Consider the following 144,179-nt stretch of genomic DNA (forward strand, 5'->3'; position numbering starts at 1 on the left):
AAAAAATGTAAGCTTTAAAAATAATTGCATAGGTGTGCAAAAAAAAAAAAAATGTTATTTGTTGATATACGATTAACCAAAAATGTCAACGTTAATATTATATCCGATAAGACAAATTTCGTAATAAATAATGACAGTTGGCAGTTCAAACGAATTATAAAGTATGAGTTATGAGTTTATGACCGTAAGACTGTATGAGTACACTTATTACATATTATGTATGACTTATGCGCAAGTTATGGCGATTCTAAAATCGATAAAACGTTGAACAATATCGGTCGAACAAAAATGATATATTATAATCATAATTCATAACGGTTTTAATTTCTGTGTTGATGTACAGGTCAGTTTGTATTCTTACATTATATTATTTATATTGTATAGTTCTTATTTTAAAATGCAGTACTTATATCTGTAATGATTTTTAAGAAGTATAAAAAAAATCGTTTACTGGTAAAACGTTTTACGCTCCAGAGGCGATTGTCCTTCCCTTGGATGTAGATGATTAAAATTTCTTATACATTATTTTAAGATTTTTTTAGATTATTATTTTCTAGTATTAGTACTGACTGTGAGCTGCGAGCCATAGAGGGGTCTCATGACCAACGCATGAATCCTTCGGTACGATAACGTAAAATGAAAAAAGTTACTCCCTTTTTCTAATACTTTTATAAATGGTTTATAAATGTACCTAACTCGAGAAATTTATTGTAGAAAACTAAATATAGCAGATAAACGGGTGATGATTAAAGATTTTTTTTTGCATCTCTATCACTTTTATTAGTGACGCTTTTAGTTAGAATTAATACTTCCAGAGTCTTGGCTAATTTTCGTAAAATGAATATTATTTTTGACAGGTACATTCATTAAGATTTTATTAGGAATAGTTTATCAAGCAAGTAGCAAGTATATACCTTATGTCCATATATAATATATTATTATGTATAGCTGCAGTTTGCAAAAACAAACTCGTAAAGAGATTTATTTTAGATACATATTATAAGAGCCTAAACATCTTTTAATTATTTTGTAATTTATACTATAAGGAAATTTAATGCGTATCTATTGTGTTATTTACGACGACACGACATATTTTAATTCAACTAGATATGTAATAATATAACAATAAACATATAATATACATTATAATATTATATTTTAATTAAATGTTTATTAAAGTAAATTATAATAATTGTATTTTCATCTAACCTACAGTAGAGTATAATATAAATATAATATAGTACTATAATAATATGTAATATACTGTGCCATTTGTGCCAATATTAGGTCTTATTGAACGACGATTTATTTATTTTATATTTATATATAATAATAATATAATAATATTGATATAATACTTTATCGATTTAAAAAATTAAGTATGTACACATAGAATTCTATAGTCAATCACACTTAAGTATAAACGAACATTAAAATATTTATCACTAAAATCTTTAAATTTCATAACTGCATGACGGTTTGATTTGCAATCTAATTGTGTTTAAGTAGACCGTCGGCCACTGAGCCACATATATTGTCGTGTCTTGTTCGTAACAGTTATTATTGCCTCATAAGTTTTATTTGTATTTATATTATTTTTATTTTGGCACGATACGTTTTTTGTTTATACATATACATATTATAATATATAGATAATGAGATCAATTATATTGGAATTTCGTTCAATTAAGCTACTATATAAAAATATTTTATGGGCGTGACCAGTCACCTCAAGGACTTATCCTTGCCCTCAGACACCCTTACGTATAATAAAATTTAAATTTAATACTAAATTATTTATGATTTGAAATATAAATTCCGCATTAAACTAGTAATTATTGTGTTTCAGATTTATATAGATACATCGAGTATTATACATATCGTTAAATGAATACATAATAAACTGCAAAAATATTTACCATGTTTTATTAATTCACATATACTATAGTCCGCGTCATCATAATAATTATTATACATGATTCGCAGAAAATTTATCACTAAATGTGTAGCTATATGTATTAAATAGTTTCATTTACGTGTATTATGTGTACCTATGCAATACGAATAGTTCAAACTCATGATGTGTTTACAGGTAATAAGCTTTATATTGCCGGATAATTTAAAACTCGTCCACATTAATAAATTTAACAAAATATATACAATATTACAATATACTCAAAACATAAAAATATATTTAGATAATATATTATTTGTAGTTCTTTGTTACGGTGGGTTATAATATTATAATACGGCAATTGTATACTGATATATATTATAACTTATATCATGCACACAAACATACAATTACCTTGGGGGGGATTTAACTCGGAGACCATAAACAATATTATACTAGCCATCAAACAAACATCATCAGTCTGACTGTTTAGAGCCGTATCAATAAATTTAGATTGTTTATAATTTTTTATTATAATTAGATATAAAAGTTCAAATATATAAAAAAGAATCAGTATACATTTTTAAAACATACTTTACATTTGCTAAATACATAATCAAATTTTTAAAAATATACTTTACTACTATAATTAAACTCTAAATATAAAAAAACCATTTCCATAAAATCTATAAAATAATAAAAATGGTCTATTTTTATTTAGCTTTTAGGTCTAAACTGTATAACAATGTATATTCTCCTCAATACCTCAATGTTTTAAGTTGATGACTAAATTAATGATTTACGATAAAAATCTAAAAATTATATAACTTAAAATCATAAATTTTTATATAAGCATGGATTTTAGATTTATTTTACAATAAATATTTCAGACATGTATATTATGTTGAAAACAAATTATTTAATATCATTACTTGATACTTGTAGGTGAAGATTTAGTTTAGTTTTAGAAGGAGGGAAGAAATTTAAACCTTTTAAAAATAAATATTGTATTTAAAAGAAAAATATACCGATGCAAACAAACTAAAATTATTTGTTATTTATTAAGAGGACGCCATACCCGCATGTGTTGTCTCTGTCTCACTAACGTGCACCATAACAAATTTTCGTTCAGCAGAATACATTTTGTGATGTTAGCTTTAATATTAGAGTAAGTTTACCTATTATTAAATTTAAAGGTAAAAATATTATCTAGACAATGACATATGATTTAATTGATATTATTACTTTAAAGTGAATTATAGCTATGTAAAATATCACAACTTTAAAATGTTCATAACTCACTTTAAAATAATAATATCAATAAAATCATATGTCATTGTCTAGATGATAATATTCTTATCTTTAAATTTGATGATAAGTAAATTTACTCTAATATTAAAGCTAACATCACAAAATGTATTCTGTTGAACGAAAATTTGTTATGATGTACGTTAGACAGAGACAACACTTGCGGGTATGGCATCCTCTTAATTATTGTTATATTCCCTGCTGATTAATAGTTCTATATTTTTAAAAAAAATTGTAAAATTATTTTACAACATTAGATAATATTGTATGTTTTGTGTTTAAAAAAAATCATTTTTTCATTTCGTTGAGAATATGTTACGTAAATAATATGAGGTATATAATGTGTAGGTATGTATATTATATATTTATATGATGTATATACGTACAACTTGAATTTAAATGGAAAAAAACAATATAAACAAGTCTATCGTAATAATCTATTGAGTACCAATATAAATTATTAATGTATGGTTGATCAAATCAATTGTGAAACAATAAACTTATTAAGTTTAATAAGTGGCATATTTCAATTTTATTATAAATTACAGGTTGGATATAGAGTTTTGTAGTGATGTTATCGTAAGATATTGATTAAAAAACTTCAGATTTGAATGGTTTATTCCTATGCTAATATAATAATCATAGATAGAGTTATCAGGTATAGAGAAATAATTTATTTTCTTAAGGTCATCGAGCTATCCAAATGTTTGTGACCCTAGAATATAGTCTGTGGCATCATATATTTTGTGTAAAATTGATTGTGTTAAAAATATGTTAAGAATATTCTGAATATTACAGAATATCATCGAAGTTGTACCAGGAAGAAATCTGACAATGGTATAAATTTGAAATTTACTCTTGGTATTGATCTAGTATTTGCTTTAAATAAAAAAAAAAATGGTTTAATAAATTACTTTGGTCTTTGATACACATAACGTCATTGGAAATTGAACATGTTATATGCGTTAAATCGCTTAAATTTATACTCGATCGGTTTTTTAAACGTTATAACTTATATAAACTACCGAGTATCGAGATAATTTAATACTAGCTACAGGTATTAATATAAACTTGATTTAAAAATGGAATTTTTTACGCTTATTACAAATAGTTAGTAATAAATTGATGAAAACGTTTTATATAAAACCATGATCATAATTCACATATTTACTTTGGTACTCCAATGAAAGGTTGTTTCATTTTCATAAGTGTAATATTTAATATTATACTTGTGGTAATGTATGAGTATCAATTAACATATTTCTTCCTTTTTTATGGTTAATTATTTGTCGTTATTTTTTGGCTTATAGATTATGGAGTAAATAATACCTACTATTAAATGTCACCTAAAATTCGATGCCATATGAATTATGACAAAACCAATGTAGTTCAATATGTAACAGGTATATTATTTTATTAACATCAAATAGTTTAAACATTTCTATAATATATGTTATTGTTGTGTATTAATAAACTTTTATATTTTATTTAACAGCCAGTAATTATCACAACCGTTAAATTGTATATGATGTAATTTATTACGAAATATAATATTATAATAAATTATTATTCATTTTCATTTTTTTTTTTAATCATAAACGACATGCGCATAAATCAGGGAGTATATACTTTTTATGTTATTATTGTTTATACTACAAGTCAGAGTCATAGACTTTTGGCTTTGATGTCACTAGCTCATCATAGTTGTAAATTAGCGCCCAATTAAAATATTAGCTAAATTTATATGTACTTAGATTTGGTTGTACCTTGTACCTATAAATAATTATAATTTTGATAATTTCGTGTTAATTGTTATCATCTTTTACAATTTGTTGGCATACCTATTAAATTATATTGTTAATTAGTCCTGCATTTCATTTTCAGTCATGTGCCAAAGTAAAACTCGGACTAGAGATAAAAACAATAAATAATACAATTTATTAATAAACTAATGATACATAATCATTTTTTAGAATTCAATATAATATTATTATTATTATTATTATTATTTATAAAAGATATTTACATTCGGTAAACACAGGATAATACAATACGTAAATAAGATAACATAGAATATACTAGATATGGAAACGTAATGGAAGGGATGAGCGTCTACCGACACTACTTCCAATTAGAATTTAGGGAGATAGTTTCTAAAATAATTAAGATTTTAAATGCTAAAATATGTTATTTAATAAATCACGTGGCCATTTACGTTTTAGACGACGAATAGGTTTATCAGGTATTGTGTGAGCAGATAATTTAGATATGAGGGGTTTTGAATGATTAAAGCAGTTATTATGAAATTTGTTTTAGTGATAGGAAGCAAGTGTAGATAATGGTATGTTGAAATCACAATGTAGGGTGCGGTTGCTAACGTACCAGGGAGCATTAGAAAGAACACGAAGAGATATTGATTGAAATGTTTTACATAATATTAGGACTAGAGAGTGATATATTGTTCACAATTTTGAACCAGATGTACCTAATGAAACAACATGCAAAGCATATTAATGGATGGATTGCCGTTTATAATTGACATTGTAAGTTCCTATAATTTTATACCAAGACTTAATTAACGTACCTATTATTATAGTCACTTAAAACACTATTTCTATACCTATTATTTTAAAACTATAGACGTCTGTGTTTTTTATAAATTTAAAAAAAGTTTTCTTATAAAAAGGTATTAATTTATTTCTGACTTAGTACCTATTTAAATAAGTGATTATTGCCTAGTTCCCTACGTATTTATATTTTACACAAAAATTTGTAAAATTCAAGTACTCTCTGTACCATAACTAGGAACAAATATCGATTAGAAATTAGAAATCAGTTGTATACTCGTATATATACATGTATATATCCCTTCATCCGAATAGATTTAATGATATTAAAAAATACAAATTGTATTGGCGTCAATGGATTTTTTGACTGACTTTTGGGTATTATTACAACGTTGATCATTAGTAAATTTTAATTTTTCTTTATCGCTTAACGGCGTAGGAACATATATTATGATCCATTAGCCTATGCGCAAGGGCCACGGACGCAATGTTAGGAATGCGGTATGTAATATTAGTAAAATATTGAATATATATAGTCACTTTAACGTGTGTTATATGTGTATATATATATAATATTATGTGTAAATAAATTATTGTATATTATGTATTGGTGAACGCGTGCTCCTGGACCTTGGACTCTCGTGGCGCTACGATACGCAGTTACACAATCTTTGTCGTTTTTTTTATATGTGTTTATGTGGGTGGTGATATTATGTATTATAATATACTCCCCGAGAGAAGGCTACGTTCACGCCACAAACACCGATAACGATCTCGACTAATCGACTGTTACTTGTGTTATATTATTACACATTATATACAATAATTTATATTATTATTGTAATGTATTTGCGTTCATATATTTTTGTTTTGCATGTACGAAATCTATTGTACTGACGTTTGAATAATATTTGAAGACAGCAATAATATATACCAATGTACACTCGTACGAGTGTGTAAAAAAAATAATAAGTCATATATTTTCTATTGATCGGAAGACATTATTATTGAGAGGCGTGCAGGTGTTGACGTGCGCAGTGTCGTGCGTTTTGATATTATGGCTTTATAATATATTATATACTATAGTCATACTGCATCAATGTGCATATTATTATTATGTGTGCAGCTTAGTGACTATAAGCTTGGATCTTATAGAACGAACGAGGTATAGTCTATACATATTTTATAATATAGTAGATATACGATTTGTAACGTGTGTATATAGATAAGGTATGCGCATAACTGTTCATTTTTAGGAGCGTTCAGCGTGCTTATATTATATCGATTTCGGTGAAATTATCTTTTTAACTTAAAGATACACTTATCGATTGTGCCGTAATAGACTACACTAAGCTTTTTCATATGTTGATCCCACTGACTCATTTATTATTATAATACATTTCAATTGAAGTTTATAATTAATTCATAATAAAATAACGTTGTTGAAATTCTGCCTGTAATATATGTATATATTATAATGTATATTAAAGGACTTAACACAAAAACATCAGCATATTAAGCAAAAGTTATGAAATGAAATTTAAAAATTTAAACATATAATCAGTATTCAAAAAAATGACATTTATTAGTATTTAATTTAAAAAAAAATAATTTGAGTTATATAAATAATTTTTTTTTTTATAAATGTTGTATTGTATTTTTTGTTTAATATTTTATTGCTTTTCTGCAATATGTTTCATAAGTAGGTAATCAATAATCAGCGGAACTTATATTAAAACAACAAAATCGATAAAAACCCCCATTTTCGGGAGTGTAGTTATACACCTAAGACAAATAAAGATTTGACATAAAACGCATATAATGTGTATTGTGTGATGTGTATATAATATGATACATATAATAAGCCGATGTTCGATCGTAAATCGTATAAAATAATTTTTATATAATTGACATATATTATAATCGTAGCCCGTAGGTAGGTTTATACATATGTCGTTATATGTTAATTTGTATACATTTTTAATAGCCGACACTTCCATTTTAGCCCGCACAACTACTATATTATACTCGTCTATGGCACGTATGTCGTATATATATATATACGTATTATAGAATACTATAATGAATTCAATGTACTCGTAGATTTTTATACATAGCGTCATAATGTTTATATATATAAAAAAATAATAATAAAATAATTATCCTTGCGATTTAATAATTATAATAAAATAAAAAAAATACCGAGTGGTATTTAGAGGACGTCATGCTGAGACGTATTACATTTTTCTCTCTCATATGTGCTTTGCGTAAATGAGTTTGCGAAGATCAATCATAATAATGATTATGGGAAGTGATTTTACCGCTCAAATATTAACTAATTATTGTAGTACACAACAATTAAAACAAAAAAACAACATTTTCAAACTAGCTACGAGATTTAATCTCAAAGATATTGTTTTCTTTAATTGTTATAACAAATTTATTTCTGACTGATCTGCATGAACTATTGTCTTTGTTGCACACTTGCACGCGCAGTATAATATATAATTACATAAATATAACAAACCTTGAATTATTAGTTTTCTTTTAACTAAAAATATTAATCACGAGTAATACCATATTTAATAAAATATCTTTAATATGCAACAATAATGTAAGTACCTATTACATATCAGTGAAAAATATTCATTTTTAACTTTTAGAGTAACGAATTCGCTAATACTTGATTATAATGACCATATCCACTGACCTATTATTAAAAGTATATTAAGTATTTGTGATTCTCAGAGATATTTTCTTAAATATTTTTAAGAGTTGGTTTAATATAATACAATTTATAGCTGGCAAAGATGATTTTGATGAATTTAAAACTGAAATAATTCCAAATTATCAGTGCTTGTCCATTAATTTTGATAAACTATCTGTTTAGGTAACAACAGAAGGTATTATATTATTAGTTACCTACGTGTGTAGTTTTGAAAAGTTATAGATACACGTAGTTCAATAAAACCGTAGTAGCTTGTTAATATGTTACAAATGTTCTGTCACAGAACGGGTGTATAAGTGAACAGCAATATGTTATATACACTATAATGTGGTGTGTATGGGGGAGTTGAGAGGTCAGTAACAATCACGAATCGCGAACAAGACAGACGGCATTTTTTAAATTATAATAATGAAAAAATAGGTTGAATAATAATCGTTTAGTATAGTAGGTACATTTCGCTTGTTTAATGGGTATTAATTTGTTCTTTTCGTATTTCATTTCCAATGAAATTGTAACACGTTTCCCAACAACCAGTTCGGTGAAAGTTAACGGCGAAACGATGCTTGCACTTGTCCTTGTGCTTATGTCTATCACTGTCCGTCCGGGGTCAATTCGTACATGATTATTATTATTATTATATTATGTATATCGCACATGATAATATTATAATCGCGCGGAGAAGGAACATTATATTGTATTGTAACCGAATTCAAGGTCGCGACGTTGGTTATTGTTGACCGGACCCTTAAGACGTATATTGCGGCTGTTTGTTATCATACAATATGATATAATGGACGGATAAAGTTTCACAAACGCACGACGATGAGTGTAGAGTGTTACCGAATATATATATATATATATATATTGCTATTTGCAACCGCCGAATCCGAGGATCGCGGACTGCACGTTTTTGAAGTCCATCGTACGATTTTTAAAATTTCTCGCGATTATAAATTATAATATTATATTGTATGTGCTACACAAGTGCACAACACAACTTGCTTACCACTAATCTTATAAAAATCAATTTTGGCTATGTTATTTTATCCACGATGGCATAATAATAATATAATAAGAGAAACGACAATTTTCATTGTGGTTTTTTGTTATCGATTTCATAATTTCGCAAAAATATCATTGAGGTAGGTTTATGTGCGAAGGTTAATTAATTTTTCCAAATTAAATTTGCAAAATTACTGTATTTGGTAACAATGTATCTCTGAGCGTAACATTGAAGAACTCGGCGCGTCGAAGAGATCTTAAAATTCGTTTTATAGGTGAGAACCGATTTCCGTACGAAAGGCCAAAATAATATATTATGTTTGCGATTTACGTGTTTGGCGTAATTATTTATTATTCCTTGAAATATTAAACACACTAGTACACAACAAAGTATATAATATTACATTATTTGTGTATTCTTATTTGTACCTATATATACTGTAATAATACACATACTTTTTTTAATATCTTGTTATTCGTTTTAATGTTTAATTAGTAGGTATCTACTTATCATATAATATAATAGATATGTACGTCATCATAAAAATTAAAATTGTTAAACGCATATTACTGTGTGACTAATTATCAAGAAAAAACAAACTATTTTTACACACATAATACAGTCTAATAACACAGTTACGCAATCGATTTCAATTAATAAGTATTTAAAAAAGCTATAATTGTTTCGAATTTGCATATAAAATAATACGCATGATGTATAATGTGGAGTGAAATTTATTTTAATTGTAATTTACAATATGCCTTGTGGGTGGCAACTGGCAAGTACGGACCACAGGTATAGTCCGATAGTCGTAACAATGTACGAAGTGTTTACAATACGGATAACTGTATAGTCTGTAATGCGCGAAGACTTTTTTAACAATCAGTGTACGCGTATAGATTGATAGACAAAATGATAATATTATTCGCAATCGTGTTATACATCACGTGTATTCTTTCAAAAATGAATGAAATTAAAAAAAAAAGAAAAATGATAAACAGTAATAACAAATTGTAATTTACAATTCGAACTATACAACAGCCAGACTACGAAGGGCGAGGCGGCCGACCGGATCTCGGTATGCAACATAATATAGATACCGACCTAAACGAAATCGTCGCGATCGCGTTTATAAACCAATCCTGTCTACGACGCTTACAGATGAAAAATACTTATTCAAAAACAGTTCGCGTTGCTATTCGATGATTATGGTGAGACATCGCGTACTCTATAGTTGTCGTCGTTATCATCTTGGGGCGTCTGCAGAGACATAGATTCTCAGACGCAAATGTACCGCTCCGCTACTTATGAAAACGACCTATCCGCACTGTCACCCACTGGTTATACGATGTCTGCAAAGCCAGAAATCTGCCAGTCCCTAAGAATTCCGAGTCGGATTTTGTTTGGTCTATTTTATTATCAATTCGACATTATCGATTATTTGGGTGGTTGGATGACTGCGAGGTATAATACATTTATTTACTTAGAATATTCGGTATTAATTTTAAAGTTTAGACGTTTTGACTTAACATTGCATAATAAACTAGTAAATAAATCAGTGTAGTACGCTCACCTAACTACTCGTAGAGATAAATATTGAGAGTTTTAATTAATTGTTATACCTATTAAAAAATAATATTTCAGGTATTGTATATGTTTGAAAAGCTTTGGCCTAAATATGAGTTTTAATTCATTGTCCACTTCGAATTGCATATTACAATGTTAACTGGGCGGTATTGGTAAAGAGTGTGACCTGCAAACGGATACAATTTTCCCAAAGGGAAATTTTTTTCCGGTCACCTTCCCGACAGAAGAGGAAGGCTGTATGCTGCTCTCAGAAAAGTCCATATACGACTTGAACGAAACTATAATTTCGAAAGACGATTTTTAACTCGTTTAATATTATAACAAAATATATATTATAACGGATTATGCTCGCTCAAAAAACCTATTGATCTTAAGTATATTAGTATATTTAGTAATATAATTTTATTATTATGTATTTATACAAGTAGTTAAACCGTATTGTATACATATATGTAATTTGTTTAAGTAATTGAGCAATGAAATAATCGTCGACATTTACATATAAATTACAATTTTCAAATATTATATCATAATATATTCGACATGACATTCGAGTATATCTACAATATTGCTGTATTATTTATTATGTAGTGTATATTGGTATTGCTGATGCATTTTAATTTAATTTTTAACAAACGATTTTTTAGCAAAATCACAAATTAAGTTGACGAATATGAACTAAAATATAAAATTCAAATAAATCAACAATAAGAAAAATTATCAACATCCACAAATTTTGGTTTAATTTTATAATAGTTATAGAAAAATTAAATTCATTAAGTGATGTAATTGCAGTATATTATAATTAAGGTTAAATTGTTGTAATTTAATCTAGAGTTCTAAGGAATGGGGTATTCCAACATCCAATCAGGAAAAATAAGTTATGAATGGTCGTGGGTGTTTGTTAATTTTTCTGTACAAGACTGCCGAATAAAAATCTTACATAATTCTGTACATCATCATATAATTATTTGCTGCATGCAAGGTGTATTACGTATTATGTATTAACGTGAAATTGAAAATTGATTAAATTTCATTTCGACCATAAGAATAAAACCAATAACAATTGAAACCGAAAAAATTACATTATATGTACAATTAATTATCGTTGTCGTTTCAAACATTGTGATATAATTTTTTTTTTTATTAAAGTTTATTTTTATCGAAAACGGTAACGGATCATCGATCACCCGCTGAGTCCTGTATTATGCATCATGTATGACCAAAGCAAATGCGGTTTTCGACTACACAAACACGATCAGTTGTACACTATATTTTCAAATATGTGTTTATGCACGTATGTGATGAATGTGTAATGTTTTTAATGTGACAAGACGTATATACATATTATGCATTATATGTTTTTTTCGTATTTTACCACACCTACGCCAGAGGCTAACCGCTTTGCGGGCAGAACAGCTTTGTTTCCTAACTGGATTTTGCACTTAATAATAATATACAATAGTGTTACAAAATGTTCACTGCTCAACTAGTATAAAAATATATCGATATGAACTTGGCTTTAGAACTATGTCTACCAGCTACCGCAAGTTTTAGACGAGTAATGTACAGCGTTTAAGACCAAAGTTTGTTCTTCCATGACGACTTGTACCGGTAGGTGTGGTTGAGCGTTTGAACTATGACACTATATCGTACGCGGCCATGGACTCGACATCGATTTTATTAAATTTTCTATGTAAAGTATTCGTATTACTCTGCACACTATTAGTTTGCCGACCTTAATCTGCCTGCGTAAATCATGACAATAGTAATTTTTAATAAACATTCCAACAGGTTTTGTTTTATAATATATTATAACATGGATTCTGAATATTATGGTAATATGAATTATTTAATTAATATACTATGTATAGAAACATTTTTCAGGTCAAAGAAGACAATTTAATACTATAATTTGATTTAATCTCACACCCTAACGTTAAACTTATTATAATATTATAACGGAGTGAAACAATTTTATTATAGGTAGGTGTCTAGTGTACGTATGAATGTATGGCGTATGTGATAATATGAATATATTATTGTAATGATAATATTTATAACGACCTTTAGTGACAATAGATTTCTTTTTTCACTTAGAATCTAAGGAGGACATTTTCGCACCACTATTCTTACATTGGGAGTGATAAATCACCATTTAAAGTGTTATGGTAAGTTTTATGGTTAAATATTTTAAAATTAACATCATTCGTTATCTTATTGATAAGAAAAAATATATTTTAATAATATTTTAAAAAACTTTTTCAATTTATTAAAAAGATTTTGAAGTAATGTAGACTATTGTTTTAGGTACTTAGATATATATTTTTTATTTTATTTCAAACTATTCAATAGTTTGTGTACAAGTCATAAAAAATTGTTTGTAAAAAGCATAAGAAAGTATCAGATTTTTAACAAATTTGAAATGCATTAATATTATCGTTTTTTTTTTTAAATTAAAATTTAATACTTATGATTTATTATCATTACAGATTTATGCATACCATAACTCTGGTGCACAGTATTTCACAGTAGTGAACGGAGTGAGGCGAGTATAAACAAACAAACATTATCAAGTCTTTGTAAATCTTTTCTGGTCATTATAATTTTATTTTATTCAATCTTATATGTATATTTTTCTTGTGAAATAATAAAATTAGGTACATTATTATGTTTTTAAATGTTTATTTATTTAACAAACTTGAAGTGTATGAGTGCAATAGGTTGTCGTTTAATTATAGTGCTAATTTAATAGGTATGCATCTTATACTTTTACACTGTTACCTATGTATTGGAATTGAAGACGTATTATGATATAACATATTTAATGTAAGACTTTGTTGCACTCAATACATTTCATATTTTTTATTCTTCAAGTTATATAATACAATCCAATTAGTAAGTCACGTTTTTGACTCCATTTTTATGAAGTTAAAAAAATAAGTTATAATAATACCTATTATTATGATAATACCTATTTATTATGATAATTATAACGTTTATTTAAATAGTTTACTTTGTTAAGTGTGCATATTAAGCAGTGACTTTTGAATATTCTAAGGAATTCAATTTATAATGTTGTAAAGTACCTACGTTATTTTCCTCGAGTTTGATAGTATTTCAATTTGATTGATTACGAATCCATGGAAAGTTTCGAATTTTGATGGATGACGGAGTGGTGTTTTAAATTGGTTTTAGATTACCGTGGTCTAGTAAATATTTTTAATTAGTAAAAAAAAGTCTGTTAAAATGCTTTAAAAACATACAAAATAAATATTTCGGGGCTCATTTTATTTTCGTTCTAATTAAAATAATTAAAATTTATCATATCAAATTATATTTTAAACGTATTCAGTATAATAAAATGATTTTAATGAATAATGATAATCTTAATTATTATAATGTGATGGGCATGCACGAGAATTGTTAAGTGTTTCGAAGTTTTACCTTACTCAATCGATTACGATAAAACGATGTTGTACCAAAACCTAACTAAGTTTGATACCTATAGTCGTAATTAAAAAAAAAGTGAAAAAACGCTGAAAATAGGTTATTATCATTAAATTCAAGCGATTGCAAAATCATTTAGATTGTATTATAACATTTACAACCAACGCCTACGTACAAAAAGCTTTGTATATTATGATATAATATGCTATATATGATGTATATAATATTCAGGCATTCAAACGAAGGTAGCAGGGTGGGCAACTCAGTTAAATTTGAAAGGGCTGGTTAGGATTTGGGCTGGCTGTCTGTCCTGAAAATTATAAGTTTAATGATTTACTTTTAATATGTCATATACTTTTATAGTACGATCGTAATTGAGCAAGAATATAACATGGCACCGTCAAACATTTTTATTGTGATCAATCTTTATTCTCTTATAGATAATCAGTTGACTAGTCGGAGATACTATTAGTTGCATTAGTTCAAATGTAAGAATACGTTTATAATGTATTTATATAAGCTACAGTTTGTAAGTATTGATAAAATCTATTAATGATATTTTTTATTGTCACTTTATACTAACTACTATACACATAGTATAAAGCAGAGCCGAGTTGCATTAAAAAATTGATTAATTTAACGGTTCAGTAAAATGTAATGGGTCTATCATGGGCCACTTAATTATATTTAAGGGATCATTAGCTCACTATCGATTTATTAAATGTTTAGTGATTGCTTATGCAATCAGGCATAGGTATTATACATTATAGAAAATATATATTTGGTTTAGTAACTATAAAGACAAGTGTCAATGAATATGTAATATAAATAACATATTACTTTTTAATTTACACCATATAATTAATTAATTGTATTAGTCAACATCATAACGTACAAGTATATAAGTAAGTTTTAAAATATTTAAAAGTGCTACATAACTTATATGATACATTGTACCATTTAAACCCATAAAAATATTATTACCCCGAATGAATGCAATTGGCCGAATAAGATCGACTGATATATTTTTATTATATTTTTTAAATGGATTATACTAATTTAAACGAGTTTCCCAAATGGAGTCAGACACGTACCTATGAGCTTAAAAATATATTTTTGTATCTGACGAGTGAAATTTCCCCCTCTTCTGTATAGATCCTGTATACGAGTGCCAACTTCGGAATCTACAAAGTGATATTTACGATTTACCACATGCTGTGTGAAAAGTTTTAGATTTATCAATATAATTTATTTATATAGTAAATTCATTAATTATAAAAATAAGGGGGAGGGAGGGGGTTGTAATATTTTTATTTAGCTAATATTAGGTTATTAATCCACTAGTACCAAAAATGTATCATTAAGTTTAAACGATTGTACCTAAAAAAAAAAAAATAATAATAATAGTGAATATTTTGATGACAAATGGGCTGGTAAAAAATATTCGCTGTACCTGACCTGAAACTCTGCGCACGGCTATTCGAATACCTAATCTATACATGTGCGTGTATGTGAGTGTGCTTTATACGATAGGCGTGTATTGTACAATATATCGTCTCGCATATATATTATTATATAGGAAAGTGATAGGCATAAAATGTCGACTGCGGCAGAATATCTGGCCGATACGCGATGTCGCGATATATAATATTATATAGGTGTATAATAGATATAGTACGTTTTACTCGTCGAACGCCCTTGGCTCCTATTGTATATCGGTATAGTAGCGGGGTCGTAGTAGCAGAGCACGGGCTGAACGTTCGGTCGTCGCCGTTGAATTCCTGCGACGGCGTCATCACGTTCCGGATCATCGGCCTCGAGGACGAACGAGGTCGTCTCGGGTTAAGAAAAAAAGTTTGCGCGGTAGCTGCACTGGAGCAGTGCTCATCGCCGCGGTCGTGAGACTAGCGAGTAAAATGGTACACGGACATTACATTGTATATGATATTATGATACATAAGCAATAATATAGGTCCTACACACATACACATTACACTGTATAGTATATTATAATATACAGAGCGATTAATTTAACTGGTTTGTAGTATCCGCTAGTCGTTTCAAAAAGCGACGCGTTAACTTTTAAATCGACGATTTTTTTCAAGTAAATAATTCGGCATCAGCGATTGCAGGTATTTTTTGTATCTTCAAGCTTTCAAGTACTAGTACACTACACGTGTAATAGTATGTTCTAAATATTTTGATGTATTCAAATATTTTAAATGAAATTTTTTTTTAACGAGTAGTCCTCTGTATTTATTACAGAAAGCGTTTAAAGTTTCAACTTGCGTGTAGTGATGGATCAACTAGGGACAGATTTACGAATAAAAAAAAGGAATCTATAGATACCAAATAATCGCGTTAAGTAGTATAAACATATAATATTATCAAAATTATTGTAGGTACCTAAACTATAGGCACTAAATAACGTAATTCACAATTTTTTTTTTTTATTAATCAACGAATTAATGAGAAAGGCGCATTTCCGTAACAATAATTAAGTTGGCTTCAGCATCCATATTTTATCCATTACTATATAATACTATTTATTGCTATTTAACTTATCCGGTCTAAACTATTAAATATTGAAATAAAAATTATTTGTTTAATATTAAATATGTATATTGTATAGGTATATTAACAGAATTAAAAGTATCCTGCTGGCAGCTAGAGATTATGAAATCACAAGTTCGCACAAATACATATTCAACGACAAATACTTACGTATCACAAATTGTCGATACTTTTTGAAATGACTAGCACATATTTTTATAATAAACCTACAATTATATGCATGTATATAGTATGTATACATAGAGTGTAAATGATTTGTACCTACCGGATAGTGTATTTATTCTTTGTATATAATATAAAACGCTTACACTTTGGGTTATTACTTAACGAGTAAGAATTTAATTGTTCGAAAATTTCGTCATTATCATCCTCACAATTATATCACATACACACACACACACACAAACACAAACGCACACACGTAAAGTTTTAGCGCGTGTGCTATATGTACTATGTAGGCACATATTCGTATTGTAGTATAGGATCGCATATAATATTATATAGGCGTTATTTGGATGAAAAGAAAGCTATCAATCACGTGGCTCATTACCTGGTCCGTTTTTGATATTTTTATTTGCGATGCTTAAATAGAAATACGTATATACGTTAGATATTATGTATTATTATATTATTATAATATGGACTAGCTATGTAATATATTTACCCGTGCCGGTACCACTGCCGCTGCACGCGTAATGACATTTCTTTCTGTATTGCTTTTTTTTTTTTATTTTTTTTTTCGTTTTACTTTTCAATTAACCGACCATAAAGAGAATAGAAACCGATCGCGGGTGAAAATCGCAAGTCACGCGTTATCAAGAGCTCTTTGGGTCTCTTTGTTCGATCATATGTGTCTATATGCGCAGCTCATTACATTCTCTCGGCTCGTTACACTATTTTTTCCTCGTCGCTGCAACAGTGATCACTCCCGCGAGGAACTGGCCGCAATCAATCATTTCCCCAAATCACGTATTAACGTAGTATACCACCTATACATACATATTATAATACGAAAATTGTGGCCTAACACGTAATTAAGGACATTGGTTTCGGTTAGTATATGGTTAAATCGTCTTTTGTTGTATCGAAATAACATACGAATATATCACGCAAAGAGAGCGGAGTCGATGAGATGACCATTCAAAATTATGTATACATACATAGTATTATGATGTGTTTATGTTACTTGGTTCATTTTCGTATTATAATATAAGAATCTGTAATGCGTATATCTGAATTCTGAAGACTGAAATATGAATTCACTATTTCGTCAGTGATGAAAAAAATGTTTAGTTTACCTAATAAACTTTAATTTTATCATTGCAGAAGTTATATTGCAATAGTGTTTATTTAAAAGGAAAAAAACACGAGAATAAATAATAAAAACAAAATTCAATGTTTTGAATTAAATATTGAAATTTTAAGTACATATATCTTAAATAATATAACGTTATTCAGTAATTTTATTAAAAATTAAAATATATTAATAGATAAATATTTTTTATGGTGATAAGGATAATATGGAAATATGGTTTTTACTAAACCTGTTAATGGAACTTATCTATGCATTCAGCGCTTAATTGAAGAAATACATCTATAGAATTAGTTTTCTACAAAACTCAAGCATTTTTCTTTTGTCTTAATTATTTCCTAAAGTATTTTTAATCGGGTATTTTTATTATAGAATTTTCCTCGAGGTTTTCGGTAAATACGATTTAAATAAGTATTTTATATTAAACGCTTAAAATTCAAAATAATATTAGTTGATCAACCCGTTCAACCATAGCCATTAATTTTCCGCAACACTAAACGTTTAAACAACGAGTTTATATGGTAATTCATATTACAATTAACACACAAACATTGTACTCAATTCATTCATATTATAGATTACACGTTTATGTATTATTACCTATAGCTAATTATAATTACAATAATTTTATAAAAATTTAATTTGGGAGTTTAAATCTATTTAACAATTTTTTCCATTAATAAACGTTTTACTGCGTATGGTGACCTTAACGATCGCTTCGTTTTATTATGATATATTATTGTTGATTTATATAGGTTTTTCGCATGAATATTGAAATTAAATATAAATAAAAAGAGTCATACCCTAAAAAGAAAACTTAGAAAACTAACATTTATTTATAGAAAAAAAATACGGAATGTGTAAATATTAAATTTAAGTGAAGTATAGGTGATTGTTGATTTTAGTAATTTTAGATACATTTTAGCGGTATATACTTTTTGCTATTCATTAACGACGTAATATACCCTTTAAACTTTTGTTTTTATTTAATTGCATTATTAATCATAAGCATGTTTAGTTTTTTTTTTACAGATTTAATCAAGATTATTTTTTTGACATAGCAGTATAACATAATAATAATAAATTGGTTTAAGTTAATTTAATGTATTAATGACTTTACACATTAAAAGCCATATAATTATATTGAATAGTTTTAAATAAGTACGATACTTAAAGTACCTATCTACTAACAAAATGTATTTTATCTGAAAACAACAAAATTTTTATTTTTATAGTTATTCTCACGGGCACTCATAATAACTTAATCTAAAACAATATTAAAAGTATCGCTATAGTGAAATGCATTTTTAACGTCATTATAATCAAGTGCAAAATATTTCACTAATTACATTTATTTCGAGGTCAAAATTATCCACGCTTTTAAGGGTCATAATTACTAATTAGTAGGTCATTTATTCAATTGGATTTTCGCATATGAAAAACATTAATGTTTGGTACGATATTTATCATCGTAAAAACAAGGTTTTACTTAAAGAAAAAAATTATATCGTAACTATACTTACAGATTAAGCATACACATATCGTTCTAATAAATTGTAATAATATAGTTACCTAATATTATGTAAATTGCAGTAAAGTGTAAAGTTTTATTGGTACTTGGGAAATTTCTTTACAGTTCTTGGACAAATCGTGTGTTCATATGCAATTAATATGCAGGGTGTTTTCTTGTCCTCGTATTCCTGTGTACTCCTACTAACTCCTATTCCTACATCCGCTTCCTATAAAAACTTATGTAACGATTTGAATGCTTAATGGAAATAAGTGATTCTGCAATATTTAAAATATTCACATAAATTATAGCTCTATATAAATATTGATTATACCCTATAATATTTAAAATAATTCTTATCTCGAATTTTGATGAGCAACAAATAGGTACTAAAATATAAAGTGTAGTAACAATAGTGTAGTTATCAATTTAATTAGATGATCATTTTCAAACATTATATTAAAAAAGAATATTAACTAGACAAAAGATAAATATATTTACAGAGATGCTAATTACGGTTTTAGGGTGTATATATTTATATATATATATATATTTTTAAATTCTTTGAACATTCATCTCATACCGTGTTTGACTAATGCTGTTTTTTAAATTTAATTTTTTATCTTGAATGAATTGTTTTAATAGTATATTTTACATAGTAGGTAAATATCTATATTTATTTATCGAACCATCTTAAATATATTTAACTATAATAGGTGTTTAGAATTTTTCTTATTTAACAATTTCTTAAAGACATCATTATCGTGTATATTATGATTTTATAAAAATGCGCTAAATTAAATAGATCAATAGAGTCGCGCGTCATGCGTATATACTTACACAATATAATATAATATATCCCCATCAGTGTATAATCGAACAGTCGAAAAATCCCGCTAACGTACTATAAGAAGTAAAAAAAAAAAAAAGGAACACTTTCTTGTCCTCTCACTTTCTGGCCCTACTACTGTGATCCTCCCACTGGCTCTACATGTTTCGTCTAATCGGTATGTCTGTTGTGTCGGTTGCGGTGAACACGGCAGAGAACAAGTTGAGGGCGTCGCGCCAGTGATCACGCCGAGTCGCACGCGCTCAGATCGTCGGTCCCGTGTGGATGTCTCTAAATAATAGTTACGTGATTTTCGAAAACAAAAATAGTTAAATAGATAACACGTATTTATGATATATATAATAAAATAAGTATCAATATTTACTAATGTTTTTTTTTTGTTTAATCTTTTTTTATTATTGAAATTTATCGATTTGTTTAATTATTGTTATTTTTGATTACGAAATTATGAAGGAAATATTGTTTAATTTTAATGTCAGTGATTCGGTCTGTACTTGACGGATTTCCATTTTGGATCAAAGTGGTCAAATGACGTTAACTTCGTGAAAGGTTGGTATATTTGCATAACATGTTAAATATTTTTTGAAGTATTGCAATATTTATGGGTTTTACACATAGTCATTTTATACTATCGATATTTTCAGGAGTTTTAGGATTTTTCCATTATTTTTTTAATTGATTGGGATTCTAGGTATTTACGTTTTGTGTGTTTATACTAAAGGTATAAACATACCTTATAAGGTACCTATTAAAATAAAAAAAGACTTTGTTACGATTTAGTAATGAATATAAATACTAAAATTACCAAAGTGATCATTATTACCATTAAATTGATAGTGAATAAATTAATGTATAGCTATTTAAGAAACAATTATCTAATAATTTAAATCATATTCTAATACCTAAAAGTGTAAGTTTTATACTTATTTTAGTAAAAATTATTTATATTTGAAGGTTTAATAACGAAAATCAAATGTTCTTTATTAACTATTTATGAATATGAAATAGTCATGTACATTTTAAAACATATTATATCGTATAAAAAAGTAGTTAATTAATATTAAACAATCCAACATAAACATTAAACATGATAATATTTTAATAATTTATAACAAATTTAGGTATCTAAGTACTTTGTTATTATGGCAAATTTTCATATTATTTTAATTAATAATACAATTAATTGATTTGTTTAACTCATGTTAAAGTTATTCGCATGTTTCAGTTTTTAAATTCTAATGTTATATTTAACTTAAAAACGTAACTTTTTGTTTTAAATTTAATATTTTTGAGAAAAATATCATGTATGTAGATTTTTGATGTTATCATTTTTAGAGTGTTACATCATACACATATACATATGATTAAACTAATTAAATATATTAACCAAGTATAGTTGGGTGTCAAGTGTCAACCTTAATGCTAATTTATAGCTATTAAGTAACATATTACCTTAAACTATTTATTATTATACTCATGCAATAAACCCACTAACATTACAATTTGTTAAAAATAAAAGAAGTACACATTTTTAATGAATTATGGATGAATAAGCAATATATATTATATATATTATGTTGTTTGGAGTGGAATTTTAAATGAAATCATATTTATCTAATTATTATTTATATATACCAGCTGCTAGATAAATTGATTTTATTCAGTAGGTATACTGGTATAGTTGTATAATATCAATAGTGGAAATATGATTTCTAATTTTAAATAATACTCTCCTTGTATTCTGTATATTTGAATTATAATTTATTGTATACTTTAATAATAATAGAATTAAACTATACTCTTGTATACTATCTATACTGCTATAACATACGAAATGATCTATATTTCTTTACATTTTTTTTTTTATCGAGGGATAGCATTATTATTGAAACAATAACCGGAAGTATAAACGATGTTTACACCCCGATGTTATACAAAACAGAGAGAAATCATAATAATTTAAATATTTGATATTTGTGTATTTTCTAAAACGTACAGTAATATTATAATTAAAAGTTATAAAGTTATATACTAATAATGATGATCTATAATCTAAAGATTACTCCGCGTCTGAAATATAATTGCCATGGGAATATGTATATTACGTTGTATTTTAATTGGCGGGCTTTTACTTTTGTGAAAATTATTTTAAAAAAAAACGCATTCTGTGTATGACTATCATGTTTACCTACCTGTCTTCTACATTTTTCATTCGAGATTTATCTTAATAATTGCATGTACAAGTTTAAGTAAACCTGAGTACTGAGGTAAATGTTAATCAGATTGTACCAATAAAGTAGATTAAATCGTTTGCTGATAGTCTTATTTATAACTTATTGATGATATACATTTCAACTAAAGATTATTCGTCTGACATCTATACTAATACTGTATATTTCAATATATTTTATAGATACAAATCTATTATGTATACACTATAGTAACAAATAACAGTAATAATAACATATTCAATTTCAATGTTCGACGTGTACACTATACATAATCCGTAAATTAAAATCCCGATAGGTACATACAGATTCGAGAAGACAAAACACAATTGATTTACTAAGAATTTCGAGTTATCAAATAATAATAATAATCATAATTTAAATATTGTGGTGTAGGTATACCACAGAATTGAAGGAGATTGATTTTTTTTAAACCAGTGAGATAATAATATATTTAAGGTGATTAATGGTTACTATGTAATTCATATTTATGGTAGGTACCTACATTAAATATTAGTTTTCAACTATTAACATTTTGATAAAATAATAAGATTTACTTTGAGAGATGTAATTAAGCAGCTTTTATAATTTACATATAATTATAATATGGTTTACCAGTTTAAAAAATATAATATTAAGTAGTAGGTACTAAAATAGTTAAAGAATTATATATTTTATGTAAAAGATTATATTATAACACATCGCTGCATACTATATAATTTAAAGTGGTTATTAAAATAATTAAAGTATTTGCAATATGTACCTATAAAATATTTAATTGAATATTTTACACACTCTATTCAGACAAATTATAATCACTTAGTCACTTATAATAATTCGAATATATTATGATTTTATATTTTTTTTAGTTAATTTCAAGATTCACGTTTGTTTTATACGTATATAATAAAAACGAAAATAAAACAGTTAAATGTTGTTAATTTATATCTTACACGCTTATCTGCAGCAGCACAGCAAATTATGTGTCTAGTACATCAATAATTCTTATTATCGTGGAAATGTCGTTCTCTCATTCTATAGTATTTACGCGACGATGATTGAAGTTCGTCTGGTTGTACGAGTACATAATATGTAAGGTATGAATCGTAATAAAAATAAATAAATAAACAGTATCTACGACATATCGCACACAATATATCGATGTAAAAGAAAGCGAATCTATTACACGGTTGTTGCATCATATTAAAATATAAATATTAACTTTAATCACTCGTTTAACTATACAAAAACTTTTCATTATACTAATTATAGCGCTACACCACATCATAACACGCGTAAAATATGTATAATAGTGTTATTTTTGTTTTCTTCTTACGCCGTAAGACTTACGGTATACTGGCGAATTTAAGGAGAGGCTGGGTGGGGGTTCAAAGTCTCACGATGCCTTTAGCGGTTATTTTTAAGGGAGCTATAAACTTGCACCAAAAAAAGGGCATGTATAATTTGCACTATTGTAGTTATAGTTCTATATAGTGTTTGTAATTTGCACCAATATGAGCATTGAGTAGGTATTTATTTCTTCGATTATTTCTCCTGTACCTTCGTTGACGACAAGAATCAATAGACTCAAATGATAATAATTTTTTAAGATTTCTAACTATCCGCCGCTTTATTTGGTAATCATTACAGACAGTTTGTCATCTGATTCATCGTAATCGGATTATTACACAATAATATATTTATTTTTTGAAATAAAATAACCATTTATAAAAAAGTATACAGATGATACAAATATTCTGTAAAAAACTATGGTTTATCTATCTCTGTAAATAAAGCTTGTATTGAAAGTAGAAAGTTACTTTCTTGGAATCTACAAATTAAATACATTTACAATAACAGAATACAAATAGATACAAAAATAAAAATAATTTCTTAAATTTATAATTCACATATATAAAAATTAGATAATTATTTATTTATATTAATATTATTATTTACTCTAAGATATTTCTTAAAATTATAACTAACTAAAAAATAAGTTAGTCAAGACAGATATGTACCATAAAACGACGTTAATAGATTAGTGAAATAACCACTCAGAATCTAAAATGGAATATTCTATGTTATTAACTTTTCATTGGAGGTATACTCACCACTCCGTAAGTTACTTTGCCCCCCTCCAAAAAAATAGTTTTTAATTTCACAATTTTTTTCATGTGAATAATTAGTGCTAAATTCCTGTAAATTCCTGATTAGCTATTTATAATTCTTGCTCTACCTACTTTCCGGAAAAGTTTAACTTTCACCGGGCGAGACTAGGTATAACTTTAGTGCTAATCGACTGTAGCCAGCTAATTTTAACCAGCTCATAAAATTACATTTAAGTATAATAAGCTGGATGAAATTAAATTATTTTTTTATAAATATTTTAACAAAAAAAAAAAAAAAATTGTAAATTCATATTTCTGTTGCCCAAAGGTGTAAAAGTCTAAATACACATTAGGTGTTTGGGTCTGTATGTGTATCGCATGAGTACGGTGTTTAATGCGTAATATTGTAACAAAATCGAGAATGGAAATTTAGCGAACGTCACGGATTTCTACATGCATATATACGTACGCATGTAGGTATACATTATACCAAAGTATTATAACTACACGTATATATTACGCATATTATAGGCGTATAAACTATAGTCGGCGGCGGTGTATCGGTTACTTACGCTTAATAATTGAACTCTTCGCCAGCAACAGAAGAGTGACAGACAGGAGGAAGGCGAACGGACAGCGCCTTCCGGATTCCCTGCAGGAGCCGTTGACCTTTCGGCCGACTACATTATTACACGTTATTGAATTACAATCAATCATTATATAATATAATAAATATAAGTATATATACGCGTTCATTGGCGTCGATACCGGAGATCGATGGTAAAAATTGAATTCAATATATTAATTATTATTAAAATCAAACGCGTGTTATCGCGCCGTGCGCTCTGGCATTAATAGTAATTTATCATCGTTTATATCGACGGCCGCGATGTGCCTCTTTTCCGCGCCAAATATAATGTGTATTATAATAAGTAATAACATAATAATTAGATAGATATTGACCAGAATAATAATAATCACTTAATACTTAATATTAATTATAATATTATAAATTGCTGTACTTCAGTATTACCCAAAGAATAACTGGTACAAGCTATAGTACTCGCATATTGATGATGTCACCGATACTATCAGAGGTACCAAACGAATTTTTAAGGCTGGACCGTTGGAAAAAAGTGGAATTTAAAATCGAGTAAGCTACCCTTGTTAAATCACAAACATTGTGAATACAATGTCACTACACCTAAATATTATTTAATAATACGTTATTTAAAAAAATATATATTTAGTAATGGCGGTTTGATAATATAAATCGCGAAGTATTATAATTTATAATAATTAATAATATAACTATTATCATTCCTCAATCTAGTTATTTACAGCATGATGATTTTGATATCGTTTGTTTTGCTTTTGTTTGGATTTATCATGGATTTGTCTAGTTGTCTAGTGTCTATGTATCACATGGATGGATGGACGTATTCGTGTTGTTGTTTGTTTTCTATATTATTAATTATTATGCGTAGGATGTTCTCAAAGCTGCAGTTTAAACGATATTTGAATATAATGACGAGGATGTATTTTTTAATTATCATGATTATTATAATACTATGTGACGTGTGGGATGACATGAGGTCGATGATCTGGTAATTGATAAATAATATGTTCTATTGTAATACAAATACATATAGTTATTAAAAGAATAAAACTAATATATAAGTGAATAAATTGTTCGTGAATTATAATATTTATTTCCATCATTTTACAGTGTATAAATAAATTATTATTAATTAAAAACAATCATGAAACTATTTATAATTTTATTTTTCTACCGTTTTAAAAATCAGCATTATACACTTTGTAGGTACACAATATAATAAACACCGCAGAAAAAAGAAATTATTTAATAGCTTTATTAGTTTAATTAATAATTAATAGGTAATAACTAATATGCATACAATTAAATTATTTTATTGATAAATCAATACGAAAACAATACAACAATAGTAAATATATAGTTAAGACTTAAGATATATTACATATAGTATACAATATATATATATATGTCTGTAGGTACTTGGTATATAACCCGAACAGTTATGATGTAAGAAAATGTACATAATTTTTATGTGTGACCTTATTAATATTTAATTATATTTTATCTCAAGAGAAATAACTTTATGCAATGTTTATATTACATTATTTCTTATGAAGTTATACGTATTCTCCTATATTAACCCATTCCAACTGCTGTCACCATTTGTTATCTATTTGATCTTATTATCAATTTATTCTTTATACTTAAGTCAAATTCACGTACGGTTCAATTATATCATGATGAATTGAATTTTTTAATAATATTGTAGATCGTTGTTCGATATTTATAATCTGTAGTTATTTATTGAGTGCTATGTTTATTTTTAATATAATTACAATTATAAACTTATTGCATAACTGTTATCTACATTTTTTACTTTCTTGATTTTCATCAAGTAAGTATGGTAATTGAAATGAAAAAAGTCTGAATTTTTAAAATTTTAAGAATTTGTGTTAAATAGGAAAATGATAAAAATCGGAGTGTCCGAATTGGTTCCCGGGTTGTTTCAAAGGATATATCCGAATTGGTTAAAATGTGAAATAAATTTAATAAATATAGGTATATCGTTTTTTTTTAATTCGTACATTTTTTTTTTTATAGTTATTATTTTCTATTATTGATGTAAAAACTTATAACAAACATTTAAAAAAAATTTAAATCTACTGATTTCGTTATTTTTATATTTGTCTATTTCTGTTTTTATGAATATTTCCTTATTTTTAGACTTCAGGTTTTGTAGTTTGTTCGAACTTCGAATTAATATCTGTTTCATATTATGTACTTATAATGATAGGAAATATATTAAAAAGGGATTATCAATTAGATACAAAATGTAAAATTAAAAATTTTCAAAAAAAATTATTTAATTTTTCACAGTTAAGAAAGTAGTTATTTTTTGATAGATTTTCATTTAGTGTGGTAGATTACCGAAACTGGAGAACGGATTTTGTTATTTAGGGTCTTGTTAGATTCGCAATGGCTAGAAGAAGTGTTGTGAAGATTTTCAGAACTTTATCTTCAATCATTAACTCACTACAAAGCTGTAAAGCTGAAAAACATAAAATAGGTTTTAATTTATTTTTTGAAGCTCTGTAGTGAATTAACTATAAAAGATAAAGTTCTGAAAATCTTCACTGCACTTCTCCTAGCCAATGTGAATCTAACAAGACCCCAAATAATCAAATCCATTCTCCGGTTCTAGAGAACTATCTCATTAAATGAAAATGAAAATAAAATACATTATACATACAATATACATATTGTATACAATTAATACATTTTTAAAAATTGAAAATCAAGAATGTTTACATGCCGATCTCTGACTCGGTAAGCATTTTTATTTTGTATATAGTTAGTTGGAAATTGTCTTTAGTAGACCCTACACCAATTATATTGATAAAATATTTCTAACATTACGGGGTAGCATTAAAGTATATTTTAAACGCGTGAGCCCAATAAAGAAAACTAAAAGTACCTATTTTCATTGAATTTTCATTATTAAGAACTTGTATACATGAAATTAGCACAATAGAGGAAGATTTCAACAAACTTAAATCTTTAATACGAATTGTGGGTAATAAAGCAAATATAAGTTCACGCTGATCTGCCATAAATTATTTGAAAGTGATTCTGAACTACATAAAATACATTGTATACAAATTAAAAGTTATAGTAATAATATTTTCGAGGACGTCTTGTAGTCTTTTTTTTTTTATAAATATTTATTAATATAAAAAGTAATAGCAACTCAAATCAATTGAAAAAAGTCGAGTTCCATTTGTTATTGGTTCTGTTCAACATATTATATGAAAATAAATGTATCATATGTTATTAAATACTCGATATAATATAATTATAATACTAATAAAATGTATTATTTATTATTAATGCTAATATGCTATAGTGCTATACAGTACCACTAGTTCATTGTACACTGTCTACAAAAATATGTTCCCCGGCAAAGAAACTCATTCAGCCCAAAAGGTTAAATATTTTAAATCGTATTATCTGTACAAATGGAAATGAAAATGCTGATTTAAATTTTTAAAGATTCAACTGTTGTGGCTTTTGTAATGTAATAACGTAATGCAACAACAATGTTTTTATGTTAAACATTGTGTTATTTCATTCAATAGAAAAAATGCTACAAGATGCCCTCGAAAATTTGTTTTCTTAAATTTTTATAATAGGAATTGTATCTCAATAATCGTTATAAAGACCAATAATTTATACGACTGATCTGGGTAAACTAGTTTTCGGCGTATTATACGTTTATGAAAAACAAACCTTGATGTAGCGCTATGTGACAATATATTATTATTTCTGTGGACATAAAATTAGTAGTAATAGTATGTGTTTATCATCGTTTAGATTACGTTATAGAATATTGTAATACGGTATGTATAAATTCATTTTGAAGAAATGTAAAAATTAAATTAAAATAATAAAAGCTTTTGTCATTAACGATTTTAGCAAAATAAAAATTATATATTTTTTAAATATACCACCTTAGACATCTTTGTTTACAATTTTAATTATAAAGTTCGTATGAATATACACAAATTTTCTATAATTTATGGCATTTACGCTTCAATATTCCTATATGAATGGTTAAGTTTTTGATAGAAAATTGGATGTAATTGGCTCATTATGACAACGACTTGTAAGTTATATATATATTAATAGGTAATATATAATATGATAATATGATATAAATATAATTTAGTATTATAATATAATTAATAATAATTATGTTTTTAGTAAAAATTAGTTCAACATACAGTATATTAAATAATAAAAAATTAAATTATTAATATAGTGATATTAATAAATTATAAAATATCCTTATAAACAGAAGATGACTCTGTCACCACTATGGGAATCATTTTTCGAATGCAATGATTTATTATTACTTATTAAATTAAAATTGACAGTGATCTACTCAATAATAAGGTACATTCGAAACCTACTATACAACAGTGACTTCCTCGTTTTTTTTTTTATTTACCTATATATTTTGTGATACAGCGAGTGGTTTAAAATAAAAAGTTATAAGTATATACTTATATATATTATATATATATATATCTTGTTTTTATAATTTTTTTTTTATAAAATTTCTTAGATAAGTACTAGTTTTTAAAATCATATTTGTGAATTTATAACTAATCGCGATTGTATATTATGACATTGGAGAAGAGTAAAATTAACTCCAAAAAAAAACGTTATATGCCGGAAAATTTGAATATTGTAGATAAATCAAAATAATTTTTCATTGTTACGTAATTGTTCTGATTTGACATAATTATTTTAGAAGAATGTATAATCGATGTACATGATATAATTAATGAAATATGTCCGAAGAGAAAACGTGATGATATTATGTTTATGTTCTTAAATTAATGATAGGGCAAATAGAAATTATGACGGGTAGAATAAGTCTAACTGGTTTCATAATAGTATCTATACAGTTTTACAAATTGTATAACTATAAAAAATCATTTTAGTTAACAAAATTTATTATAACGATTAAATAATTTACTTAAATATGCTTATCTTATGATTTCATAGTTTAGAATATTAATATTTTTGATTCACAATCATACAGATACATGACATATTTATAGAAACAAAAATGTATTAATGTAACGTATAATTATTATGAGAAATTTACGACTTATTGATTTAGAAAAATTAATTACTATTAAATTTAATAAAAACATTTCATTGATAATAATGAAAAATCAACTTATACCTAAAAAGTTTAAGTGCAATTGTTTTTAAGTTATAATAATTATTAAGTTAATTTAAGTTAAATTATTAGATAAGATGTATTTATATACACAAATTAATAACACAATAATTGTCTACAATTTTTTTTATAACTCTATCATTACGTTTTTAAAATATTTACTTATTTGTTATACAACATTAAAATAGAATGTGTACACGGAAATTTATTCAACTTGGTAAAATATTATACTTATATAGGCATAGCATTATACATAGCAATAGTCTTGTTGAAAAACTGTTTACAATAGCCGTAAAATTAGGATTTTTGCTGCACATACCAATATGTATTCAAATATTCGATTTTATTTCTATATAATATTATTAAAAAGTATATGACATAATAATTGAAGTATAACATAACAAAATCGTGTACGCAGTTGTCAGTTTTTATATATCAAAAATGGTATTTTTAAAATTTTTTACCATATCATATATAAAAATACAACTTATAACTACTGTGGTTACAACCTAAAGTCTGTAGACCAGAATGAGTGTGGCCAATGCTATTGGTGTAACCTATCTATTTTCAATAAAAATGTAATTAAAAATATAATATAATAAATACCTATAACCTGGTCATTAATATTATTGTTATAAATTAATAACAAAAAAATTAAATTGTTTATAGTTAAGTGAGTGTTTGGATGTAAATGTTGCAATATATAATAAATTTGACACAAGTGAATTTGTCTTGCAGTGACTATATATATTATAGGTTTAACGATTTTTAACATTTTTCTATAACTTTTGTCTTTTAAACATATTATTAAAATGATCGCTTCAAAATGAGTTTCAGTTTGCTTGTATAAAAATGAATTGTATGATTTCACAATACGCTTAAGTATAGACTTAATCGATTTTTAATTTGTCTCGAATAGTATAGCTCACTGCATAGATGTAATCGGTGTAAGTCTATGTCGATTAAGAAAATACCCATTAACACATTGAAAAAAAAATACGATAACTAAACACCGCTGAACCAAAACTTGTCTTATTTATCAACAGGATATATCGTTTACTCTACAAAGTTTGTGTTGTAATATTTTAATTTGAAAAATTGTTGAAAATATTTGGATTTCAACAGTGTATTATTTCGACCAAACCGGATGCAGCGATGTCATTTTATAGTATGCACCTATATACACACACTGTACACGATATGATAATATACTCATTGCGGTATTTATTTTATTATAAACGAATCTAATTGTATACGCGTAGTTGTCTGCGTAATACACAGTCGGTATTATCTATAATAGCATAGGTATAATACCGCTTCGTCGTTTTTCTCACACAAAGTGATCGTATCGTATAATATAATAACTGCAACTATCTTGGCCACCTGCGTGTTCAGGACGTTACGAGCATATTATACCCGTGCGCCTTTTACCACGTTGCAGATGATGAATAATAATTATTATGACATTACGATAATATATTTTATAATAAGGGCTTTAGAGTCTTCTGCCGGCGCGGCGTGGACCCCGCACGGACTCGCCGGGGATCGGTGCACGTTGTGCCCGCGTTTGAGTCATGACAGGTCGATACATATAATTAGGATTCTCCGCGAAAACCTGTCCATAAATCATCAACGTGACGATTCGCAGCGAAAACTTTCTTCTGCCGCGTTTGGTACACCGAATGGGTCACGACCGATCCGGCCGTCTGAGGCGTGTGTAATACCATATTATATATGTATAGGTATATATTATATAAAAAAATATAATAATATATATATATATATATAATATAATATATACTATGTGCTATATGTCTGGTCGTCGACAAAATATTATCAAAGCCGTGGCGAATCCTCCGGCCCCGGGGTTGGTAAAAAAGTGAGGCCGCGGTAAGACATATAGGTCAAGTTCGAAATCGGGCTACATACCCGCAGATGATTTCATCACAAATCGTGGGGTAAGGGGGCGACGATTAAGGGCGATATGCATAAAATATATGCGTTAACGATTGGCGTGTAATGCGATCTTCTAAATATTCGTATACGTCACCACGGGTGGATAGCGATCGAAATCGAAATAAAATATAATTTTGTGCTCGAGAACAACCGAACGTGTTGCAGTGTTACACATTTATACGTTATTTTTATCATCGCGTATCGATTTATATAATTTTACATAACTGAGGGCCACTGCAGCTGTCAGTTCAATGATCGTCAAGGACGCGTCGCGACAAGTACCTATACCTATATCGTCATCCAGTGAAAATCTGCGGATACATACTTCTGTACGATGTAATATAATTATATGTACGCGTAGCAATGTTAAGTCGCGTACATGTGTAAAATCGTGTATGTATTCGGTAATCTAACGATTTGAGACGCTTCGCGTTCCGAGCGGTGGCAGCCGATATTATAACAGCGGTATTTAATATTATAGCAGTATTATAGGCCGCGTATACCTCTATAACTGGTTGGCGACGTCTGTTAATTACATCCGTATTAAATGTGTCTATACTACTGCAGAGGACTTAACATTTAGCCGAGGCCGCGGGCACGATGAACAAACAACGTTGACGATTTGGATTTCTCAACTCGGGCGTCGGGTTCAACAACAATAACAATATAAATAATAATAATAATGATTTGAAATATAATTCGTTTATACAATAATAGTATTGTATAATATAGTATATAGTCACGATGATACGCGGACTACGCGAAAATAACGTTATACATGTTACTTACACACAGTCTTCTATATCTGCAGCAGTTAATCGAATCTCGTTGATTTAATAACCGTACATGCATACTTATATATATATATATATAGGTAGAATATGTACTCTTTTTGCTTGTATACAATCGTTCCGGTAATGTCAAGATATTATACTGGTCCGTTATGTAATTACATTTTTATAACGCGAAAACTGGAGACTTCAACGATCGGGCATTTTGTTGGGTGTCACTAGAGCCATACTAAACGTATATACGACATCGTAATATTGTAGGTATATTATAAAAATATATTCAGGATATTATAAGAAACGGACCGATATTCATTTCAAGAAATTTTATATCTTTCAGGGTGTTCTTCTTATTATTTTGTATTTTTTTTTTGGCTGTTTTGGTCACAATGTTCTATCTCTGATTTCTCTCACGCTAAGGATTCTTGCTGTCTCATGGTCAGTGTCCAATTATAGTTGATTGTTGTAGATTTAATATCCTGAATGTTTGTATTAAAATATTTTCATAGAATTCTATAATCAATTATATGCAGCAAAGTTCTTTTAATAGTGAACACTTATTAATTTCAATATAAGAATTAATATTTTGGAAATATTTATGGAAACTTCATATTCTAAAACGGAATATTTTTCTGAGAATTTAATACATAAATTAAAATAGAAATAGAATATTGAACGAGAAGTTAATTATTTTTCACTTAATAAGTATTTAGAGTTTAGATGAACTAAGTAATGGAATGGCGCAGAGGAGGTTTTCAGAAAATATCATACTCCAGAATATAAAATTAAAAATGTGTGATGCTGTACAAAAAAAGTAAAAATTAATGATAAAATTATTATTGAAAATGTTTTTTTTAAAGAATTAAAACTTATCTATATAAAACTATATTTCTAGAAAAGGAATATTTTTTCAAGGACCCATAAGTTTACTAAAATAACCATCTTGTATATAGATTATAGGTACCTAGTTTAGTAGTAGTTGGTAAAATCAAATTTGTGCTAGTTTCAGTCATATTATAATAGTCTTGTGTTTTGTGAATGTCTGCGTCGGTAATAATTTTTCTTAATAAAATTACCTGCTGCACAAAAAACGTGATAAAATTATATGTGTACAATTTAATGAATTTCCCTGAAGTTGTCAACTATGATATTTTCACTGCAGTTATTTTCTGATTCTCCTCGGTTTGTAAGTAAACGAATAACGAAGAGGAGAACAAAATGAGTAGCGTAGAAAACAGACAGAAGAGGCGTGCACGTGCGTGCAAGAGAGAGAAAAAATTTCAGCAAACAATTTCAAACAGATCAATCAAAAGCGAAATATTAAATAAAGATCATTTATAGCTTTTTATTGTTGTGCGTACGGACGTAACCGACACGCATTGACAACTCAATCCCGTCACCGTATACACTCCGTTATATATCAATTCACAATGACGCAACGAAATAATATATATTGTGTATGACCATTTATAATAATCGGATAATAATTTATTGTTCCAGGGACATCCGGCCGACGACACCAAGCCCAATGAGATCACAATGTTGCTGACATTTCTACTGGCAGGTGAGTGCGACGGGGTGGTACTATCGGGATTTCTGTTGATAATTTACACACACACACACACACACACACACATACACAGCTTTAGTATAAGTATAAATGTATAAACGCATATCATACACAGCACACATCATGTATACGCGGCCGTCGATACGACATATTAATAAATCAGTGTACAAAAATATGAAACAATTCACTATTAGAAAACTCGCAACCAAGTCACGTACTGATGGGGGAAAATGAGAATGGAGAGAAGAAAAAAAAAAATGGACAAAAAAAATCTATTTATATTTTATACGTTTTCAACAACTCTCTCGGTTGTTCTGTTATGTATAGTATAAAAATATTCTTCGTTGTCATTGTATTATATTATTAAATTGTCTTATATTATACGATATATACGAGTTTGCTTACCACATTATTATGTCAGCAAAGGATAAATTATGATAAAATTCCACAAATTTCTTGTGCTTTTTTTAAAATTTATTTTTCATAATCGATAGTTCATGAGTAACTGGCGATCTATACGTTGATCAATTTAGTGAATTACTGAAGGCAAATTTACAACACTAAATTAACAAATATCATTGACTATTTGACAAACATTTGGTCTCTAATAACGCATTATTATTATATCGTCAAATATCATTCATTCATTTATTTTGTAAAAAGTAGATTATATATAAATATATATGTGTGTATGTATTATACTTACATAGCTAGACTTGTTTTGATTATAGCCTGTTTAGTGGAGTTCACATTCAAAATTTACATAGAATGATGTAACAGCATATGGATTACATTATTGCACTCCAATAATGTCCTTGGAAGGACGTCAAGAATCGTATATTCATATTCATCGTTGAAATGTACTGTTAAATATCTAATATATATATATATATATATATATATATATATATATATATACACACATTTATATTTATTTTTATTTTTATTAAAGATAAATCGAAATTTTAACAAACATTAAAGTGAAACATACTGCCACATTAGCACAAATCAAATGTTAAGTGGTATTAATTATATATTTTATATGTTATTAGTTTTTAATAAAATTCGAATCAATAATTATACATAGTATATATTTTATTATATACTTGTCATATGTATTATAAGTGATAATTATAAATTTACTAATGTTATATTATATTTAAAACAAAACTCGATACATTTAAATTAGTTCAAATATTTTAAATATTGTAATTGTGACCGTATAGAATTAATTTTGGTATAAATAACTAAACATGACCAATTTATTTACATTAGTTTATTTTTAGTGTTCAAAATTTGTCTTATGTGTATGTGATTGCTATAACCTACTATATCCTAAATACATCTAATTTATATTTGTACTTCGCAATATGTCATAAAAAAGTAATATTAAAAATTTAGAAAATATTTTGATTAATTGGTTGCTATAAACTAGTTTAAAAATATGGTAATATAATATTATGTACCTGTCAGTTATAATTCATGTGGTTAGAGTGTGACATTTGTTATTTTTTCACTGTGGGCTTAATTCACTTTCCAGAAATTTTTGAGAAAATGAATAAACTTTATTGTTTTATTGAAAAATGTTCATAAATAATAAATGATATAACTACTATATATTTATTTAATAACTTTTTAGGTTTTTTATTTTTTTACAAGTATCTATATAATATTATAAAGTTATAATATAATTATATAAGTCTTAAATTATTTTCAGTAAAACAAATTGTTTACACTATTCAAAAGTGGATTGTATAATTTCTTTTTAAAACAAGTTTTTATCGTTATAATGTCTCGGTGTCCCAAAAAATCGTTCAATTGTATTCAAAATTCGGTAAGCATATAACAGTTTATTGAATTATTATTTACTTAATATGAATTTATCTCAATGAGCAAAATATAATTAATAATGTATCATTTTTGCATATTTTATATCGATTTAAATGTATAATGTATGTTGTGAATACTAAAATATTAAATAAGTATAAATATTAACAATGCAACAGTACAAAAAACTTTTATCAATAATCAGGATGAAATAAAGTTGCACATCATACGTGGTATCCGGTATACACATCACCCGCTGCAGAACCACGTAGCGCAATCTCTGTTTCATCACGGTGGCGTAGGTATATACAACAGTATAATATACATATTATACGAGTATGCAGCATAAACTACGTTTCCTAACGATTTTTCTGCGGGTTTCGAAATCAGAGTAGCAACTTAATACCCCAAGGTTTGAAAGGGTTAGAATGCACATGCGATATCGGTTTTGCTTTACGCGATTTGATTTCTGTTGTTGTCGTTGTATAATATTTCTTAGACTCGCGTGCACCGCGTTTGATCGTTTATGGGCAGGCAGGAATCGCCCAGATCCGCTTACATAAAAATATATTATTGAAAGAAAGAGAAAAATCGAATAAAAGATGTCAGAGCGAAACCGGTTGTTCGGCGGCGGGCGAATTTCGTGGAGGTACGAAACGCAAAAAAAAAAAATGCCATGAAAAACCTTGTGCGCGAATATGTAAGTATATTAACCGGGTAAACATATATTATACAAGTATAGCTTATAATCTAACAATTCTTTGGCACGTGAACGCGAATCCGAAAAAAAAAATCAAACGTGTTGATCTTGAGATCTCCTGGGACACCTGTCCATTATTTTGTCGCGATATATAAATATTATTGTTTTATAGATAGGTTGCATCCCGATCCTAATAACAATATTGTATTAGAGTTGTGAAATTAATATTGCAATAGCAAAATACGATTTAACGGTAAACGTTTTCCAAGCCTAAAATTTCTTTTCGTATCGAATGCAGAATATGATTTCTGACAGTCTGGTATTTTACATTACTTTGGGTATATACCTATATATTATATGTTTATTATGTTAGTGCAATAGTCGGACATAAAATATACTATATAGGAATGGTCGACACTATAGAATGTTTTTTTAGAAATATATTCACATATTAAGATAAAGTACAGAAAAACGTCGGTAAATAAAATCTCAGTTATTCAATGTATAACATTTTGAATGTCTTGCGTTTAACCTGTTTGAAAAATTGACCAGATTCCTATAATGAGTTTAATACTTTAATGAATAAATTATTCTTATTTCCGGGATGTTATGATTTCTAAATTCTAAGAATGAAGCATAAATTATACGCTTATTCTCTGTGCATTTTTACCAGAATTTTGAAGAGTCGTTTTTTTTTTATTTGTGCAACAACGACTTTTTTTGTATTATAAAGAACCATTTTTTTTTTTTTAATGAGATTTTCTATTCAAATATTTATTTTTAGATTTTTGATGTTTATTAAATAATAAACATTCGATATAAACTTATCAAGTATTTAAGAAATTAGTTATAGTCATGAGATTTTACTTTTTACTGAAGTGAGCTTTAAATACAATAAAAGTGCTTAACAAGTTTCACCTAGTTTTTTTCTAGATTTGTGACAGAATATGAAAACAGAGTTAGTCATTCTTTTAAATTTCTTATAGTTTTTAATAAAACACTGTAAACACTGAGAAAACATACTAATAGTAAAAGCCCAAAACCAAGTAGGTACATATTAATAATTTTGTTTTGTAAATGAGTCTTGTTCAAATTTAGTTATTCATTACAAGCTTAAGTGTGCATGAATAGAATTCATATAGTATACGCCCCCTTCTTTCAGATTATGTTGCCCAATCGAAATTGATATCACATTTGATATGTTTTAATTTTCACACATAATTATGGATAATATGCCGAGTACGCGCATAATGATAAATGGTCCCACACATTATTTATATATATTTTGAAATTAAAATGGACGCTTATACATCGAATTGCACAGTCCATATACACTTTAATATACACACGATGGTTATTACGGTATAGTATTAGAGTTGTTAATATTAACATGATGAAATTTGCGGGGTCTGTGTTGATATAATATGTACCATGTACGTATGTGAAAACTAAAGAGATTTGATGATTTTTTTTTATCATAAATCATAGCTTTCACAATGCAATCGACATACTAAATATTATTTCATTTCACAAAATTATATTTTTATTTAATGTTTTTTGGTTAGGTTAAATATGCAAACATTTAATTTATGAGAGACATCGATAGAGATGATGAGCTATATTTCTTAAATTGTTTAATACGTTTTCGTTTTCTGCAACAAACTACATTATATATTTTGTTTTTTTCTCTGTAAATAATTTAATGAACTATGTCGGCTGTATGTGAAATTGCGTCACAATAATAAATTGGGACTTTCGGGTTCACAAATCACATTAAATCTAAAAACCGATATCCTCGTGCGTTTAAAGATAATATGGGTATACGTGTAAGTGTATAACGATATAAAAACGTTCGCGGTCGCTATTTTGTAAAAACGATTAAAAATACATATTAACCACGTCCACGTGGCGATTTCTAATATATTTTAAATGTTCATCTGCTATGCCTATATAAAACGCGATATTATAGTATGGTATGTATTACTGCTGCTACATCGAAACAAACTCGAGTTATTAAAAGCATTACGCCCACCGTACTCGTTTTGCAGTTTTTGACGTTTAGACTTTCATCCGAGCCCCGGGCTCATCCGTACATTGTACGCGCCAATTCAATTAGATCCACTCGTATTTCTCGTACCTGTATAGTCCATTCACAATTGTATTACATATGTTATAATTATGTTTTAATGCGAACACACCTAAACGTAAGTCGTAATCGCGTTCGTATACACTACGAGTATACAAACAAACATTAACATACCTCCTCGTGCATTAGTGCAAATGCATTATAATAATCTTCAAACAAATGATAATTATTATTATTGTCATAATTATAATGATATACACTCCGAACAGGTAGCGATGTATACAGGTCCGTATAAATCCGGTCTAACGCAGCCTCCGGATGTTTGGTAAAATAAATACGCCGACGATTAAAAGTATAATGACGTAGGTATATGATGCATCATCGAAAATGTTAAACCGTGTCAAGATTTTTAGATCCTCTTTTATATCATATATTTGTATCTAGTACAGAAGTCAGTATAATGATATGATAATGTAAAGGCTTATGTATAGTTACTGTAAAATAATCTATTTTTCAATGAATACAATTAAAATTAACCATATTACATATCCATATAGACGAATTTAACTAAATATTTACCGATACTAATTGAGTATTTATGAATGAAACTCACCAATCGTATTCAATTATTTAATACACATTGAAAATATATATTTAGTCCATAATGTAGTATAACATTTATATTATAAATGAATAAATTGATGTCTGGTATAACGTATAACTTTATTAACGATTTTCGTAGCATTGAGATATCACCAACAGTTGATTAATTATTTTACCCTATTTACAATGGCCTATAAGTTGTAATTTTTAACTCATTTTTTTTTTGGTAAATTTATACTCCATAAAATTCGTATTAAAAACAAATCATCTCTAACGACTCGTAAGGTCAAAATAAAATTCTGGACATTGTCCGTATTTTGGCCATGGTCATTAGTTTTCTTCAATTTATACGCCCAATTAATACGAACACGTTGTGGAGTATCGTTGTAATCTACACATACATAGACGTTTTGAAAAAAAAAATAAACAAACAACGCACGCGGACAAATTTCAATTAAACAGTTTTTCATTGTATACGCATGGATAGCGGTGATGGCAAACAACAACAATAATGATATAATTTCGTCCAGGGTCTACATCGCAAGTTGTGAAATCGTATTATATTATATAGATTATTATATTATGAAGCGTTTTACTTTATACGTATTATAACGATATATACTGCCATATTATAATATGTTTAATGATAGTACGTTAATAATACAATATTTAACGTTCTAGAAACACAGTCTTTGCAACGGTTTCGAAAAAGGTCAAGTATTAATTTTTAATACTACACTTGCGGGCAGCATTCATTTTTTTCCATAAAGATATGATTCGACATAAAAATAATATTCAATTTGAAAAAAAAAAAATGTGTTATATTATTTTGACATTCATAGGTAGAATCTCTCTGTTTCTTGCAGAAAGAGATATTGCATATAAAAAATAGTATGATAATCTTTTGAGGAAAAAAAAGTTTGTATCGCTACAGGACATCTCTTAAGTTACATAAAAAATCTAAGTATTTAAAAATATGATTCTTGAAAATATCGTAAATTATAATTATTTAAATAAATCATTATTAAATGAAAAATAACAGTACAGTGAATCCTATTCTTAAAATAAAAAAGTATTTATATATACTGCTTATAATTATATCCTATAATCATTAGATATTAATAGATTATTATTTAAATACTTAGGTATACATATTTTTATTTATACTTTTGCGTCTCCCTTCTAATTTTTATCTAAATGCCTAACGTCTGTAACAAAGTAAAACGTACTTTGTTCGCATACGATATAATTATAAATTATAATATAATTTTACGTTTTACGAGTATGACGGTGCAGGCGGACGAACATTTAACAGTTGGCGATTATTGCTAAGCAGAGGTGGCTCTGCGATGCATTACAATATTCGTTACACTTTTCATTTCAAGCTATGATTTTCAATGACTGTTGTTGTCGAATGACGGAGAGATGCCGCCAAAGCAAATATACATTTAATATAGTATTAAACGAACAGATTATAAAACGCTGCGAATAATAACAGTAATAATAATACGCGCGTACGACGTCGTTTTTACGACCGTATTGCGGCGTGAAATGTGTGAGGTCGCCCAAAGCATCAAAACGGACAGAGATCAACTTTCACTGTGGGAATTGCAGTTGTGATGTCGAGATGTGTTATTGCAGTGTATTCTCGCGTATACACAAAGATTTTTACGGACACAATTTTTTGGTCGGTTCACTCGGGCGATGACATGAAACGGAATATTATACGTATAAATTATTGTATACTTAAACGGATACTAAATTATAAGTATATAGTTAGTGGCGTGCCGAAGGGGGTATCTGCTATAATTGAATGTCGGCCACCCTGAGCTCTTTAAGGGATGGTTGGTATTGATTATTGGTTAATGGGTAATATACGTGATTTAATACTAACTCGTGTTTTAGTATTTACTACAACAGGTAGAGTTAAAAATATAATAGTAAATGCCTTCATTGGAGTTTTGGTGTATAGTTGTGAAAAATTAAATTATAGCCTCTAAAAAATTTCAAGTCCATCACGTTACCACGTGCACTGTGTATATAATATAATATTATATAAACGAACGCGATGATGCGCCTCGTGGGTCAACTCTGAAATTCCACTGATCACTCAACTTTGACGCGCAATGGTGATCTAGAAATGGATCATGATCGTGTGAAATTTAGTTTTGATAATACTTAACCTCTATTCACGGCGCCGTATAGTGTTTAAAATTTCTCAAACTTCGTGAAACTGCGTGTAAGTGTTTATATGTTTAGGATTTTCGAAAAATTGTATTTTGTTAAGTTTAATCACTTTAATCGTGCAATATCCCACATTTTACTTGGGCATTAAAATTCATTCATGATATGCATTACTATGTACAATATATGTATGCAAGGATATTACCAGACTATTCGCAAATAATTGGCCTCGACAGATTTGCGAGCCACGCAACTCGGATTTCGACAATACACACGAATTACAGGTTACAGATCCAGGTTAGGTCTTATAAGTACGCGGATGTAACTATATAGGACTAAACAGTTTGGGGATAAAGTCCTAAAAAATCAAAGTTAAAAATAAGCTTCATACACTATCAATAGAATCATAAGAGTTTAGTAGTTAGAGTCTTAGTTGTAATAAAATCAAACCACTTCAGGGTAAAAGTGTCTGTTCTCATTGCATTTAAAAAATAAAATGTAAACAACAAAATAACTATTAATACTCTAATATTATATTTTACAATTATTATTTTATACACTTATATTTAGATGTAAATGTTTATAAACTATCATTGTCGATGATTACCTTATTATAAGATATAATTCTCTTTTTATATTTAGTATAGCCGAATCACTGAATCTGTTTTGGGTCATATCGTTATGATAATATATGTAGTGTGTTTTGATTTTTTTCAAACAGGTTTACTCGTACACACTCAATATTAATATATTATAACACTGTTATTATTTTACACATTGAACACTTGATAAGTTTTTAGTTTTATGCAATAATTTAGATTTTAACTTGGATGGACTAAAAAGTAAAAACGTATAAGAGGTTAAAATATTCTATGGGAGAGGGAAAAATAACGCTAGGTTCTTCTTTGTTACGCCATTGATGAGACATTAATAGCGAAGTGAATAAAACTATTTACGAATTTGGTCGTTTTTAAATGTCGATTAAAAAAAATTGAATTCTAGTCCCCGAGCTTATAATATTATACTATATAAGTATAGGTAGTATTTTCGCCTCCAGCTGTAGTAGAGTTGTAAGCACGCTTCGATCGACTCAAAAGGAGTAATAATATTTTGCATTGCAGTGCTAACTTAAAATTATGAAATACTTACAGTTTTTTATTGCTTTTTCATACCATTCATTACAAGAAGAATACTAAGTGTACATTATATTATTATAGTGTACTTATTAATATTTCGTTGTTATGTAACGATTTGGTCATATTATCACTGCTTGAACACAGACATTAAATATTAAAATATATAATATTATATAGACATCACTCATTCACTCACGTCAGACTATATTACGTATTTCAATTTTTGACTTATAATATAATGTGTATAATATGTATAATATATATGTATAATATATATACATCACAGAAGAATTACTGTCATTTTTTTGTCAACGATTTGTTATATATGTCTATTACATTAAAAATCAAAAAGCTTATACGATAGCTAAATGGATGCATATTATATTGTATTACTTAAACAAATAAAATTATAATACCAAAACGTATAACAGCCAATGAAAATGCATTTATATAATCTAAACATAATATATTATTTTGCATTAGAGTTGCATTCTTAATTTAATATATTTGAGATATATTGCTCAAATTTGCTTAAAAAAATGTGGGTTGGTAAATTTAGTTTATATATTATTATATTCTGGTTTATGCCGATGTTTGAACAAACGTTACACACTAAGGATTATAATTGTTTTAACTTCCCGGAGAAAGTGATGCGGTCATTTTGTCTGTCTGCGTACGTGTACGTATATATATGTACTGTACACATTGAAATTGCAGAATATAACCTACCTACAACTCTGGTTTCATAATAATGTAACGATGGACATTAATTATATGACCAATATATAATAGACTATAGGTATTGTACGTATACCTAATATCTATGAAAAATATGAATTTTATTAAAATTGTTTTTTAAATTAAAATTTACATTTGAAAAGTAATATTTATTTTTTTCTTTCATCTGCGTCGGCATCATGGATTGTTAAATATAGTTATATACATATAATATTTATTATATATATATATTAAATATACTAGATATATTATGTAAGTACTAAGTGGGTACCTTTATTTTGATTTTATTAAATAAACAACTTGATGACCTAATATATATGATTTTTTTTACGCAAGTTGATGATAATAATTAATAAACTTATAATTAAAATTGCAACGGTTTTGAACGATCACATTTTTTTAGTTATATATTATTATATATTAGTCAAACAAGATTAAATAAGTATATATAGGTTTGGTATACCTGCTACGTTGCAGCTAATATTGTTACCGTTGTGTATGATCCATTAATAACGCACTACATTTATTTTCAAGTCTATCATATATGATATTGCTAGTATACAATTTAAAAATTACAACATTATTTATTGATGAAATAAATTACCTATCTGTATAGTTTAAATGGATAGTTTTTTAAAGACCAAAACGATTTTATAATATAGCGCCTACACACTGATATAATAATACTCATTTAATAAAGAGAAAATAAATAATAACCGTTTAATCTTATTTGAAAAAATTTGTCATCGCCATAAATATATTTAATGGTGACACATTATTATAGCATATTGAGCGATGTAAATAATGTTATTATTCGTTCAGCACGAGTTGTGGATAGTATTAATATATAATATAAAAGTATATATATACAGTTAATGGGGTTTTAGTTTGATTTGCATCCTACGTAGGTATCTAATTGATAAATTTCACAAAATATTACATTATCATTTATCACTGTGATTCGACCTTGTTATATATTTATCGTTAGTATATAAAAAAACCAAAATAATTTTATATACTTCTGCCTAATTTGCGTCCAATGCAGCACACATTTTATCGTCAGTGGGTGGGTATAATGGCCGGCATATGTTATTTACAATTTACCTATACCTGCTGCAATATCGAAACGGTGATAAAATTCATCGACACACATACTCGTATATCAATATAATAATAATAAATATATTTATGAATTAAAGAACGCGCGTGTGCATTTTGTGCGACAGTCAATTAGTCGCGCTGACCGAAATCACGTCAAATTTTGAGAGCCGCATCACGGGCGAGAGCTTACATTTATATTGTATAGGTAGGTCCACTAAATTTATTTATTATACGACATAGGTATATTGTTGCAGGTGTCACTATATCGCGTTGGCAAAAGTATACCTACCTATAATGCCTATTGTATATATACGTATGCCGTAGTATATATAGTACCTGCACGTCGCATATATATGGGTTTCAACGGCGGCGGCGGCGGTCTGGGCGTGATTCCAGTCGCGTGTAAGTGCGATTATCGTCCGCCGCAGCTCCGTAGAACAAACAATAGAAAGCAGATTATATTTTGACACAGTGAAAAAAAATTGCGTTTTAATAACACACATATGCACACTCTGTCACATTATACTGTATACGTGTTCGGATTATTCTTTTTATTACTATTACTACAGCCTACTACGTGTGTACGACAGCCGGTTCGACCCGTATCGTGTTATATTATGTTATTATATAGCTATACAGAGATATCTTTTACGCTAAATACGAGTTGAATAAAAGTATTTAAAAGAAAAAATAATAAATTAAAACGGATGATAATACGGACTGGAATAGCATGAAAATGCCATTATTATTATACATGCATACACATACGCATATACAGGTATAGGTATATCATATGTCCAAATGGATATTATATTATAAATATTATATTGGCAGTTCGTAAATAATAATAAATAATATATATATATATATGTTATATATTTTTCGGGCGCAGAAGAATTGTATTGTTTTTTTTTCGTTGTCGTTCGTGTGTTATTAGTTGTGTAAACACGAGCCTTGATTTACGTAACGCGTAGTGGGTGTCTCCAAAATATCGATTATCGTTTTTAAGAATATTTATAACATAGAAAAAAAATACCAATGTGTGTATACCTAATATATAGGCACTTGCAATATATTCGTGTGGTGTGGATTAAAATTGGTTTTATTCGATCGCTATTGTACCTATGGAAAATAGCTTATATTAGAATTAAACAAACCAAATACCTATTGCAGATAATAATGAAAAAGTGACACAATGAGTAAGAAAATCGGCAATATAAAAAATTATATACACATAGGCACCCATAACATAATATAAATAATAGGTATAAACTGTAATAATAACCGTATTATTTACGACCTTCGTTATTATATAATAATTTTATAACGTTATAATAGCACCTATATACTTGCGCCCCTGTAATACATTGTGCTATAAGGTTTTGTGGAGATATGAAAAAAAAATTGTACGAATTGACTCCGATTTGCATATCTATATCTACGAGTTTTCGAAAAACGCCCACAGAAAAATAAAAGATTAAATGATAAGTCTAAACAACAATTCGCTAATTTTGTTTTGTTTCCAAACAATCGTAATGCGGTTCCGATTTTAATTATTGTTTACCATAATAAAATCGTATAATGTATGGGTAAAAATTATAACTGGGGTAGACAGAATGTATATGTTTTCGTACATGTGTACTTTTTTACTTCTAAGGCCGCCCTTGGACAAAGTCACGCTTTAAAACACGCATTGTATTGTTCATTTTTGAGTCGCCTTGAAGTCACTACAGATTAAATTAGTTAGAAACAGCTTAGGTCGAATTAAGATTTTCCAGCGGTAAAACAATTGATACCAAACTGGATTATATATTGCGTAAAAACATAAATGATCGAAACTCTGTATATTATTATTAATTATTTCAGATAATAATTATTGGGTATATGCGTCTATAAATATCGCGATCTGAACGTACTAATTTGCCGTAATTACTTTAATTCGATTCAACTCGTGTACAATATTATATACAAGGGCTGTAGCTGCAGTGTACAAGTGTACCTAAAAATATACCGCAGTACGTTTTAGTCTATATATATATATATATATATATTATATAACTACATCAATCATGGTGTTTGAACTTTAGTATTTAAAATGCATTCACATAAATCATATACAGCGTTATATATAATGGCCTCGATGTACATGTATATATATATATATTTAAGATCACGTACAATAATATAATTTTATGTTATTTGATCACGAGAATTACGACGATGTATCAATGTATGAGGAAAAGATATTAAATCATAACCTAATAATGCAAATATGTATTTCGGAAAAAAGATAGTTTTATATTTTATCTCTTAACGAATATTTTATTATTGAGAAAAATATCGTTGTTAACAGGCATGTAAACGGGGTGGTTTTAATTTTTCTATTTTGTTTTAAAATATAATTTGTTAGGATCCATACAGACAATTATAATAATTTGTAGTCATCAATCTTCATATTAATAAATAATATCAAATATGACAACGTATTTTGTAGATATTAAGTGAAATATATAACAAATATATTTTTAGTGTATAAATACGAAGCGAGGAATGTTTTAACACTTAAAACATCCTTCTGGTTACAACACCTTTACAGATATTGAAAATATTATTTATTAACCCCTTTCTGCATATTGTACCAAAAATGGCACAAATTAGTTTTTTTCGTTTATTTCACTTAAGAATTATCCGATTCCATTAATTCATACATATTCGGCACGAAAAACTAAACAAACTGTATCTAAAGTACTTCTATCTAGCGTTAAAATTGCGTACTATAATTAATAAAATCCTAATAAAGTTGTTGGTGTGTCATTATCAATCTATGCACGTGTTTATATTTTGATACCAGGACTTCTTTATCACCGATCATCAAAAACAATAATACTAGTAGATTGGAATTTTCGTCTTGATTCCAAAAAACTTAAGTATATGTTTTTAGCTATAATAGTTTGTAAGTTATGACGAACATTAATTATGTGTCATATGTGACACAACGCGCAATACGGTTCAGATAATTTGTACCATATATGGCACTCCATGTATAAATATATCGTTTAATATATATTAATATACATATTAAATACGGCACATACATACTTTTGGTGTACATTGTGCCAATTATGGCACATATTAAACTTAAGGCTTTTTAAAGGTCAAAAATGGTCAAAATATTTTTTAACCATTTTTCCATGTCATCTTAAACCCTCACATGTATTTTTTTTTTTAATAATTAATTCATGCAGAAAGGGGTTAACGCTACATCTTGAAGTGTTGGCCTTTGTCTTACAAAAGTACAATATAGTCAATTTGTGTCTCAGAATATCCATTTTGTGCTTTAATATCAGTACTATAGTAAATTGGACTTAATTTAAATATAATAATATTATCTTGGCTCTAGTTTTTAGGGGACATCACCTTGGATTTTATTGATATTTTAATTTTAAGGTGAATAACAAGTGTTTTGAAATTGTTATATTTTATATAGTTGTAAGTTAAATCTTATTTTAAAAGTTCTAGACGAGATGTCTTGGAGTATTTATACTCTTTTACCTTTAAATTTGATTATATAGATCAATTCACCCTTATATTTAAATTAAATTACTCAAAATGAATTCTACCGAATACAGATTTGCTATGTATTGGATGCATTTGTATGACGAAGACAACACATCCGGGTTTATCGTCCTCATAAAATTAACAACTATACTATAGTTATTATACGTTATACCAATAAATGGCAGTAATATTGTGACTTTGTCATAGTCTTTCCATAGTCGAATAGTTTTTATTTGTAGCAATTAGGTACAGTTAAAACTTTTAAAAACTTAAATTAATTCACAATAGGAATGTGCTTGTAGATTTTTGTATTACTCTTTACATTACAATGACATAATAGTGAGGGTACTTTTTCTGAGCTACAAACATTTTTACGTACGTCAACAGGTTTAAAGTGCATGTAATATATTTATATATAGATTCCTATAATCTATATGTAATAGTGTAATATTACTAATATTATATTATGTATGGCAGTATAGGTCACGGGATATGAGCGAACGGCACTTCTTATTTAGTCTGACTTAGGTCTTCTATCAATTCCGTTGATAAGCAACACTATTTCCGAAAATACGTGGTTGGCGTAGGTTACGGTCGCTTTTAGCACCTAAACATACACACACAGAGTTTATCACGATAAAATACATAGTCGATCAACACGCGATCGTTCCTATTTTATACACAGATTTAAACGTGTTATTTTATTTTTTATTTCAAGCGCCCCGTTATTATATTAGTATATATGTGTGTGATTGTAAAAAGTCGCACCACGCGTAGGCCGTATAGACGCACTTATTATTTTATTATTATTACACTATTACCAGTAGTATGTACGTTTGCTGCGCGACACGCTCGTTAATCGCACAACGAGCCTACCGAAGCGGCGATAATCTAATAATCAGAGTCCGTCGATTAAGACGCAACAACGAAACCGGTCGATACGGTAAAAATTTCTCACCGGCGAAAGGTATCCATTATAAATATTAAAATAATGTACAAAATACAAATAATATCATAATTCGCATGAGTTTTGTGTATACTCTGCATGATGTGCATTGTATGATTGCGAATCGATGCCTTAATCTAACTATCAATGACCAAAGTCCAATACATAGTATACGTAATAAATATTGTGTGAATAAGTTGGAGGTGTACTATATTATTATTTTTATTTTTACTATTATTTTTTTTTACATAATATTTCAATAGCATCCGTCACCTGTATGAGCGTAATCAATACTTCTATAGTTGTATATAATACGTATAGGCACCCCTGCAAGATATTATTTAAAAAAAAAAGATGTAATCGCGAATGTTTATATTATATCATTGCTTTGATTGCTGCAAGTTGGAAATACTAGTTTTTATCTAAAAATAGTAAAAATAAATAAAAAATAAACTTTTAATTGACTTTATTATTCCTTTTACTAGAATAGTAGGTACATATATGTACATATTATTTTTTATTTAATAACAGAAAAGTTAATAACCAAAATTACTAGATTTATTGTTTTTTATTACGTTATAAGTGTTTAAGTACCTATAGAAGGAATAATAATAAAAAAAAAAATGTTTTCCAGACTATAAAATATATATTGCTTAATAATTAATACTAGGTGCGTAATTTATATTGGTATATTTTTGCATAAACAACTCAAGAGTACCTATAATTATTATATGACTGTGTGACTGCGTATTTAATAATAATATACGATTGCTATATTTTTTACTACTCGTCGTAGAAACAAAACTCAACATTCATGATCATACATTTAATATTAGTTTCGTTTTCAAACGAATAAAATCTACCGAAATAAAATCATTTTTTTAAACTAAATAATATGATACTATATTGCGATAAATGATGTACTATTATTGGATTGTAAAAAAAAATATGAGATTGTTTTTTGTGAAAACATCATACGCGACACTTTAATTCACTAAAATATTTTTATTATCATTCATATCATTCACTGTTTTGTTGCTTCTGTAAATAAATATATAATATTATCTTTAACTTTTATTTTGAAAATAATCGCGACGTTGACCTATTCACTAAAATATTCATGAAATATTGTCTTCAACCCATAAATTACTAATTGATAAAAAAAATCATTCTTTTTTAAATTAATCTATTGACCCTTACATTCTGCCTTCTTGGTCATAATTGGTTCGTTCTCCGCTACCTCTGTATTAGGACGATAAAAGTCTACGCCCGTGTTTATGTTCATAGTATTTACATTATTGTACGTGTAATAAGTACATCTAAATACGCAGTGTCAAGCTAATAATCATTACTGACGTTTAATCATCTTTATACTTTTAATATTATAATTCGTAAATAAACAGTAATATTAATATTAATAAATACGTATACAATAAATAAATAAACAATTTGGCTAAATAAGTTTTTTTAGAAATTTAACTAAAAATAATTTATTATTTTAACAATGTGTACAATTATACTAAATGTACTAGAACTAGATGTACTATTATATTAAATAGGTATTTGTATTTTAAAAATTTATAATAATAATAAAAACAATAATTTATAACGTTATGAGTTATAACATGTATACAAATATTAGAATTTTCAAAATTTAGTAACTACACATATACACTTTCTAGTTTTCCAATTTATACTCTTCAGTCCTCACACTTAATTTTAAATACAAAAATATTGTTAGAGCATATAGATTTTCGTTCACTAATCACATAATAGTAATTAATTTACATACTTGGAATGTATGAGACATACGTTTTTTTAGAAGTGTAACATTGGTGGTTTTATTCAACTCTTTTGTCATGAGATGCTTAAGATAGGTTATGTATTTTTTGAATCAAATTAATAACAAAAACTATAAATGTATCATTTAATTTGGTGACCTAGTGCACTTGTCCTCTTTGCCCTTCTCTCTCCTTATTACGACCTTGTGAATACACGTGCGTAGTATTGTGATAATATACTATACATATGGTTTAGGTACCGCATGATTTATAAACTAGTAATTACATTAAATATGTCGAACAAGTGGAGAGAAATTACTTTAGTGCCTATCCAACATGTAAAAGTATTTGGAAAATAAATCTGACCAAAATTATACCTAATAATGTTGTTATTGTAAATATTTGTTGATTTTTGTATTGATCTTTTACATAACTTCCGCAGCAATTATAGCTACTACATTATTAAAAATATTAACGACTTATTTGAATAAGGATAGGCTCGGTAATGCAAACAATAAACTAGATATAAGAGTCCAAGGGCGAATCTGAAGCCTGTCTAGGGGGGAGGATAAATGGGAATATTTATAATTAACTGTTGGAACCTTAATTTAATTTTAAGTGTAAAAATTCATTATTCAAAAATATTAATTAAAATTTATTTTGGTAAAAATATAATATTTATATTTTTAAGTCTATTAAATTTTTTATTTAAAAAAAATTAGTAACTCAATAGTCGTGTTCGGAATTAGTTATATCAATACAAGGGGAGAATCGAGATTTTCTCACATATCGAGATTGAATTTGTTCCGTATGATAGCGGTCAGCGGTGGTATCCGATTCAGATGTGTTTTTATCGAGTCTGCAGATACCGCATTATCTACACATAGGTAATATAATAATTATGTACAGACGTAATGTATATGCATCATATACATTGACACACGAAATTACGTTATTTAAGTATGTTGCCGCGTATTACAATAATACTATAATAGTATATTCAAGTAGTCCTGCTCGAAGTGGTGGGTTCGACCGAACAACGGAATATGTTATAGTGTGTATATTGTATATTATTATAATAAATAATGATAAGACTATTGCTACAATCGCGAACGGGCGCGCGCGCGCGCTGGTCACGCGAGGAGAGCGACACACGACGAACGAGACGACGACGACGATAACGATAATAATTATGACAGAATCGTGTCGACGCGCGCCTGCATAATATTTAACGTGTGTGTGTGTGTGTGTAACGTGACGGGCGGCACGCGGAGTTTTTACCATATGGCCGAGGTAACCCAGGACGACGCAACAGTTTTTTTTGATATTATTTTTATCTCGAGTTTTGTGACTTTTTTATTTTACTTATTTTTACGTACGCTTTTTCGATTGTTAAATTTAAAAGTTCGGTAAAAGTTGTACTTTCCTGTTTTTTTTTCAGATATCAGTTACCGAATTTAGTCTATGCGATTACTCGCTGTATAACACGGTGTTTCGTAATTAGTAAACAATCGTTTCAGATTTTCTCGACATAGCAGTTCTATATACTGTCCGAGAGTGAAATATATATCGTGTAGAACATGTTTAATGTGATATAATATACGTAATGCGTATCGATGGTTAAGCGCACGCACATGCCGGCAGGTTATCAGTTATAACATAATTTATAAGTCATTTTTCAGGAGCTACGTCTTAAACGTATTATTGAAATGATTTAATTTCAAAATCTATCGCGATAATTTTTTTATAAAATAATAAAACATTTTGCGAACAAAATAAACAAAAAAAGATACTAAAATAAACGTAATAGGTATTTAAAAAAAAAATTACGAGCTCAACACAAAACAAAAGATTAATTATCGGAGTGATGGTGTATGACAACTGACCAGATATGTCCAAAACAGTATGAAGTTTATGCTATAAACTTAAACAAAACTAAGTGCATACTCTCAGCACGATTTATCAGTAAAATAATGTAAAAAAAGAAGAGCCACATTTATATGGTCAATTTCGTAAGTCCTTCCTAGTCTCTTTCACCATTATTTAAGACGAACCACAAACATAATAATTATTTTAGGTATTATATCATAATTTTTAGGTATACTATATAGTATACAGATTCCAAAAATCTGATTTTAAATAAATTCACTATTATTATTATTTATGAAAAAATGTGGGTGCGCATTCTTGCGGTGAACCATTCTGTATACTTATATATGTTCGACATCGCCAGAGTGGTTCACGATTCACATTTCATATTCATTGATCGTGGCTATTAGTTATTAATGTTATTACTTATTACCTTGAAAATGTGAACATATCTTCGTTTAAACTGAACATTCTGTACTACGGTACTTTAGTTATACACGCATTATATCTTACATATTGTGTATCGTGTTAAATATACAGTGGTCGTCTATATTTGCGGTTTCTAAAAATTCATTCACTTCAGTATAATATTATACTATATAATATTTATATTCATAATTGACCGGATAATTTAGTCGGGATACTGATTTGTTAAAAAGGAGATGAAAAGATCTAATGTAAGTTCCGCTAGTTTAATTTTCTTACCTTAATGGGTGTAAGGAAACTTCATCAGAGTTAAGGCCTTGCCAATTTCCACATTAACTACATCAACATTCGTTGCGATGACATACGTAGAAATTACTGAAATTGCTATTTATTAATTGTTTCGAATAAATTGATTAATTTATTTATATTTAAAAATGATCTTATCATGCCCAACAACCATAGAATTAGTTAAGTTTTCCGATTACCTTGTTGAAAATTATAATAACAATGATGCAGCATTCCTCCCTTATTTGTAGGTTGATCAAACTATAGATATAAATAGAACTACAAATGCTTATAAATATTTTTATTAGTCATATAAAAAATTAATTTTATTAAAGAGACCGAAATGTATACTTTTTTACTAATATTTTATTGAATTTCAAACCAAAACTTATGTAGGCATTAGGTATATAAAACTTAATAGTACTTATAATATCTTAATAAAATAAGCTAAAAATAAAAAAAAAATAATACAGAGAACGCTATAAATAGTTATAATAATAATTTAACATTAAACATATATTTAATTAGTTTGGAAAATGTATTATTATTTTTCATAATATTATATACAAAGTAATTTAATAATTTTTAATTAACTTTTTAGTTTTAAGTTTTATATTATATTTTGACATAATACGCCTAATTATTATTTAATGTAAGATTGTAGGATATTTTACTATTATGAATATTATGTTTTTTTTTTCTTAAAATATTTATTGATTTTATATTTTTACATGATTCTTTTCTGGCGGAATTTACACTAAAGAAGGTATATACTTTGTGTTTACATGCGTCCAAGTAACATATTACGCGTTCATGATGTTTGTGACATAACACCCATACACCACAAAAAGAGTTTGTAACGAAACCAATATTAAATTCAATTTGTAAATAAAAAAATATAATGAAGAAGATAATAATAGGAAAAAACAATTTCAAATTGAAAAATGGCGGGTGTATTATTATTTATTATTGTGTACAGTATAAGACGTAATTCGAAGACGGCGACAAAAAGAAATTCAATTTAAATTTTTCACCAACCCGTCTGGAAACTGCACGATAACTGCAGCGTACGTATGGTAGAAATAATATGTTGATAATGAAATGTTAAAATAGATAATTTATTATAAAATGGACAAATCTAATAATAGAAAGACTGCAACAAACACACGCAAACATAACAAAATAACTCCACTATACGCAAAAGTATTTATAAGATTTCGCTATAATATATTAGCCATTAGGTATCACAAAAAAAAATACGCGCAATATTAATAATAATATTAGCAATTAAATAAATAGCTGATCATAGTATACGTAAGGGAAATAGTGGAATTAACCAGAATAATGCAAATACTTTAAAAACTAACTATTGAAAAATTTCTTTGAATTCAAATCAAATTCCAAAACAACAATAGTTATATAATTGTATATTATTATGAAATCTTTCTCTGTGATTCAGATATAACTGAGTTTTACGAGGATCTGTATGAAACCGTACAGTCTGTGAACTCAAACGAGTATATAAACGTATGAATGCGGTATACATAAAATGTGATTTAAACGTACACGAGAGTTTAGATATGTGACAATTTAGGTCATTTGAAATTTGGATAAAGCTTGACAAACCATTTTATGATATCTAATATTATGGTAATGCAGTTCATCAAGGATATACAAATCAAACATATCTACCTGTGGTTTTAACAGAACATTTCATAATAATGTGTTGTGCGGTTTGGTCTAGGAATCGTAATCAAGCGAACCAACAAGCAGACAATTTTGCATAACACAATATTTAAGTAGATGTATTTGTTTTATTAATATATTATATTATATGAACAGAAAAATATTTTTATAATACCCACAATATGACAAACCATTTAAATATTCAACTTTGGTATTGTTTACGAAATCGTGTGACCGAATTGTAATCCATAAAAAACGTGTTGACGGCCAATAAATAATTGAAAACAATAAAAACGGTTTTTTTAGTACAATTATGATAAATATAAATAAACTATTAATATAGTTATACTAATGAATACAATGTGTATATTATAAAGAATCGTGATTCATGCGATCGATTGTAAGTTTTAAGTATCCGGTGAATTTATATTTTTACAGTTATAATACTATAATATTAAAATAGCTATCCGCACGATTTAATTTTTTTTTAAATAAATCACTGTATATGCGCTATAATACAATTGTTACAATTTCAATAAGACGTTCAAATTTGTGGAATATTTTACTTGATATTTAGAAACTTTGACTGTACAATACACTAAGCTCTGAACTCGTATAACATTTATAAAATAGGTATCATAGGCTATACTAATGGTAATAAATAATAATATGTATAACACGTAATATTTATAGCATCAATACTTTTTGTCAAATACATAATCGCCACTGTTATGTAATACATAATATATATGGGATTACATTGGATTCATGATCAGCAAATTTTAAAATTTCGACGACAGCGACTTACGCATATTATGCGGGCGCCATGCACAAAATCCCTAATAAACCAGTGTTTTGCCGACGTTTTCCTGAAATATTTTTCATTTATACACCGCAGTATAACATCATTTATCGGTGTTAAAATAATATTATAACAGCGGTTTACTGGCGCGTCCGAAACCATGGAACGCGGCGAATGACCGAGAAAAAACGTTGACAAAATAAAAATTTCGTTATCTGGGACGCGCAACTCCCCGAAAAAAAACCCATCGGTTCTTTTACCCGGCTCGCAGACCGCGCGATTGTTTACTCTTTCTATCCGCATCCCATACAACAGTCCTATGTTATTGTATACCTACGACTTATATTACGGTACACCACGCCGCGGCGGATCATAGGTCTCGACACCGGGCCGGCCGAGAAGAGAGGTCATGCTCGGTTGCCGAGGTCGCACATATCCACGGATGAGAGATCGGTTTAATAAGGCGTAATTTTTTGCTTTTCGGTTTTTGTTTTTTTTTTTCACAACTTTATTAGCCAACCAAATTATGTATACAATACACACCATACGTGCATATACACCGCGCAGACATATAGTCCACCACAGCATCCTCGTCGGTTTTTTTCCTCTCATATCTTTCCTCCTATTTCTATATATATATATAATATCCCGCGGGCATGGGTATGACGATGCTTTGGCCGTTTCTATGGCGCGTCCACAGGCCGCGCAATACACATTATACGACGACGATAATCCGATACAAAAGGTCGCGGTCCGCGACCGTGGCGCACAACATGAAAGATGATTTCGTCGCGATACAGCATCGACTCGTTGCCGTATACTCTGTATAATATGATGTAGTTGTGTTATGCGCGTGTAGGCGTTTCTACGGTATATACGGTAATAATATAATGTATTATATATATATATATACATACATATAGATACAGTTATATAACGACCCGATTTATCGGCAGCAGTTGGCACGTCGTTAAAAAACTCGAATTGGAATTTAAATTTTTTGAAACGATTTAGCCGCAGCCGCAGCCGATTCGCGTGTTACAAATACATTATTATCCTGTCGAGAATACTGTATAATACCTATAGTGTATATTATAATAACTATACCACGAAAATGACGAGTCCTACCGAATAGTCCTTTATGTGGTCTATATATTATGAAAGTGTGAATCGTTCGATAGACCTATAGCTACTATATGTATACGATGTTTTTAATAACAGTTGGCCCTCGTTATGCATTTATATATTAATTTTTTTAATGAGGAAAAAAAAACGTTAATTATATTGTAACTCCGTATACACGTAGGTACCTATTATTTTTTATTTCATAAACTACGTCGGTCAAACGAATTGGATAGATTCGTTCCCCGCAAGACGCGTAGTATATATTATATTAATATATTGTACTCACCGGACGGATTGTACAACTGCCCAATATATTATTGTGTTCGAACCTCACGTTTTTCATTAATTTAATAACGTCTTATTATATTGTGTAAATTTTTTTTTCAGCCGCGCTGTGGAACTGCAATTGCTGGTGGAATGCCGCCAATATTTACACTTTCGCCGTGCAACCCGGAGTAAGTACTCGTACAATAAATTATTAATATAATATTATGTCTTATACTCGTATTATAAGATTTGTGTAGTATGACAGAGCGTTAAAATTGTTTTTTAAATCAATATATTCGATAATAGATCGCGGGCGAGACAGTCGCTTGGCTAGGAAAAATACACTTCACCTGAATATAATAACATACATTGGAGGTATACCTGAAATCTGAATAATTACACAGTGTGTATCGATATAGAGTTATAGTGATTATTTGCGCCCGACGCCCAAACACCAGTTCTGTAGGCATCTATTCCAGCGTGTGTGATTGTTTTGACTAAATTACATAACTCGGGCACGCTCGAAAAACCGTGGAATAGTATACTAGGAGGTACCAGCTATTATACCCATAAGTCATAACACATAATATGCTCACATAACGTACGCGTAAAATATTGAGGTGATTGTTGTCGGTGTTTAAGATGACGGATAATCGTATATACTACATACACACAATCGTTAGTTATTATTATGCGTTCGTAATTATATGTATATAATATACTGGGTGATTTTTTTTTTTTAACTGTAAACACATTATTACACAAAAAGTATTAACATTATAGTTATTTTAGCAATTTATATGAATTTTTTTATTTTTAATGACGACACCGTATGGTTTCATATTCCGAAATAAAATATTTTTCTGAAAATTTCGAACCAATTAAATGTTTAAAAATATTGTATATAGATCAACAATCTGTGGGCTACAAAGGGCATGTGGGGTATAATTCAGCACAATACTGTACAGTAATGCATAGTAATGTGCAGTTATATTATATAGCCCTTATAGTATAGTACACTGTACAATATCAACTACAGGCCACTCCACTTTACACATCAAATTTAAAAAAATTACAAATAATTTTTAAAACTAACAATTTTTTAGGTTTAAGTGTTTACTGTTTGTGATGTGTATTTATTACACATCCTATATATAATATGTTGTGTATATTAAACGTAGCTTTTTATTATACACCTGAAAAATAAATATTAAATATAAATATTATACGAAAATAACTATATTATAGCCCACAGGTATATAAGATAATAATATACATAACTGTAGGTACCTATTGACGTAACGAATTCGATCGAAAATCAATAATTAATTACAGGATATTCTAATTTGTACGCACTTTAACCGAAACGATTTGATTATTTATCCACGTTTTTAATTTTTAAAATCAAATCATTTTAAACATTTTAAATAGATAAATATGAATATAATATGATGACATATACGATTAACTAAACCTCGCAGAGAAAGTATTTGAAAATTAGTATTACCGCGTGTGTGTAAGTGTGTGTTTTAAAAAATTACAATATGCGATATCCTTGGCAATTGCGACTGATTTTTAAATTATTATGCTGATGTATTCATTACAAATTCAGTTCGCTTAGTATATTGATTTTCAGTATACGTATATAAATAGTATATACCTATAATGTATAAGTTAACGTTAAAAAATAACTATAATATTATAGATACGTAGGACTCGGTTTCATAACTGGTTATAAAATGACATGTGTTACTTGTATACACTTCGTTATATTTTCGCCAGTTAGATACCAATGCTATGAATATTTGTTCACATCCACGCGTCGCCATGACGTATATACCAACGTTGAAAACGATTTAAAGAACATTATAAACACAATATCGATTGATTCAGTTAATAATATATAATAATTATGGTCATTGGAAATATATAAACAATTTAAAAGAAAAAAATTGATGAAACATTAATTGAATAATACTATTTTAATATAATATCTACATAATATCATGCTTGATACTTATATATTACTTATTACTAAATATAATGTATATATATATATAAAGAATAATACACGTATTATATAATTTTAAGCCACATTAATGTATCATCATAATATTCGTATGGTGTATATCTACTGAGATTCATTTCGCTGTCATACTTAATAATATATATTTTAAATTTAAAAAATATGGAAAACACTAAAAAGTGCTTAAGTAAAAATAAGAATATTTTTTTATAATCAATTATTTTCCTAACTTTTAACGTTTAACTTTTTAATAAAAAACAGATAATGATTTTTTTTTTTTTTACTTAGTAATATATAATATGTAATATGTACTTGTCTTATATTTAATCATATATTAATTCTAGTGGCGTGTATTATATACATATAATATTATTATTTCTTACTTTATGTATTTTGTATTAAACTAGTGTTATACTGATAAATATTTCAATATAATCGTAACGCTAATTAATGATTATTATAAAAAAAATAAAATCATCAAATATTAGTTATGTAATATAATGTATTATACAAGTATAATATATATATTCACTAAATATTGAAATGAATAATAACAGTATTGTAATTTATAATTACTATTTACTAATTTTAATGAAATAATAATATTGTTTTGACCCAAAACAAGATATCCAAAAAATAAAAATAGTTTTCAATTTAAATATAATTATACATTTATACATTTAATAAATGTTATATTGTCAATAAAATAAATCATTAAATAACTCAATAACTATGATTTATAAAATTATTATTTATCAAAAATCATACAGTATCCATGTAAAACATACTGACAAAGTGACAAACGTAACATACTCGTATAAATATAAAATGGTATTGTTGTCCCTAATTTTAGCACTACGTCTAGTTGCCGCAACATAATTTCCCAAGGAGATACAATTATTATAACAAATATAGATTCGTTATTTTTTTTATTTCGTGTTATACTTTTGATTTTAATACAAAACCAAAACTTTTGAAATAATAAGACTATATTAATCTAAGATTTTGTCTTGATGAATAGGGATGTCTGGTTGTGATGAATGATGATCAAAAGGAATATTACATTCAATCTATTAAAAATGAAATCACATAAATATATTTATAGTAGTGCCGTAGCCAGGGGGAAGGGGTGAATTCGTGCCTCATTGCCTCCCCCGAAATTTTTTTTTTGCACCATAGTATATTATATTAGTATACAGAGATTTCTTATAAATTATGTTATTAAATATTAACATATTTATGTTTCAAAGTAAATGTATGATAAATTATTCGTGATTTGTGTTCATAAATGTCAAAATACAGTAATGACGATTTAGAATTATGCATGATGTTAAAATAAATGATCAATTTAAATTTCATTGTTATTTTCAATATATACTTAAAAATACGAAATACCCGCCGCATACTGTACCTAATTACAGCTCTATATACATATATAAGTAAAATATATAACATATAACCTCAATAATCTTAAAACATAATGTTATGATTTAAAATAATGTAATTTGGTGACTATTGTTTATTTTTATTTGTTGTACATTTGATATTACGTCTTATGAATACTACGAACGTATACCGTCGCACAGTTGATTATTTATCATAATTTCATGTACAAACTGTGATATTTGTTATGTTTTTAATCACTTAAATTTATTTAATTGCTTCATAGTAATCTCCTTTTGTGTAAGGAAGCTATGGCTTATTTTGTATTAATTTATATTAAATTCGTAAAATTTAATGGTTAATATATTATATTCTTTTTAATAACAATATTCGAATCAAAATTAAATTTCATGTTTACAGAAAATTTTAATATATTAATATTAATTAGTTAATACATTAATCTATAGTTTAGAATAATGTTAATACATTGTTATATGAAATGCATACCATAATTATTAGCATAATTCTACAGCCATAAGAAAAACGTAGGTGTGTAGGAAGCAGTTAATAATCAAAAAGATCATAAAGTATAGAGTAATAAAGTAATAATAAAGTATAAAGTAAGATGCGTAGGTATTTAGCATTGTAAAAATTGGGAAAAAAAATTAAGAGCTCCTTCCCTCCTCAAAAAAAATTCTGGTTATGGCACTGACCTTATAGGTATATCCATGTATAAAATGTTTAGTGTAACATAATTTTATTTTTATATGTTATACAAACAATTTTAATTAAAAACGCTAATAAAACTGTGATCATTTATGTCAAAACATGATCATGTTTTCAAAGTGTTAAAATTGTTTGGGCGTGTGTGAGGGGTTGGTAGTGGGACATAAGGAGTAGATTAAAATTCGTTATCTAGTCTAAACTCAAAACTGGAACATATGGTTTCATCAACGAACACTATCATTCATTAATGTCATATTGTTGTGTGTACGTTTTCAGTATTTGGACTTTGACAATTTACCGGACACGAATTTTTCATGCGACGGCAAAGTCATCGGAGGTTATTACGCGGACGTGGAGACTGGCTGTCAGATGTTTCATGTTTGCACCATTGGCCAGAAAGGTAAGAGGGAAATATAAACAAAACCAAAACCCTACCCAATTTGATTTTTCGTTTCGCAGAGACAACTTTCTTCCGACACGCCAGTCGGTCGGTTATTGCCACTATACTCGGTTATATAACCGGAGCAATCCAGTTATCGTGATTTACATAAAAAAAACAGCCACACGGATTTTATCCGCGCTATATTACCTTAACCTAGTCTACCTGTAACTCCTGTAGAATTTTATATTGTATTTTTGTTCGTATATTAATATAATATATATATATATATATATTGTTATATGTTTCTTACATGTACTTATATCAGTTATATCTATAGGTATATAATATGTTGCATAGGTGTACCTGAGCACACATATTATATATATTTATCGGTATAGGGCGCGGGAATTGTAGGGTAATACAAAATATGATATATATTATATTATTATAATATTGATTATAAACTTCGAACATAATATACTCGTAGATACACGGCGTACCATTATACGCAATTCCCCCGTTGGCTAACTCTATAAACAATTATACGTACGAGTAAAACTATTAATTTATGTATATATTATGTATACACATGTTCACAAATAGGGTGTATCGAGATTTCGGGAAGGTCTGATAGATATTCAAACGTGATTCTTATGTAAAACCGTTAGATGTCCATCGGTGACAACGACGAAAACGATTGACGTCAACACGTCTCGATAAAGTTTTGACTGTATCAGTGAATTCTTACACCATGTTATTTTACACATACACATACATATACATACATAGTCTCCGCGCCTAATGGATAGGATCTTCTTTTTACGCGTATATTATATATTTTATATTGTATACGAGATAGACATATGTGTATATACAGGTATATCGCGTGCGTTTCGTTTGCAATCTTTGCGTGCAACACATTCCATGCTTCGTACACAATGGTATAAAACAACTATAACATTCGCTATATTATCACTATATATATAGGTAATTTCATGATGATATTACGCAAATCTCATTTTATCTGCGAAAAGCACTAAATACGCATCATGTATCAGCGCCGCTTTTTTTCTTTGTGTATTTATTATATACACCTACTACCTAGATAGAGTATAGGAGATACTTACTTCGACGGCGGTCGAAAAGGTCACGGGTATACTTACGTTGAAATGCTAAATACTATCGCTGTACATATTTTATATTATAGCGTTTGTCATCGAATTACACACGATCGAATCGTATGCTATTTCTTAAACGCTTACTTGATTTGTTTACTCAAATTATCAAAAGTGTATGCACTTACGTTATAACATTTAACAATGATACCTACCATACTAAAATGTGTCAATATACATTATTTGTGTGTATATAAAAAATAACTTGTAAAATAGATATGTTTTAAAACGCTCCAAATTTATATGAATAAAAAAAAAATGCTATACTCTAATTTAATTTAAATATGGTTATAGAATATTTTACATGAAAATAATATTTAAATGTATATTATAATGTTTCTCGGAAATTTTAACTGACACATTTTTGTCGTAAATTTTGATACACGAATTATCATGTTATTACCTATACCACAATAACTTATTTAAATGTTAACAATTAATGAAGGTAATAAAATAGCTACTTCCAAAAGTATTGAATATTAATTATTATAGTATAACTTCATTAGCACGCATTTTAGACATTAAGGCCGTAAATGGTTTCGTTGCGTAAATGTAACAACAAAACAATGCGGATATATGTAAATAAAATGCTTTAGATATACCTATACTATAATGTAACAAAATATGTTCCAGGTAAACACACGATTTATAATTTCTTATAAATATTTATGGTGTTCAATTGAAGTATTTAGACAAAAATATTACTACTTATTTATTACATAATTAATTTTACAAATATGAAAACTTTAGTGAAATATTTCATGTATTTGTTTACCTACTATTTTTTTTTAAATTCACACATGTTGTTTAAAAAACAATTTTGAGATACGAGTATTAAAATTACTTATTATAAAATAAATGTACAAGTCGACTAAATAAAATATATAATAATTTATTTAGATGCATTGAATGATTTAGACGTCTATTTATTTATATTTTTAAATAACATGTTAGGATATAAATTATAAATGTTTATTAGCGTTATAATTTTTATTGGAATGTTAACCATCAACATTTTTAACTTATAAGTAAGAACGTACTAATAGTAATAAATAACCTATAACATACCAATAGAATTCATAACGCATATGTATAAAATATAGTTACACCATTATGTGGTTTGCTATAAAGCTAAACAAGTAATATTATAAAAAAGCCCAATTACTAATCGATATAAACCATTTGAAGAATTGAAGTTAAAACATAATATCAAGTACACATCTACTCAAACTCTCAGAGTAATATCATGATATAATATTGAGTATTATTATTTTTAAGTATGCGATGAGGAAGTTTAAATGCGTTTAGAGTTTTTAAATGAAAACCATTGTAGGTATTTGATAATTAATCATTAAAAAAACATATCAAAGTATACATCGTTACAACAGTGTTTTGAACCAGTTTTTAATAAAAAAAACAGCATTTTGTTTGCAACTACAGTTAATTGCACTATAATGACTGTTGAGGGGGTTTTCGATTTTCACTCTCGATATATACATATATAATAATATAATATATATATATATATATAATCTTACGTAGGTATCTGCAATCTATATTATATACCTTAAAGTGTGTAGCGAATGAACCGCCTTATACGGTGCTTTGTCAGTAGCTCGTCGACTCGAAGCATTTTGATAATAATTAATCACAAAGTAGGCTAAACACGGATTGTGGGAGTGAAATGCGAAAAAATAAATAATAATAATAAACCGTATTATACCTATAAACTTAATATAATCATGCCGGTGCGTATGTGCGCACGCCAGTCGGTGGACCAGTTTTGCGACCCAACATCGGGACATATAAATTACAGACATTCTTAACAAGGTTATAACAACAACCATTGGACCAGGCGAGTTGCATAACCCCGCGAGACTTGCACGCCATTACTCCGCGGTATCGAGTCTTATAGGTATTATACAGGTACACTGCAAACGCTGCGTTATAATAGTGTATATAAAGTATACGAATAATATAATATGTATCTACCGTGTGTCCGTGTGTTTATTCTATAAGCTCACGAATCCCCGGCAAAGTCCGAACCAGCGTAATGTATATATTATATATTATTATAATATTATAGAGTATGTAGGTATATATTTTTTTATGCGTGTTATTTATAATTACTAGCCAAGTTAAATATATACACGATGTAGGTATTATAATATATATTATTCAAATTAGCGTATACCCCCGCAAGACGATTTAAATGGCGCAACAGCACGGGTATCCCCGTAACAGCGGACCACTGTACCTGAAATGTGTGTTAACCAGAATTTATTTCCAGAACGCACACGATTACGTCGGCCGTAACTGGGACTCGAACTTTAACGCTCTATAATCTATATAAAACCAGTCTTATACACTCATAAAATATTATACGCATTTAAAAGTTATGCACTAAAAAGAAAAAAAAATACCGAAAATATGCAATTATTATTGTTTTTTGTTCACGGGTTCGCATGTTTTTATAGTAAAAACTACTATTTATTTTTTAATTTGTTGATAAACGAGCTAGTTTGTGTTACATTCAAAGCTCCTAAATAATGTGAACATTTGTAGAACTTTATATGATTTATATTTGTTAACGATTTATTTACCTAGTGTCCTAAATTAATTTTATGAAACGTGTATTTGCATTTTAAGCAACAAAATAGTTTATAGTATTATATAATATATTATATTTTTAGAATAATATATTAATAAATTATAGCTCTTTATTTATAATTACACAAGTGAAATAATTATTAAATGTATTAGTTTGAGCAGTGCAATTTATTTAATATTATTGTACTTCACTGAGTAGGTTAATGCATCGTTATAATTATTATTTTCTGTCTAATAGAAAAAACAAATAAGGATAATTTATTAGTGAAATATTTCCAAAAATGATTTTTATTGAAAAAACCATATTGTGACCATTTCTGAAGTCTGACAGTAATATCAATGAATTAATAAAAATAATTAATGTCAGATACATTGGACATAACAAATACAGACACATATTTTGTTATTATTATAATAACAACGCCCTTGTAATATAGGGCGTTGTCGTTATTAATAAATTATAAGTATAACTAATACATAACAGTGTTATAATAATCGTGGGGAATGGATTTAATACTATTTGCATATATTTTTATATACGATGAACTTTTTTTAGTGTGTACCTAACCAAAACTATTATTCTGAGTAGTACCTACAAGTTCTACATACACTTAAAAAAATAAAAATAAAATTTACGGTATTAATATATATCAAGTAAAAAATATTGTCGTTTTATAAATAAAAAAAATAACTATGTGATGTAACTTATAATATATTTATTTATTTAAATTAATAATTATTATTTATTATTTATTTATACAATATTCTAAATACGATCATTTTCCAGTATATTTTCAGAATTCTATTAAATCATTATCGTTAACAATAATTGTTCTTAAACTATAAATCACATTCCTATGTTGCTTATTATTATAAATTATTTATTATAGTACAGCTGTTGTCAATATCACTTTCCCATTAAAAATGACCTATTTAATACATTTAATACGTGTAAAATAAGTATTGTAAAAATCGTAAATATTAAAACATAAAAATATAATCTTATTATTTTACTTTCCAGTTTTATAAGATTTGTCCACATTTTAATCTGCGGAAAGTATTTAATGATTCTACAGTCGAGTTCAACTGTAGTTATGATGATCGATAGTCAATATTTGAACGAAACATGAGAATGTCAACCCTGAGTGTTGAGCAATGAAGTTATTAACTATTTTACGTACAAGTTTTATTATATGCCTCTAATATCACGCATTTAAGTTAATTCAATATGTTTCATATTATGTATAATCCATCTTTCTGTTCAATATAAATCTTTACCAATTGTAAATTTGTAGATCAGATACAAGCCCCATATTCACTATTTTATAAACACGAGTTTAATTTTACATTTCATATAATATGTATTCTGGAGCATTGCAAAAAACAAAAAAAATTATAAAAGTTATTCAGAAAATCAGTTTTAGAAAACATCTCGGTTATTTTATGGCAATTTAGAAAATAGCAATCATACAGGGATTTTAAATTTGCACCGTATCATCATACACAACATTTCATAGTCAAGATAGATTTTTTATTTCGCAATTATTTTGTTATTTTATCGTTTACTGCAGAGTAACTACTCATACAATACGTTTTGTAATCCAAGGTATTAGATAACTATAATTTTCGAAACCATGATTTTTATGTTAACTTTATTGCCTACTCGTAAGTTAATACTCTTCTATAATCCACATACCTATACCGTATTGTCTTTAGGTATTCGGTTACCACCTAGCTAGTATACGTAAAACCTACACAATACACTATTACATTATTATAATATTATCATCATCAACAAAAGACTGAAAACAACAACCAGGTGATATCGTATTATTGTCGAACGAACTTCGTATATTAGTTTCTTATTACGACTTCCAACCCAATGATACATGATTATATTATTATAAACCGCGAATGCTGGAGCACAATTTTATAATAATATACGATTGGCACGAGCGATAAAAATAACACGCTTTACATACTAAACAAGTCTGCCGAGCATAAAATATAATGTGCATTATAATATTATGTATAACATAATGGTTGGCTGCAGTAGAACGCATTAACCAGTATATAAGTACTGTTTAAACTACTATACTATTGTATTACGATGGTAATAATGTTACCATAACAATAAGCGCAATAAAATATGGCATGTACAGAGTACACAATAATTATATGTATTTTGTACGCATGGTGACAAAATCTCGTTTACGGTCATCATAATATTATAACACCTGATATACACTATTATACATTAGATTTGAGTACCTGTGTAAACATTATTAACACCAAGCGCTGTCGTTATAATTTATAATTGCATCTCTAATATGCTAGCATATTATATACAGTCGATTAAGCGATTAAGACGATTTCACCGATTTCGAATTTTTCAAACTTAAATGTAAAGATATACTATATTAATAATGTTATTAATGTTTATTATTATTTATTAATTAACCGATATAATAGTTAAAATATCTTAGGTAAAATCGACCATAAACCACAATGCGGGGAATCATTTAAAAACAGATTTTAAAAATACTAGAAAGACGTAATGCTGGACTAAATAAATACCGGTTAATAAAGATAAAACAAAATTATGATAAAATATAATAAACTCATAACTATTATAAATTTGTATTATATCGGTTTGTTTAAATATTCAGTATTGAATAAGCATCACGTTTATATAAAATATCGAACTCAATTATAATTTAAATTAAAAATATTTTTGAAATAATAATATAACCTATACTAACAAATGTATTGGGTTAGAATATGTCAGAATAGTATCAGTAAAAAATATCTATATCAGATTATTTTTTTTTAAATTTAAATAAGATCAAACAATTTTTTTATAATTTTGCTGTTCTATGATGTATTATATGGTGGGAGATTGGAAATGTCGGAGTTACAAACTTTTAAACTGCCCGCCCTCACAAAAATCGTGTCAATAAAAAAAAAAAAAGTGCCATAGTAATATATATAGTATACCTATAATATTACATATTAGCGAATAGCGGTTCACTGTATGACAATAATAATATAAATAAAATAATACATATTGATTTAATTGCAATTCTTCATATTCGTTTAGTCAACTACACTTTTATACTTTCTACAACAATTTGGGTTATACTTCCATGTTAAAATAAGTCATGTAGTGTGTAAAGTATAGATAAATTGATAATGTATATCAATCTGCGTTCTGAAAATTATCTAGGGCCTCGATTACAAAAGTCAGATTACTCAGATGTCACAAATACATATACATATATAAAAAAAAAATAACAAAATAATTCGTAACAATTGGAATTATAATTAAAAACACTTTTGTAATTTTTAACTATAAACTACTTTTATTGGGTTTTATATTATACATTATTACATATTCAATGTCAGTTTCTAAGTATGAACACCTTTATGTTTGAAATGTTAAAACCTTACACAATTTCATCGGAAAACAAATGCAACTTGGTATATTAATATTATATTGAATCGTAATAATTCTATTATATGTTTTAATATTGAACACTTTCAGAATAAATTGATTTTAATATGTTTTTTGTCTATTTTAGCGGAAATTACGGATATCAAATTCTTATGTCTAAACGGGACGGTATTCGATCAGGAAACCAGGGTTTGTGAACGTTTGGATGAAGTGGACTGCAGTAGAAGCGAAAGTTTCTTCGATCTTAACTTGGAGCTATATGGAAACAACGGAGCGGGCTATGGGTAAATAATTGTTTATTACTACAATAAACGAATTTATAACATACATAATGCATACAGAAACATTCGTTAAAGCGAACGAAAAATTTTATAAAAAATAATTTAATAGAGCTTAAATATTCAAAGATTTATTATTATTATCATACTAAAAAATATTTTGAGTTCGTTCGAAAATCCACACAACAGGTTTATACATTCAATTTTTGAAGTTGTGATTTTATTATAATATTACCATAAAAATTATCATACAAGTAGTCGGCAAGAATAAGTTGTTTACCCTGGTCATTCTTATTATTTTATTTGCTACTTTATCGATAAAATGAATGAAATATTATCCGACAATATAATATTATGATATGCCCATTAGGTATAATAATCGGTATAGAGACGAGAAGTGATACGTTGAAATGTATGTACACTATATAATATATTATATTATTAAATAATTATAAAAAATAAGATGTTTATAATAAACAAATGAATTTACTTGATGAGATGATTTTAATAAATTTTAATACAAATAATTATAGCATAGAATATATTGTTACTTATTTAAATTGTACAAATTTTTATTTAAACCCGTAATTATTGTATTCAATAAACAATAATATTGAAAACTTTCAAAACATGACGTTTGCTAAGTATGTAATTTTATATTTTATATTTAATAGTCAATATTCACTATTTTGACACAACATGTATTTCAACATTATATAATAAGTACCTACTTAGTTTAGAAAATATATTTAAAGAAATAATTATAATTTAAAATAAAAAAATATTTATTTGCACAACAGAGGTAGTCGTGCACTATTTTATTATTTATCTATTAAATTAAACTAAACTGATTTTTTTTTTTTTGATTCCTAACAGATATTTTCCGTGTACATAGTGAATAATGAAGAACCAGTTAACTATTAATTAAATCTTAAAAAATAATAATGATTAATAATGATACATAAAATATATTATATTCACAGTACTGACTACATACAAACATAATATGTTTAAAATATTACTTAACTCTAAATATTTTAATCCCTATATTGGTTATTTAATATATTTATATTGACATGTATTATAATATTTCTAATAGCTGTATGCCTTCTGATTACACATATTTGAATTTAGTTAATTTGTAATTCACAACATAATACGATAATGATATTAATCGATTTAATTCGTTTAAAAAACAAATGAAAATATTAAGTAAATAAAAAAAAAAATGATTGAAATGAAATTTAAAAGTTGAAATCACAAAAATACGAATATACTCAGTTGGTTATATTATATTATTATCTTTCACGTATTTATGTGATAAATGTTGCAGGATCGCACCGGAAGAACCACCGGAACAGGAGTCAGTGCAGTGTAACGAGGACGAAGGAGAGTGTTCCGGGACATCCGATTACTTCGATGAGGAGATGACGACGGTCGCGGGGCCAGTGGGCGCATTGGCGGCCACAGCGGCAATCATTGCTACGACCACGACCACGACGACGACCACTACCACGACGACCACGACGCCGCGGACAACCACGATCAGTGCGGCCACGAGTACTAAGCGTCCGTTCCAGCCGATAGTGATGACGAGCACGGCGAAACCGACGCAGCAGCCAGCCGTCTCGTATCCGACCAACTCGCCGGAAACGATAGCGGCCCTGATAGCGCTGCACAACGCGTTTCAGGAGAGTCTCAAGGAACGGGAACAGGGGCCAGGGCCTAAAGGGCAGCAGGCTCATCACAGGTACCATCCACCACTACCGCCGCCGCCGCCGCCACAACAGCAACAGCCCAAGCCGTTTACGGTGGCCAACTTCCAACCGCCAAGGCACTTCCCGTCCAAAGCGCCGCAGCAACATTTGCAACAGCAGCAACATCCACAACATCACCAGCAGCAACAGCAGCCGCCACCACCGCCGTACCGACATCAACAGCAACATCTACAACAGTCCCAACAGCAGCAAGCAGCAGCAGCAGCAGCAGCATCCGGTTTTATTGTCGTCCGAGCGGTTTGGAAACCAAAACTTCCGTCACGGCTTCCGGTTGCAAAACGAGCCGCCGCCACCGCCACTACCACCCGCGGACGAGCCGCCACCTCCTTCGTCGTACCAACATCAGCAGTATACCGGCGAAGGCGCGCAGTACGACGGTAACTACGACGAAGCCTGTCGCGGCCATCGGATTGGGCGACGAGGACGACGTGGACGACGAGGAGTCTCGACGGAACTTTGCGCGCGAAGCTCCCGAATCTTCGGTGTCGGTTTCGGTGCAGATCAGCTCGTCGTCGACCAAAAACAGTGCCATCAATCAGCAGCAACAGCAACAGCAGCGGCCAACGCAGGTGACCGCCACCGTGGACGGAGAGTCGGCGACGCCGACCGCGACCACGACGACCACCACAACGGTGGCCGCGGTCACTGCGGCCGACAGTCCGTTCACGGCCAAGCCGTTATCATTGCCACAGCCGCCTCCAGCGGACGACGCCGATCCGAACGGCGGCGATCTGTACGAAGACGAGTACGAAGAGTCGGAAGGCGACGAAGAGTTCTTCAAGGACGTGCCAAAAGTGGGTCAGGACAGGAGACGGAGATACGCATTGAGCGACGGCAGACGAGCGTAGCGATGTGATGATGATTTTGATAATAATAATAATAAGAATAATAATAATAATATTATCGTTGTCGTTGGCAACCGTGTACGACGCGGTAACGGCCGTCAAAGCCGCCGCGATGAGACGATCGAACGCAGTTCAACAAGTTTTTGCTCAATAGTTTTGCGTCCGTCGTTATGATCACGACTATATACACTATACGCAAATACGGCCATTTTTTTCGCTTCTCGTCGTCGTCGGTCGTATATGTTCTTTTACGCCGACGTTAATGTATACTACTTTTCCTCCTAATCTCTGTCTGCCACCCTCACTTTCTACTCACCCCTGTCCTAGCTGCGAGTAAGAAAAAGGAAAACGTGATTTTTTATTTTGTTTTACTGTTTACCTACATTTTTTTTATGTATAATAATATTAGACAATTTTTTTTTTACGAATACGCTAATGACGGTCATAACATTATTATTTTTTTTTTTTTTGCAATAATTCTGTCGTGTAAAATTATGTACATATCCTTGCTATTCCTATACAATTGTCATGTACCTTATAATCAGGGCTCGGGACTATTAGCACTTGCATGTATATGATAATCTTGTGTGTCCGTGTAGGATTTATCGTTTAAAAATTTTGCGGAATCGTTTCGTTCAAGCTTTCAATAATATTAGGTATTAATACGAATTTTGATTTTTTTTTCTGTTTTCGCGGTTATTCTTTGAATGAAATATTTTTATCGACACTATTTTATGCCGTATTGAACCGATAGTTTTAGTATTATTTATCATAATTTTAATAAAGTGTTTGGATTTAAAAAAACAAGTTTGAGTTATTCATACATTTTTACGTATTTAAGTGATATTATATTAATTAAGCGCTCAAGTCCCGACCCATGATTATAAATAAATTACTATAAACGATATTGTGTCCTGTACGAATTAAATACATGTTACATTGTTACACGCAACGCGTAAGGATATTAAAATAAAAGAATATATTTATAAATGTAATATTATTCTGAGTTAACCAAGTATATTTAGGAATGTTACACAAGTCGTATGCATATAATAATATAGTATTATTTTGTATTTTTTTTACCCTTGAAAACATAACAATATCATATATATATATATACATAATATTATGTGATTGATGATTATTAATTTTATGTTTTTCCTCACATATGATGGGTAATTTAGACTGATACATGTTATTATTATTGTACTCGAATTATTGTGTTTAGTTTTACGAAAAGCGTATAATATACGATAGGTATTAAAATTCGTTTTATCATTTTTAGTATAATGTTATGCTTTTATTTTTATTTCTACTTCTGTCAGTATATTGGTCATTGTAGATATCTACATTTGTACATTAATGATTAGATCAAAACAATTCCAATGATTTCTATAAAGTGAAGTACCTACAATGAATTCCATGTAGTCATATAATAGGAAAATAATAATGTTATGCAAACATAAACGATATAAATTATAAATTATTATATTATGTCGAATTACATCGAAACCATCAAAAAAGGTAAACACGTCGTTATTGAGCTGTACATTTTTCGTTAAGCGATTTTAAGTAATGTTCCAATTGACATATTATAATTTTTGTTAACTTTTTGTGTGCTTGAAATAAACTCGCCATTGGATAAATCAACCAAATAATAAAATATATACATAGTATATAATGAAACAATAATTGTACTACCTATTGTATTATATACCTATTACGATATAATTTGTATAAACTATTTTAGGTATTAAATAAAACTTTGTAAATTAATTGTATACTTTTTTGTTTTGGTAAATTTAACTTCGCACAAAATGCATTACTTAATGGTAGAAGGTATATTTTACCGATGGTTTTATAGCAGAGAAAATGTAAGAATTTAAATATATTTTTATAATCTTATTATTCAAACAACTATATAGGTAATATATAATATATTTAATATTTATATATTATAACAACCATCAACCATATCGTATATTTTATTCAGACAAAAAAAACTCTAGAATTAACGTTAATTAATATTACATTTTAATTAAAATACATAAATTCCCATTCGATTTTTGGTATTCTAATGTACTATATTATGATTATGTAGTTATTGTTGATATAGACAATATAATGTTACTACGAAAAGAAGTATTTATTAAAATTAATTATACTCGATACTCCAAAATAATTAAAACTATAATTATTATTTTATTTTTATAAGTTAAAATTGATAGGTATAATTGAATAATATAATATTTACCTATAATAGGTATTTAAAAATGTAGCGAATTCATATTGATTCAAGTGTATGAAATTTAAAATATAAATAGATATGAAAAGTGCAAAAATAAGAGGGGTTAGAGGGTTGTAATTAGCGTATACCTCTATGTTATTGAAATATATCTTACAGAATGCATTTTAAAATATTGAGCACCTTTATAGGTGATTATAAATTAATAATAATACAAATAATATACTAAGAGATTAAAGATTTTTATAAGAAAGATCTATACAGTAAATAATGTTGGAATCAAATATTTAAGAACCATCATAAAAAGTCTAAAAAATATTTATCAACGTAGAAATTACGTATCTCACCGTAATATTTATATCTTGGTTTTAAAAAAATAGTTTTATGATTATTTCTGGATTATTACATTTTTTAAATATTTATATACAATTTAATTATTATTATTACCATCGATTATAAATATTATAATTATTAATAACCAATATGTTATTACCTTAAACATTAACATATTATACCTACTTTTACTTTGTTGTAAAAAATAATCATCATTTATTGATTCACAATAATATGAATAATTATTAATAATAATATAGTCCAATAATTTATCATTTTAGTTTTGGTTATAAATTACTCTTTAGATGGATAATAATATTTTAAAATTAAGTAGTTTATTTCTTTTGAATAATATATTATAACATATAACTAGTATTTAGTAGATTTTAAAAACAAAAGTTTATAAGTATTATTTTATTATGAACAATAATAATAGGTACCTACACTTAATATATGAATAATTAAGTTATTTTTTTAAATACAACTAAATAGGGGATATATAATATGGTATAATTTTTTAAGTCGAACCTGCATCGATGTGAAATAAGGAGTTGTCTACAAAAATAAAAAATTCCGAACAAGCTTATTATTTATCTGATGACTGATATATATATACTATCACTGATATATATTATCATATATTATATTGAATTAAATTATTTAAAAAAAAAATAAACTTTTAATGTATAGTATTTATTAAAACTAACAAAGTTATTGATTTAGTTTATTGGAACTATTTAGTATAATAATTATTAAATTTAGTACAATAAATAAAATAGTAAAATTAAAGTTAAGTTTGATTAGACAAAATGACATGACGTATGAAAATAATTGAACGATCTAATAGACTATACTTTTATCTGTCTTGTAACTATTTTATATTTTGGTGGTATTAAGATTTTAAAACTATTAAATAATCAAAAATTGATATAGTATGGGATTTTAGTGAAAATAATTATTAATTTCTAACGAAGCTTAAATAGTCTTTTTTAGTTGGTATTTATCAAGTCAATTTTATTAACTTAAACTCTTTCGTAAATAATAATAAATCCCATCCTTATGAATATTTATATGTATATCACGTTCACTTACTGAATTAAATTTTTTTATGAACAGAATTTCCTCATACTGAAATTAGTAAAATTTATCCAGATAGTGGATTTTAAATAAAATACGAAATATTAATATTCATTTCATGAAACGGATATTATAATATTATCATAATAATTTTTTTTTATCTTAAAACGAAGTTTGATGAAATGTATATTTATATATATAAATATATATATTTGAATATAATTTATTCAAACAGTTGTTAAAAAGTTAAAATATCGACAACAAAATAGTATTTACTGTCAACGTAGGACGATATATTAAGTATGTTTCCGTGAAAAAGTATTTAATATAACTACAAATATATAAGGTATGGCTGATGAAAACATTACGTGATATAGATGCATAGGTAAATTACATATTATTATAATATTTTAATGTATATTAATTTTTTTACATACTTTTTCATAGTAGATTTTTGGAATCTAACCATATAGTAATTATATATTAGACGTTATGATCTATGAACTTATAATATCTATGACAAATTAGATCATTACCATTTATTATAATTTTTATACTATTTTGATTTATAAAAACACATATAACATTATTATTTTTATTAGCATCCATTGACATTAGTTTTAACTATGATAGAAAATTAATAGTTAAATTTCAGCTATATTTTTTTAGACGTGATGACACGCAGATAGCACAAAACTGACATATACTTTGTTTTTAAAATTCAATATTTTGTGTCAAAATATTTTGTTTTAAAATGTCCAAGTATTTACGTACACAGTTTTGGAAAGTTTACTTTGATGCCAATTAACATAAGTTGTTTTAATTTAATAATTTAGTTATTTATTGTGCTAAAAATATATTTATGATCGAATTAATAAGAATTTCGTATTAAAACAGATCACGAAGGTAGTGTGAAAGTTGACATAATACAATTGTCATAATTTAAAATTAGTTTTTAAAAATATTATAAGTCTCTTTCATAAATAATTTGTTTATTTAAATGAAACATAATACTATGAATTTGTTCATAAAATAATATATATATAAATATAGTAATAACTTACAATAATCTAACTTAAAATCATTAACAAATTTGCTGCCGCAGAGAGAATAAACAAAATGTATGCATTTTCCAATATATTGGACCGTTAACATAGGAAATTGTATAGATATTTGTACACAATAATAGAATGATTTATCAAAGTCTCAGTCTTGACATATTATACGCACAAATATACTCAACACGTTAGACGGTATTACGTAATACGTCTATACATAACATGGCATTTCGATATAAAATAAAAAAAAAAAATCGTAATAGTATTAGAAAAAAAATCTATATCATAAACGATATCATGTTATGATTTTTCGATTAATAACGTATTGGGTCTGCAGTGACCCTGCAGTAATGCCGTTTTTCCGAGTAAAACAATAGAAAAGACGTAGCGTACCATTTTGATATTAACGTCGCGTTGTTACAGGTGTCGTAAAGGCGCAGTTGCGTGCAATTACGATAATAGCGTGCAAATTCCTCGTTAATGCGAAATATTGACGTTTTCGAAAATGTCACTATTGCCGGTCGCGGGTGATTACGCGATGGGCTCCCGAGACCCCCTACTACCGAACTGACCATTTGAAGCAAACGACGACACCTTCGGCAAGAGAACGTCTGCTATATAAACCCAGGACGACAGCCGAAAAGGCACATCATTCGATCGGTCGTCTCTTCGAGCACACTTTACCGATAAGTCTCCACATCCAAACAAATCGATCGACATCACTCGACGAACACTCGAAATCAACAATCTTCGTAAACCTTCAACAACAACATGTTCAAGTGAGTGTAAATTATCATTGTTATTATTATTACTAACGAGCGCAGACTTCACCGGTCGACGAATTCAACTCGGCCGACGTTTTCCGCCAAAGCATATTAAAATATACTCATTAATAACGAAACGATTTTGCAGGTACACGGTCATGATCGCAGCCGTAGTTGTGGTATCGGCGTCTCTGGCCAACTGCGTGCCGGCCAACTCTTCCCGGACGGCGGCCAACCAATACGACCCGATGTTCGGCGCGGCCACCGTACACAAGAACAAACACGTCAAGCCGGACAACCACCAGCCGATGTTCGCGGCCGAGCAACAAAACGGCGGCAGCGGCCTACTGGAGTCCGGTCTGTCCCACCTGCTCGAGGCGATCAGCGTCCCGAAGAAGATCATCGGCAGCGCGGTCAGCGGCGTGGTCGGTCTGCTCAAGTCGGTCGATCTGAAGAAAGTCATCAAGATCGCCCTGATCGGCGGCGCGGTGGTCGTGTTGGGCGCCGTGGCCGCGGCCGGAGCCGCCGGTATCGCGGCCATCGTGACCGCGGTGTACGCGGTGCTCCCGTACTACCGGTTCTTCTTCGGCGGCAACAAGGGCGGCGAGGCTACCGACTCCGAGATGGACGTCATCAGCGAATTCGTGCTGAGCGCGTTCAACAAATACGACAGTCAGCACAGGGCGTAATGACGCGACGCGTAATACTGAATTATTATTATACACGTGTATACATGTATATATAACTATTGGCCGTTCCGTTTTATTTATTGTACATTATTAATATTCACGACTAGCCGACAACGGCTCACCTATATTTATATTATTTATATTGTATTATTGTGTTTCGAGTGTGATTAAACGATAAACAAAAATGTTGTGCTCTATCATACGCTCGTCTTATATCTTATGCGCCTATTTATTATTATTATGTTTATTCGTGGTGTCCGTGTGCTCACTATGATCATAGTAAGCCATCGTGCTTATTGCACCTGTAAAGTGCACTCTGCAGTACGACGACTTTACGCACAGTAACGAGTGATTGGTATACTGTCTGCGGGCGTTCAATGTGTTTCGAATTCGTTCGAGTATACTCTTATAAGGTGTTTTGTTCGTCAAATGAACGGAAATTAAACTTTATAGGTACAGTAAAAAAAAAAAAACAAATCTATTCTATTAGTCTTTTTATAGCTGTTGTTATTAAATAACACAGTATAAAGTTTACAAATATAATTAATAATATTTGTACTGGCTGTATTGCACTGCTGCTATACATTTATGTATCATTAAATAGCGAGTAAATATTTTTTTATAATCATTACATTTTTCGTTAAAACAGAATAAAATCAATTGAAAAATGTCGTTAAAACAGACAATCAAACTACGGCAATATATTATTGAAGACGAGTATATTACAATTTATTATATTTATATGTAAAATATGCTGCGTATGGTATCTGAAAACCGAGACTCGATTGCAATGAAAAAATTGCCTTTTTGCATGGATATTTCAGTTCTGTGAGTCTCTTCCTTGTTTCCTTATAAATAAAGAACATAATAATAATAAAAAAAAACTTAACTAAAAACGATAACTCGTAAATTATCTTCTCTGGTCATTACTATTGGTAATTTATTTTTCTATTATCACCTAGTTGAAGTTCCGTGATATATTTTTTCTTGTAAAACACATTATCTATAATCTATATTATATTAATTATAATAATATAATATCATAATGTATTATCGTTTTCATCAACTTATATATGAATAACTCATAATTAACTTAAAATCATACTTACTATACATTTCATTTAATGGACATTGTATTGGAAATTTTAATATAACATTACAAACAATTAAAATTTTAAATCATTAAAATATATATTTACGAGAATGTCATTGAACACTCTTTGATCTCTCTTTGACTTACAAACTACTATACATAGCAAAACTCATTCATTCAAAATCAATTTTTTTTATATATATTTTCGAATATTTTTTGTGTAAAATCACTCATTACAAAAATTATAGGAAATTATATCAATTTTATTTGTCCAAATATGGTCGTCTCAATACAATTTAATATCCGTTTTAATTGCAATTTTTTTTAAGATATATTTTAAAGTCGAATAATTACAAAATATAAAACTAATATGCCATACACTCATGCCCTTTTTGTATTAATACATATAATTTTAATAAAAGTTGATTTTACTGTAAATGAATAATTGTGTGGTTTCCTATTACGCTACATATTCAATGTCCACAATCAACATACGGTTACTTGCGACTGATTTGAAGTCATCGTTGCAGAACAGTTATAACGTGTGCGAAAGTCCTAAAATAAATTTAAGAGATAGACTATTGTGTAATTGGCATTTTTTAAGTACGAATAAAGTTACTTACAAGAATACCTTACAGTGCGCAGGTACCTATACCTTTGTCGCATTGATTATTATTGTTGCATGATAACAAAATGAATTAAATGCTCGTAATATACGATATAAAATATGATATACACCAATCTCGTGTTATTAACTTTAATATAAGAGCAAATAAAATTATGGTTCACCGTAAGTGCGCACGCATCGTGGACATTTTATAATATATCACCTTAAATCAGCATACAAGGTTTTTTTAACACCTTGTTTTGTACATAAGTTTTTTATTTTAATTGCTTAAAAATAATATATGTTATTAAAATTAAATAAAAATAATATTAGATAGGTAATACTGGAAACAGTATAATCTAAACGATGTATCACTGACATTTATATCAATTATTATGAACGTTTAGGCAGATAACTAAAAACTAATTATCTATTGTAATAATCGATATATAGAATAAACATCGTCGTTGTGCGTATACAATTAAAAGCAATACAATTATAATTAAATATTATTAAATGAAGCTAAACGTTTTATAAAATTATACCTATCAATTTGATGTTCATTATAAAGTATATTTTTCAATAAAAACTGTATTATTTGGATGTGCTGAAGTAAATAAATCACCAAATTTGGCGTGAAAAGACTCACTCAATTAAATAGATTTGTAATAACTTATAATTTTAAATAAAAATATTGTAAGCAACAACGAGTTAGAGAACTGATCTGTAATTATTATCGATTCATTGAATCACAAAGACACGGGAAATTAACCGGTACATAATAATGATTAAATGTGGCTTTTCAGGTATAATAGTTTATTAATTTCAACTTAGTTTTACACCGATATAGCAATATCTTAATTGATTTTATGGCATGCGAACATTTGGTATTAAAAATATTTTTAGAATAGGTACGGAGCTAATCAAACTTAAAGTTTAAAACATCATAATTCATAAGTATTAGTTGCATTATATTATGTTAACAATTAACACTGATACTAACTAATATGTGCTATGTACAACATGACCTGTTTTATTAAAGATATATATATAGACATACATATTCGATAATGATAATTAAATATAAAAATACTTTTACACTATAAAAAATTGTGCGTACGTTTAAAAAAAGTTAAGTTATCGCCCCAAAAACTTGTTCATAAAACCATTTGTTATAACTGGTAGGTATCTACCATTCTATTAATTTGTAAATATTTTATGAATTTTAAACCATTCTGATAATTCTTTAGTTATAATAGGCAAATATAATAAAATGAAAAATGTTCATATTAATAATTTAGATACCCACTAATAAGTGTAAGTATAAAACCAAATAAGTATTCTGTATTATATTTATATGTAACGCATTACATTTGATGATCTGATAATAATATATTTGTTAACGTTTTAATTTATAAATACTTTTATAATAATATTGAAAAAAATCACTAATGACCAACGTTAAAAAAAAATATACATTAAAATATTCAATATTTTATATTGAATTACATTTTTTAAATAATAATAATAATTATGCTTATTTATTTTGATACTATGAAATATTTATTTAATTTTATACTTAATTTTGTTTCATTATATTTTATCGAATTATTTGTAATGCATATTAAAATAATTATAAGATCATATTTTAAATATTATTTTTGTAATAATTTGTTTAGTAACAACAAAAGTATTTTATTTAACTGTCAATTAATTGTTAGTGGTTTTGAACTATTGATCTTCCAAATTTCACTTATTAACAATAAAAAAACTTCTGCGATTTGACCCATCTAAAATGTACAGTTATAAATGACGAGTATGCGGTTTTGAATGACGCCCATCAAAAATCAGGTATTAAAGTTAGTGGATACCGTGGTGAAATTGAGTAAAATTTTATATGGGTAACGGCCAACAGAAAGTGGATAAAATTGTTGGTGGAGTTTGTTTTTAAAACCGAGTACAATTTTATGTGAAATACGGGTATAAGAAAAGATGGTTAAATTGTTTATGGGATGTGTGTTTTGCGTTGAAAACCTGGTTTACATGTTGGTGGGTTATGAGTTTTGTAGTCAAAACCGGGTAAAATAATTTGTGGATTTTGTAGTTAAGACCGGGTACAATTATATGTGTGGTACGGTTGGTATAGTGCAAAAGAGAGTTTATTTGTTGATGGGGTGTGGATTTTGCGTTCAAAACCGGGTAAAACTGTTTGTGAGTTTCGTTGTGGAAAGCGGGTATACTTGTATTTGGGTTTGGGTTATGGGTATAAAGTTTATGAATGGGTCAAATGTTACGGGGTTATGTGTTTTGTGTTGAAAACTGGGTTAAATCGTTGATCGGCTTCGTTTTTTATATTGTTAATTATAATGATGTTCACTTCGCTTATTGAAATGTTAGAATCGTTCATAGTCTCTGAAAAATTACGACGATTACCATTCGCCATATACTACTAGTTCATGGTTGCTATGAATATTATTAATTGTTATACATTATAATATCATAAATCAACGGTTATTTTATAGAAGTCTTTGAGGTTGTATATGCTCTGATTTTCTATTTCAGCTGTTTGCATAGCAAATTTAACTACCTATATAAATCAAAACACAAGTTTATAGAGATAGAAAAATATGAAATATTTATTTAAAAAATACGATTGAACACGTTATAATTTAATGTAAGATGTTTATACAATATTGCATCACTCGTAATGGTTTTATTTTTTAAATTTATCTAAATCTCATAATTTGAATGGGTGAAGGGAAGAGGGATCTGGACATTTTCGGTTTCATATAAAATGTATAGACAAAATAATAATAATTTGTTAAATATTATAAGTATAAGGATGTTAGTGTGTATAACATACTATTATACCTTTTGAATATTTGGAATTATGGATATAAAATATGTGCAGTACGTATGGGTGGTTTATTGGTCTGTCGGGCTGGTTAAACATTTTGAACATTAATTTTATAACTATATAATTATTTTATGACCTGAACATGGAAAAACGACGACTAAGACGTGCGTAAATCCATAGACTTTATATAATAAAGTGTAATAATTCTCTAGATATTTAGAATAATAACTAATAAGTTATTATTAGTTAGTAATAACTATTTTTTTTCAAAAACAAATTACTTTTAAGTTATACTATATAGTAGTTTCACGACAACAATACTTTCATATATTTTTATATGCTCTTATCAATTTATAAATCAATGCCGTAGATCAACCGGCGTGAATAGATTTGTGGCGTTTATAAATACAAATAAATAAAATAAATATTTTTTTATAATTTTTTTTTACTATTAGGAAATTATAATAATTAATAATAAATGGGTATACTGGATATATTATTTATAATTTTTATTTTCTCAATCATGATTACCCAATATACTTGTTCTGTTTAATGTCTATACGATCAAATTATATGAATATTCAATTATACTTGATATCATTATATTATATTGCCTACTTATTATAGTTAAAATACAAAGTACATTAAGACTATCTAACGAGTAACAGATAGGTCCTAACCTATTAATTATTTACTCATTTCGCATATTCCTATTAATTTATAATACTTTATTTAGATCATTATTATAGAATCCATAAATATTGAGAAACATTTCTGACAACACAATTTAGTAGTTACCTATTTAAAATGTATTATATAATATTATAATTTATTCATGTAATATTTGATATTTTCAATTATCAAAAAAAATTTACAAGATTTTAGATCAATAGTGTTTATACCGAGGAAAAAGTTAACTTAACGTGACGATAAAATCAATTAACTTATGAGTTAATATATACCAGAGAAAAAATTGTAACTCGTTAGGTTAGAAGTTACTTTTAAATAATAGGTAATTCGTTATGTAACTTAGTTAAAATTAACTTAAATTTTAGCTCGTTAATGCACACCATTAATTGAAAATAAATTTCTGTTCTTACATAATATTATATTCATTATTCATATAATCATAATTGCCCAATATAAATGTGTGAGTGTGTGTGTGCGTGTGTGTGTGTGTGCGTGCGTAAACGATTCGAAGAAATAGTGAAATTTTCAAAAATAAAAAGTTCATAGTCAGATGAAATTAGATATTTAGACATTTCTTTATTCATTTATCAGCCTTTACCTGTATAAAAAATAATTCTGAAGGATTAAATGGAGAACTAAATCAATTTTTGATGAATATTTCAAGTTTGCTTACACGGTATTCGATATTTACCTGTAAAATAATTATTTTTCCTAAAAAATGTTTGATATTTTATTGTGTTGAAAAAAAACGCTTGCCAAGTCAGAGATAAGCGTGTAAACTTTTTTGATTTTCAATTTTTAGAAATTTATTAATTGTATGCAATATGTATGTATAATGTATTTAATTTTAATTTTTATTTTATGAGATAGATCTCCAAAACCTGAGAGCGGATTTTGTTGTTTGGGATCTTGTTAGATTCACAATTTTATTTGAGTAACATATATATTATACATAATAATGAAAAAAAAATTAAAATCACACTAATGAGTAAAATTAATGGGTATCTATTATATTAACATACATAATGTTTTTAACTTGGTTTTAATGTTACGACTCAGCATTTTGAGAATTTACCGAACCTGAATCAATTTTTTTTTAAATATAGAATGTCGATAGCACCTATACAGAAAAAATATTATATTCATTTCCCTAAAAATTATTTCATTTTAGAATAGCAAAATTTCGTTTTTTTTTTTTTAAGATTTTGAGTGTGTTATTTTACGAAGACTTAATAATTAAATGGTATGAATATAGAACAATATAATCGTGTTCCGTTCGATATAACGATTACGCGTTTTATGGAATATGCGAACTAGTATAACACGAATATTTTAAACATTTTAGTTAGTAATGCAATGAAATATATTTTTGGTTTCTACTATTGACTGTTGTAATAGGCATCGAATTAAAATAATAGAGAAATCGTATATGACAATATTTCGTTACCTTACTACCATTACCAGCTGCAACAGACATCGCACCAGAATACGTTTATGTTAATCGTGTGGAAATTACTCGTTAATGCGATATAAACGATCACATTGTGGACAATTTCTTTTTCCAGTTACCAAATTTCGTGTATGTCTTGAAAACTACTGTTACGTGCATTATGATTTCAAATTGACGCCTTTAAGGCCTACCTATTACCTATATATAAGCTCAAAGATAATATATAAAGGCACACTTCATTTGGCACTCATTCGAACATCCTCTACTCAAACACGCCTCCACGATAGCCAAGAGTCCTTACGAAGTCGATTATAAGATACAATTGACGGAACCATCATCATGTTCAAGTGAGTGTTGTTTGTTTTAAATAATTATAAAATATAATTTAATCATACCTATATAACGTACCGACGTTGCCATCACGGTCTAGAATAAGATTAAAGTTGGTCGTTTTTAAAATTTTTTACAAATAAAACGAAAACTTATATGATAAACTTTAAATTAGTGATTATATTAAAACTCTGATAATATATTTGCTTATTTTACAACTAAAATTGTTCACCACTAAAACACCATTTAAAACGTTCGATCTTATTACTAAATCTTATTATATTTTATATACATTATAATAAACATAATATATTTATTATTACTTTTGTTGTTGTATCAGCACGAGTACGTATATAACGCGTGTTAAAAATATTTTTATTATAAAACTTTTAAAAATGGAAGTAATTATATTTATATTGAAATATCCGTAAACACAGAATGTTATTTTTTATATAATACAATTGTTTACCTGTAGATCCAATGTTGGTAATTTCAGATTTAAGCAATCGAGTATTAGCTCTGGAGTGACGAGTTTACTTTTATTTCTTCATACGAGCTCGAAACGAATTCTTCTCATCAAATTTACTTTAAACGTTATTTAATTAAATCTCAGTATCTCACCAACATTTAACAGTGAACACTTATTTAGGCAAATTAAAATTAGTTCTCTAATTAGAATTATATATTCCATGATCTTTGTATTATTCAGTTATTTTAAATTGCTGTTTACATTATCAAAAGTCTTTGACACATTGAGACTCTTTTTATTCATGTATTAATACTACCTATCTATCCTATAAATGTTAATCAATTGATGATGTTTATTAATGATATATTGATATAACATATTAAATTATATTATATTGTTACATACACTTAATTAAGTAAATTCAAATTAATCTTAAATTGTTTTTTTTTTTTTTTTAATTGTTATATTATTTTCATTTTATATAATAATATAATATCATGTAATATTACTAGCTGAATAACTCTATTAATAGCGTATTAAATAATCGTATATAATTTTTTTTTTTATAATAATTAAACTTTTTAAATCCTAACCGTGCGGTTAGATTAATATATAATATTTTTTATAATTTAACTTAATTTATGATATTTATAACTGAAATGACAAATGAAATGAAATTAAAAATAATAATAGTCCTTTACTCGTAGGCTCAATTGGTGCACACCTGTGAAAAAAAATCATAAAATTATTTAAATAACACGCTAAAAAATCGTAGCCTTTAAATACTAACCCTCTTCTCCCACCCATCAGACAAAAAATAATGAAAGTTCGGTTAGAGTGGTGACACTTGGGAGAGTATTTTGAACAATTCTGTGAAAAAAAATTAGAAAAAAGTTAATTCGTGTCGTCACAAAAGTGGAACATAAAAAAGTCCTATTCTCCTTATATATATATATATCTAGGTGGGTATAATATATCAGGATAACGATTTTATGAAATAGGTAGCCAACGATGGTATGTCAGCCCTTTTGAATTTCATCGCTTTAAACAGGAATGTTTAATAACATATTTTTGGTTTCGATACATTTACGAGATTAATTATGATTAAAAATATTAAAATATTAACTTAATTCATTACAACATGTATATGCTAAATGTATTATTTATAGTTTTATTATCTCTAATACCCCTCGATGATAATCACAAACAATATAATAATTCATAATCAATGCGTCCTCGCAGGTACACGGCCACGTTTTTGATCGCAGCGATGGCCGCGTCGGCTTCGCTGGCCGTCAGCATACCGGCGGAACACCGGCCACAGGAACCGGCCGCGGAGCCCAGCAACGTGGTGGTGCACAAGAAACACATCAAGCCCGACAAGATCGTGTTCATGTCGGAGGTGTCGTCGTCGCACGGCGAGGGCGAGGGCGAGAACGGTGGCGGCGGTAGTGGCCTACTGGAATTGGGTATGTCCGGACTGCTCGAGGCGTTGAGCGCGCCGAAGAAGATCATCGGCGCCGTCGCCGGTTTCGTGATCGGCAAACTCAAGTCGTTGGACCTCAAGAAACTCGTCAAGATCGCGCTGTTGGCCGCCCTGGTCACCGTGCTCGGCGCCGTGGCCGCCGTGGCCGTGGCCGGTCTCGTGTCCATCGTGTCGGCGGTGTGCGCGGTGCTGCCGTACCTGAGATTCGTGTTCGGCGGCCACCACCACCAGCAGGGCGAGTCCACTTCCGAGTCGCAGATCGACCTGGTCAGCGAGTTCATGATGAGTGCGTTGGAAAAGTACGATGTCGAGCGCAAGGCGTGAGTGCAGGGCCGCCACCGCGTCGCCGAAAACGCTCAACCGCTGTCACGGCAATAATACGGTTAACATATTTTTATTTATTGTGCACCTAACACGCCGATATCGTTAGAATTACTGTATTTTATTATAATAATATATTATATATTATACGCGTTGTGCACTGTGTTATGTGGTATTGCTGACAATAATAATAAACTAAACATAATTATTACATTTAACTTTTATGTTCAATGAATATAACATTTTCGCGTTACGTGTGTATGAGACGACATTATAATTGTGTTACGAAAATATAACGATAATAACAGAATGCGATGATGCTTATACGCCGAAGTGCGGCTGGCTCGCATCGATAATCGCTTGGCGCGATACGCGTATAATATTATGTTCACACGAATTCCGGTGGTAAATACCAGGGGATTCGTGTAATTATTGGCAACACCAAACGGTCGCATATGCGTTGGCAGTTGTTTGCAATTGTTTTTGCATGAATTCCCGACGTCTGCCGGACGTCGCTGTAAACTGTAAATGTGTATTATACCGAGTACACTGCATAATATACTGCAAGTAACTGTAGGTCTGTGGCGATTCCGTATCGTTCAAAATGTCTGCACAACAGTACTGCCTCGAGAAAACGAATAATAAAAATATATAATTACGATTTAATAACACAACTAATAATAATAATAATAATAATAATACGACAAATTATTATTATAATATTAATTACAACTGTTACAAATGTAAGAAATTAATGTGTATTTTCAATCACTTACATAATTATTGACCAACAGTCAATGATAATAATACGTAATGTTAATATTCAGTCATTGAGGTAAAATTTTAAAATTTGTTTTATGATTGACAACAAAAATAAACGATTATCTTAGAAATTGACAATATGGTCCGGTAGATTACGAGAATAACCTAGAAACTTGGCTAATGACGTTAACAATCGGTGGGTGACGTATATGTTACCCGCCATCCCTTATTGCATAGTATTATAATAACTGTGTTTAAAGTAGGTTGACCATATTAACGTTTATAATTTTTATTAACATAAAAACCACGAAAACGTGTAAAGCATATAATTATGAATAACTTATTATTTGCCTTTTATCTCAAAAATTGGGTTGTCGAGAGAAATATAATAGCAAATTATTAATCGAGTAAAATTTAATCATTGATCAATAAAACATCCTTTATTAAGTCATTTCATTAGCACACGGAATATAATATAAGCTTGAAAAATAAAAAGGAAATTATTTAGATCATTACCAAATATCAAGTTAATATTTATACTTGTTACACAGTTCAATGTGTAAAAAGTAACTAAACATTTTGTGGTAATTGGTAAACACTAAGAGTTTAAATACATAAATATTAGAGAAAATTATTTTATCTCATTTAATACCTATGTACCTTCTGTTTTTTGAATATTTTTTGTTCGAGAATTAAGTAATATAAATAATGTAGGCTTTAAAGTTAAATAAGTTTTTGAGTATATTGTTTTAAATTAATTATTGTACCTAATTATTTATTTATTTAGTACAGTGTATCAACGTATTTAATAATTTTAAATTGAAAAAAAGGAAAACACTATATATCCATAATTTTTTAATAAAAATAAAATTACCAAATTAATGAATAAGTAATTTTTGATATTATTAGCAATTATTGTTGAAATAATAATTATTATACATAATATTATATTTATATTATTTTACAAGGCTGTTTATAAAAACAGACATTCAGTAAATCTTAATATTATATTTATTTCTTATATTTTGCAAATAATAAAATTAACGAATGTAATTAACTAAATGTATATAAAACAAAAAGTGATCAATGTTATAGGTATTGTATTATTGTTTTATTGCCCTGGATAATTTAGATATCTAGATACTTCCAATTTTTTAAATATTTTAACGTAAACATTAATTTATTTTTGTTTAAGTCAATATTCTCTTCTGTAAATGTTAATGTTGATGCTATTTTCTTAACTTGAATGAACAATGAATAAATGGTTTGAACACGTAATTGTCATATAATAACGTATATTCATTGTAATTATTTGATTTAAATACTACTTTTTAAAGTCTATTTAATAAATTACAAGTTTTTGTTTCAACTTTATTAAAACCATCTAGCATAGCGTGGAACGCTGAGTAAGGGGTTGCACATTGACAACAATTATCAGGATCATCCAAATCAATATAACGAACCATAAATCCAGCTCCATTATCTGCCGAAAATTTACCCTAAACATAACCAAATTATTATTAATACGCACATTTTGTTTACCATGAAATATTACTTTTTCATTATATGTTAATGTAGTATCTGAACACCAATCACATGCTATTTGTGGCTGTAGACACATCTATAAATATATTTTTATTAATTTATTTCATTAAAAATTGTTAACATTCTTAAGCCAATTTATATATTGTAAATAACAAATAATGGCAATAAAATTTATATCAATAGATTCGTTGGTGAATCACACGAAGTGTTATATGGTCTACTTAATATTTTAAAATTTAATTATTTCAATTTCATTTAATGGATAGCTCATATCATTATATTAGTATTGACTTAAAGTATACCTAGTTTATAACTATGCTATTAAGTGTTTGAATAAAAATCTACTTTTCAAGCAACTATAAACGGAAAAATGTGAAACATGTATGACGTATGTATAAGCAAAATATTTTCTTTCATTAGCATAATATGAAACTGTTATACTGTCAGTTTCATTATTTTAACAATAAAATGTATGTATAATTATGTATACAAAAAAATTGGATATTCACTTAAACCAAAAAAATGAAGAGAACGTAATTTTTAAACAAAATATTGAAAAGTAATTATTAGCTAATCAATATTTTACTATATTTATCTTTCTAAGCTGTGCCTATACCTTTTCTGAAAATCTCGAAATATTGTTTATATTTATAAATTTTTGTTATTTTTTCTCTTGTGAGATAGTAATGATCATATTAACAATTTAAGCTTATCTGATAAATAATAAATCGTTTATAAATCTATGTTCAATTTGTATACTTTTTCATTATTCACATCACAATTAGTAAGTGTCTCATCAATTGATGTTGGAGTTGTTTTAAATTTATAATATATTTTTTCTTTTGGAAAACCTGCTTCCTGTAAGACACCATATAATTTATCCTATAAAAATAGAATAAATTACAAGATTAAGATTTTCACTTGATTAACAATCATATTTTAATACCAATGTATAATTTGTATTTGGATCATTAATTGGAGAAGTTCCGGTATTTCTTAAGTTAGCAGTGCAGTCGTTAAAGAATTCTAGAGAAACAACGTAAAAATCCATAGCCGAGTCTATAAAGCTGATATCCAATTCTTTAAAAAAATAATTAATACAAAAATTATTCTATTAATTTCTAAGCAAGACATTAATCCAATATATAATATATATTCTTAATGTAATATAAAGTGTGAATTCTATGTATATTACGAACAATCAAAATAGAAATCAAAATACTCATAATTTACAATTAACCAAAATAGATTCACAAATCTATCACCATTATAAATTGTACAAACAATTGTGTAAATAATTGAAATTGGTGCGGTGAATGATAACAGTGTGTGCAGATTAAATTTAGAAAAATACAATGTCAAATATTCAAATGATGTCAACTAACAAGTACACAACGAGTGTACTTTATCATTGAGTAAATAACTTAAACGAATGTATTAAACTTAAATTTCAATGACATTATGAAGTTAAGTAAATCTATATTAATAGTTTTAACTAAAATTATATTTAAATAAAAAAAAAAATTATTTTTATGAGAATAAAAATTAATTTTAAAATTGTTAATTTATTTGTAATGTTTTTCATTCAATTTTCAATTTACGTTCTCTAAAAGATGTGAAATTGACATTAGTTCTACTAAATTGTATGGGTTTCATTTATTTAGTGTTAAAATATCAACTAAAATTTATGATCGAATGTTTATATTTACAGAAAATTAAAGACTAATAAATTCAAAAGCAGCTGTTTAACATTAAAAATATAAAATTAATTTTATTGTTACAGCTGGGGTATTAAAAAATTCAAAATTATCATAAAAAATATTCAATGAAAAATTAAATAAAGAATGTTTAATGAAATAAATTTTTTGTTGAAATTATATTATATTGTTAAAAATCGTTTATTATATTAGTTAGCATATTATATAATAGTGTATAATAATATTGTACAACGGCTATGACAGCAATTCCAGGCAAGCTACAAGCCCGGCTCGTATATTGCAAGTCGTGGCAGTTGGATTTTAGAGTAGGTAGTAAGACAGAACATTGATATTTTCTCTAGAACATTTTTATTTTCAGGATATTTTATAAAACAATATGTTAATTATTAATTATATTTATTATTATTAAGTTTCCTTTTTGATTTTAAATACAAAAACTAATAATTAGTTCAAAATTGTATGGTTGTGTACAGACATCCTTGGACATCCGTAACAATATTTTTAAAAATAAGTCCATATAAATAACGAAAAAGTATGCAACGTGTATAAAATCGTTGCACACAATACTCATTATCATTACAAATAATATAAACATACTCACTTTCATACTGTGGGTCGATATACTGATCTATTAAAAATTTTCCACGTAAATCGAGTGCGATAATCAATTCTGGAAAAGCTTTTTTCATCAACTCGAGATACTTTTTAGAATTTTCCGAAAATGTCGGAATTTCTTTGGAATCACACTATAACGATCAAATATCATATATTAAACATTTGTTAAATACTTTTAAATCGTATTATAAATTTTAATAAAACGGTCATGAAAGTACAGCGTAGGCAATAGGTATATAGCAAAGTTTCTCAAGCTTTTTCTCTGTCGGACCCTTTAAGAGATAATAAAAATGATCGCGGACCTCTTAATTAAAATAAAAATTAAAAACAATAATAAATAATAATACTAAATGTATTGCTTTATTTTCTGAACTAAACTTAATTTATGTTCACGGACCCTCTCTGGGATATGCGTGGGCCACCAGGGGTCTGCTGACCACAGTTTGGGAAACGTTGGTGTATATAAAATATGAAAAAAATAAAACATAAAAATGACAATGTTAAAAATTGTGATGAATTAAAAATAAGCCCGTACGTTGCTATTGATAAAACTTCACCTTATAATAATATATTAACTGAGCTGGTATAGTTAGCTATTTTAATGAATAATAATTAAAGGGATTCTGAATGTCGACTTTCTTTATCCTATCTCTTATTATAAATTAAAGCATATAATTATTACGATTGATTGGGATCGTGAGTACAGATTTTTAAACGAAGGGTATAATGATTGGTGATGCACCTGAGTCTGCATGTCTCAATTGACTTGTCGTTGATGAGGATTTTACCTTTGTAATTTGTGTAAATATATATTAATATAATTTCTTACCTTGTTGATGTTTTTGAACAATTGTAGAATTTGTGAAGAGAATATTAATAATGTTAATTTTCTTGAAATAATTGCAAATATAATCTTAAGTTTTGAATAGAAAACTCTTTAATAATTCACAACAAGATATTGTAAGATTTGAAATAGAACAGAGTTAATTTAATAAGCGGTTATTTATGAGTGTGGTGAATTGAGACGGTGCGTATGAAAATGGCTAAAGTAAGCAGACTGGCTTGAATATTAAAAAGGGGGCTCTACTTATAGTATTGATCTTTGATACCTTGTTGTTCCAAATTAAATTGTTGTTGTTTATTTTGTATAAATACATCAAAATATGTTTTTGTAATATAATGGCATTTTTACATGTATATATATGTATAGTTATTATTTATTAGTGGTTTTGTACATTTTGAATAATATCAGGGTACATGGGTTCAGATATTTGTTAAGTGGTTTTTTAGTAATAACATATTTAATAGTATTATGATGATATCAAAACATGAAGCTGTGTGGCGCAATGATGTAGATATCATTACAAAATTCATGAAAAGTTAATTTTGTACTTTATAGCTTATATACACAACTATTTTTATTTTATAATCACACAGATGTAACATAGTCCTAGCTATTGTAATATACAGTTTAATTATATTATAATTTATGATCATTATGATATATTGATATTGTTATATTAATAAATAATGATCTAAATATAATTGTATTCATATAAAAAACTATTAAACAATGCACAATGAAACACAGTAATAATTTCCATTATTAATATTAATAATTCCATACTAAATATTTTAAAAATATTTTTTTGAAATTACTTAAATTTAATATGGATCCAAGACTAATTTATAAATACTTCTTATAAAATCATACGCTTGCTTTCATTCATAATATTAAGACAATTGACACTGATAATTAAAAATTATTCAACTATCACCCGAAAAAAAATTTTAAGCAGACGATTTATTCATTTAAAAATTAAAAGTAATTAAGTACTTACACCATACTGAAAACCTGAAAGTATAACACCAACAATCCCTGAATGATCATCCAAAAAACCCTTTAAGGCTTTTACATCATCAAACGAGTTGTTTCCTCCATTAGACGATTCACAAGCAAGCGCTACAGTCCATTCTTCATAAGTCTCATGCATATAGTATATCATTACACGTTTACCACTTTTCAGCATATTGTCTAGAAGTGCTATGAACATTTTAAAATACATTAATACATGATATATTGGTAAATTAAATAAATAAATAAATAAATACAATTTTTATTCTTTTGTCCAGATATAGTCTTGTAGATTGACTAATAAAGTAATAACTATAATATATCAACTTGTGCATTACTGGATTAACTATAATGCAATAATAATACGTGTTTTAGGATACAAACTACTATAGAGGCAGCTCAATAATTTTTAAATCAACTAAACAACATTTTATGATATTTTCAACCTAACATGGTTTTTGAATTTTAAAATTTCAACTAAACAGACAGTAAAACAAAGTAATTTTTGAAAAATCTGTCATATTTTCGTATTTATTGTGTTAGACTATTTTTAGTAAAATTATAAGTTGCTGTTTCCCGGAATGAATTTTTGTCGACGACTATGGCAATGATGGTATAAAAAGTTATCGCTTATTCGGTAATTACATCTTAGTCTGGTAAAATGTATTTTATTTTTGGAACTAGTAAAATTAAATTATTTTGAAGACAATTATGCAGTTTTGAATCTGATGCTCCAAATTCTTTGAATTTCAACACTAAGTATTTGACTTAATAAAGTTATACTCAGAATACATTTTCTCGAACCCCGTTATGAAATATTAGTATGTTAACGTCAAAGTTTAGAAATCTTACAAAATTCGTGTGATGGAAGGTGAGGATAATATTGAACTATTATCTATCAAAGATAGAACAAAATTATAAATCTGAGTTTAAAAATAGTTACATAAAATATAATATTATATTTTGTGTCTGCATACTTATGTTATTATTATTGTTAAATAAAATTAATTTAATTGTCATACATTCAGTTCGGAAATTAAATCAATTAATTGTACATTTTACACGTCGTAAATATTTATGGTTTCGTCGTTATAATATGATGTATATATATATATATATATTACATATAGAACTTATATAGTATAATATTACTAAAATCGCTTGTGTATCTGGAATTAGTAGTATTGTATTGTAAATTCATTTAAACTCCAAAGTAAATTACAGACGTGCACTTATCGGGTACATCTGTAATTAGGACTTCCGAAAGACCACAATATACTAATTCAGTATCTATGTCTTAGTCTGATACTTAAATGATGTTTAGTAAACATTGTTTAATATTCATTTAATCATTTTGGAAATTATGGTTTAATAACTGATTATGCATTTTACATGTCTAAATATATATGTTTTCGTAATAATAGGTATACATATAATTGATACTAAAATATTACTAAAATCGCTATTTGATTTGATGTTAGTAGCATGGTATTTTAAATCCATATAAACTGCAAAGTAAATTACAGACGTGCATTTATCGGGTATGTCTGGAATTAGGACTTTCGAGAGACCACAATCAACTTCCGTGCGTCCACCCAAAAAAATACATGACGATGCTCCAGGGCCTAAAAATCAAACAAAAAACACATAATCGTACTTTTATACATTTTAAATTTGTTGTACACGATGTTGTCCATAATTGTCCAATACATATGCAATTTATGTTGGTTTAGGTGTACCTCAGTTCACAAATAATTATCTGTTAGTGTCGGTATGATCAAATCTCACCTTGGTAGGCATCTTGCGTATTGAGGATTTGATATAGCACCAAGTATATTTCCGTTAAATTTAAATAATTAGTAAAAAATTTTTTTTAAGTGTACTTTTACTCATGAAAATTAAATAGAAATATCGACAACACATATTTTCAATTCGGTCTAGTTGTCTAGTAAGTAAAAGACTCTGATTAAAATAATTTTTAACTATTACTCTTAAAATAAGATTGATATGGTATAAATACAGGAATTTCTCTATAATTATTACTAAGGAGCGGATGTTTATGCATTCATCATATTTTTAATAACATCTAAATTAATTCGGAGTAAGATAGAAATTTGTTTTATCACTCAAAGAATTCAAATTTATCAATCATATCATATTATATTATCTTTAAATATATTAATGTATTAATTTTAATACATTAATTTAACAATTTAAAATTTTTATACCATATTCCTTATTAAATGTTATAATAGTTATTTAAAAATACTTAAAAATAAATGATTTTATTATTATCTACTAGCATGACTATACCTATTCCATAAGAGTTTTTGTCGATATTAGTACACAACGCAACCAGTGGCGCAACTAGCACAAAATCTTAGGGGGGCTATGCCCCCCACACCCCCTGATCCATCATCTTAAGATTTAAACACCATTAACATCAACATTTACTTTTAATTATATATTTTATTTATATGCATCGTAAAATAGTTATTGACATATTATAAATGATTCATTTTTCTTTTGTTAATGGTTGTGATTTGTATCTCAGGATCAATTTCTACATCATTTTCAATATCGACAAATTACTAAGTCTATCTTGCTCCATTGTAGATCTTAAGTACGTATTAATCAGTGCGTACATAATATGAACGATAAAAACGTGTATCAAAGAGAAAAGATAAAATAAGAGTATTATAGGATTCTGATAAATTAGCCACAATTTATAAAAAGGTAGGCAATAAAAAATAATTATAAACTATAAAAACTTTCCAAAAAAAAAAAAAGAAGGGATATACAGCTGAATATTAGGGGCTATTAGAATTTTTTTTTTGGGAGGGGGGCTAAGCGTTCATGATACGCAACCAGTTTCTGACTAACAACTTCTCTCCAATATTTTCTTTTACTAGGTACGCAAAACTTTTTTTCTGGGTTTTTCTAGAGGTTTTCTTTCTTGTGATTTCCATTTTATTTTCATTCTAATTGTTTCGCTTACTCCTTTTCTCATTATATGGTCTAACTCTCGTATCCTTTGACTCGTTTTAACAATTATTACTGATGCTAGCTCCGTATTATCATATTATTTTTTTGTTATACTTTATTTTTGTTGATTTTTCAATAATAAATCCACCGTTGATTTAATTTCCTGCATGCCTTTTTTTCTTAAATTTCTCTCTATCTTTTTGATCATGAACTTGCAAATTTTCATTTTTTTAGATATAATTTTAGCATAGGTGATGAATAATGGGTATTATTAAGATTATAATAGGAATCTCCAATGCCTAGACCCCCAAATAATTGAACGTCTTTCAAAGTTTAAGTTATTTATTTAATAACAATTGCCAAAATTTCTTTAACTTAAAAAATGTATTTTCCTTAATCATTTTTCCTTTGACCAGTCGTCGTAAATAACTTAATTTTCTCTCAAATATCTAAAGCCGCTAAAATTAAAATATCTATATTTAAATGGAAACCTTACCTTTTGAATTTTGAGATTGTATACTTACTACTAAAATAAGAATGCTATTAATTAAAAATAAAGAATGATAATAGTGCATTTTTATTAATTTTGTGTAACGTTTTAATACATAATTCAAACACGTTGAGTGTAATGAAGTTATTATTTTTTTTATTCAATTAGACCATAAAACACGTTTCTATAATAAATTAAATATATATTATCTATTCTGACAATAATTTGCTTGTAATTAATTTATCTCAATTCTATTCATATAATATTTATATAAATAAAGCTATTTACACAATGTTTACCTAATGTGTATGTTACAACTTTTACGTAAATACATATTACATGTACATAATTTTTTTTAATTTAAAATAGACATTTAACGGTAATTAATAATTATTAATATGATGTTTATCATCTATAAAATTGAAAAAGTAGTTAACAAGTTTTTAATTTAGTAAAAACAATTAAATGTTTGGATGTACAAAAATAAAATAGGTACCATAAAATGTCAGGAACCATAAAATGTCAGGATCACGTGCTCTATAAATATTTAATAAAAATATGATTTAAAATTTAATAAGTTTATACTTCATAAAGTTTGATGATGCTATTTTTTTTATATCTATCTAATAAATTACAAGTGGTTGATGAAACACCATCTAAAACTGTCCAGAATAGCACAAGACAAAGGGTATAGCTTTTTAAAATTACAGTAATATTTAATAAGTATAATAAAGCATAAATCCAGCTCCATTTGATTGCGAAATCGTACTCTAAATAAAATAAAATTATTAAAAAGACGACATTTTATTTACCATGAAATATTAATTTTTCATTACATGATAATTGAGTATCCGTACATTAATCACATGTTTCTTTTGGGTATATATACATCTTTAAATATTTATGTTTATTATAGTCAAATAAAATATGTTCACTTTTTTTTAAAACCATTTATAAATAAATTGCTGTAATAATTTAAATAGAAATTCTATCAGTAGATTTGTCGGGTAATCGTGTGTCATGTATTATGCTAACTTTTATCCCAGAATTAAATACATATTTATATAAATTTATTTCTCACGGAGTCTCTCCTTATAAACAAAAAAAAGTAAAACGTGTATGATATATTCAACATATATCAGAATTATACTTAAAAGCGTTTTACCATCTATCTTATTTATTCTAAAAAACAAATTTATTTATAAGTATTATACGTTTAAAAAAAATGTATAGTTGCTTACTGTTTAGCAAAAAAGTATAAGGTTAGTTTGATTTTTATAATAATAAATTAAGTTATTTTAACTAATAAAATGTATTTAATTATACATAATTAATTTTATTAATTTATGTTAAATTGTTATACCATTTTATTATTAACAGCAACATAGTAATAATGAATCAGCATATAATAATAAAAATACACACATTGTTTTTAAACATAGTATTATCCAATATTAACCATAAAATAGATAGTATATATATTATGAACAATCAAAATAATCGATTTACTCTTTAAGTCTTAGCCAAACTAGATTCACTAATTTATCACTATCACCATTCATCAATCGTACAATAAATTCTATAAACAATTAACATCAGTTCGGTCAATGATATAAGAGTGTGTAAAGATAAAATTTAGAAAATTACTATTTTAACTATTAAAACGGTTTACTCGGAAACTGACAAGAACATATCGATTGTACCTCGTTATTAAGTAAAATTCTGCAATAAATGTGTTAAATTTTAATTTTATGATAAATCTATGAAAAAAGTTTCTAAACCTGAGCTATATTAGCAATAAGATTTTTAATTTTTTACTACAAAATATTTGTAACTTATATTGTTTGTTATTTTGTTAAAATTTAAAATTTAATGCATATAAAAAAAATTATATACTTATGAATATTTATTATATTAACCGATAGAATAAATTTTTAAAAACTTAAACAAATTGAAAACTGAAAATGTTTATAAATAGCTTAAAAGCTATTCTATATAATATATAAGAAATATAAAAATGAAAATTTACTTAAAATTCTATGCATCTACAATTATTTGTTTTTTAAGAACAACAAAATATTAATAGTTTTAAAACTTAAGAGGAATCATCTACTACATTTTCATAACTAATGTACCATAAATATAGAACATTTTATGAATTTCTAGCTATAAAATAATTTACAAATGTTCGCGAAATTGACAAAATTTGGTATAAGATATAGCTATTTCAAATTTCAAATATTTTTATACAACTTGAAATATTTTAAAAATATTATCATATAGAAAATATATTCGAAAGTATTTGTTTCTGAGTTACATAAAAAAAAAAAAAAACGAAAGCGATTTTGTCGATTATTGGTTAGGTTAGGTAAGGGTACAATTGAGTATAAAGAATCGTAATAATTTAAGTAACAGTGTCACAGTGGTTTAAAATTCAGGACTATTTACATATAACCCAATACAAATAATAACATAATAGTCAAAATATGCGTTTTGGATATCAAAACAATAATATCTTAAATCTTTTCAAATGTGCAGATTATTTTTTAAATTATTTAACAACTTATTTATCTGTTAACTGTCATAATATTGTTATAATGCAGGGACTTCTGTAGAAACACCTCAATAGGATCAAATTATTTTTAATGCCATATAAGTCTCACCTAAGTTTATATGAAATCTTTACACATCAAAGATTAGCGTATGACAAGATACTATAAAACATGAATTAAAATCATTAGTTTTAAGAAAATTTTTTTTTTTTATTTACAATGTAAATTTTACATCATACATCGAAAAACAGTGCCCACCGCCTATAACTTAATACGAACTTGTCAATAATTTATTTTAGTTGTTGTTCAAAAAGTTCTTTATTTTCATACCTTCATAAAAAAAAAAAAAACACTACATTTGATATTAAAATATTTTATTTTTATACACCAATATATTGTATATTATACGATTTTGTTTCTCTTATACGACTATTTAAATATTTATAATTCTTCTAACCTTTTATAATGATCATGTAATTTCTGAACGATTTGACTGTGTTTTTATTAAATGTTTTATAAAAACATTCTTTATGACTTGATAAGTGTTTATAGCGTATTTTTTCAACCCCTATAGGTCACTATAATACAGGATATTTATTTTCATACATAAATAAATTTAGTTTTAACTAATACAAATTGAATATTTTTTATTTATTTAAATGATTCCAATTAGTTTGTAGTTTATTACATTAAAAAAAAAAATACTAGTTTTAAAACAATATATTTAAAAACACAATTGCAATGGTTACTTTTATGGTTTGAAATTATAACTTGCTTTTTAACCTCAAACATTTTAATGATTGAAGATATTTTCCAAAGTTTTACGATGCTATTTTTTAATGTCTAATTAATGAATTACAGGTTTTTGTTGAAACACCATTAAAACCATCTAGAAGAGCATGAAATGAAGGGTATGGTTTTTCACAATTACAGCAATTATCAGGATCATCAAAGTCAATAAAACGAGCCATAAATCCTGCTCCATTTTTTTGCGAATATTGACCCTAAAAATAATCAATTTATTAAAAATACGTACACTTTTATTTATCAAAAGATATATTACTTTTTCATTAAATGATAATTGAGTATCGACACACCAATCACATGCTACTTTTGGCTCTACACACATCTATAAACATATTTTTTTAAATATATTTCGTTAAAAAAATGCTGAGATTCTATACATTAAATTATATATAAACGACTGTAATAATTTCAATAAAAGTAATATTAGTATAAGTTTGTTGAATAAACATAGTGTCATCCTTAAATATACAAAAATTTTTTATGTACCCATTTTATGATGACGCTATTTAACTTTAATCCAATTTTCTTTCACAGAGTTGTTCCAAATACCTGTCTGAGTGTCACCACGTTGCCCGATTTTCAAAATATTGATTTTAAAGGGTTGAAATCAGTGAAAATAAATTTTTACATGTAATTTGTATATCTATATTCATATAATAATAACAACAGCAGTCGGCCGATAACAGGAATACGGTACGGCACGGCGTCCCAAGGGTTTCCAGCTACCTGGAACCTGACCTTTTTTTTGTATTTTATCGGTGTGTAGATATGAATTGTTCCGACGCGTAGAACACTGGTCACCGATTAGCTCAATTATATAAATTATAAAATAAATGTTTTTCGTCTTTAGAACACAACAATGGGTGTTCAGTGTTGATTTAAGAATTTCATTTTGAGAAAGCAAAAACTACATACGGGCGAAGCTGGGTAATTCAGCTACCCAGTTGAATAAATATAGTGTTATATATATATATATAATATATATCATATTGTAGGCTTATTTTTATCACGGAATTCGATCTAATTTGATAGATAGCTCATATCATTTTTTGATTTTAAAGAGAATGGGTAATGATTCAAAAACCTTTTGGCTTGTGTGCATGTGTAGATCGGTAGTACTTTTAAGTGATCTTGAACATAAAAACGAAAAACATTTATTATAAAAAAGAATCATATCGTGCATGGGTATAAACTATAATGTGTATTGCATATACATTTACTTATCGTATAGTTTTAAATAGAATAAAGTAAAATGTGCATGTATAAGCAAAATATTTTTATACTTCAGAATTTTACTTACAAATTATTAGTTTTATTTAGTATGTAATTAAATTAATTTATATTTATATTTAGAGAAAAAAATACATAGCTTCTGTGGGTTGAGCGAAATTATGAGAATAACGTAATTTCTTATACACATCTAACCTAACCTATCAGTATTATCTAAAAATTATGCAGCTAGATCTCTATTTTATAACATTTTTTTATACTGATTTAGTCCATATGTTATAAGACAAAGTAATGATTCTTCAGACTTCAATATAGATATATATTATTTAGTGTACTATTAGTATAACATTCATTTTAATGTGTAATGATTATTCTCTTTCGGAATAGTGTATAATCATATTAACATAGGCGTGCGCACGAGCGAACCGGACGAGCCCCGACTCGACGGGAATCTTTTTAAGGGCATAGTAAAATTTCAAATTTGTGTATATTTTATTAACTCTATCATTATATTCGTGGAGATCATGAAAATTGTATTTGTCGTAATAGTGAAATAAAATTAAAAATATTTGTGTACCACTACATAATTTTTATTGATTAATTTATCTGACTAAAACATTTTGCACAAAATATCAAAATACGTATCTAGTATGAGAAGTACTAAAGAGTCTATACTCTATACCTAGTATAGACAATGGCCTGTCGCCTATAGGAAATAAAAAACTTCATTTATCAATTATTACATAATTACACATTTATATATTACATACTAAGTTTATATGTTTTTATGTAGGTATAGTTACATATACAAATATGCATTAGATAGGTATGTATTAATATAATATGTATTTTATTTTTAACTTCAAAAATATACAAGTACCTACCTATACGTCTAGTACCTACGCATTAATGTGTGTGCATGTACAACTTGATTCTATTTGTATAGGTATATAAATGTTATGTACAGTTTTAAATTTAATATTAGAATATATGTAAATGTGTTAAAAACAATTAGCGGCACTATCTAAGTATTGGGGCACTAATTTTTTCAAACTCAACCGGAAATTAAAGTCTGCGCACGTCTATGCATCAATATAATACTTAAGCTTAATTATAATAGATAATAAGTAAATTATTAATTTATGTTAAATCTGTATACCCTTTCAAAATTCACATCACAAAGAGTTTTTGAATCATCCATTGTTGTTGGGTTTGTAGAAAATTTAAAATATATTTTTTCTTTTGGAAAAGATAACTTTGTTAAGACATCTCTCAATATTTCCTAGAAAAATAGAAAAAATTATAAAATTAAAAAAAATACTCTTGATTGATAATAATTTTTCAATACCAATGTATGATTTGTATTTGATCCATTCATTGGAGTGGTTCCAGTATTTCTTAAGTCAGGAGAGCATGTATTAAAGTACTCTAGAGTAACAGCATAAAAATCTACTGCATGATCTATTACTTTGATATCCAACCCTTTAAAAAATATTGAAAACAAAATAATTATTCTATTATTTTCTAAGCAGACATAAAACTAATGTTTTATTTTTATTTTTTAGTAGTATTATACAATGTAAGCTTTGTGTTTATCATAAACCATTAAATGGATATTAAAAAAATCGATTTACAATTTACCATTGTTATCAATCGTACAAGAAATTTATAAGCGATGTTTACAATAGCATAGTCGTAGTATGTATTTTAAATGTTTGCCTAAATATTTTTCAACATAAAATAAAAAAGGAGAAACCTTTTATATTTTGTACAGGCGTACAGCAGTTGTTGAGTGATCCTTAACCACTATTGAGGAGTATGGAACTGTAATGTATGTGTTTAATTTAGATTCAATAATGATGTACATTTTAACATATATGACAAATGATTCTCAGTAAAGACTCAGTCTGTCAGCTTAAATTAAAATCGTCTATAAGTATATTGTATATGTAACTTAAAATCTAACCTAACGTAATCTAAAATGTGATTTAAATCGAAAATAAATTGTTTGAAATTAGACTAAGCATTGTGAAAACTTCATTAAGTATATTTCATAAAAAAAAATTAAGTTAAAAATCAAATAATGTACCTATAATGAAAAAAAAAATTTTTTAAAAATATAATTTAATTTTTGAATCATAAAAATATTCCATACGAATAACAATATAGAGTACAATTTGTATATACATTCAAGTCGTTTAAAATATTTCTCTTATTATTATAAATAATATAAACACACTCACATTTAAACTTTGGATTTTTATACTGATCAATTAAAATAATTCCAAATATATCGAGGCCAATTATCAGTTCTGGAAAAGTGTTTTTCAGCACTTCGAGATATGTTTTAAGATTTTCAGAATATCCCGGAAATTCTGAGGAAGTACTCTATCAAAAAATAAATTATAATAAACTTTTAATAAATAGTTGTATAACATTATGTTAAATAAGAAAAGTGGTTTACATTTGATCATGAAACTATACATTTCATATTTAGAATATAAAAAAAAATCAATCATATTAAACATTCGGGAAAAGTTAATTTACTAAATAGATGGATATTTATTTATGTATATTACAATTTTTATTGTATAATAAAAAAAATTGTATTGTTGTATCTGTTCCAGTTATAATGTATGTAGACTTGGGTAATACCTATTCCGAATACTTTTCGAATATTTTTTTTTTGGATGTATTCAATACACTATTTTAAATGATTTTTATAAATATTATTAATACAGTATTTGAAATACTTTTTTACCGTCCAATCACACTAAATCATAATTTCATTACTTCTTCTGTCATATAAATTGCTTTTGTACTTATATATAATGTAACCATATAAGCACCTATAATTGTATTACTTTTTATAATAATATTAACTATATTATAATTTATAATAAATAGTTTTTTTTGTGAGTTTAATGTTCCTTTATTAGGTTTTAGTAAAAAAGTTACCCATTTTATTATTTAAATGAATCACATATAATATTATAATTTGAATATAATTTATAACGAATAGATTGGACAATTTTCACTTATAAACACTGAATTGAAAAAAAAAATATTTTTGTTATTAAAATCTAAATCTACTAAAAAACATACATGTATATATGTATACACATGCATTATGTATGTATTATATATGTTACTGTGAATGTCCACGATTGGTGAATGCTGACAGTCACCAGTTAATGTCGTCATACACAAAGTGACAAAATCATTGGTGAATGCTGGCATATTGATCAAATTTGTACTGTTTGTAAACATTCAATAGTGAAAATAGACATTTGCATAACGATATTGGTGAACGTTAGTATTGCCGATAATATCGTATAAACTTAAGGATAACGGAAAAGTATTAAACATGTTAAACATTCTACCTAGTACCTCTACAGTACAAAGTATTGTATAATTTGATAATTTCAATAAAATGTTTTATTATTAAGACAACAATACTCTTTATAATATCTAGTTAACCACCATGCTATGTTGCCTCATTAACATTTATAGTATGACATATTTTCATTCAGCGTAAATATATTTTATTGTAGACAATTGATTTGCGCAATAACCAACATATTTTTTTAAATTCAAAATATAATATACGAAATATTTTAAAATAAATTTAATAATTTAGTATCTAAAATAAGATTTGTTTTTCTATCGAATGAAAAATATAAACTTGGCAGGCAAAGGTATACGACATATCGACATGTAATTGTAAAACAATGTGTAGCACAAAAAAGTGTGGCTGTAGACATTTTACCCAGCATGCCATTACCCCCGCCTCTGTATTGACAAGATGGGGAATGTGGTTGGAGGTCGAATTTTTCATATCTAATCATTTTGATGGTTTAAGAAAAGTGTTAGAAAAACACGAAAATGATTCAGCAATAAGTATAAAAAATGTACAGATTTATTTTTCCAGGTTTCAGTACAAAATAAATTTTTGAATCACATTTTTTTCATTTTTGTTCAAACGATAAAAAACTTAAAAAAATCAAATTTACCATTAATTGAGTCGGTTGAAATGATACAAAATATTATTTCAAGTATGCAAAGTATACCTGGCATTAAAAGTTTTGAAGTAAAAAATGAAATGCTACAACTTCAGCAAAAAAATAAAGGATTTAAATTAATGATACAAATTGTAAAAGTTTTAATCGGGGACAACAGCGTGACATTTCCTCAAGATTTATCTCCTAGTATGGCCACAGGCCTGAAAAATGCTCCAATATAACGACTGTTGATGTTGAGAGATCATTCAGCATATACAAGACAATAATCACGGACCGCCGTACTAACTTTACTTCGGAAAATGTGTAAAAATTATTGTACATTCCTTTAAAACATTGTATGATATATCTTTTTTTTTTTGGTTATTATATTGTATAATGTAACATAAGATAATATAATTATATAAATAATGATAAATTATAAATTCATAATCATAATCAATTATCGTATTACATTTTTTTTTTTTTTACTGTTTAGTTAGTATTATCAATATTTTGAGAATATTAAGAATATTTTTGGAAATATTTCATCAATTTTAGTTGCATATAAACATCATATTTCAAACGTTTTAACAGAATATAAATCCGGAATCTATATATATTTTATACACGAGTAATCATTAAACTATGACAGTTTGATTACTATTTTATTATTTATAGTCATTATAATATTAATAATGAACGATGTTTTCAAAACACAATAGGGCTTTATTGATATGATAAATTATTAATACATTATGATAAAAAAAAAGTATTTAATATTTCTGAATAAAATAATTTAAAATGCTTTTTTAATAATAAGTAAAATAATAAATAGATTTCAATAGTTTGATTTATACATTTATTATAATATTATATAATTAATTTTATTCATTATGTGAATGTTCTGCAATAATTGTAATTTTAACCTTGATTATCTAACCAAAGTTATTCAAATTTCAAAATTAATTAATAATACAATTAGATATATTTATCGGCTTTAATAATCTAGACAATTATAAGCTTTTATTAATTTAACAGTTAAAAATAATCAGGTACTTACATCAAAATGTAAGCCGAAGAGTATAACACCAGCAATCTTTGGATGTTCATTCAAAAAAGCCTTTAATCCTTTCATTTCATCTTTCGAGTTTGCTCCTCCGTTAGATGATTCACAAGCAAGTAATGTAGACCATTCTGCTTGAGTACCGTGACCGTAATATACAATTACACGCTTACCACTTTTCAACAATTTATCTAAAGTTTCTATATAAATTAAAAAAAAACATTTAAATTCATACATAATTTATTAAAATCTTTTAATTATTACTAGTTTTATTTTTATATGAGTCATGATTAACTTAACAGGTATGATAACATTTATGCGATATTCGACCATGAAGTAACTATCGTATAATTCTGTGAAATATCATACCTATACTTATATTGTATTTACTGATAAATCAGACATGGCGTGATTTATGTATGCAGTTTCATCATATCACAGAATATTATCCATGATACGAATATTACTATTTCACAATCGACCGACTTAAGTTATAAATGCAGTCTACGGGTCCTCTATTTGCGTTGTTATATGGGATACCGTGAATTATGTAATGTAAAAATAATTACCCTTGAATTAAATCTAATTTTCCTTATGTCAAAATTCGCTCCGAATCGTTTAAATTTAAATATAAAATATTTGACTGTTCTTAAAACACATTTTTGAAATGGGAGTTATAAAATATTATTATGAAGTTAAATTTCCATATTTAGATATTCTAAGAAAATGTTGGGATGTGTAGGAGAAGAGTGTTTAATCTTCAACTACAAAAAAATTAGTTAAATCGCCATTAATTTATTTTACAGTGTTAACTGTAGTTAAATTTTCAGAACAATTTTTTTTTTGAATCAATGTTAACTATAAACTTTTAAGTTATTTTACTATATTATTTTATTTCATCGCATCTAATTTCAAAATTTTTGTGTTTGTCATCACGTTTTGGAGTAGTAATATAATGCTTCGATTTTTGACTTCAGCCTCTCTTTGAAAAGGATAATTCATCTAGTTGATACATTGGGGGGTCAAAAGTAAAAAATGTCCAGTAGTTTTCAAAAGCATCGGGAAAAACCCTGAAAAAATAAAGGAAAAACGGGAATTTTTACGCATAATCGCTTTTTAACAAAATCAAATTTTTGATTTGCTGTAACTCAAATACGAATCATTTTCACTAAATGTTTATATTAGCGTTATCTATTTTCGATTACATTTTCAAAGTATTTTGACCTTTTTTTAAGCTACTTAAAGACAATTGAAATTTTCGACTTTTCTAAGTTTTTTTTTTTTGAAATGCCGATAAAAAAAAATTGGCTTTCCAAAAAATCTTTAAAATTTAATACAAGGTTTATTATAAGTTGTATTTAACGTAGTAAAAAAAATCAGAAATCGTTAGTCACAATTTTTGTTTATAAGCATTTGAATTTCAAATATTTATAAAATATATCAAAATCGCGAAAATTTGCAAGGAATTTTGAAGTTGAAAATTCATAAAATTTTTGTGATTTGTACCTAAGGTTAAAAAATCCAATACAAGGTTATCCATAAGTTTTCCTTCAAGTAACTGTAAAAAAAAATTCCATCATTAATATAGAAAAAATTTTATGAGCGTATGAAATTTAGTTTTTTACGAAATCGCGTAAAATAACGATATATTATAATTTAAATATATGGGTAATACTATAATATATACTACTAATTATCATTGACTGACAAACCATCTCCGTTCAGAATCGTTTTCCATATACAATGATATTAGTCGTTGCATTCAAATTTAACACATCCATTATAATGACCTACTCTTTATCTTTACTATACAGCAGAGCGATACCCACTTGCCTAATTTTTTTTTATTATTGTGAATTCTTATATTATTGTGTTTCATTCTAGACTACATAATCAGATTTATTATAGCGTCGCATTTGTTGTCTATCCCATGAATATTTAGAAAAAGGCAATAAATAACTATATGAAAAACTAGATCATACACTGATATTGAATAAAATAAGCGTAACACGCATATACATATAATATATTTTTAGTTTATTGACAACCTCTTTTTTTAGTCGATCGCGACAACCTAGAGAAACTCGGAGGTCGATAGCAAGTCTATTTAAGTTGGCCACCCCTGGTCTATACTATACATAGTATACATTGTTCTTTTTTCTTATAATAAATTCCAAAAGTAAAGTTTAATAATTGCTTATATATTTTATTTTAAATATTTTTATTTTCGTAATAATATCATATTATGTTTATATTAATTTTAATAACAGTGTAATATTACTAAAATTGTCGCTCGCTACGTGGTCAAAAATATGGTATCTTAAATCTACAGTAACCGCACTGTAAATAATGGACGTACACTCCTCTGGAGTGTCTGTTATCAAGACTTCCGAAAGACCACAATCAGCTTCACTGCGAAAACCATAAAAACAACACGACGACACTCCAGGGCCTGAAAACCAAACAAAAACTCATAGGAATATAATTTTACAATTTTTACGTATACAACAAGTTCAACTTATAATCAATAAATAAAATATGATCAAGGAAGATCCCAAGGCGGGGGTCGATCCCCCCTATCGCCTACATGTCAAATTTCTCCGCGACTTTTGTTTTAGGTAGTTTTAACGTATTTCTACTTTCACTAAAACGAGCTGTTTAGATTTTAGATTGAAAGAAATTTGCTTCGTTTTAAAACTCATTGGTAAGTTCTTCAGATTTACACAACAAATTACCAACAAAGTCAACTTAAGACTGCTCAATAGAGCATTTGATTTTAATAAATATTATAACCTTATATATAGAATTAGAAGGATAAGGATAAGATAAGGCTACAATAAAACACCTTAGCTGTAATAAAGATTAAATGATTACATATGTGTAATAAAATTAAAATAAAAAATGATACTTTTCATGTAAATCAACAAAACTATAATGTAGACTACATTATGTAGTTCTAAAAATTTGTTCGAGTTTCGTGTTAAGAGTACGCCATAGCCACATGTGTTGTCTCTGTCTTACTAACATACATCATAACAAATTTTCTCTCAGCAGAATACATTTTATGTTGTTAACTTTAATATTAAGTAAATTTACTTATTATTAAATTTAAAGGTACGAATATTCTACATGGACAATTGCATATGATTTTATTGATATTATCATTTTAAGTTTTGAATATTTTAAAGTTGTAATATTTTACATAGCTGTAATTCCTATAACTCACTTTATAATAATAATAATTAAAAGCATATATAATTTTTTAGATAATATTCTTACCTTTAAATTTGATTATAGGTAAATTTACTTTAATATTAAAGCTAACATCACAAAATGTATTCTGCTGAACGAACATTTGTTATGATGTACGTTAGTAAGACAGAGACAACACATGCGTGTATCTTACCAAAAAACTTGTGTACACCAAGGAAATAAAAAACCTACCTTAAGTTATAGGCCTTTCTCGTGACCGAAAAACCGGTACGTGATATTCAATAATTCGTGTTAACAAGGGAGTACTGGTGGAAAATTTACCTATACATTTTTAAATATAAATAATAGTTAAAAATATCAAATTTAAAGTTATTTTATTGGTTACATATTAAAAATAGTAATAATATAAAATACATATTGTTTTTATTTGATCTTAATTCTTAAATCAAAAATATTCAATTTCAATAGCTTAGTCTTAAAATATGTACATAAAGTTCCTCATATGTATTATACACTGAAAAAAAATTTAAAAAAAAATATGAATAACATTTTAAGTTTAAATTTAGAAAAAGTTAGATATTTCAATACAAAATAACGATTGAAGTTATTATGAGGTTAATCAATAATATTCTCCGTGAAGTTTTAAGAATGTTGTACTTATATTATTATAACTATGCGTAATCGTAAGCTATATTGTCTATTTATTTTATACTACGAATATATTCAAGTCGATTTACGATAAATCAATCAATTCTATTATGATAACTAATATTCGTGTAGGTTATGTTTCCAGAAAAAATTAAATACAATTCAATACAATCACTTATAATATAATATAAAATATCCAAATCATCATTTTTGCTCAGTACGTTTTTCTTATACTATGACATTATTTAATTGAATTCAATTTTTTACACATTAATTACAGTGAGCCACTCGTAATCTACTGTGCGGTAAAATTCCATCTTTTCTAAAAGTCGATATCTAAACTGCGGCAATTTATTTTATATACATAATATATATATATATATATATAGGTACTGTGTGCATATTATCTTTACGATACCTTAAAAAAGTGTAATTTTGCTGTAGTTTACCATCTCCCCAGAAGATCAGTACTTACTTTTAATTTTCTTTAAAAAAGAAAAATATCTATTTAAAAAAAAAACTCACCATTTGAATCCTGAGATTGCGTACGTTCTGCTAAGATAAAAATACTACTAATAAAATATAATAAATTATTATAGCACATTATTATTAATTTTGTATAATATATTGATTTAAAGCAAAGTGTACGAGATTATCATTTTTTTTTTTTTTTTATTAAAGTTAACCTTTTAACACATTTTTATAGTAAACTATTTATTTTATTTATTCTGACAACAATATGTTTTTAATTAATTATTTCTAAATTGTATTACATAAATTGTTTAATTAAAACTATTTGCTAAACAAATATCAAGGAATGTGCTACAATTGTACACGTAAATAAATAATGTATAACATAAATTTTTTTTTAAATTTAAAATAGACACTAATAAACAGTATTAAAACTGTATGACTAGTAAGTAATAAAAAATGAATAGAGTATTTTTGACTTAAAAACAGTAAATATTGTTCTAATAACGATACGTAATTTTAGAAAAATTCAAGTCAACGTTATATTATTACGAGTAGATAAATTACTATTGCAAAATATTATAATTATATAAGCATAGATAAAACCATTGAAACCCTATAATAGTAATATATTAAATATTTTAATCATCATCGTATCTTATTTTGTTCATTAATTGTTTACAGCGAATCGGGCCATATAGTTAGTCATGAATAAAATCTATTGAATTGATCAGAAAAAAAAAAAATATTATTAACTTAGATTGAAGACATATCAAGTAAGTCACACATTTATTCTTTACATTTGAATACTTGAAAAGACTCATCTTTTCAAGTGAGCATATAGGTAAATGTAATCCAATTTCTTTAGCTTAAGATACATTATAAAAACAATTATTTTTAAAGACATTTCATTAGTATACGAAATATAATATAAGCTTGAAAAATAAAAAGGAAATTATTTAGACTTATATCAAATTCATATTTATACTTGTTACAAAGTTTAACGAATAGAAAAAATTAAAAATCTGTGGTAATTGGTAAACATTAGGAGTTTAAGAACATAAATAATAGAGAATATCAATTTATTTCATTTTAATACCTATGTTTTTGTATTTTTTTCATTTGAGAATTAAGTAATATAAATAATGTAAGCTTTAAAGTTGAATAAGTTTCTGAGTATATTGTTTTTAATCCATTTTTATTTTAAATTAATTATTGTATTTATGATATTATTAACAATCATTGTTGGAATAATTACTCATAATATTATATACAGAGTGTAACTCAGCTATTTGACATAATTGCTTTTGCGCTATAATTGCATTTGTCAAATATTCGAGTTACACCCTGCAACCTATAAATATATATATAATATTTATATTATTTTACAAGGCTATTTATAAAAACGGACATTTAGAAAACCGTAATATATTTATTTCTCACATTTTGCAAATATAAAAATTAACGAATGTAATTAATTAAATGTATGTAAAGCTAAGTGATCAATATTATATTGTATAATTATTGTTGCCTATGCTCAAGGTATAACTGAAGAACAATTTAAGTGGGTTTTATTAATTAAATTAAATATCTTAACGAAAATATTAAATTAGTCCTGATGAAGTAGTCAATATTCACTGATATGAATGTTATTATTAATAGTATATTATAAACTTTAATAAATAATGAATAAAAGGTTGCAACACAAAATTGTGATATACAATTGTATATGCATTATAATTATTTGACTACTTACTACTAATAGTACTACTACTACTATTAATACTATTACTGCTACTTTTTAACCTCTATTTAATAAATTACAAATTTTTGTTTGAACATCATTAAAAACCATCTGGAATAGCCTTTAACGCAGGGTATGAGTTATCACATGAACAATTATCAGAATTATCATAGTCAATATAACGAACCATAAATCCAGCTACATGTATAATATTATCAACATTTAAAAAAATCTATGCCTATCCATAACCGCTTAGACTGTGTAGGTTAAAATAATTTCAACTAAACAGACACTAGGACAAATTATTTTTTGAAAAATCTGTCATATTTTTGTATTGATTGTGTTTGATTACTTTTAGTGAAATTATACTTTATTTTTCTCCTGAAACGGATATTTGTCGGTGACGATGCAATGATGATATTAAGTTATATCTTTAACTTATATTTAAACCAAATGAACTAATCGATACGTAGAGAAGTGTTTAAAAAAAAACTATATTATTATAACATTTGTTAGAATAAATCAGGGTCCAATAATTCTCTATACAAAACGAAGGACCCCATGTCAACTATACTTGACATGGGCTTATACAAAGAAAACCCTATGTCAACTATGGTTGATACGTGGCCGTGAACGTGTTAAAACTGATTCGATAATTTCGGTAATTACGTCTTATTCTGGTCAAACATATTTCATTTTTGTATCTAATCAAATTGAATTTATTTGAAGACAATAATACAGCTTTGAATCTTATGTTCCAATGTTAAGATATGCTCCAAATTGTATGAACTTTAAGACTGAGTATTTGATTCAATAGAGTTATATTCCAATTACATTTTTGCGAACACCGTTATAAAATATTATTATGTTAATGTCCAAGTTTAGAAATCTAACAATATTCGTGTGATGGGAGGTGAGGATAATATTGAACCATTAGCTATGAAAGATAGGACAAAATTTAAAATTTATATTAAAAAAAAAAACGCATTGTTACTTCCATTTATTTACTTTATTGTGTTGACTATTGAAGTTTGATTTTGTTATTGTTATTAGTTATATATTTATAACATATTATATTTTATTTCGTGATATTAATAATGGCACTTAACATTTTTTTATGTACCTGAAAGTCTTTTATTAATCCAAATTTGACTATAATACATAATTATTATTACATTATTTGGTTTCATTCGAATCAACATTAAATATAATATGATATTTAGTGTCTGCATGTTAATACATGCACTGTGTAATAGGACATATGTTGAAAAACAGCCGCGATACAATTTAATGGATCATCCGTAAGCTGCACTTCAAAATCAGTCACACACCTTATTCATAATAACAATTCCATTATCACATGGGGCTTTTATAAAATGAACCTATCGAGAACATTCTGGAACGTTTTACGTATAAAAGTAAGAACTTAATTAATTTCCTTTCGACTAAATCGGCACTGAATAATAGCAAATGCTTAATCAGGAAAAATGTAATAATTAATCAGTAACAAATTATTTATTATTTTGAAAGTTGCACTTTTATTAAAAATTAAGGCTTTTAAATCACACTAGTACCTTTAGGTTTATACTTTTATGAAATACAGATAAATGTAATCTAATTATTCAGGCTTTAAACATATTATGAAATAAAAAAATGATTTTAGTGCTATTTTATTAGCACATAAAATATAATGTAAGCATAAACAATAAAAAAATAAATCTTTTAGATCGGTATTAAGTACATATTTATTCTTGTTACAACAAAGTTCAACAAGTAAAAAGGTGTTGAGAATTGCATAGTAATTGGCAAACTTTAAGATCTTATAAAAACATAAATATAATGAGCAAGTTCTTTTATCTCATTTAAAAACATTTTGTGTTTGGATAGTATAAACAATGTAGGCTTTAAATTTTCATGACATACTATAAGTTGATACTCTATTAAATATCAATCAGTTAACTAAAAGGTTTAAAGGTCAAACATTTTAAAATATTTGGAAATAATAAAAAACCAATAAATAAAAGTGGAATTATACATAAAACAATTTTAGTCTTAATTAATTATGTTTTTATTGTAGCTTATAAATGATACGTTGAAGCAACTTGAAGATTTAATGTTTTATAAATCGAAAATTCATATTCTACTTAATAGATATTTTATAAAATTACTTTTGATGTATGATATATTTTGTCAAAACTTATAAACATAAATCCATAATTGTTTAGTAAAAATATAATTATCAAATAAATTAGATTGTAAACTTGATTATTGTTGGAAAAATCATACATAAAAATATTCATTTAGTTAATCGTAATATATTTATTTTAAAAATTTTAAAATTATCGAACATAATTAATTAAATTTATATAAAACAAAAAGTTATAAATGTATTAACCAGTATTATTTATGTCTATACTTAGGACGTTTTAGATAGGTTCTTTTAATTCTTTATAAATATCTTAAGTAAAATATTAAATTATTCTTGACGAAGCTGTCCATATTTACTGTCGTACATTTTATCGTTGGTGGTATTTCTAAACTTAAATGAATATTAAATTATGTAAATCATGATATAATAACGTAAATTCATTTCAATGAACTCACTACTTTTTAAACTCTTTTTAATAAATCACAAATTTTTGTTTCAACACCATTAAAACCATCTAGAATAGCGTTAAACGCAGGGTATGGGTTTTCACATCGACAACAATTATCAGGATCATCATAATCAATATAACGAACCATAAACCCAGCTCCATTCTTTTGCGAAAATTTACCCTAAACATAACCAAATTAAATTATTAATAATACGTACATTTTATTAACCATGAAATATTACTTTTTCATTATATGACAATTGAGTATCTGCACACCAATCACATGCTAATTGTGGCTGTACACACATCTATAAATATTTTTTTGTTAATATATTAAGAGATATGATTTGTCTTTAAATCCATTTGTACATAAACGATTGTAATAAATGCAATAACAGTTATATCAATATATATCCAAGAATTTAATGGATGGCAGTAGTAATTTTAAAGAGAATAGGTAATGGTACCAGTGATCTCACTAATTTTGGCTTGTGTACACTGTTCACGTGTAGATCGGTATTAATCTTAAAAGTGATCTTGGATATCAAAACTTATTATAAAATGAATCATATTATGCATATGTATAAGCTATTATGTGTATTGTATATACATTTATTAATCGTGTAGATTTAAATAGAAAAAAGTAAAATGTCTATGTATACGTAAAGCATTACCATTCATCAGAATATTGTTCTTACAACTGTTACACTGTTTGTTTGATTTAATTTATGGTTAAATTGATTTTTATGTAAATTTGCAGAAAAAGTGCATCATTGCTTAGGGTTGAGCGTTGAGCGAAGAGATAAATTAAAATTTCAATAAAGTTATGTATAGATTTTTTTTGGTAACCGTGGTATATAATATGGAATCATATCATGTATATGTATAAGCAATAAAGTATATTATATTATATATAAATTTAATTAACGAAAAAAAGTAAATTGTGTTTACATATGCAAAATATTTACATTATCATTTTATACAAACTCTTATAATGTCTGCTTGATTTACTGTAATTATAAAATATATTTATAAGTATACTATGTAGAAAAAAATGATTAGTTGCTTAACCTTAAAAACTGAGGAGAAGGAGATTTTTAAACAAAATAATATTGACAGGTAATTCAGCTAGTTCATATTTTATAATGTTTACCTTTCTAAGGTGTACCTTTTTTCTAAAATTCTCAAAACATTGTTTTTTTTTTAAAGTTTTTGTTATTATTATCTTGTGGGATAGTAATATTAATAAATAATTATCATATTAACAATTTAAGTTTATATGATTAAAAGTAAATTTATTAATGTAGGTTTAATTTTTAATACCTTTTCAGTAATCACATCACAAATTGTAAGGGACTCATTAGGTGATGTAGGGTTTGTTCTAAAATTAAAATATAGTTTTTCATTTGGAAAATGTAATTGCTGTAAGGCTTCTTCTAATTTTTCCTGAAAAATAAAATAAATTGCAAGGTTTAAATTTATTCTAGGTCGTTAAAATTGTATTTATACCAATGTATAGTTTGCTTTTGATCCATTCATTGGAGCAATTCCAGTATTTCTTAAGTCAATAGTGCATGGATTAAAGAACTCCTGAGAAATAACATAAAAATCCACAGCTGAGCTTATAAAGCTGATATCCAACCCTTTTAAAAATATAAAAAACAAAAATTTATTCTTTTAATTTCTAAGAAAGACATTAATCCAATATAAATATATATATATGTTTTTTTTTAAATATTTTTTACATAGTTTCAAGTTGTTAAAAAACAATGTTTATGTTAAAAAATTATATTTTTAAATATTTTTTTTAAGTTTTTACTTTTTTGAATGACAACATAGTTTTAATTTCATATTCCAAAGCAAAATAATTTTCTGAGTATTTTGATATATAAAATTCGAATTTAAGGTGAGTAGTTTATGAATTATATTTATTTAATGTTAAGCGAAGTAGTGAACAAACATTTTGCTGGGTAACCCCGTACCACTCCAATCCGCGCATCTAAACTTTAAATACTTATAACTCATAAACTACTCGCCCTAAATTCGATTTTTATGTATCGAAATACTCAGAAAATTATTCTGCTTTGGAATATGAAATTAAAACTATATTGTCACTCAAAAAAGTAAAAAACTTAAAAAAATATAAGAATAAAAAATATTCAAAAATATAATTTTTTAATAAAAAATGTTTTTTAACAACTTGAAACTATGTAAACAAATGTTTTCAAAAACATGAATACTTTTTGAAACAACTAGTGTTTTATGATAAAAGAATAACCCTGTATATATTATATTAGTTATGTATTAATATATTATACAGTGTGAACTGTATGTAGGTACAGGACGAACAATCAAATGGAAATCAAATTACTCAATCTACAATTAACCAAAATAGATTTACAAATTCATCACTGTTATAAATTGTACAAGAAATCATGTAAATAATTAATATCGGCTCGGTAAATGATTACAGTGCTAAGGTTTAACTTAAAAAAATATAATTTTAAATATTTAAATGATGTCAACTGATAACTACATATCGAGTGTACTTCGTTATTTGTAAAATAACTTTATGAATCTATGAACTAAAATTTAATGATAAATTGATAATAAACAATTCTGCTCAAAGATAGTGGATTCCTCTTCGTTATAGTATAGACTAATTTTTTTAACGCTGTATTACATTTTCAAACCCGAGGTATAAAGTTTGACAAATTTACGAATTTTTTAGTATAAATATTTGTAATATTTAAATTATCATGAATTCCACGGATTTTGAAAATACTTGAACTTGAATGCATTTAAAAACAATGAAGCTCATATATATTTATAATTTTTATTTACAAATATAACCTAACCCTAGGGATCATATATTAGATTTTCAAAATTTTCACCATTCAAATATTTTTTTTATCATAATTTAAAGAATAAAAAACTAAAAAAAAATTGAAAATATTTATAAATTGCTTATAACAGTGTAAAAATATTTAGAAAATTATAATATATGTAGTAAATGTTAACATAAACATTCATTGGATATTCCAAGTATCGAATACGGATTAATATTCAAGATCGTAAATTTTAAATTCTAATGTTCATAAAAAACTAATGCACCTAATGCGAATTTTCAGTAAACATTTATTTTATTACAGGTAGAAAAATAGATGGGAATTTCCTACTTATTATTTGTAATTTAAGTATAAAAATAGAAAAAATTATAAATTGCAATGCTAACTATAAAATAATTTAAAATTGTTTGTGATTTTAATGAAACATGTAAAAATCCTTTTCAAAAATTAAATGTTTTTAAAATAGTTTTGAAAGGGTTTTGTTTCTAAGTTACACCAAAAAGCGAAAGTGATTTTGTTGATCGGTTATGAGTTCCTTTTATCGTTTATCGTTATTTACTTTTTCCTGTGGTTATTTTGAATGTAGAAAGGAATAGTTTCAATTAAATCCACTTTGTTACCAAAAGCATACATCAAAATTGAAAATCGATACATTTTTACTGACAAAATAACTGATGGTTGTTAAAAAAATAATAATAAGAAGAAGAAGAAAATCGAGTAGAATAATTGTAAAATTAATACAATCATTTATCCATCTGAATCTAAATTGATGATTATAATTACTTATAAAAATTTGATATAGGTATATTAACTTGTAATGTGCTACTAATCTATAACCAATTCTAATATATTAGATATATATGTATATAATTTTAATAAATAAATAATACATAAAATTGCCCTTAGTTCTACTAGATTTTTTATGTTTCAATTATTTTGTATAAAATATCAATGAATGAATTTAATTTTGAAAGTTCACATTATATAATTTATACTCACATTGCATCATTGGATTGGTATAGTGATCTATTAAAAATTGTCCACGTACATCGAGGCCAATCATTAATTCTGTATAAGTATTTTTCATCAACTCGAGATAACTTTTAAAATTTGCAGATAATTCAGGAATTTCTTCAGATTCACTCTATAACGACCAAACATCGAATAATAAATATTTAGTAAGTATTTTTAAATAATGTTAGAACAATGAAAACTAATAGTGAAATTACAACAATAGTATATAGAATATGAAAAAAATAAACAAAACACGATGTTAAAAGTTCATGAAAATTAAATTTGTGAAGTAATATGTATTTTATATATACAACTATTTTTATTTTATAATCACACAAATGTGATGTTGTATCCTATTTTAATATATTATATATAACCATTAAACTGAGACAATTTAATTTTAATATTATGATTTATAATTATTATGATACAAATAAACAATGATCAAAATATAATTGGATTGATACGATTTACTATTAAACAATTCACAATAAAATAAAGTAAATAATAAATCCAAGCAAAATAATTTAAAAATATTCCATTAAAAATTATTATTTTAGTGTATGGCTCAGACTTAGGCAGTTAGAAAGCCATCTAACTATCTAAGTCTAATTTATACGATTAATTTGATTCATAATATTAAGATACTATAATAAATGTAAAATTAACATTTTATTGCAAAGTTAAAATTTCAAGACTATTGCTTGAAGAAGCTAAAACAAAATAATTATATAGGTGCCGTGGTTCATTTAAAAATTAAAAAGTAATTAAATAATTACATCATACTGTAAACCTGCAAGTATAATACCAGCAATTTTTGGATGTTTTTCGAAAAAACCCTTTAAGGCTTTCATTTCATCGAACGAGTTATTTCCTTCATTAGACGAATTATTTGCAAGAATTGTAGCCCATTCTTGGTGCATGTGTATGTAGTATATCAATACACGTTTACCACTATTCAACATATCGTCCAAAATTGCTATAGACATTTTAAATTACATCAATGTATGATTTATTAATATATTTAAATATTAAGTAAATAAATAAAATTTTTATTCGTGTATCTAGATATAGTCCAATGAACTGACTAATGAGTTGTAAACTTGTGTATTACTGAATTGACTATTAGGCAATAATAGCACATGCTTCAATAACCTATAAGACGAACATCTAAAATCCTCAAACCATCCAACATTAAGCAGCTATAACTCACCCATTGGTTAAATAAAAAAAATAATTTTAACATTAAAATTCATAAAAAGAATGGTTCTACTATTTTATGACATTTTAAAGGTAGGTTGCCGTTTGAAAATCAAAAGTTGATAGTGATTTCACTATTAAATATAAGGGTAAAAAAAATGGTTAATAGTTTTAGAAGAGCGAATAAAATATCAATGAATGAATTTAAGTTTAAATGATCACATTGCACGATACTCGATTACAAATAATATAAATATACAAACATTTCATCATTGGATTGGTATAGTGATCTATTAAAAATGTGCCTTGAAATTCGACGCCAATTACTAATTCTGTAAAAGTATTTTTAATCAACTCGAGATATTTTTTAAAATTTTCTGATAATTCGGGAATTTCTTCGGATTCGCTCTATAACAACCAAATATCGTATAATAAATATTTAGTAAGTATTTTTAAATAATGTTAGAACAATGAAAACTAATAGTGAAATTACAACAATGGTATACAGAATATGAAAAAAAAATAAAAAAACACATAAATCACAATATTAAAAATTCATCAAAAGTTAATTTGTTAAGTAATAGGTATTTTATAGATAAAATTTGTTATTTGTAATCACACAAACGTAACATTGTATCCTATTTTAGTATATTATGTTTAACCATTAAACTAAGATAGTTTAATTATAATCATATAAGTTATAGTTAAAATATAATTAGGATGAAATGGAATATTGAATAGTGTAAAATTAAAAAGTAATTAATAATATCGAACAAAATAATTCAAAAATATTTCATTAAAATAACTTTATTATATGATTTTTTATTTAAGTTTTATAATTTAAAGGTTCTAGAATAATTGTAAAATTAATTTTAATTGAATAATTTTTAATTATTCAAATTTCAAGAACGCATCTAAACTTATTTACTTGAAGCAACTAAAATAAAAATGTTATCATATGCTGTTGATAGATTAGAAAGCTATTCTATCTAACTATCTAAGTCTAATTTATACGATTAATTCATATTACACGATTAATTGCACTCCTAATATTAAGATACTATAATAAATGTAAAATTAACATTTCATTACAAAGTTAAAATTGCAAGACTATTGCTTGAAGAAGCTAAAACAAAATAATTATATAGGTGCCATGATTCATTTAAAAATTAAAAAGTAATTAAATAATTACATCATACTGTAAACCTGCAAGTATAATACCAGCAATTTTTGGATGTTCGTCGAAAAAACCCTTCAAGGCTTTCATTTCATCGAACGAGTTATTTCCTTCATTAGACGAATTACTTGTGAGCACTGTAGCCCATTCTTCTTGGGTCACGTGTCTGTAGTATATCATTACACGTTTACCACTATTCAACATATCGTCTAAAAGTGCTATAAACATTTTAAAACACACTAATACATGATTTACTGATATATTAATATTTATATAATATTAAATAAATAATATTTTTATTCTTGTATCTATGTATAGTCCGGCGAAGTGACTAATGACTTTAGATCAACTTGTGCATTACTGGATTAACTTTACTAAGTTTGCTATTAGGTAATAATAACATGCGATTAAGATACAGACCAGAAGACCCGACAATAATTTTTAAATTAATTAAATAACATTGTTTGATATTTTCAACCTATAAAAAAAATCTGTGACTAACCATAACTTATTAAATTGTTTAAGTTAAAGCACCATATAAATTGGTTTACATGATTTTTGAATTTTAAAATTTAAACTAAACAGACAGTAAAACAAAGTAATTTTGTTGTTCTCCGAAACGAATTTTCGTCTACAACTATGGCAATGATGGTATAAAAAGTTATCGCTTATTCAGTAATTACACCTTAGTCTGGTAAAATATATTGTATTTTTGTAATTAGTAACATTAAATTACTTTGAAGACAATAATACAGTTTTGAATCTGATGTTCCAATGTCAAGATATGCTCCAAATTGTTTGAATTTCAACACTAAGTATTTGACTCAATAAAGTTATACTCAGAATACATTTTCTCGAACCACGTTATGAAATATTAGTATGTTAATGGCAAAGTTTAGAAATCTTGCAACATTCGTGTGATGGGAGGTGAGGATAATATTGAACTATTATCTATCAAAAATAGAACAAAATTATAAATCTGAGTTTTAAAATAATTACATAAGATATAATAATATTATATTTAGTGTCTGCTATGCCTGCATACTTATGTTATTATTATTGTTAAGTAAACATTATTTTAATTGTCATACATTTAGTTCGGAAATTAAATCAATTAATTGTACATTTTACACGTCGTAAATATTTATGGTTTTGTCTTTATAATATTATATATGTATATATAGAACTTATTATTTAGTATAATATTACTAAAATCGCTTGTATATTTAGAATTAGTAGCATTGTATTCTAAATCCATATAAACTCCAAAGTAAATCACAGACGTGCACTTATCGGGTACATCTGTAATTAGGACTTCAGAAAGACCACAATCAACTTCAGTGCGTCCACCCAAAAAAATACATGACGAAATTCCAGGGCCTAAAAATCAAACAAAAAATACATACATACTCGTATTTTTATATTTTTAAATTTGTTGTACAAAAAGTTATCCATAATATAGGCAATTAATGTTGGTGAACCTCAATTTACAGATAACTACTATAATCTAACTATCTGTTAGTATTTGTATAATTCACTATGTGGACAAAACCCACCTTGATTTAGGTTAGGTTCACATTTATGGCATTTCCAAATTTTTCGGATTAATTGGAATTCCTCTATGATAATTTCTTTTTATTTTAATTATATTCTATTTAAACATTTGACATCAGACTTCTCGTAAAATGTTATAAAACTTTTTTAAAAATTCTAAAATAAATGATGTTACTATTCTGTTTTAATATGATTACACTTATTTATGCCACTATTAGTTCACTACGCAACCAGTTTCTATCTGGAATTGCTTCACTTCAGTCGATATCTTCGTTTATTACACAAACCTTTTTTTTCTGGTTTAAAGTTTTTTTTCTTTTGGTTTCCATTTTATTGTCATTCTAACTATTTATAATTATATGGCCCAACTAGCTGTCGTATCTTTTGACTCTTTAAAAAAATAATTTTGGTGCTAACTCCGTCGTAAATGTATTACTTCTTTCTTCTGAAATTTCCCATTGATTTGTCAATAACAATTTGTTCTTTGTACCTTCTATTAGAAGTTTCTTAAATTTGTCTCTATTTTTTTAGCCATGTACAACATAATTTTCATTTTTCTAGATACTATTTTGAATCTGAAGAATTTTGAATACATAAAATACTTTTTAATTATTTGAACATTTTTTTTCAAGCTTCAATTTATCTCAAATATCTAAAGTTGCTAATATTAAAAAATCTATTTAAAAGGAAACCTTAACTTTAGAATCTTGAGATTGTATACGTACTACTAAGATAAAAATGTTACTAATTAAAAGTAAAAAACGATAATCGTGCATTTTTATTAATTTTGTGTAATCTGCAGATTTAATACTTTATTCACACACAGTCATGTTTTTTTATTAAATTATTAGACTATACAAAACTCGTGTTTATAATAAACTAAATATAATATATTACTTATTCTGACAATAATTTACTTTTAATTAATTTATCTAAATTCACATAATGATTGTATGAATAGTTTTATTTACACAATGTATATTAGATTTGTATGCTACGTATTTTTACATAAATTTATTCTGCATACTCGTAGGTTTTTTTTAAAATTTAAATTAGGCAGTTTGCAACTGTTTACTGATAATAAATAAATAGGAAATTAGTTATCTAAAAAATAGTTATCATAATACCTTATAATATCATACATTAGTACCTACCTATCACAGGTTATGCTAGTATATTTATCGTATATAAATATATACTTTATACTAAAATATGTAAAGAAAATGCCAATCTCAACTACTGATGAAAGTTTCCAGTTACTACGACTAACACTTTTTGAATAATACCAAATCGTTTTAAGATAATAAATCGTTATTTTATGCGATTTCGCCAAAATTTATATTTCATACTCTCATATATTTTTTTCTATATTGACGCTGGAGTTTATTTTTAGAATTAGGTTTAAATGGGCGTGCCCCTTTTCGGCCAACATTTATAGTTCCTTATTTGATCACAGATTTTCTTAAAATTTACAATCATAACAACTAAGCATATGATTCAACATATTATTACCTTAGTTAAATTAAAAATTAATTTTTGTTTGACAACATTTTACTATTTTTTTAGTTTTCACAATTCAATGAAAGTTTAATTTTACCATTCATATACTCAAAATGGACATTATATTCCAATTATATTTTGGTTATTACTAAATAAAAGTTATGAAGTCTATGTTTATTAATTATACTATATACTTTCCATAAAATAAATAATTTGTTAAATTAATTGAGTACCTAAACAATTTTCTCCAAAATGAGGCACTACGATAAACTTTGTGATGGCAATTCACAAAGCTGTCGAAGTTGTTTGGCCTAACAATTATATTCATTTTGATTTGAATAATGTAATATATTATAACATTTTATTGCCAATTATTTTATATTATTTAAAAAAAAAATAGTATAATATAATAATTATTATACAAAAAAAAAAAATCATATTTTTTGAAGTACCTTATATGAAGTTCAGTAAAGTTTTTAAAATGCTAAATTTTAAAGAAAACCAAGCTGGTCGAAAAGGGACAGTGGCCAAAAGCTAACAGTAAGTTTTGGCCGAATAGAGATGGTGGCTTAACAGAGAAGGGTACATTTTAACCAAAACGGTGATGTCCGTCAATTTTTAACTTCAACATTTCTTGTAAATTTTCGTGATTTTGACATATTTCATAAACATTTGAACTTTAAATGCTTATAAAAAAAATTGTAACTAACAATTTTTGATTTTTTTCATTACAATAAGTACAACTTATGAATTTAATTTTAAAGATTGTTTGGAATGCCAAATTTTGTTAACGGAATTTCAAAAAAAAAAAATTTGTAATGATCCATCATTTCAACGATCTATAAATAGCTAAAAAAAAATGAAAATATTTAAAATTCAAACGTAAATTGATGTTTAGGGTTTTTCCGGACGCTTTTGAAAAATATTTGAAATTTTTTAATTTAGACCCTTCAAAGTACCAACTAGGTTCACTTACCTACCATTTCAAAGGGGGCTGAAATCAAAAATCAAAGCACTATTACTACTACTCCAAAACGTGATGACAGACATAAAAATAAAAACATAATAAGAGAAAGTTGACTAATTATTATTAATAATAATATAACCTAACCCAACAACACTACATGTCTATGTGTAAATGAGGCTAGGTCTTGCATGGCTTGGTACTTAGATTACACCAGTCCCAAACATAAGGATTATAATTATGTTTCCTATAAATACTAAAACACTAAAACGTATCTCGTAATTATTTAAACGCAACGAGTACATAGAAGAACACAGTAGCTGAACACATAACGCAGCTACGGTTTTCATGGATCCGAGGTAGTTAAGTTCGGGGGCAGAGCGCCATCCGGACGTCATATTGTGATACGATGAATGCACGTGCGGCCCTGAATCTTGAAATGCGTAATAGTGTGAGATTGTAGTGACGCATAAGATAGGCCAAAACATGAGAAGTAGGACGGAGGAAACCTACTTATGAGAGGACCTCTGACCGACATGATTTTACCAGAGATAGCGCGAGCACCTTCACGCCAGTCTACATCAGAATATTATCATGTGGATTTAGTCTAATTTTTTATTTAAAAAACACATTGAAATATTTTCGTCATTTTTATTCATCGATACGACTACATCTCAAATCATTCAACAATTAGTTGATTGACCCACTACACTTACTATTTAAAAAAAAATAAGGATAGCATGATTTTTAAAATAAATAATGTTAAATATTAATATTAATAAATTAAATTGATTTAACTAACACAATTTATTTAATAAGACATTATTTATTTAATTAATTTATGTTAAACTTTTATACCATTATATTATTAACATCATGCATACTAGTAGTAATGAATCAGCATTAATTGGTCTTTGGTTCAATTTTAAATATGTTTTTTATTTTTACATAGACGCCTGCTGTAAAACACGTTTAAATTTACCTTAGAAAAATTAAATAAATGACAAGATAATAATTTTCTTTTGATCAATAATTATGATTTAATACCAATGTATAATTTGTAGCAGATATACTTACGCTAATTTTAAAAATATTGAAAACAAATATCATAGTATTAACTTCGAATCAAAAAATTGAAAACCAATATAATATACATATATATTATTTTTTAACATTGTATTATTCAATATAGATTTTTATTAATAATTAACCATAAAATAGATATTATATATATTATAATAGAAATCAAAATGATTGATTTACTTTTAGTCAAAATAGATTCATTAATTTATCACTGTCATCAACCATACAATAAATTGTACAAACAATTCACATCGATTCAGTTATTTATAGTAGCGTGTATAGATTAAATTAAAAAAATTACAATTTTAAATATTAAAATGGTTTTCTTGGAAACTGGCAAGTACATGTTGAGTGTATCTAGTCATTGATTGAAACTTTGCAATAGACATTGTGTTAAATTTAATTTTTTTGATAAATCGATAAGAGTAACTTTTCGGTAAATATTATTTTTATCATTTTTACCCAACTACAAATACAACCACTTAAATTATCGATTACTCACTTACTGATGTTAATTAAATCCAGATTGTTTCATTTTTGTGACTGTATGATAGTAGTTATAAGATAGCATGGTCTACATATGTGGAAAATCCAATAAATATTTTATCGCATTTTAAAAATAGACTGGGGTAAATAATTACATTTAAAAGCATTCTGTGTTTGGATATTTTTCATTTTGGAATTAAATAGTATGAATAATGTATGCTTTAAATTTTCCTGGTACACTATAAATTAATACTCTATTGAACAAAAATCAGCTAATGAAAAGGTTGACGTGTCAAACTTTTCAAAAAACATATTTGGAAATAACAAAAACCAATAAGGAAAAGTGGAAATATATACAATAACAATTTTAGTCTTAATAAATTATGTTTTTATCGTAGCTTATAAATGATACGTAATAAAAACTTTCATTTTTATATAAAAAAAAATGCCTATTTCACTATATATATTATAAAATTATTACTTATGGTATATAATATATTTAGCTAAAAACTTAAAAATATAATTACCAAATAAATGAGGTTATACTTTTTGATATTATTAACAACCATTGTTGAAATAATCACAAATAAAAACATGCGTTAAGTTAACCATACATTTTTTTAAATAAATATTTTATGATTAACTTAAATAATAAAATTAATGAATGTAATTAATTAAATCTATTTAAAACAAAAAGTGATTATAAATTATTCTTGATGAAGAAGTCAACATTTACTGCGTACATTTTTCATTGGTGCTATTTTCGAAACTTTAAAGAATAATAAATAAATTATTACAATACGTAATTCTGGTATAATAACGTACATTGGTTTTAATTATTTAACTTACTGCTGTTTAACCTCTATTAAATAAATTACAAGTTTTTGTTTCAACATTATTAAACCCATCTAGAATAGCATTGAATGCAAGGTAAGGGGTTTTACATTGACAACGATTATCAGGATCGTCCAAATCAATATAACGAACCATAAATCCAGCTCCATTATCTGCCGAAAATTTACCCTAAACATAACCAAATTATTAATAATACGCACATTTTGTTTACCATGAAATATTACTTTTTCATTATACGACAATAGAGTATCTGAACACCAATTACATGTTAATTGTGGCTGTACACACAACTATAAATATATATTTTTTTGTAGTTAATAATATGTTAAGATCCTTTAAATCCATTTATATATTGTATGTAAATTAATTGTAGTCAGTAGCTGCAGTTTGAAACATAAAGCAGATAGAGTAGTGCAGTTTTTTTCAATGTAATATAATATAGATAATAGCCTACCTTTTACAGTGATTAAAAATATAAAAGTCAATAACCCTGAAAATATTTTTTTGAAAATTTTAAAATAGCCATTTTGTTGAGTTATTTTTATTTTATATATAAATATGAAATATAGAAAAAACAATTTTTAAATTTATTGATTTTTAAACGAACGAAGGAAATTTCTATTTCATAAAATACATCATACTATTATTGTAAAATTGTATTATAGTTAGTTTTTGTAACTAAAATGATAATCATTCCAAACTGTTATAAAATATTGGTTCACTACTCATTGATATTGTATTTAATATTTTTTGTTTTTTTAATATTATTCGATAATATGTTTATTATACTCTGCTAATTATATCAAAGTTAATTTTAAATCCATTGCGGTCAAAATTAAATATATTTTTATCTGAAAAAAAAACGTTTATGTTTTGTATTTATATTATAGTTCGCCCAAAAAGCTTTTAAAGTACCTAATTACACCGATTTAATATTAGTTATACGCAGGTGAGGTTATTATTATAGTGATATATGTCATTAACTTTACCTATTATGTTAAAATTATATTCGTAATGTGGTTGCGTATATAACTTACTATTCAAGAGAAAGTGGAAATGGTATTTATTTATAATACGAATAAATAAAAAAATCTTTTATAGAATTTCAACGAAATGTGTGTTCTTTATAATCTATTATTGAAATAGCTAATAAGTTATTTAAGTGTGAAACCATAAAAAAAAATTTTCTTGTTAATTCAAAAATATTCAACCGATTTCAAAATTGTTTTTTCTCCATACTACTAAAAGGCTATTTTTGAATATTCAAAAAAAAAATATCAACAATTTAAGCTTATTTGATAAATAATAAATATTTTATTAATTTATGTTTAATTTTTGAATTTTTGATGCCTTTTCATTAGTCATATTACAAGTAGATTCTAGCTCATCAGATGATGTTGGAACTATTTCAAATTTAAAATATATTTTTTCATTTGGAAATTTTAAATTCTGCAAGGCTTCTACTAATTTTTCCTGAAAAATAAAATAAATTGCAAGATTTAAATTTACTCTAGGTCGTTAAAATTGTATTAATACCAATGTATAGTTTGTATTTGATCCGTTCATTGGAGCAATTCCAGTATTTCTGAAGTCAGTAGTGCACGGATTAAAGAACTCCTGAGAAATAACGTAAAAATCCATAGCTGAGCCTATAGAGTGGATATCTAACCCTTTTAAAAACATTAAAAACAAAAATTATTCTTTTAATTTCTAAGCAAGACATTAATCCAATATATATAAATCGATTCTTTTATCATTAAACACTCATTATTTCGTCAAATATTGACTTATTTACTTTTTTTTTTTTAACAGTGAAAGACTCTCAACTTTTGATTTTAAAATGGCAACTTATATTTAAATAAAGAGTACTAAATCAATAGGGATATATTATTAAGAATATTAACGTCAAAATTGTTAATTTTTGTTATTTTTTTTAGTGAGATATGGTTTTTTAAAGTTGGGCGGTTTTCAGTATATAGAATACTTCTTATTTCATAAAATCATTTGTAATAAACTCGTTATCAACTATCGATGCAGTGATAACATAGTACATGTAATTACCAACGCTTATAAGCCATAATAACCTATAGGACGAATACCTAAAAACTTCAAACCCCTCAAACCACCCAATATTGAGAAGCTATAACTCACCAAAGGTCAAATAAAAAATAATTGTTAAAATTCATAAAAAAAATAGCTCATCTATTTTAAATATAGGTTGCCATTTGAAAATCAAATGATGATAGTGATTTCACTAATAAATAAGAGTAAAAAAAATAAAAATATTTTATTGTTTTAGAAAAGTACGAAATTAAAATTTTTGAAAAGATAAACATTTTGAAATAATAAGTGTTTAATGATAAAAGAATCACCATATATAATATACAGGTATATATAAATTGTATGTATATTATAAACACTCGAATGGAAAATAAATTTTCGAAAAATGTTTTATTAGAAATTATTAGTTAATTATGAATATTCAGTTTTGTACAATTTTACTACAGATAAATAAATATAGGTGAAATTAAATTAAATTTTTCCATAATTCTTATTAGATAAACCTTATACTATTTAAAATTAAAAAAAGTATTTTCAGTAGTTTATTTATTTATATACTTGAATATCTACTTTTTCATAAAAATATTTCATTAATTTTGATTCTTTAGTGAATTTAAGACATTCTATAGTATAGTGATTTTATAAATCGTTTTAATAAAATTATATTTGAATAATAAATAATTATTTTAATAAGAATTGAAATGCATTTTAAATTGTTTAATATATTTTTGTATGTACTTATTTGTAGATTTTATGTGTTTCAACAATTTAATATAATATACGAATGAATGATTTTTTTTTTTTTTTAATTATCACATTGCACAATACTTATCATTATTATAAATAATATAAATATACTCACTGTTCATCAATGGGTTAGTATACTGATCTATTAAAATTTTGCCTCGAAATTCGACACTAACTAATAATTCTGGAAACGTCTTTTTCATCAATTCGAGATATTTTTTAAAATTTTCAGATAATTCGGGAATTTCATCAGTCTATAACGCCCAAATGTTAATTATTTGGTAAATATTTTTATATCGTGTAATGAATTTTAATAAATCAGAATAATGATTTATATTTGATTATGAAATTACAACTTATGTATATACTATAAGGGTGATTCTTTTATCATTCATTATACACTTATTATTGATTTTTTTTCATTTTTTTTTTCTAAATATTTTGTGTTATTCTTTTCTCGAACTGTTTGAAATTTTTATTTTTTTTCACCTGTTTATTTAATAACGAAACCACTATCAACTTTTGATTTTCAAATGGTTACCTATATTTAAAATGTCATACAATAGTAGGGCTATTTTTTTTTTTAATTTTAACGTTTAAATAATTTTTTTTTCATTTAACCGTTAGTAAGTTATAGCTGCTCAAAGTCGGGTGGTTTGATGTTCTTAGGTGTTTATTATACAGGTTATTATGGATCTAGGTCACTTTGTACGGTCGGGTATAAAGGTGCATTTGCAAGACACGGACACTTTGTGCTATTATATACATAAGTATTATGTATATATTATCTATATACAATTTTATAAAATAGTTATTAACTTTAAATATTACTTGGGAAATCTAAGTATCTTATACATTCCTCCGAGTTTTTTGACAGTATTGCGGTTAATACAATTGGACGAATGTGGCAATAGATTACATAAGAAGCAAACATCTTATTATGGTGACAATAATAAGCTATTAACTTTATGTAACCAGAACCAAAACATAGAAATAATTTTGAATTTTTAAATTCCATATATTGTATTATACATGTCGGTTTTAACACAATTTCTCGTTTTTACATGGATTTTTTTATCGATATTATTTTTATTTATATTTATATTGTATACATTTTTAATTTATTTAAACATTTTAAACTGATTATTTTAACTAATAGTAATAATTTATATCAGCGTTTCCCTAAGTAGGCGATATCGCCCCCTTAGGGCCGTTAGTTCTCTCCAAGGGGGCAATGGAAGTTACAAGCTTAATTTGGGGGCATTTCATTACAAAAGGGGGGCGGTGACAGTTGCAATCGTTTTCAACAATGTTATGTATATTACTACATTGTTTACTTTTTACGAAAATCGAACCTAACATCTCAACCAACTTCTAGCAAAACACCAGTCATATCCATCTTATTAGGACACCTCTTTTATTTGTACCTATACAATTATATATTATACAATATTATGATAAATCATATACTTATTTATATTTATTTATAAACAATACATTTAATTTTTCATTGCATACTTTTGTAACAATGCTTTTTTTAAGGGGGCGTCTGTCGGATTTTTTTTTTTTTTTTAAGTGGGCGGTAAAGAAAAAAGTTTGGGAACTACTGGTTTATATTAAATACACCTAACACGTCTTAGTAGTATAAAGTGTCCGCATTATGCAGTTTAAACAATAGGCCGTACAAAGTGACCGCTTACCGGTTATTATAGCTGTGATGCGCTGGTAAAATTACAGGTACAAAGTTCATCACTGGAGCCCAGTGGCGTATTTGAGGAAACGGGATGATTGAGTTCTAGAAAAGCGTGATACAAACAATTTTGAAAAAAAAAATGAAACAAAGTCAATACTTGACGAAATAATGAGTGTATAATTATAAAAGAACCACCCTGTATTAAATATGAACAAAATAAAACATTCAAATAACGATGTTAAAAATTCATGAAATGTTAATTTGTTAAGCAATAGATATTTTATATACACAACTACTTTTTTTTTATAATCACACAAATCAATGTTGTATCTTATTTTAATATATTATGATTAACCGTTAAACAGCGACAGTTTACTTATAACTTTTTTAGTCATAGTCAAAATATAATTACGATAAGATGACATATTGTATTGTGTAAAATGAAAAAAAACTTATTAATAATACCCAACAAAATAATTCAAAAATATTCCGTTAAAATAAAATTATTATATAACTTTGTATTTAAGTTTAATTTATATATTAAATTATTTGATATGAAAAATGGCGCGTAAAGTTAAATTACAGTAAATCAGCTCATACAACTTAATATTTAGGTTTAAATCTTGACAAAAAATTAACCTGGTACCAACAAATAAAGGTTAAAAGATTGACCCTTGACGCTAGACCCAGATCACTAAAAATTTTATTATCCAAAAACAAATTTACTAGCTTAAAAATTAAATTACTAATTTATTTATATATAATATTATATTATTTATAATATTTTACGATTGATTTCATTCGTAATGTAAAGGTCCTTAATAATTGTAAAATTAACCTTTATTACATGATTAAATATTATTCAAATTTCAAGACTATATTTAAATGTATTTGTTGAAGTAGCTAAAATAAATTTTTTAGCACATACTGTATTCATTTAAAAATTAAAAAGTAATTAAGTACTTACTTGATAGTCTAAACCTAAAAGTATAATACCAGCAATTTTTGGATGTTCATCGAAAAAACCCTTTAAGGCTTTCATTTCATCGAACGAGTTGTTTCCTTCATTAGACGAATTAGATGCAAGAATTGTAGCCCATTCCTCGGGCTCGTGTACGTAGTATATCAATACACGTTTACCACTATTCAACATATCATCTAAAAGTGCTGTAAACATTTTAAAATACATTAATACATGATTTATTGATATATTAATATTTATATAACATTAAATAAATAACATTTTTATTCTTGTATCTATATATAGTCCGGTGAAGTGACTAATGACTTTAGATCAACTTGTGCATTACTGGATTAACTTTACTAAGACCCGAAAATAATTTTTAAATTAATTAAATAACATTATTTGATATTTTCAACCTATAAAAAAAATCTGTGACTAACTATAACTAATTAGATTGTTTAAATTAAAGCACCATATAAGTTGGTTTACATGATTTTTGAATTTTAAAATTTCAACTAAACAGACTGTAAAACAAAGTAATTTTGTTGTTCCCCGAAACGAATTTTCGTCGACAACTATTGCAATGATGGTATAAAAAGTTATCGCTTATTCGGTAATTACAAGGCATATCCAGAAAGTAAGTGTACTAAGGCTCTCACGACCGCAGGAAATATTTTTTTACTATGTTCGCTACACTGCTGTATAGCTTTACTGCTCTCGTTTATAACAAGACCATCACAAGTTCAGTACGTTGAAAACTGTGGTCACAAGAATTTTTCTCGTGAAACATGTCGATCGAGTTTGCCGCCAAGTGCGAAATCCGCACCGTCATTCATTACCTCTATGGAACGCTATAAACTGGAGGGTGATAATTTTCTCAAGTCTATTGTTACTGGAGATGAAACTTGGATTGCACACTATATGCTTGAAACCAAGAAACAGTCCGAACACTAGTATTCACCCTAAACCAAAAAGTTCAAAACCGATTGCAGTCAAAAAAATCATGGCATCAGTGTTTTGGGACCACAAAGACGTCATATTGATTGAATATTTACCTCAGAGTGAGACCATCAAAGCAGCAAGGTATTGTGAAACCCTATAAAAATTGAGGAGAGCTATTCAAAATAAAAGGAAGGGTCTGTTAACAAGAGGAGTCTGCCTGCTGCACGACAACTCCAGACCCCATACAGCCAATGTCGTGAAACAATTTTTGGGCTCATTTGGATGAGATGTTTTGAACCACCCTCCGTATTCCCCGACCTGGCGCCTTCAGATTACCATTTGTTCACTTCCCTGAAGAAGCACACGGGTGGAAAAAAATTGTTTACTGACGAGGAGGTGAAGGGGCGGTCGAGAAGTGGTCAAAGGAGGTGGCGGCAGACTCGATCGACATTATTCACAAGAAAAAATCTTGTGACCACAGTTTTCAATGTACTGAAGTTGTTATGGTCTTGTTATAAAGAAGAGGAGTAAAGCTATTACAGAAGTGTAGCGAACATAGTAAAAAAATATTTCCTGCGGTCGTGAGAGCCTTAGTACACTTACTTTCTGGATATGCCTCGTACATCTTAGTCTGGTAAAATATATTGTATTTTTGTAATTAGTAAAATTAAACTTTTATATCAGCTAATTTATGTGATTTTTTTATTTCGAAAATTTCAACTAAACAGACAATAGAGCTAAGTAATTTTTGAAAAATTTGTCATATGTTTGTATTGATTGTGTTCGACTACTGTTTTGAAATTATAATTTTTGTCCCCAAAACGGATTTTTGTCGACGACTATACAATTATGATACTAAAAGTTATAGATGTTAGTTATATAACTATTAACTAATTCGGTAATTTTGATAATTACATCTTATTCTGGTCAAACATATTTCATTTTTGTAACTAAAAAAATTTAACTATTTTGAAGACAGCAATATAATCTAATGTTGCAATGTTAAGATATGCTCCAAATTGTTTGAATTTTAACACTGAGTATTTGACTCAATAAAGTTCTATTCAGAATACATTTTCTCAAACCCCATTATGAAATATAAGTATGTTAATTTCAAAATTTAAATAATCTTTTAACATTTGTGTGATGGGTATGTGATTGAAACATTAACTATTAAAGATGGAACTAATTTTAATATCTAAATTAAAAAAAAAAACCATTATTATTACCATAAATTCATTTCACAATGTTGACTAGTTTCATTTTTAAATTGTTATTAGGTATATAAACTTATAACTTATTATATTTTAACTCATGATATTAATAAGGGTACTTAACATTTTTCAGTGTTCCTGAAAGTCTTGTATTAATATTAACTTGACTTTGTTTAATCCACAATTATTACATTATTTAGTATTATTCTAAGTTACATAAAATGAAAAATAATATTTAGTGTCTGTATACTTATATAATTATGTTAAGTGTATACAATTTAACTGTCATACAATCAGTTAGGAAATTAAAATGTATTATAGTGTACTCTTGATTATCCGCGAGTGGACTATCCGCGTTAATAATCAAAATATCGCTATTTTGGTTGTTAAATTTCAATTTCCAATTTATTTTTTATTATAAAATTCAAAATATTTTCGTAGTTTTAATTTTGCGGATTATCCACATTCGCTTATTTGTGGATGCCCTGCAACATTATTTCATAGACAATCGAGAGTACAAGGTACATTTAATTGATTATATATATTTTACATATCGAAAATATTTATTTTTCGTTATAATATATTTTATATTTATTTATACAAAAAATTAATACTATTATATTACTAAAATCGCTTGAATAGTTGGCATCAGTAGCATTGTAATTTAAATCCATATAAACTGCTAAGAAAATTACAGATGAACACTTTTCAGGTACATCTGTGATAAGAACTTTCGAGAGACCACAATAACCTTCACTGCGTTCACCAAAAAAACTACATAATGCTATTCCTGGCCCTAAAAACCAAACAAAAACATATACTTGTACTTCCATATTACTTACAAATTAATCCGTAGTAACCCAATTTTATTCATTATATTGTCATTCTAACCATAGTTCAACATAATAATATAGTTGTTTGTAATAATTTCTCTTTCAAATTCCCTATTGAATCATTAATAATAGGTCGAATGTCAAAAATCTTTCAATATACCTTCTTTTAGAAGGCTTTTAAACTTTTTTCTATTTTTGTGTGTAAAATTGTATTTTGTAAAATCCGTTTTTCTAGATATCATTTGGAATCTTAAGAATTTTCATGAATGCATAAAATGCTTTTTAATTATTGAAACATTTTTTTTTACTAATCATTTTTAGAACTCCAATTTGTCTCAAATATCTAAATTCGCTAAAATTAAAATATCTATTTAAAAGGAAACCTTACCTTTAGAATCTTGTGATTGTATACATACTGCTAAAATAAAAATGTTACTAATAACAATTAAAGAATGATAATTGTTCATTTTTATTAATTTTGTGTAATTTGCAGATTTAATACATTATTCACACAGGCGAAGTGTGACAAAGTTATGTTTTTTTACTCAGTTTTTAGACCATATAAAGCTCATTTTTATAATAAACTAAATATATATTAAATATTCTGACAATCATTTACTTTTAATTTATTTATCTAAATTCTATTCACATAATGATTGTATAAATAAAGTTATTTACACTATGTTTACCAAATTTGTGTGTTTAAATTTTTACATATATAATATTTACTGCAATACATTTTTTTTTTAATTTAATATAGACAGCTTACAAACTCTATCACTAGTAATTAATAAATAGGAAATTTGTAATCTAAAAAATATTACAAAAAACAAACAATTTTTTGAATGAATAAGGAAAAAATACCATAAAATGTCAGTAACCAGTAACACATACCCCGTACATTTTTCATGATAGTATAATTACTAAATTAATGAGTATGACATTATTAGCAATCATTGTTGGAATAACTACAACTAATATTATATTTATATTATAATGATTATTAATAAAAACAGATATTTTATAAATGTTAAGCACATAACAGAATTGAGAAGCATAATTAATTAATTTTATTAAACAAAATGTGATCAATGTAATCTATAGTATTATTATTACTTATAGCTTGGCCGTTACCTAAAAAAAATTCAGATAGAGTTCACCAAATAATATTTCATAGATAAGGTATAATATCCTTGATAAGATAATCAACATTTACCGGTGTGAATAATGTTATATTTTATACTATTTTCTAAATTGAATATAATGTAATGGATAAACGTTTTACATTATGAGATGTTTTAATTAAAAATTTTATAGCATGTAAATATTGCTTAAAGTTTAATGATTGTATATTATTATGTCTCTTATAAATTACAAGTTGTTATTAAAATACTTATTTATATTTACAGCAATTATCAGAACCATCTGAATAAAATAAATCAGTATAATGAACCATAAAACCAGCTTTATTTTATAGCAAAAAGTTACTCTAAATATTATAAAATTATTAAAAATTTATACATTTTTAATTGTCTAAAATTACTTTTTCGTTGTATAAGAATCTAGTATATGCAAACACAACCATATGATTCTTGTGGGTGTACAAATATATTTAAATATTTATATGTATCATAGTTAAATATTTTGGATTTTTTAAATCCATGTATAGGTATATAAACAACTGTAATAACTTAAATAATAATTCCATCAATAGATATTTTGGTAATCTTTAAGTGTCGTATATTGTGCTGATTTTTATCCTGGAATATAATTATATGTCTATAAATTTAATTATCACGGAGTTATAAAAAGAAAAAAAAGAGCAGGCAAGTGGGTATTGATCTGCTGTTTAGGCCAAAAACTATGACACCCGTTTAAAGCACAAAAACTTTATGAATTTTCAACTTCAAAATTCCTTGCAAATAATCACGATTTTGTCATATTTCGTAATTATTTGAACTTAAAACGCTTATAAACAAAACTTGTAACTAATGATTTTTGATTTTTTTTTTATCACGATAATACAATTTAAAATAAAATGTTTAATAGACCTTGTATTCAATTGTAAAGAATTTTTAGAATACCAAATTTTTTTTATCGGTTTTTCAAAAAAAACTTAGAAAAATCGAAAATTTTTATTGTCTATAAATAGCTTAAAAAATTCAAAATATTTTTAAAATTCAATCGTAAATCGATAACGCTGATATAAACATTTGGTGAAAATTTCAACTATTTACAATAATTTGTTTTTGAGTTACAGAAAATTAAAAAAGTCGATTTTATTGAAAATTGGTTATGCGTAAAAAAAAATCGTTATTCCTGACACTTTTAAAACTTCTGAAAATTCTTTACTTTTGATCTCCCCCCCCCCCAAAAAGTACATCCAATTTCTATTCAAATCGGGTCTGAAGTAAAAAAAAAAGTACTAATACTACTCCAAAATGTTATGACAAACACAAAAAAGAAAAAACACATCATTATAAAATCAATACATTCATCATTACTCTGTTCAGAATCTAAAATTAAAAATTGAATATTGAAATTTGTATAAAAAATTCTTGCAGTTTTTTCAAACAATATTCTTAGGTTTGAGATACCTATGATCTGTCGAATGAAAGAAAGACTAAAACACGTAATTGAGATAAAATTAAGTACCTAAGTCATTGATAAATGTTGGCATATATTCACCAAATTTGTACTGTTAGTAAACTTTCACTTGTGAATGTCCACATTTGCATATTGGTGAATGTTAGTATTGCCGATATTATTTAATCAAATATAAGGATAACAGAAAAGTATTAAACATATTAAACAAACTACCTAGTTCCTATACAGTATTAAGTATTGTATAATTTGATAATTTAAATAAAATATTTTATTATTAAAAACAACAATATTATAATATCTAGATAACTGCCGTGCTATGTTGCCTCGTTAACATTTAGTATGATATATATTATTGTCATTCAACATTAAACATTACATTTTTGTATAGTTAAATAATCATAATTTAAATTAATAATAAATATAGTATTGTTTAATAACAATAATTAAACATGTTGATTCTATTTTATATTATTGTCTAGATTATGCTATACTATGTATTTTACGTATCTATGTCAACATTAATCAAAGTATGTGGTTTATGTTAACATCAACCAATAAAAGTCTAAATGTTTTAATTCAGTTAGTGGGTATAATGTTGACATTTCCTAGGTGATTTTTATCATTCATGAATCGTAGACATTCGTATAACTATTATGTATATGAGTAATAATCAAACCATGACAATTTGAATACAATATTATAATTTATAGCCGTTATGATATTAATAACAACATTAAACTATTGATGTGATAAGACATTCAAATATAGCATAAACGATAAATAAAAGTATTTAATGCTTCAGATCAAACTAATTTAAAAATACTTTTTTAATAATACATTAATATATAGATTTTAATAGTTTGATTTATAAATATCTTATAACATTAAATAATAATTAATTTCATTCATAATATGTAAATTTTGTAATAGTTGCAAAATTAACTTTGACTATGTAACTAAAAATTATTCAAATTTCAAAATCAACTAAATATACAATTAGATACGTTTCTCGATTTATATAATCTACAGAAAAATTTTAGCTTTTAATAATTGAAAATTTTAAAGTAAATAGGTCCTTACTTAATCAATTTGTAAATTAATAAGTATAACACTTAAAAATATAAAAAAGATTATTTATTTGTAGTATTGATCACACTTTAAAAATACCAAATATACAAAAAAACATATTTATTTTATGTTTTAATAATTTATATAATATGTATACACAAAGACTTAAAATGTTGTTGGACTAAGTGAATTTGATGTAAAAAATTACTCAATGTCATATTTTAAAACCTATTTTGTAATAGGGTATCCATTTCACCAAATGCACATTTTATATTATTTTTAAACAATTTAATTTTGTTATTGTATTTATTTATTAATTAAATACAGTGTATTTCCTATGTATTTAACAAGATTAAATTCTTAGGGAAAAAAAAAAGAAAAACACCCTAAGATTTCAGAATCACAATTTTAATAAATTTTTTTATACATAAATATACTTATACCAATTTAATGAGTTCTTAATTTTTGTTAATCTTTGTTAGAATAATCACAATAATATATAATATTATATTTAGATTATTGTACAAGGCCATTAATGAAAGCAGAAATTTAGTCAATCGTATTATAACTAATTTACAAATTTTGCAAACAATAAAATCAATGAATATAATTAATTAATTAATTAAATGTATATAAAACCAAAAATGATCAAAGTTAAACTGTATTAATATTTCCTATGCTCAGAACGATTTAGATAATAGGAAGTTCTTCCAATTTTTTTAAATATCTTATCGAAAGTATTAAATTATTCTTGTAGTAGCCAATTTAATATGCTGTCATAAATTTTATCGTTGGTGATATTTTCTAAATTTAAATGAATAATAAATAAATGGTTACAACACGTAATTCGGATATATTAATTATAATTATTTGACTTAGTACTTTTTAACCTCTATTTAATAAATTACAAGTTTTTGTTGACACGCCATTAAAACCATCTAGAATAGCGTTGAACGCAGGATAAGGGGTTTCACATTGACAACAATTATCAGGATAATCATAATCAATATAACGAACCATAAATCCAGCTCCATTATCTGCCGAATATTGACCCTAAAAATAATCAATTTATTAAAAATACCTACATTTTGTTTACCATTGAATATTACTTTTTCATTATACGATAATGTAGTATCTGCACACCAAACACATGCTACTTGTGGCTCTATATACATCTATAAATATTCTATTTTTAAAATACATCATTAAAAAATGTTTTATTTTTTTGAATCAATCTAAATATAATGGATACACATACAATTATAGACGCACCTCAGGTATTTATATATATATATATATATTGTAATAATTGTTATTGCAATAAAAGTTACATCACTTTAGATTTGTTAAGATATTCATGGAGTGACATAATATACACTAATTTATAAACGGTAATTAAATCTTATTTGATAGATTGCTTACATCTGTAAAGATTTAAAAGAAAATTACAATATATCACTTACCCACTCTCTTGGCTTGTGTACATTTAAAGAACGATACTATACTTAAAAATCATCTTGGACACCAAAACATAAAACATTTATTCAAGGCTGGGTTAAAAATTTAAAGTTAAGTTACTTAACAAGTTACTTTTATTTTCATAAGTAACTTCTAACTTAACGAGTTTCTTTTTTTTAAGTAACTTAACTTAACCTAACGAAAAAACCCAGAACGATTTTAATATATTAACTATTAAGCAATAAATTCGTTGTGTCGTTAACAATAAATTATTTGTTCATGACATTTTATTCGTACTGTTTCCTGTGACATATCATGTAATTCATTTTACACTTAAAAAAGAAAACTAACTTATTTTTAACTAAGGTAAGTTACTTTTTTTCAAATTAACTTTTAACGAGTTAAATAAATAAAAAAGTAACTTTTAACTTTAAACTTAACTTACATTTTTCTGTATTAACTTAACGACTTAAAATAATTAGTTAACTTGCCCAGCCTTACATTTATTATGAAAAAAAACATAACATTCCTAGATAAAAAATATTATGTGTATTGCACATAAGTTTACTTCTCACTCAGTTATAGACAGAAAAATATTAAACATGTATGTGTATTCGAAATATTTTAACTTATTAACATTCAACACAAAACTGTTATACTTCTACTTCTAAGATGTACCTACCTCTTTTCTGAAAATCTTAAAACATTTTTAAAGTTTATAAGTTTTTGTTATCATTCTCTTGGGAGATATTCATGATCATTTTGACAAATTAAACTTATCGGATAAATAATAAGTAGTTTATTAATTTATATTTAATTTTTATACCTTTTCATTATTTATTTCACAAGAAGAAAGTTTCTCATTAATTGATATCGGGTTTGTAAAGATCGCATTATACAATATACTCAATATCATTACAAATAATATAAATATAGTCACATTCAAACTTGGGGTTGGTATATTGATCTATTAAAAGTCTACCGCGTAATTCAAAGCCAATCGCTAATTCTGAAAAAGTCGTTACATTAACTCGAGATATTTTTTTAAATTTTCTTATAATCCCGGAATTTCCTTGGAATATTCTTATAACGACCAAATGGTAATCATTTGTAAATATTTTT

General features: G+C 26.7%; 3 protein-coding genes across 3 annotated transcripts; all 3 read left to right on the forward strand.

Annotated features, from left to right (window-relative positions):
• The first annotated feature begins 20,998 nt into the window (after window positions 1-20,998).
• On the forward strand, window positions 20,999-74,673 carry LOC113549684 (RNA polymerase II degradation factor 1-like). The gene is given in 8 exon segments (XM_026951090.1): window positions 20,999-21,332; window positions 35,177-35,240; window positions 58,487-58,554; window positions 62,778-62,901; window positions 70,250-70,406; window positions 71,734-72,364; window positions 72,366-72,572; window positions 72,574-74,673. Coding segments are annotated over 7 exon segments (1,665 nt in total). The 5' UTR covers window positions 20,999-21,332; window positions 35,177-35,215; the 3' UTR covers window positions 73,027-74,673.
• A 3,446-nt stretch (window positions 74,674-78,119) lies between these two features.
• On the forward strand, window positions 78,120-79,218 carry LOC113549860. The gene is made up of 2 exons (XM_026951343.1): window positions 78,120-78,515; window positions 78,649-79,218. Exons 1-2 carry the CDS (start codon window positions 78,508-78,510, stop codon window positions 79,187-79,189), a joined length of 549 nt encoding a protein of 182 aa, XP_026807144.1. The 5' UTR covers window positions 78,120-78,507; the 3' UTR covers window positions 79,190-79,218.
• An 8,695-nt stretch (window positions 79,219-87,913) lies between these two features.
• On the forward strand, window positions 87,914-101,993 carry LOC113550266. The gene is made up of 2 exons (XM_026951998.1): window positions 87,914-88,553; window positions 101,876-101,993. Exon 1 carries the CDS (start codon window positions 87,914-87,916, stop codon window positions 88,493-88,495), a length of 582 nt encoding a protein of 193 aa, XP_026807799.1. The 3' UTR covers window positions 88,496-88,553; window positions 101,876-101,993.
• Window positions 101,994-144,179: the final 42,186 nt, after the last annotated feature.

This window comes from Rhopalosiphum maidis, chromosome 1 (genome assembly GCF_003676215.2).
Source record: "Rhopalosiphum maidis isolate BTI-1 chromosome 1, ASM367621v3, whole genome shotgun sequence".
NCBI classification, from domain to species: Eukaryota; Metazoa; Arthropoda; class Insecta; order Hemiptera; family Aphididae; genus Rhopalosiphum; species Rhopalosiphum maidis.

Bases quoted from the DNA above. Each gene is read 5' to 3' on its own strand.
- LOC113550266 (XM_026951998.1), top strand. From the start codon at position 87,914: ATGCGTCCTCGCAGGTACACGGCCACGTTTTTGATCGCAGCGATGGCC.